Consider the following 144,179-nt stretch of genomic DNA (forward strand, 5'->3'; position numbering starts at 1 on the left):
TGCAAGAGAAATGTCCTTCGTGTTTTTAGCCCTGCCAGGTTCCCACAATGATTGCACCCTCAGTTGACTTAGATTCCAGGATGCAGGTAAAATCCTATTTTAGCAAAGCCCGACTCCCTTCCACCAATGCCTACAAGGCTGTTAACCCAAGCTAGACAATTTTAGGGCAAGAGTGTCAAGAAACAGCCAGCACACACCAGGCTGTAAAAATTTCCCAGCTGTTCCCTAATACTGTGGACTCAGTCTGCCCCTGCTCTGCCTCCCAGTGAACTCAGAGAAGAGTGTTTAATAAATGTTTTACCACCATATAGCAAAGCTCACCAGGTAGCCTGCAATCCGTGTATTCTCACCCACTACCTGACCACTTCAACTAATCCTATGCCACATGCTTAGGGTCTATTACTTGCAGCCTCCCATTTCAGGAACCAAATTCCATATTATAGTTTAGGCTTTGATCATATGGTCCAGGATTATAGCGTCAGCTTCCAGGGAGCAGGGTGGAGGAAGAGATCAAATCAAAAGGGGAAAGCGACATGTGCCAGACGTCTTTAAAAGAATGCTCTTAGAAGCTGCTAAATGATGCTTTTGCTTGCATACCATTGGCCAGAGGTAGAGACAAGGCCATATCTAACAATAGAGGACCTAGGAAGTACAACCTTCATCCCGGGTAGCCATGTCTCTCCAAAGAATGGAGCTCTATCACTTTGGAAGTGAGGATGGTAACTAAGGGCTGACGGGCGGTCTCTGCCCTAGAGAGGTGATGGTATAATTCCCATTTTGAAGATGTGGACACTAAGGCTTAAAAAGGTGGAGCTAAGTGCTGTTTTCAGAATAAGTGGTAAAAACCAAAATTCAAACCAGGCAGTCTGACTCAGGAGTCTCATGTTCTTCACAAAGGGTCACCCAGCTTCTATGTAGGGATCCACAGTTTGGAGGTGCCCGTCCAATGTGCATATAAATAGATTCTGGTAAAGGAAACAGCTGTGTGCTTTTTCTCCAGTGACATTTGGAATCATGACATGTCTTAGCATAATTAGGAGAGTAAGTTTGAGGAAAAAAAGCGGAAAAAGGAAGCGATGGTCCATCAAGAGATGAATGGGTACCCAAAATGTGGTATATATCCATACGGTGAAATATGATTTGGTCATCAAAGGGGTGAAGTATGACACCTGCTACAACATGGATGAACACTGAAAACACTGAGCTAAGTAAAAGGAGCCGGTCACGAAGGACCACAGATTACAGGACGCCACTTATGTGAAACGCCCACAATAGGTAAATCCACAGAGACAGTAAATTAGTGGTTTCCAGAGGCTGGGGAAGTGGGGGATGGGGCATGACAGGTATGGGTACAGGGTTCCTCTTTGGGGTGATGAAAATGTCCTACAGTGGACTGTGGTGATAGTTGCTCAACTCTGTGAATATACAAAAAACCATTGAATTGCACATTCTAAATGGATGAATTGTATAGTATGTGAATTATATCTCAATATAGCTGTTGCCGAATACAAAGCCCACGGTGACACTGTGACAGGAACGTTAACACGGGGCCATACCTTGATGACACACGAGCATTGTGTGTGCCTGCAGAAATAGCTCATGCCATCAATGTCGCGGATGATGGAGGCCACAGGAAAGCCACGCTCATGTCAGGAATCCCAGGTTGTAGCTGCTGCCCCACAGATTAACAAAAGGGAAAGAAAAGAAGGAAGATTTTTTTTAAAAAGAACTATGACAATCAAGGAATGTAGGATGAATGAACTTTCTTTTTAAACTGTGAAAATACTTTTATCTTTGTTATAGACTGAGAAACCATCCTTGACATGTTTTATGATTTAATATAGGGCCACACATGGTGCGCTTGCACTGCAAATCCTATGAAGAGGGAGAGCCTTCTCTCGCTGTGTTGTCTCGTCTGACAATATAGATGGTGCCAGCGCCGTCCTGCGCTCCTTGCCTGCCCCACCGGGCAATTACTTGGGATTCCACTTAGTGTAGCATCAGAGGCCTGAGATCCGACTGATCCGTCTCCTCTTAGTTTATAGTGAAGGAACCAAATGAACCTGGCGTTCAGGGACTTTTCCAAAGTGATGAATCCAGTGGGGGCAGAGTTCCTGACCACCCAGACCGGGACACTTTACCTTATACCATGCTCAGTCCCAGAGCTGAGTCCCAAGAGCAATGAAGAAATGCTGTGGAAATGTTTGAAGGTCAGGAAACTCATATTTCATGTAAATATTCTCAATATTTAACAGAGACAAAAGTATTATTTTGGAACAGGGACAAAAATGGGTGTGTGACTACTCTCTCTGGCATCTACGGAGGGAGCATTCTTGCAAGCCAGCTCAGCTCCTGGGCTGTTCTACAGTTTGGAGATTCTGGAAAGGGCAAAAGGGAAAGTGGAGAGAACAGTTATGTTTAAAACTGTCCGGCAATGGTTTTTAGGGACAGGGAAATGAGAGTAGAAGAGAAAGACTTTCAGGGAGCAAAGGATAGTAAAAGGAGAAGCAAGGGAAGGAAAACTATTTTAAAGAGGGTGGCCATGTATTAAGAACACACTAGCCCCTTTCCCATTTCAATAAGAATTTGAGTAAAGAACTGAAATATTGGTTATAACCTTTTGGCCACCATATTGCTCCTTTGAACATAACACCCTGCCCAAACGGAGCCTTGAGGTATTCTCTAATTTATTCAAGTTATACTGAGAATCAAATTAATCTATCTATCCAAATCGCCTACTTATAATTCAGGAAAAGAGTGCTCTCAGAACCTCTTTTAACATACTATGTCTTGCTCTCCATTACTGCACTATATGAACTGACAACTCGTAGTGAATATTCAGAAAGCAGAGAAGTTCTTACTCATCTTTCTATCCCCAAAGTACCGAACTCTGCTTTTACATAGGTGTGAGAACTTTCAACATTTACAAAGTTAACAAGCGATCTGAACTTTCCGATGATTCTCAGATGTGAGAAAGAAAAAGGAAAGGACAGCCATGCCTTGGGTTCTGTGGCATAGCTGATTGTTATCCCCCCAGGATGGCCCAGGATACCTTGGCTGGTGTTGAGAAGAACAACTCAGCCTCCATCTCCATAATGTGTGGTTCTAAATTTCAGATTTGAGGATTGATGTTTGGCTTGTACTAGATTCTTCTCTGGAAGAAGAAAAGAAAGAGAGCAAAGGGTGAGCTCAGAAGACCATTCCAGGAAATCGATCTGAGGCAGAAGCAGCAGGGACAATGTTTTTTGAGAAGATGGCCAAAACGCATCAGACCAAACATAACAAGAGTTCAAAAGATCCCAAGTTATTTAGCTGAAAGACAATTCCAATGCTTTTTCTTGCACACAGCCCATCAGAGCTGAAACAAGTGAACTCCGAGAAGGCTTTAGACGACACCCTGAGAGGTATTTCCTTAGAAAACCAAGCTTGAGAATCCAACCAGCTCTCCGTCGGCCAGAGGCTGGCAGTTCGATCTGTGAATCCAGACTAATTCTTCATCTCTTTGAGACCCCTGCTATCTGCTTTTTAACACTTCACCAACTCCCTCAAGCCTGGGAGGGAGCATAAAAAGAAAACTCAAAAATAGTTCATCCAGGAATTTGGATTATCAGCGCTTTTTTTCTCTTCCTCTGTCGGTAAAGTGATATTTCTCTCTAGACTACAATTTCTACCATTGACCAAATTTTATGGCCTGTTTCTTTCTCTATCAGTTAGGTTATGCTAGGTGACACTACAGTAACTAACAAGCCCAAAATCTTAAAAGCTTAAAACACAATAGTTTATTTCGCAGTATATGCAAGTTCTGGCACCTTCTAGTCACTGCCTTGGGTGTTATATCACCCATCGCCCCAAATTGATGATCACCCCAATTTGTATGATCACCATGAGGAAGAGAACATGGAAAACAACACCAGTTTTTTCTTTCTTTCTTTTTTAATTTTCTGGTATTCTTTATTTGTTTGTTTGGAGTACAAGTATTATTTTTCTTTTTTCTTCTTTTAAATTGAGGTTTAATTGACATATAATTTTATATTGGTTTCAGGTATACACCATACTTGTCTTCGATCCTTGTATACATTGTGAAATGATCACCACAGTAAGTCTAGTTAATATCCAACACCACGCCTGGTTACACATTGTGTTTTCTTTTCTTTTTTTTTTTTTTTTTAAAGATTTATTTATTTATTTAACAGAGAGAGAGACAGCCAGCGAGAGAGGGAACACAGGCAGGGGGAGTGGGAGAGGAAGAAGCAGGCTCATGGCGAAGGAGCCTGACGTGGGGCTCGATCCCATAACGCCGGGATCACGCCCTGAGCTGAAGGCAGACGCTTAACCGCTGTGCCACCCAGGCACCCCCACATTGTGTTTTCTTATGGTGAGAACTCAGATTTCTTTTCCTAGCAACTTTCAAATATATGATATGCAGCATCATTAATTAGAATCACATACCAGTTCTTAAGTGTTTCCACTCAGAAGGGACCTACTCCTCTCCCACTCACAGCTCATTCACCAAAAACATCACATGGAATATCCACCTTCAGAGGCTGGGGAAGTACAATCATTCTGTTTGGCCGAAGGAAGGAAAGCAGGAAATACTGGTGGGCAGCCGTAGTGTCTTCCATAGCTGGTCTGCTCCTAAATATAAGAAGACTTGTTATTGTTTGCTTTTTACTTTGATCTCTGAAAGCCCCAAGCATGGTAGGGAGTGCTGTCCAGATGCTTGGGAGTACGAGTGCTTGAATGAATGACCTTGTGAAACACAAGTCTGGCCACCCTCGTCCTGACCATCCTCTGGTATCAATTACTTTTCGAAAGCTACCCTTCAGATGCTACCGTGACCCCCGGGGCTCTGTTGGCAGTGCACATTCGATAGGGTTCCATTTTAATGAGCCATCCTCAGCCCTTTCATCGCTCCTTGTAAGCGATGCCAAGCATCTGTACAATTAGAGAGCCTGTGTAACTTTGGAACCAAGTTTCAGAAAGTCTAAACTGACAACACTGTTTAAAAACAGCCCCATTTCATGCACAGAACATGACAGAGGAGAAACTTGAAGCCCAGAAATGAAGTGACTGGTCTAAATTACAAAGCTAATACATGGGTGTTGTTTTAAGTTGCTAAATGTATGGTAGTTTGTTGCACAGAAATAGAAAAGGAAGACAAAGTTAGAGTTCCTCAAGAGTATTTATATTTTACGGGGCTCAAACTAAGACCTAATGTACTAAAAAATCGGAAAGACAGTAAAAAGATCTTGACATTAACAGTCACTTCCATATGTAATTCAAAATAAAATGGAGTTTTATGGGGCACCTGGTTGGCTCAGTGGGTTAGGCGTCTGCCTTTGGCTCAGATCATGATCTTGGGGTCCTGGGATTGGGCTCCCTGCTCAGAGGGGAACCTGCTTCTCCCTCTCCCTCTACCGTTTCCTCTACTTGTGCTCTCTCACACTTTCTCTCTCTGTGTCAAATAAATAAATAAAATCTTAAAAAAATAAATAAAACATCGTTTTTGAAATGTTTATATGTATAGTATAATTAACAAATTCCTTACAGATTTTTTTTACTTCAAGAACCTGGATCTTTCTGTCAACACAATATTTTTCTCCTTTTTCTCTTTTTAACTAATCTACCATTGATTTTTTTAAGATAAGATAAGGAACCTTAAAGTTAATGCCTAATTATAGAATTTCAGAAATCGAGAATGAGGGCACGTGGATGGTGGGGAAAGGAATCCTTGCCTGGGGTCCAGAAACCATCTGAAGCCCCCTTCTCCTGCCAGTCACCCAGCCACCACCCGGGTAACCGGATTTCGTGGCAGCAGGCTTTAGCAGGTGCTCCCGCATTCTCCTCACTGGGTTCTCGCACTCCTCCTGCACCATTTTGGACTCATGCGTCTACTGCCATCCTCTCCAGCTATGTCAGGAAACTAAACAGTACACAGTGCAATTATCAGATGCCTTTCAAATCACATTCAGGTTGCCTCTGAGGTGGCAGAAACCAGTGAGGTCAACGGACTTCCCCGGGGCCATGGCTGCCAGGCTCCCCATGTGCCGCCAGCCAGCACCCCACTACAAATAGACCAATGGCTATTGAAGTAACTGCCTCTTTCAGGTCAACCTCTACCACCCCTTCGTAGCCATAGTTTGCAGAGGGCCAACTGGGAAAGAGGCAGGGGGAGAGATATCGAGGGAGCAGGTGTGCACACCCGGCGAGAGAGCAGATGTCAGGCCACCATGAAATAGAAACCCAATTCTACACACCTCGAACCTCTGCAGAAGCCCATCGGCCCCCCTCAAAGCCACCTGTAGAGGTGAAGAGCAACGGCCTTGACATCATTTGCTACCCATGACCCTAGGCAAGCTATCTAACTGCCCTAAGCATCTGTTACCTTGTCTGTAAAATGAGGATGATAAAAATAGCTTCCTCATTGGGCTGTTTTGGGGATTAAGTGAGTTAAAACACGAAGTGCTGGGTCCGGTGTTTGACAGATAGAAAGTACTTTTTTTTTAAGACACTCTCTTCCTCAGCTCTGGTAAACTTGCTCTCACCCTGAAAGGAAAGAAGAACCATTCTCCACCTCCCTTCTCAAACACACTTGACCTGCTCACAGGACCAAGGTTGGTACCACTGCTGAAGTTCACTCTGCACTTGGAGGAAGCAGGGTGTGATGTTGCATTATCCTATCTTTCTGTTTCAACAACCGCTCATCCCCTCAGCTCGCCCCTGAGCTGCCTCTAATGCCGCAGCTCATCGATGTGGGCAGTTGAGTCTTTTTTCTTAATTTGGGGCCAGAGGCAATGGCGTCTTTTAAGTAATGGAATCATAGCTCTGATAGTTCTCAGTTAGGAGGAGGTCTGGACTCTGCGAGGAGAGGCTGTGTCTCTTTCCCAGTCCAAGTTTCCCCTGGAATGAATCCACTTGGAGGTAAATATGGCTGGCGCAGACCCGCATTAATGTGCAACCCTTGAGTGCTAGAGCCCATCTGGAGAGAGGAAATCACAGATCCTGCCCTGCCCGAGGCAGTTAGCGAACCCCAGGCCAGCGCCCCGAGCTGCAACAAAAAATAATGAGATGAGAAAGAAGAAACAGGCAAAAGGATTGTGGCTTTAAGCTGCGAGGTCTTAATTTAAAGAGGTGTCCAGCACGCTCTCTGAACCAATAGAGAGAGTATAGGAGGGTGATGGAAACACAACCCCGACCAGCTTTTGAAGCCAACTGGCCGGGCTGCATCATACTGGAAAAAAATTACTCAGAAGATTTTTCAATTTATAGTTCAAAAATTACATTCCCTTGGTCAACTTTCTAACCTACCTTTGAAAGGACTTTCTCCTCTGAGCCTTGTGCTCAGGACGAGATGAAAATAGAAAGAAGGGATTCTAGTGAGCTCTTTGATCCCCATAGGGCTGGTCCAAATGGCTGGAATGAGCTCCAACATTTCTGAGTAATGTTGTCTGTCACTCAAAGTCACAGATGGAAAACTCTGATTCCAAAAATCCTCATGGATGAAACAAAACAGCATATATATTATCTGAGCAACAGGAAGTCAGGAAAAATTTTCCCTCATCGCTTTCCAGTGTAGAATCTTTACCTAAACCTCGTGTTGTCCCATCCTTCATTCCAAAATGCACTGGTTCCATTTGTCCAAGAAGTGGTAGTTAATACGCTCTTTCCCAAAGGGAACGGCAGCAAGAATGGAATGTAATTTATTTTTTATTGCTGAGTTGGGTTTTTGCAAATGATTCTTGCAGACGTATTTTTAATAGATTTTCAGACATATTTTATTTGTTGAAAAATTTCCATGCCCTAGCATAATTTCAATTATTCAATGGAAACCAGAGTTTGGGGAATTGTTCGAGCCACTCATTCAGCCCTGTGAATAAGCTATATTTATCACTTGAATTGATTACTTTGTCCATTTGAAAATTAGCTCAGATGAAGGGGGATTAGGAGAGGATATGTTTCAGATCTCTTTTCCTCCTGCAATTGCACAGAGGCTCTTTGCTTCCTTGGAGCAGTTTGCAGCCTGGCCTTTCAGGCCACTCGTTCCTGATGAAGAGGTTCAGGAGAAGGAGGGCTTCATTGAGGGCACTGTGTTCCTAAAGATACACTCAACAGAGGTTTGATTATTCACAGTACAAGAAATCTAGAGATGAACAGTCATTGCTCTTGGTTGGGGGGATCGACAAAGCCCCTGGTCAATGTCTCAGTGTGTTTTTGGACCAAAGATGGATGCTACAGGTCAGGTCATCACATTCATCAAGAAGAGTAAAGGGAGAAGAATCGGTTTAGTATGGTCTGTCTCTTTTTATTAGGAAATCAAAACCTTTTCCAGAAGCCTGCAGCTGATGTCCACATACTTCCACTGTCACCCTTGGTCAAGTCACCATCATATCACCCCATCGCCTCCCAGTTTGTCACCCACCTTCTTCCCCTTGACCCATCCTGTCCTTTCTCAATATAGAAAGCAGAGTGAGCACATTAAAGTAGAAATCGAAAATGGCACTTCTCTGCTCCAACCCCAGTAGCTTCCCAGCACACTCAAGAGTCAACTCCAAGCTCCTCAGATGGCCCATGTGATCTGGCTATCTTGTTCCTGCTCTGATTCCCTCCTGACTACACAATGCTTGCCCATTCCACTCCAGCCACACTGGTTCCCACTGTTTTAAGGCGGCCAGGCCTCCCCCTTGCATCTGCTGTTCCCTCCACTTGGCATGCTTTTCCCCTCTATCAATACATGGCTGGCTCCCTCACCTCCTTCAGGCTTTGAGCACATTTCAACTTTGCAGTAAGACCTTCCCTGACTACCCTATTCATAATTCCAACTTCCCTTCCTCCATTCCTTTCTGTGTTTTATTTCACTGTTTTTGCATAGCATTATCTAACATATATACATATTTTTTTCTCTCTCCCCCAGTGACTAGAACAGTGTTTAGCTCATGTCAAATGGCCATATACTGTCTGTCGAATAATGCATGGCAGCATGCAATCATGAATGGGACAGAACTGTCTTGCATGGCCTCTACTAGCAAGTATTTGGTGCTCCAGCCTCTAGTGCAAGAGCCTACCGGGAGAAAGGGGGCTCGGAACGACTTTTGAGTGGTCAACAAATCGTGTGTGTCATATGGATCTACTTGTGAATGGTTGCAGCAAAATTGCTCAAATTAATTCTGCTTGTTCTTATTAAGTGAGGATCCCAAAGGTTGGTTAGAGTATTAGGTGTAAGGGAAGGAGAAAAAAAATTAAGACAAGTCCAGAATCTTCATAGACACTTTATGTGTTACTTACGTCCTTAAATTCTCAAGACAGCCCTGGAAGAGAGTGAAGTTCAGAGACATCAAGTAATGTGGCCACAGACCTTCAGCTGGGACGGAAGGCTGGGGGTTTTAGTCTCCAGGTTCTTTGTTATTTCCACTGTACCAGGTGTCTCCTGATGGACACATCGATGCCCTGATGTTTACATCAGTAGCTGAGAACATGCCTTCCAGAAGCCGGGGAGATCAGCATCCTTACCTGCCCCCTTGGCCAACTATGTGGCCTGAAAAGGATAGGAAACAATAAAAAGATTTTAATCTCAGGCAAATTATAACTGTGATTCAGGAAATCTGGCAAAGTTACCCTGTACACAGCCCAAAATATGTCCCACCCTCTTCCACATTGCTGCTCAATATTCCTTTACCCACAGTTAAAGCGTTCATGATTTTAACTACTAAGTGAACATATCTAGTCTCATAAATTTCTCCTGAAATTATTTTGATTTTTTTTCTATTTCAGTTTGTTCACCTGTCACAGGCATTTGTGTGTCGTACTTGAGGAAGAAACCATGTCCTACATACTTACCACAGCATTCTTTCCCATCAGTCAGTATTAAATAAGTGCTTGCTGATTGATTATAAAGTTGAAAATGCAAATCCCCAGGGTTGCGTATTGTACTCCAATATTCGTGTTTGGGGTAGTGTGCTGTGGGGAAAGCAGAGTGAGTCACACATGCCTCAGTTTCCATCCTGGTCCTACCACTTATCACCTGTTACACCTTGGACAATCGCCTTTAACCTCCCAGAGCCCTAAGTGTCCACGTTTGTATAATGGGTCTGTAAAGGGCCCAGCACAGTGCCTGGCCTATCTTGTCCCTGAGCCGGATTCAGAATTAATGACCCTCAGTTATGGCGGCAGAACAGAGCCACTCCAATCCTGACCCTCAAGGGTGAGATTCCCCAGCACAGAAGATAGTGACCCTTTGGTGAAAAGATACCCCAAGGCTTAGATGCATCCCAAGCTCAGCACTCATTCAGAACAAGATCCACTCAGATAGAAGAGGAAACGAAAATCATCACCCCCCCCCCATTCATGCCACTGTCTGACACCCAGCCAGCCACTGGCCTGAGAGAAGCTGAGGACCACAGGCCCACAGAGCTCCAGAGTTTCTGCATGAGCCCCCTTTCTAAACACCATGCCCTGCCCTCCCAACCATTTGCAGGGCAGCTGTTCACCTGTCACACCTGTGTCTTGGGCCAGGTGGCAGATCCATCTTCCTATACCTCCTCTGAGCCCTTCCAGACATTACCTGCCACCCTTAGCCTCCAGTACAGTTGATTATCCCTTCTCCTGACCCACCCCTCGGGTTCGACAGCAGAGAAGTTTCTCTCAGCCCCACTGTAGAGACCTCCACTGTCAAGGGTGGCTTGGGGGCCCTGAAATGTGGCTGGTCCAACTTGAGATGTGCTGTAACGCCAAAATGCAGACCAGAGTTTGATGACTTAGTATGAAAAATAGTAAAATGTCAAATATCTCTTTATATGGATTATATATTGAAATGAGACTATTTTGGATATATTGGGCTCAGTAAATGTACTATTAAAATGAATTACACCTGTTTGTTTTAAATTTTTTTAAGTGACTCCTAGAAAATTTTAAATTACTTTTTGTAGCTCATGTTATATTTCTGTTGTATAGCACTGGTGAGGACAATTCATCGCATTATACTGTCATTATTTGTTTTCTTTCTGTCTCACCCACTAGACTGGGAGCTCAAGGAGGACATGAAGAGTGCCTTCCAGGGCCCCGAGAGAGGTTCTATCCATGGTTAACCTTCTACAAATGCTTGTTAAATGAATGAAGTTATGACCAAAATGAACAAAAACCCCACAACTATTCAACATTTCTGAAATAATATAAAATCACTTGGAAATATATGCTATGAATTGCTATTGAATTGCCTACTGATCTCTTTGATATGGAGATGACTTTCAATACATATGGTTGCTATGCATCCCCAACGATGCCCACAGGTGTAAATAAAATGAATATTCCAAAACAACACTGAACTTTATGCATGCGAACTTGAGCCTGTACATTTATCTCATAGGCGAGCTGGGATGGCTACCAATTTATAAAGTGTTGTAAGTGACAATTGCCCTTTCTCAAAGCTTGGCTATTTAGTCAGCTGTTCTGTTTATTCCCTTGGGCGAGCCAAGGACCAGCAGCATGAGCATCACCTGGGAGCTTGTTAGAAATGCAGACTATCTAGTTGCATCCCAAGCCTATTGAATCAGAACAAGATCTCTGGTTAATTGTATGCACTTAAAATTTGAGAAGCCTGAGCTATGCATTTTTGTTTCTCAACTCTAACGAAGAGGACCACCTGGGAACTTGGCTATCATTCCCTTCTACTCTTCACATTTTTTTTTCTAAAAATGTGTTGAACTTTCACTTTATGTAAGATACCATCCTAGGGCCTGAATATGAGGATGAACCAAACACGTGACTCTGGGTTCTGTGACTCATGTCTCATGTGACTGATCCTCACTGAGTGTGGGACAGCTGGACATACTATGTACAGGAGTGCCTGAGAGCTCTGCAGAACTCTACAGAGAGGGGCAGACAGGAGTGTAGGGGTCAGAAATGGTGCAAAATTGCCCCCTGTCTGGAGCGAATCTACAGACAGATGCTTTATGAATCATGCATGCTGAGGGTGTCCAGAGGAAAGGAAACAGCCAAAACCGCCCTTCCCTTCAAGAAGAAAACTTTTCCAGAATCTGCCTGTTTCCATGGAGACCCAAGAATCTGCCAAGCTGCCATCAGCTCTCTGGTCCCCAGGCTCAAGTTCAAGCGAGCTTAATTCCCCTTTGACTAGGTCTCTGGGATAGTGTGAGTTTTCTTCCTCTAGGGGAATACGAGTTTGTCAGTCTCATCTCTGTGTTCCTGGAGAGCTGAATCAACTCAAACTCTAACTTGGCAGCAGTCCCCGGACACTCTGTGGATGGTGAAGTACAGTAAAACCTCAGTACACCGTCACCCAAATAACCAGAAAATTCAACTACCGGGATTCTTCTCCTCTATTTCTGCAATTATAATTGCATTCACTTCATTAGTCAAATTCCTTAAGCAACTATGGAGTTTACTATGAAGAATACAGAATGGCCCTTCCTAACAAGAGAAACTGATGTGAGAACAAGCTATAGCTTAAAAATCTTCCCATGTCTCCCATTGCTTCATATATGGAAATTTTGCACAAGGGCATGGCCTACCAGTCTCTGTCCTGAATGGCCCTGGTTCCTTTCACCCCTCCCTGCTGCTCTCTGCACTCCAGCCATACTGGCTGCTCCCACCTCCTCCCCATCCTCCTTCTCTCCTCCTCCTCCTCCTCCTCCTCCTCCTTCTCTTTGAAGGCCCTCATCTGGAATGTTCTTCCCTCCAGTCCTCCTTATGCCTAGTAAACTCCTATTTATCCTTCATATCTCAGCTCAAGATCACCTCCACAAGGAGTAGTCCAGTGCTCAATGGACTATATGCCCTGGTCCCTACTCTGCGCTCTTGAGCTGTTCTTCCTTACACTTTCTTCATTGATCCCTTAGAGTGTGCATCTCTTTCCTACTGGTACAAACTTTATTCCACAGTCTATGGGAATCTAAAAATTTTCAAGCCAGAGAGAGATGAGATTAAAGTTTGGGGAAGATGAATTCAGCAGCTGAGAGCAGAGTATATTAAACAAAGGGAGAAATTGCAGGCATAGGAAAGAGACTGGAATGATTATCTTTGAAGCGCCAGGCCTGGGGCTATTTCTAAAATATTATCTTATTTGTTCTTCATCATAGATTTATGGGGAAAGAGTTGATGTTCCCATTGTTTAGTTGAAGAGACTGAGACCATGAGGGGTTTAGTAACTTGCTCCAGGCCACAGAGCTGGTGTGCCAGGTCTGCCTGGCATCTATAAGTCAGCCTCCCACAGAGACTATTGTAAATGTTCCTTTATGGGAAGATATGGAAAGGAAAGAACTGACCTAGCAGAAGTATTGTATTGTGTTGTATGTGTGGACATTGAGCACAGAAGAGGAACTCATTGAAGATGACTGAAGTTCTCACCTGGCCACTTCCTCCCAGAATTACTCCATATACATCTCCCATGTGTTCCCTTAGCACCCTGTGGATCCCCCAGAGCAGGCTTCATAGACTTTTACAATTCCCAGTCTTTCCCACCAAGGCCATGCCTGTGGGATTCACTGCTGGACCAACCCCCACACTGAGGAAGACAGCCTGTAAACGCCCAGCAAATTCTTGCTAGATGAATATAAGCCAATGAATGAAGGAAGGACCACATGACTGGGAGAGTGAAGATGTCAATGACAGAGTCACAGACAGAAGAGCCTGGAGCAAAATGTCAAGCATCAGCCAGCCAGAGCAAGTGGGGCAGCTCTCTGGGGACGCCTAGAGTGTTTGCCTGTGAGGATCCTGGTGACTTAATCCCACTAAAGAATGGGACACTCTAAGGTAAGTGAGGTGATCAGATAGGGCAGGGCTCCAGTCGCAGAGGAGACTCAGCTCAGTGCATCCAAGGCTAGGTAAAAAATCAATAATGCCACAACTGCAAAACTCAGAGAATCCTTAGTGATTTGTTGGTGGGAACAGTTGGCACTTGAAGAACAATTTATGCCACAACTTTGTCAATGCCTTCTCCATAAATCTATGATGAAACTTTAACAACATGAAGAATTGGTTTCCCTTGAGAGTTTGAAAGAATGTTCTACAGAGAGAGAGAGAATCCATATGTTGGCTCCTCAAATTGCATCTACCTCAAACTTTCTCTGTTCCCCATCTGGGGAAGGGTCAAAGAGCCCTGCATATCCGTCATCACCACTTTATTCCCTCTGGAAGTTGTAAAAACTCCTCTTCACACTCTAGGGGAGTCTCAGTTTCTCCCCTACATCTCTCTGTGCTGGCTCTAGTCAACATCTCCCCTCCTGAAAACACCATTCCAGTCACCTCCTTCTAATCTGCCATTAGTATTTCTCCCCTTCTCACTCTTCCCTCCACACTGTTAAACAGATAAATTTTTCTAAACACTGATCAGAACCAAGAATAGAAATTACAAGTTCTCAAGCTGGCATTCATGATCCTTCATGCTGGCTGTCACCTCCCTCGCTGGACTTACCTTCCACTGAGCCTCTCTTCATGTTCACAAGCCAGAGTCAAGCCAATTTCTAGCTCCTCCTGTATCCTGCGCTCTGCTTTCTAGCCATATTGTCACTTTCAGCCTATGATTCCTTCTCTTCAAGGACTCTGCCAAAAATCCTACTGTCCTTCCAGAATTTTCTCCAATGCCACTTCCTCTCTGAAGCTGATCCCAATTCTCTTAATGGGAATTAGCCCCTCCCTTTATATATTCCCATAGTACTTCTTTTTTATGGCTGATAAAATTTTCAAAAGATTGCCTCATATTGTAGTAAGTTCCATGAAAGTTTGTGAAACAGCCCCGTTGCATGATGGTCTCATTTTGCATGATATGGTTAAGGTACAACACATCAGCACATCAGTGGGTGGTTCTGGTGTTCTCTGCAACCTAAAAATTTCTATATAATGACCCTAATTAAAACTCTTAACATATCAAAGCAATTTTTTAGAAAAACAACAATTAGCTTTGGAAATTTTCACAATTCGTTAACTTTGTCAAGTTCAATAAACACTGTTTCTTTCCACTTACAAGACTTCCAGGGAAGCTTTGAAATCCTGAAGCTTCCCCTTTAATGAGTGGAATTAGCATGGGCAAACATTTTAAAACTTTTCTCTTTTTTCTTTTCTCTCCTCTCTCAAGTGAGAAAGAGATTCTATATAGTCTTTAAGGAGAGCCAACTCAAGTATTCATTATCAACTGTCCCCTTTCTCTTGGATAATTCTTAGCTTACAAGAATATGCTCAAATCTCCATGTTTAATTATCTTCTCTTAACCTAGTTTCTCCCTCCAGAAATGACACCTGCAAAACTTCTCAGAAGGAATCGTTTATATACTCCCTATCTCTAATTTCTCACTGTCTCTTCTCTATTTTTAATTAAATTTATATTTATATTATACTAAATATGAAATCATTGTGGAAATCAGAAAATACAGATAAATTATGAGAAAATTAAAAGTACTTATGTGGGAAACTGCTACGCACATGGTAAAAACTATATTTCTCAGCCTCCATTGCACAAGTGAACACTTACTTTCCACTGGTAAGTGAAATGTTGTCTCATAGTCTACTCACTAATGAAATGTGAGTGGTAGTGCTATGTCCTACTTACTGGCATGGGCCACAAACCACCCTCCACACCCTTCTTTGCTCTTTCCTCTCCCTGGAAGATTGAAAGGAAAGCCCAGAGCAACTTAGAAAGCCAGGTTTTTTGAAAATGGCAGAGTCAGTATTAGTCTTGGTCCTAGGGCTTTTTGGAGAAAGGCCATCTGCTAACCTTCAAGTCTAGCCCAAGACTAGGCCAAGACTAAGAAATAAACCTCCATTAAGTTTGAGCCATTGAGAAATTGATTTCCAGCATTAGGAAGTGCCACTGACTTACTTCCCAGTGAAACTGGTGAAAAAAAAATTTTTTTTTAATAATTATTCAAAGCCTTTGGTAACAGTCCTAAAGGTAAAAAGCAAATGAAGAAGTACCTATTCAAGAAAATCTATGAAAATTCAGAAGGAGAGATGAGAGCCAAAGATGAGCCAATACTGTTCCTTTCTTCTCCTTCCCTCCAGCTCAGTAGTCAGACACTCCATCCCAGACTTCTTCAGTCAAGAGCCCAGGGCTTCTACTTGGGAACAGGATATCTGTGTTTCTTATTCCACCCTCAGTACCTTATTGCCAAAGCTAAGCTCTGGGCAAGTGTGAGTAAGAAGTGGAGATTCTCTTCCTCCACCCAGTTCCTATTCATGGAATAGAGGGTCTACCTTGGGTGTGGCACATTGAGAATACTAGGTTCCTGATGGTCCTTCCTTTGACTCACGAATCAGTGGTTCCACACCAGAAGATGCAAGCTGAGAGAAATCCAGGCTATTGCCCCCTGACAGGGTTCATCACCTAGAGTGGGGGGCTGTCCCTCGGAGAAGCTCGCCATTTTCCCTACTCTCAGCCCCAGAGTCCTGCCTCAAAGATTTTTGCTTAGGGGAAGAAGCAGGTCATAAAGCAGATAGCTCCTAATCTTTTCCCAAAAGAAGTGACTTCATTTGCAACAGAGCACATAGAAGTTCAAGCCTAAGAATGGCTCTCATGAATAATGAGGATTATAGTGAAAGGCAATTGGAAGGAGATCCGTGGATCAATGAAGATACAGCTAGAATGTAGACTGGTTACTACAGGAGAGAAATGAGGAATAACACAGCTGGGAGGAGCTTTCTTGAGATCAGATCAAACATCAAACGCTAACCACGAAAATCATTCCTACAAAAGAACCACAATTTAATTGGATTAGTTTGCAGAGGAATATATACTCCAGAGCGTTGTTAAAACCCTAGAGCAATCAGCTGGCAATTAGTGGAGTTTAATAGCTGTGTGGGAAAGGTGTAGAAGAAAGCTTTATCAGTACCGTTGTCATGTGGTGTCATCCTAGAGGGAGGAGCAACATCGGATTAATACTGTGGAAAAGGCAGGGAACAGACTTCACTAAAATAATCCAGCCAGTCACTAAACGAGTAAGCAAGCAAATAACAATAACAAGCCTAGGCAGTGTTGAGGGGAGTTAGACAGTACCCAGCGTTGCTGCAGTATATTATCTAAAATGTCAGTTTCCTTAAAAAAATTACAAGGAATGCAAAGAAATAGGAAAGTGTGACCAATAACAGGCAACAGAAACTGCCTGTCAGAGCAAACAGACAAAAGATTTAAAAAAAAAAAAAAAGGTTTCAAGGTAGTCATTATAAATATGTTCACAGAACTATAGTAAAATTAGTAAAGTAAAGCATGATTAAAGAAGTAAAGGAAGGTTTAATAACAATCGTGCATCAAGTATAGAATATCAAAAAATAGAAATTATTAAAAAATGGAAATTCTGGAGCTGAAAAGTATAGTAAGTCAAAAAAAAAAGACATAAGACTCAAATTACTAGAATCAGACATGAAAGAGGGAACATTATTACCAACCCTACACAAATAAGAAAGATTATAAGGGAATACTATGAACAATGCACGCTAATAAATTAGACTAGATGAAATGGACACATTCCTAGAAAGATACAAACTACATAAACTGACTTATGAAGAAGTAGACAATCTAAATAGACCTAAGACAAGTGAAGAGATTAAATTACTGGTCAAAAAAACTACCCACAAAGAACAGCCCAGGTCTTGATGTCTTCACCACTCAATCCCACCAATCAGCTAAATTAGAATAACACCAATTCTTCACAAACTCATCCAAAAATAGAAGAGGAGAGAACACCTTGCAAATCATTTTGCGAGGCCAGTATTACCTTGATAACAGAACTGGGAAGATACCAGAAAAAAAGAAAATTACAGACCAATATTTCTTATGAATATGGATGTAAAACCCTTCAACAAAATGCTAGCAAACAATATCCAGCAATGTATAAAGGAAGTTATATACTATGACCAAGTGGGATTTATCCCAGAGATGCAAGGTTGGTGTAAAACAGGAAAATCAATTAATGTAAGACATTATGTCAATAGCATAAAAACAAAAATTACATGATCATCTCAAAAGACACAGCAAAAACATTTGGCAAAATCAAACATTCTTTCAGGATAAAAACACTCAACAAACTAAGAACAGAAGGAATTTCCTCAACATGACAAAGAGCATCTATGAAAAGCCCAGAGCTAACATCTTACTTACTGGTGAAAAATTGAAGACTTTTCCCCTAAGATCAGGAACGAGACAATGATGGCCATGCTTGCCACTTCTATTCAACACTGTACTAAATATTCTAGCTGGGGCAATTAGCCCATTTGAGCTGCTATAAGAAAAATAACACAGATTGGATAGCTTAAACCACAAATATTTATTTCTCACAGTTCTGGAAGCTGGGAAATCCAAGAGCAAGTCACCAACAGATTCTCTGTCTGGTGAGAACATGTTTCCTGGTTCAATGACCAGTCTTTTCACTGTATCCTCATACAGCAGAAGGGACAAGGGAATTCAATAGAGTCTCTTTTATAAGACTTTTGCATTCAAGACTTGATCACCTTAATAAAGGCCCTATCTCCTAACACCATCACATCAGGGGTTAGGATTTAAACATGAATTTGGGAGAGATACAAACATTCAGTCAATGATAGCACTTAATGAAGAAAAATAAAAGGAAATTATACTGGAAAGGAAGAAGTAAAACTATCTCTGTTCACAGATGACACGATCTCGTATACAGAAAATCCTAAAGAATCCACTAAAAAACCATTAGAACTAATAAGTGAGCTTGGCAAAATTGCAAAATACAACATCAATACATAAAAATCAACTGTATTTTAATACACTTGTAATAAATTATCCAAAGATGAAATTATGAAACAATTGCACTCACAATAGCATTAAAAAGAATAAAATACTTAGGAATACATTTAACAAAAAAAGTGCAAAATTTATATGCTGAAAACTATAATACATTATTGAAAGAAATTAAAGAACTAAGTAAATAAATAAACATGCCATGTTTATGGATCAAAGGCTCAACATTGTACTAAGATGGCAATCATCCCATGTAACGTCGTGAGTCAACTATACTTCAATAAATAATAAAAATTATAAAATTAAGTTAAATTTTAAAAGATAGCAATCATCCCCAAACCAATTTACAGATTCAAAGCAGTATCCATCAGGATCCTAGCTGACTTCATTGTAGAAATTGACAAGCTTTTTCTAAATTCATATGGAATTGCAAGGAACCCAGAATAGCTAATAAAATCCAGAAAAAGGACAAATAGGAAGGATTATACTTCCCAGTTTTAAAACTTACCACAAAGCAATGGTAATCAAGACAGATTGGTACCAGCACAAGATTAGATATGCAAATCAACAGAATAGAATTGGGAGCCCAGAAATAAACCCATACATCAATGGTCAACTGTTTTTCACAAGAGTGCTCAGAACATTCAAAAGAGAAAGGATAGTCTTTTCAACAAATGGCACTGGAACAACTGGATAGCCACATGCAAAAGAATGGAACTGAACCTTTACCTCACACCATATACAAAGATAAATACAAGATGAATCAAAGACCTTAATGTAAGGACTAAAACTATAAAACTCTCAGGAGGAAACACAGAGGTGAATCTTCATTCACGACCTGGTATTTGGCAAAGGAGCCTTAGATATGACCACAAAAAGATAAGCAACATGAGGGGAAAAAATGAACCAATTGGTGAGGATATGGAAAATTGAAATGTTCATACACAGCTGGTGGGAATTTAAAATGATGCAGCTACTTTAGAAAACAGTCTGGCAATCCTTCGAACAATTAAATACAGAGTGACCAATATGACCAACCAATTCCACTTCTAGGTATATACACCCAAAGTAAGTTAAAATATATTCCACACAAAAAATTGTACTTGAATGTTTATAGCAGAATTGTAACAAGCAAGGGTGGAACTGATGAATGGATAAACAAAATGCAGTAAATTCCATCAAAAGAAATGAAGTACTGATACATGCCACGACACGGACCAACCTTGAAAACATTATGCTGAGTGAAAGAAGTCAGTCACAAAAGCCCACATATTCTATAATTCAATTCATATTAAATGTCAAGAATAGGGACATCTACAGAGACAGCAAGTACATCAGTGGTTGCTAATGGTTGGGAGGTTAGCAATGTAGGAATAAAGGGGTGATAGTTAGCTAAAGGGTATGGGGCTTCTATTTGAGATGATGAAATACTCTAAAATTCACCGTAGTGATAGCTGTATGTATCTGTGAATATACTAAAAAAACCTCGAATTACATTTTAAATAAGATAACTGGATAGTGTGTGAATTATATCTCAATAAAGCTGTTTTTAAAAGTTTGAGCCATTGGCTACTGGGGTATATTTGTTACAACGGTTCAGCCTATCCTATCTAATATAACCCATAATCTCACAATCTAGTGATATACTTATTTTAATGATATCCTCTGGACTTTGTTTTGCATGAATATAGTTTTAAAAACAAACCAATATTCTTTAAAATGCATTCTTCCACTTAATTATAACTATTTAGGTCAATAAATGTCTCTTTTTCATTTCATTTAATATCTAGCACTAAAAACATTCTGTTTGATTACAGTTTAAAATCTTGAGTTTGTCAAATAGCTAAAATTTCCTTTTCTTTCAGTTTTATTTTTTATAGTAGTATGAATTTTTTAGCTTTTCCCCCCACATTTGTGTTGTTTTATGTTCTGAAAGATTCCTTAACTTTATCACACCAATTCTTTTAGCACATTTTACATTTCCTAGCTTCTATCTTTTCTCTGAATATTCCTTCATAATAGTATCCTATTGTTTTTCATGAATGTAAAATCTTCTCTTTTGCTGAAGGTATTGGAAGTTTTTGTCTGATCTCTGTATTGTCTGACTTCTCCAGGTTCTTTTTTTTTTTCCCCTGTTTGTTTGTTTTGTGCTCTGTGTTTCATCATAAAGGATTCTTCTGAGTATATGTTCTTCATTGGCTTTCTGTTCACGTCTAAAAGCAAGGCACTAAAACATGACTGGAAGCTAAGTGTGTCACAGTGCAGTATGCTAACTGGTGAGCTCATTGAGCAGAGAGGGAGCGAGTATCTGGCTTCTTTATTGTGGTTCCTAGATGTCGGTGTGTGGCATTATTCTATCTTACACTACATAGTTTCTCCAGGCCAAAGTCCTCCCACCTCCTGGCCTTCACACTTACGGCTCCCAGCTTTCTGGTTGCTCGGAAAGGCAACGAGGTGGAGGTTACCCCACCGCGTATGTAGAGTTTACCTTGATGCCCTTTGCATGCCTTGCCTTACTTCTGTGTGGCCACTCCCAAGCCCAGAGCTTCTCCTTCCCAGTCTCTCTCCCAGGCATCCTTCTCTCTTCGGCTCATTCTGATCAGTTTTCCATCCTGACCACTGCAATGAAGAGTCTCTTATCTAAGTCTTTAATGACCTCCATCTTGCTAAATCCAAAGGATGTTTTTCTGTCCTCATCTCAGCCTCTTAGAAGAATTGAACACGGTTGAGTTTTCCTTCTTTCCAGAAACTCTGTATTTACTCCATGACAAGAGATCTGCTACCTTGCAATCCATTTCCCACAATTGTTGTAAATGTAAAATAGACATGCCATGCCACTCTCCTGCTTAAAACACGTGAAACCTTCTCAACACACTTTGAAAGTATCTGGTTTCCTTATCATAACCCACAGTGCTCCACATTACCTCTCCCTACCTGCCCCTCCGGCTCATTTCTGACCACCCACTGTGCACTCACTCTGCCCCAGACATCCTCACCTTCTCTCTGCGGCTCCAACAGACCGACTCAGTGCCAAGGGAGAGTTTTGCACTTATGTTCTCCATGAAGCACTCTTGCCTCAGATCTTCCTGAGGCTGGTTCCTTCTCATTATTCAATTCTGAGCTCAAATATCACCTCCTTACCCACCACCATCACCCCAGCTACCCTTATTGTATCAATCTCTCCTGCTGCCACCGTGACATTTAAAATTATGTGATATTATCTTATTTTTTATTTACTCTCTGTCTGAATTCCCCTCAAGAACGGAAGCCCACATGGACAGAGGTGTTGTCTGTCTTGCTCACAAGTGTCATCAAACGGAGCCTGGAATGCAGCAGCCCCTTGATAAGTGTTCGCTGTGTGAAAGAGTGAAGTGACCCTACAGTCATGCACTGAGCCCTCTGTGAGAAATCACTGCAGTACAGTTCAATGAAGGATCTGTTTTCAGCTCAGACTACCACCTAGAAGGAACTCTTCCCCACAGAGCAGATTTAAATTCTCCTTGACCACCATGGTTCCTGGAACTACTCATCACCTCAGAGAACACAGAATTTTTAACTAGAAAGTCAGGGGACGTATCTCATACAGCCATTCCTCATCAGCAGAAAAACAGGCAACTAGATGATACTAAGCAAAAAAATTAGTCACAATAAAGTCAGCACCTTAAAACAGAACTTTGGACAAGTACACAAGTAAATATGAAGAGTTTCACACAAATAAGTGCAATATGCAATAAGCAGAAGGATATCCAAAATAGTCTAAAAGAGGGTCTGTTCTCTCGGTCCCACTGATCAGGGGTTCCCGCCACTTTCTCAGTGTGAAAGAATTAAACGTTGCCACCAGAATTTGCTGTAAGTCTTTCAGTTTTCAAGTTATATAAATATGCAAAGTGAACTATATGCTAAAAGAGTTATGGGTTAGTCACTGCCAACGAATTCTGATTTAAAGAAATTCTCTCAATATTTCATACATACAGTACCCAAACAGATGGACTGTGCTGTGATTTCTTAAAAATTTGAACACTTTTTGGCCCTACAATTCTCCTTTAAGGAGGTTAACCAAAGGAAATAAGTAAGAATGTGTATTAACTTTTTACTATAAGCATAGTCATTACACCAGCATTTATAATAGCAATCTAAATGTCCAACAATAGGGGGCACCTGGCTGCCTCAGTGGTAGAGCATGTGACTCTTGATTTTGAGGTTATGAGTTCAAGCCCCATGTTGGGCATGGAACCTACTTAAATTCTTTTTTTAAATTAGTAAATAAATAAGTACATAAATAAATAAGTAAATATCCAACAGTAGGAGATTGATTATAGCCATTTACAAAATTATTCCACGGATAAATATTTATTGGCATAGAATGAGATCATTAGGTTGAAAAGGGCAGTTTACAAAGAATATGATCCCATTGTATTCATATAATATTATACAATATAAATTTAAGAAAGATAGAGTAAGGGGGCAAGGAAGGTCATACACTACCCTGATATTTTAAAAAAGTTTCTCTAGATAATAATTTTATAGAAGTTTCTTTATGTGTTTTTTTCTTTATCCTAATCTAAATTCTTTTTTTCTTATAATAAATAGTTGTTACCACTGCAAAATGAAAAAAAAAAAGCTGTAAAATTGAAATTGAAATTTTGCTGATGATCAGAGTGGGCATAATCAAGGAAGAAACACTCTTTATAGTGTTTCTTAATAAGTTTATTCCACCCAAAAGTGCCATATACTACACACACATGGACGACACCAACCATTAAGCCCAAAATAGCCTGACGGAGTCCACCAGACACCTCCAGTTCAGAGGTTTCCCAGCTCTTTCTTCTCCCTGTCTGATGCTCACCCCACAAAGCCCTCTCCATGCTCTCCCTCTAGCATCCCATCAGTCCTCGCTTTCTTTCTCAGGGGCTCCTGTCTCAGTCACCCTGGGCTGCCACCACAAAATACCACAGACTGGGTGGCTTAAACAGCAGACCTTTATTCACATGGTTCTGGAGGCTAAAAGTTCAAACTCAGGGTGCTAGCTGATCCCTTTCCTGGTGAGAGCTCTCTGCCTGGCTTGCAGATGGCACCAGCCCCCTTTCTTCACAGGACCTTTCCTCTGTACGTGCACGCAGGAAAGAGATCTCTCTCTTCCTCTACTTAGGCCACTAATACCATCTTGAAGGCTCCACCCGTGCAACCTTATATAACACAAATTACCTCCCAAAGGCTCCATCTTCAAATACTGTCACTTTGGGGGTTAGGCCTTCAACATATGAATGGGGGAGGGGCGGGGTACAACACTCAATCCATAACACTCCTCTTCTCCTAATTATACACGGATGTTTTCCAGGGCTCTGCCTGATGCCTTACACATTCTTCATCATTCACACACATTGATGGTTTTCATCCCATTTCTTTAAATCTCAAAGATGTCCCAAAAGATTCAAACTCCAATTCCAAACTCCCCTGAGTCCCACAAACAGTTCAAACTCACATGCCCTGAAGTGTCCACCCTTTTCCAATCCTGCTTCTTCACCCTATTCACCCCTGTGGGAGATGCATGGCACGACCATCCACTCATTAACATGTGCTGGAAGACTGACTAGCAGCAGATGGCCTAGACTCTCCCTTTCACCCATGATGGCTAGGCACTCACCTTGTATCAGAAGCCTGGGTGGCTCCTGGCCATAGAAAGACACAAAGTACATAAGAGGTGTCCAGGCCCTGAAACACTGGCAGAGAAAAGGAGAAATTGCTCAACCCAGAATCTCAGGACTCAGAATTCAGAGCTTAGCGTGACAGGTGTGACTCGCCTTGTGTGGAACTATCAGAGGCTTTAGGTACTGATGTGGCCAGGCCACGAAACACACAGCCTTTGGCCTCCCTGACCTGGTGGACATCATCTCGCTGGACTGCCAAAACCTCCAAAATACAGGCCCCATCTAAAAGCCAGAGAGGCAACAGTATGTCACAAATGGCATATCATCTGCTTACCTGAGGTTTTGTGAGCAAAGTAAAAGCAGTCTTGGACTGAGCTGAAGTCTTCCTTCTCACCAAATCTGTCCTAACTCACAATGGCTCTGCAAGTTTCTAGAACACGTCCTAAATTTCCTTTTCCCATTCCTCCTCCCTCCTGCTCCAGTCATTTCTCATCCAGATTACAGATTAGGTCCTCATTTCCTCCTTCATTCAAACCTCTCTTCTGACTCCCAACTACTGTCCATATTGCCCCAGAAACGGTCTTTCCAACATCTAAATCTAGCACATTTCACCCATTGAAAACCCTGGGGTGGCTTCCCATTATCCCCTGGAACAGGGATCCTTTATGACCTGGCTCCTGCTTGCCTGCCCACACCTCCACACCTCATTCTCACTCACTCTTGCCAAATTTGCTATTCCCAAGCAAGCCCTGTTTCCTCTGTCACCTCCAATCCTTGCATAAGCATTCACTTTCACTGGGTCCCCCCGTTCCCAGCCTCCCAGCTCCTCTCCTTCCCTGGGAGCCCTCCCCGACACCACCCCCAGAGATTTAAGAGTTCATTTGTACTTGCCCCTGCTGTAACTCGAATAGCCCCTGGGGTAGACAGACCTCTCCATATTTTGTGGTCCTCTCTCTCCTCCATGATGTGAGCACTTAAGAGAAGAGCTCTGGAGTCTTCTTACCTTTTTTCACACCTCCATTTTTGAGCTTAGATACAAATGTTCAATATTATTGAATGAGTTTATTAACAAGATGAAGAACAAATCAAAGAATGACTAGATGGCACCAACGACAATAGACATTACCTCTAGGGTTAAAATATGCTTCAAAAGTGCTTGGGAATCCTTGTAGTCATAGATATGGGACATTGGAATTGGAGGAATAAAAAGGGTAGGGGCCTCTCTGTGATTCATGGAAATCAGAAGAACTGGGGTAACCCAAAGACAGAAAGACATAAGATGCTAGCATGAAGAGATTTGCAAGCTTCTGTAATATGGATTTGGTGATTTTCCAATACCCAAGAGAAGGAAACATTGGAGCTTTTCTTAGCAAATAAACCCACATTTCCTTAGCAAATAAACCCACCCTACCTTAGCAAATAAACTCAAAAAAAAGAAAGAAAGAAAGAAAATGACCCTGGGGAAACAAATCCCAGTGGAAGCAACATCCTTTTAACCAGGAGCTCTGAGATGTGACCTGTTCAGGCAGCTACTGGACCTCTTCTGCCATTTTATATTTCCTCTTTAATCAAATCCCTGGATGCTACAGTTCTCAACTTGCAGAGATTTAAAAGGCACTTTGATTAATGGACTTGATCAGTGTCCGCTCTTGTTTAACCACGGTGTTCTCCTCCACGTTTCACATTTCACACCCACATAGCACCATTCCCCTTTTATTACAGGAACTGAAGAATGTGATGGCCTGCCAGACAGCAGAGTAATTTATGAAAAATATATTTTTAAAGGGAGAGTGTATTAAAACTTGAAAAGAACTCAGTGCCTGTTGCTATTTTAATTTTAAATAGGCTATGCAAATAATTAAATGTCAGGTCATATTGACACCATCAAATTTAGGAGAGTAGAGATGGTATACAACTCCAGAGTCCTAGGGAATATTAAATCAGATCAGATTTACCAGGGCACTGAAACATAGCTTGCTTTTGACATGAAATAACAGTATCGATTGAGTTAAAAATGAGCCAATTTCTAAAAACCTCTACCTGCTACAAATGTTTCCATATATACCACAATTCTTTAAAAAGAGATAAAAAGAAATCGAGATGAATTTGTAACTTTATATGTAAGCACTAAATCCCTCCTTGGTTTTTTGTTTTTTTTTTTTTTTCTCAAGCCTCTCCGGCCTTACACTAGCCTATTTCAAATATTGACTTCCAAGAAAGGATGGATGAGAACAGCCAATATTCAGGGCTAAGGTAATGGATGCTGCTCACCTTACTTTAAAACAGCTTAATTGGGATATTTACCTGAACTTTGCTCATGGCTTTGTACACTTAAATCTTAATTGGTCACACCAGTGTGCACTGTGTACTGTGTACTATGGCACAGCTACTCCAGATTAATAGGAAAGTCAAAAAATCCCTAAAAATGGCACTGAAGCTTTTTATCTCGATGAAGTCCCAAAAGTTCATTTTTGCTTTTGTTTCCCTTGCCTTTGGAGACATGTCATGAAAGAAGTTGCTATGGCTGATGTCAAAGAGGTTGCTGCCTATGTTCTCCTCTAGGATTTTGATGGATTCCTGCCTCACATTAAGGTCTTTCATCCATTTTGGGTTTATCTTTGCGTATGGTGTGAGAGAGTGGTTGAGTTTCATTCTTTGGTATACAGCTGTCCAGTTTTCCCAGTTCCATTTATTGAAGACACTGTTTTTCCAGCAGATATTTTTTCCTGATTTGTCGAAGATGAGTTGGCCAGAGTTGAGGGTCCATTTCTGGAGACTCTATTCTGTTCCACTGATCTGTGTGTCTGTTTTGTGGCAATACCATGCTGTCTTGGTGATATAGCATGGAATCAGGCAACATGATGCCCCCAACCTTGTTTTTCTTTTTCAAAATTTCCTTAGTGATTCGGGGTCTTTTCTGGTTCCACACAAATTTTAGGATTGTTTGTTCCAGCTCTTTGAAAAATGCCAATGGTATTTTAATAGGGATGGCTTTGAAAGTGTAGATTGCTCTGGGCAGCATAGACATTTTAAATGGCACTGAAAAAACACAAGTGATCAACGAATAAATATTTGCTGTGTGAAGAATTGTATAATATCACAGAAGTCCTGTGATGAATAAGACATTAAAATACTTTTGAGGTAAGAAGACAACAGCAGAAAATGTGCCCTTCTTTTAAATTCTAAATTGGTGATTAAAGGAATTTCCTATCCAGAGTACCTAATGACTAGTCAAGCTGAATCAAACTGCATGTCAGGAGGAAACCAATTTTTCATCCAGGATTGGTTATCCAATGACCCAACCCTATGATGACAAAAGCTTGGCACTAACATCATGACTTGTCTATCCACTGCCTATGGCAGACACCACTAATCAATTACAGCATTTGGCCATCAATTCCACAAATATTTACTGAGTTTTTCCTACACGTCTGCACCCTAATAAGCACAGAGACATTGTAGTGGACAAGAGAAACAAAGCCCTTGCCCTCTCGGAGCTCACATTCTAGCAGGAGAAGAGGTAATGCACAAGAAAGATTGATCATTTCAGATAAAGAGGGTGCTAGATATACAGTTAAGCAAGGAAAGGCGATAGACTATGGCTGAGAGAATGGGGGAGGGATGTCACTTTAGCTAGGGTGGCTAACGTCCTCTCTGTAGAGGTCACTTTTGGGGAGAAACTTGACCAGTGAGAGAGGGCCAGCAGTGAGCAGATCTGACTGAGTCCTCCTCAGCACAGCACTGCAGGTGGCCATTAACAGTCAACTGCTGATTGGCTGTGGATGAGCCCTGTGCAAGGCATGCTGGGTAATGCAGAAAAATCCAAGGTGAAAAAGCATTCCACATAGCTATGGGAGCACATTTAACATCAAACATCAAACACCACAGGATTCTGAAACAGGGTATGGAAGGAAGACTTGGAATGCTTGGATTCTAGTCTTCCTCTTAGAACCTTGGTTTCCTCATTGGTAAAATGATCATTTGGTTGGACCAAATGATCTATAAAAATCCTTTTGGATACTGTGGTCAATAATTCTAGCTAAAAAGTAGAATAGGGTTTTAAACAATTGGAGAGATAAGGTAGATTAAGTAGCGAAGTCCTTTCGTGAGTGGGTCATATGAACAGTCAGATGAGAACTAAGGTATAGCTTTGCCTTCCTGGAGGCTTCTGGGAGATTTCAGAAAAAAACCATAATCAGTCCCTCGTTCTTCAAACAGCTTCAACTGCCACAATCCAAAGCAGTTTTCACCTTGAATTCTGGATGAAAATTAATTGGTGTGATCTTCTCAGCCATACACATATTTCAAATCATCAACGTCCCAATATGTCATCTGGTCATCTCAGAACACAAAGGGCTGCACAAAGGTAAGTCATAATGCTGTGGGATAAAAAGGAAAGAGGTGTCAGGGATTCATATGAAAGAATTCACCTTTTCCTGCTGTCTGCCAACAGGAGAGCCAGCACAGAAGCGCCACGGGAGAGAATTATAGGCTTGCATGGTAATGATGGGCCTGGATCAAGACTCAGGTATTTAGTTAAAAAATTCCTGATCTTTCTTCACAATGGCATTAAAGACAGGTCCCAAGTGCATGGAAATATCCCCTGTCTTACAGGCAGTAGTTCAAGTTTGGGCCACCAGCCATAATACAAACACTTACATGTTACTGTGATAGTGTGAGTTTGGATGATAAATGATTGAAATTCACTTCGTGGGTACGAAGTGTTTCATAAATACTTAACCTCCAGAGAGACTTCAACTTCGAGTTACTCACTCCATCTGGACTTCCAGGGTTACACAGGGTCCCTGTTCCATTTATAAATATTACGTGTTCCGCATGAGCCCCTTCACAGCTCCCACTGTGGCTGATGTGTATTGGCTTGGAACGTGCCATTCCGGCAGACCCAGAGATCCAGGACAAGCCAGGAATGGTCTTTTGAGTAACTTTCGATTCATGAACAGCCCCACTGACTTATTATTTCTCAGCTTTTCCATGCTCTGAAGCAAAAATGGATCTATCTCTGTGGCTTATCCCAGACCATAGGGATGGATGGTTTCATGGGAGGATGCTTTCTCCAAAGAAAAGCCCATAAAATCAATCCATGCTTTGGGCCCACAAACTGTTCAGTGGCCAAGTTACAGCCCCCACTTCTCAGCCAGGAGCTAAACAGGAGGATAACCAAAATCTTGCATTCTCTGGGAACATATAGGAAAGGGCAGTGCTGACATCATCTCCTCTAACTCCCTCCCTAAAGCAACAGTTCTAAAGACACTCACTCAATATGGTTTGGGCCTGCACTCTAGAAACCTTTTAGGACCAGGATGGAGTGGTCCTGGCCAGAGAATTCATGGTTATTGATAGAACACAGCAGCAATACTACGCCCTCTTCCTGGTCCTCAATCTTCTCATCTATAAAATGAAGGTTTGCATCTGTCTCATAAGGCTTTAACATTCATCGTAGCCTATTTGGTAGATAAGCCTGCTGGGTGTTCAAAACTCATCTCTGGCACTTCCTGTTTCTGCAGCCTGAACTCAACTCACTTGTTTATGTAATAAAATAATGTCTACTTCACAAGGTAACTGTAAGAAAAAAAATTAATTAAGCATGTGAGTGTTAAACCACAGTGAGCTGTTTTACCTTCTGTAGCAAGACCTAGTACATTACCATCCACCATAGTTCCCTCCCAATGGAGGGGCTCACTAAATGCTAGATTGCTTACCTGCTGGACTTAAGCTAAGAACAACGTTGGACCCTCAGGGTAACCCAAACCCTGTTTGAATGAAGAGTTTATCTGGATCATCCCTGTTGAAGGTGGAGATCCCAGGCTAATCATACCTCCCAACTCATGAAATCTGGTTAGACCATCCAGGCACGCAACATGAAGGATCTATGTTAAGAGAAAAGGAAAACCAGGCACCTAGGCATGAGTAGTAAGTGCAACTGTATCTCTTCCATTATTTTCGTGTCTTAAGAAAACACCATTTTATTATATCTCATGATTTTGTGGGTCTGGAATTCAGGCCAAGTTTAGCTGGAGGACATTTCAGTTTTTAGCAAATCAGCATTAACTGAGGTCAGTCTGTGGTATTTCGATGATGAGTTGGTGGGACTGAAGGGTCCAAGACAGTTTCACTCATATTTTGGGAGCCTTGGCAGGCCTGGCTGGAAGTCTGGGCTCAGCTGGGCTGTCAACTGGAGCTCCTGAATGCAACTATGCCAACATAGTGGCCTCAGGGTAGCCAAACTTCTTACACAGTAAGTTGGATTCTTGAGGTAGCATTCTAAGAGACCTAGGCGGGAGCTGCAAGGCTTCTTCTGACCTAGCTTTGGAAGGCATGCATTATTGCTTCAGCCACATTCGATTGGTCTCCTGGTTCTACTGAATGACTGAGGCTGATCCAGATTTCAGGCGACAAGTATCTTTAATTTACCTCAATACCCGAGCCTTAGTTCTGCTGCATAGAACCAGCTATGGGTACCACCTCTTTCATCTTCTCATCCTTCCCATTGTCACCACCAATTTCTTCATCTTATAAAAAAGAATGCCAAGACTGAGACATCACCAAGGCAACAGAAAACTCCAGCAGGTAAGGACGGAAGGACCCTCTGACTTGCCACCATCTTAAAATATCTGGCTGTGTCCAGCCAGCTTTCATTAGCCCAGAACCTAGAATACCAAAGATCTCCCCACAGTCTCTGCTCCACAGAGATGAATACTGTCAACAGGAGGTTCTCTGGAGGCTGGCATTGCCCGGGATGCTCTTGATTACCTACTGTTGATGGCAGGCATGCTGAAATGTGAAGGGGATCAGTCTTTCTCAGAGAGGACAGTAAAACTGGGCAGCTGCAAGTCTGTGTCCTTCTGCCGTTGGTAGCCATCATGCAAGAGGGACCCAAGGCTGCTCAGAGTTGTCAGGGTACCCAAGCCCTCTTCATTAGGATTAGCATCCAGGGTCTTATACCAACAGAACTTTAATTTTTCATATGCTGCATTCCTCGTGGGTTGGCTGTGGTTTGTTCTGCATTACCTTTACTCCAGGACCAAGACTGGGAAAGCAGCTTCTATCTGGAACGTTGTCAATTGTCATAGCAGAGAGAAAGGTGAACACCGTGGTTCTTAATCCTTCTGCTCAGAAGTGCCTCCTGTCACCTCTAACATGCACATGTCATCAGCCAAACCAAATCAAATGGTCACACTGAGTACCAAAGGACCAGGATGTAGAGCCCTCCCACCACAGGGAGAGGCCCTGCAGAGAAGGGTGTCACAATACTTGGTGAATATGAACATAACCCACCACAGTCTGTATGCTGTACACCAGACATGCAGTTCCTTTCCCTGCACACGTAAGCGGACACTTACCCTTCCCAAGACAGACAACTTCAAATTCCCTCCAGGTGGCCTTCTGAGCTCAAAGTCCAGGATCCATGCATAAGGCACGTCTCTAGCAAGTTTGGATGTGCCTCCTTTAGGTGGGGACACTTTTGAAATTAAGTAAGTCACTTGCTCCCACAGACAAACTCAATACACAATTAGAGGCGGGGACACAATAAACACTCCCATGTGGAAGTGGCAAGTGTGGGAGTCGTTAACAGTCACTGGACCACGGGAAGTCTACAGTCCCTCCAAGCAGACGTTACAGGCAGCCCCGTCCCACATTCCATATTAGCTCCCACTGATGCTCTTAACCCTGGAGAAACTCTCCAGTCCACTCTTCTCCATTGTCCTTGGCTCTGCCCACTCAGAGATCCTTCCTTTTTCACTGTCCTCTGTTGCTATATCTAAAAAGGAATATGGTCTCTCTGGGCATTAAGCCAAGCTCTCAGACCACTCTCGACCTATAAAATGTTGGGGTAGGCAAAGTTTGTTTTAAGTATCAAATGGGTGCAGTCTGTTTTACTCCAAGCTGATGGCGTTTTTGCCCATACAATTCTCTTAAAATGTTAGTGGGTTTCTCATATGTTTGATTCTAGTCAGCCCCAAGGACCAGGAAAGATAATAATAAAATGACTACTTTTGCCTTAAGCTCCTCAGTTTGAGGTTGGTCTGTTATGTAGCTATAGATAAGGGAACAAAACTGCTAAAAGATATGGACACCCAGGCCCAGGCAAGGCCAAATGAATCTGAATCCCTGGTGGAGAAGCCTGTACCTCACCGATTTGTTTCTCCGGGCGATTCTGTCGTTGCTGAGGGCTGAAAAACTGCTGATCTTCTGTAGACAATACTAGGAACAAAAACAAAGTGTTACGCAAAAAGCCATCTTTGGCTTATCCCTACAAGGAACTACCTTTTCTTGCTATGTTTTGGTTTTTTCCCCATCACATTCACTTCATAGTCAGATATAACCAAGGAGACAGTGACCAGATGGTAAAGGGTTGGAAACTATATCACAGGAAGAAAGTACAGGAGGCATGGGAGGGGTTTCATGCTGAGAAGAAAAGTTGAAAGGTGGCGTTCAGTTGTCTCCACATATTGAAATGGGTAGGGGAAGTTTTCTCTGCTTACTAGAAATCAATAGTAAGCCATTAGATAGAAATCACAGGGATAAAGATTACACTTGATATAATTTATTGTAATAAGATGGAGAAAGTAGTATTTTCTTAGCCGCTGTTACCAGAATATGTAATTACGGCAGGGATTTGGGCTTTTCACAAAGAGCCTGGTGTTCTCTCATTCTGAGCACACGGCAGGATTGCATTGCCTCACCCCTTTGAGGTTAGGAATGACCAAATGACCCACTTTGACCAAAAAAAAAGAGGATTGGAAATGTTGTATATTCCGGAAGAAAACGTCAAGAGCCAGTGTGCAAATGGCCACATCCCCTTTCTTTCTGTGATGTTTAGGTAGTAGAGGCACCATTAGCCTGGGTCCAGAATGGGAACGAGAAACAGAGCCCCCAAATAACATTGCCAGATAAATTATAGGATTTCCAGTTAAATTTGAACTTCAGAAAATTATAATTGTTAGTATACATTTTGGGGGACATATTTATTCCAAAAAAAAAATTACCAATTATTTGAGGGTGTCCTGTATTTTTCCTTGCTAATTCGGGCAACCTTACCCCCAAGTGATCCACACAGGCCACGTAGCATTAAGAAGAAATAAGCCTTTGTTATTTTAAGCTGTAGAGACTTGGGATTATCTGTCATGGCCAAATAATTTAGCCTAAACTGACTTAACGATTTCCCATTTTTGATACGAAAATATTTTGATGAGGCCTAAGTGTAGCCCTAATATGTGAAAGGAGGTAGGGAGCTTCCCTGCATATTAAAGGAGAAAACTGAGAGCTCCAGGACGTACTTTGAGAAGGGGAGATGGAGAAAAAATTGTTAAAAACAGAGCCTTAACCATCAGGGACTTTCTTGTCTACTTGAAAAATAAAAGAAGACGAAACAACGGTAGAGAGGAGTCCTGAGGTCATGGAGGTCATTGTGGGTTTGGAGTAGGTATGGAAGGACTTCATGGAAAACGCAGGCTTGCCTGCCCCAGGGATGGCCGAGTAAACAGGCGTGAGACTGCTGAAGAGCTGGTTGAGAGCAGAAACGCCCTGTGGGGGACCCGCCACCTTCCAGCTTCATCACTGAGTGTGGGCCCTGGCTTCGGGGCAGGGCTGGATATAAAGCTGTAGGTGGCCACCTGGACCCAGGTCACAGGCCTGCTCTGACGCTGAGATACTGACTGCGTTCCATGATGCAGCCTCTGGCAGACAGGAGGATGGGGGTGGGGAGCCAATATTTCAACGCCCAAACCCAAACATTGCTGCTAACTTTTGTTTGCAACAGCAGCATTATAGGAAAGCTCCTTGAGAGCAAGGGCCTGGATCTCTCATTTCCATTTGTCTTCACCCCACATGGCCCCTTCCTAGCACAGGGTGGGTGTTAAATAAACATACAAGTAATTGCTGGGAGGAAGCCATAAGTGTGTTTTGAGACCCCTTTAGCCGCTACAGCCAACTCCTTTTGGCCACGAGGGGGCAGCATAGTGTCATGAACTATAACCTGGTAGGGCCTTCAGAATCAGGGTGGATGTGATCCTATCGTAAACCGGTTGGTACTGGGAAGCCAGTCTCTGCCAACATTTTCCTGGGCCCACAGGAAAGGGAAATAGTCATTTTTTCTTTTCCTATAAAGCTATATTCATCCAATTCAAAAGGACTGTCCTTTATTCCGAGATTTTCTTTCCCAATTCTTTTACCATTAAAACATCCTTTCTTTTACATGGTAAGGTTTTTGTTTTATTTTTTACATTCTTATTTAACCAAATAAGTAGTGGCAACCTTCTGGTGTTCCAGAATGCTTTCAGTAAATGGTTTTTTAGGTGTGTGAACTCATGTCAGGAGATCCCTGAGTGTTGAATGTCAGAATCAGACAGGGTCCCTAACAAAAAAAAAATGAAGTAGATGAACTTTACCTTTGGGTCCCCCAGGCCCTTTCCTGCCACCATTGCTCCTTCCTTTCTGCTCACCCCTGCCCTGGCCACCGAGCCACCTCAGGGTCCTCCTGCTCTGCCTGCCCAACCTCCTCCCCCAAGTTGAAACCTGTTCTCAGGAAAGAATCGGCTATCGGCAGCTCCGACCTCAGCGAGAATTTAAATCGCTCCCTTTCCTTCCTAGAAACCTTGCCTCCCGTGTCTTATCTCTGATTCCAGGATGCAGGTGCGTGTGGCCAGTTCAAGGGACTTGCGGCATCTGCAGAGGAAGATACGAGAGTGAAAGGCAGTCAGCAAGGTGATAAAATCAGGCCACCCATGGGGCTCACAGATGCTACTCTGCTTTATTAGGGAGGCAACGGGAGCTGCCCCAAGTGCACGTGGGCCAAGTCCTCCAACAGAACGGCCCCAAATATTTACTCTTCCCTCACCTTTTTGGAAAATCATAAGCCACCCCCTGTAAGTGCTTATGATATTTCAGTCCTGATGACAGAGCCTTCTGCCCATTGGACCGTGCAGCCCAGGCAAGAAGCCATGTCCTAACTCATAAAGGGCCTGCTTTGGTCACAAACAAGACATACGGTCCACAGTGCATTGTGGGATACGGTAGCATTTTTGGCAATGATTATACCCCATGCTACTGTTGGGGGGATAAAAGAGTATGAGACACCGTGGGGGCTGCCATCAGAAGTATTCCAAAACAATTGCCAGAGTTGAAAAGGAGATGACAATGTGTTTGGGAGGCTTGGAAAGCCCTCCTGGGCCGGGCCTGGCAAAACAGGTAGGATTTTGACAGGAAACAGCAAAGGTACAGCCTGATCTAAGGGCTAGAGTAGGAAGTACAGGGTTGTGCTTGCAGCACAGGGCCCAGTCCCATTTGACCATAATGTCAGGCATGTACCAGGGAAAACTGGAAATTATAATGAAGGACAGGAGGGCTTGGCAAGCGGGCAGAGGCAGGCCTGAATCCCACTGCCACTGCAGACCACTCAGTGGCCGTGGTTGACTCGCTGGTTGATGCCCTAAGCCTCAGCTCCTGGAACAGCAAATCGTAGCCCACAAACCCAAGCAATAAGACACGTTTAATAGTAATCATTACTTTTCTTACCCACTTTCTGTGTCAGGCCTCATCTTCCTGATGTCGGAGAGGTCACTGCCCATAGTCCGGGCTCCCACTGTAGGTGTCCCGTGCTGCGATGGGCCCACCCGGTGCTCAGTGCTGGTCTCTGTGCTGACATCTACAGAGACGTCTCCACCTCTCTGCTTGTCAGCTGTGGCCATGCTAAGTGCCTCTCCATCATCCTCGTGCCCATCAGGATCATTGGCCAGGGCTGCCAGAACAAGGCACCACAACCTGGGTAGCTTAAAATAACAGATACTTATCCTCCCACAGCTTTGGAGGCTGGAAGTCCGAAATCAAGGTGTCGGCAGGGCCAGGCTCCTTCCAAAGGCTCTAGGACAGAATCCTTTCCTGCCTCTTGGTCACTGTGGTGGCGGCAGCTGGCAGTCCTGGGCATTCCTTGGCTTTGCCTCCATGTTCACAGGGCACCTTCCCGTGTGTGTGCAGCTCTGTGTCCACATTTCCCTTTACTTATAAGGACACTAAGTATGGCATTAGGGCCCACCCTAATCCAGTACAACCTCATCTTAACTTGATTATACCTGCAGAGCCCTGTTTGCAAATTCAGCTGCATGGTGAAGCCCCAGGTGGACAGGAGTCTGGAGGGGCACTATGCCGCCGTCTGTTCTCTGAGAGGCTCCTGCAAGCCCACAGACCTCCCCTGCTGGCCCTGTGCCTCTCCGAGGCACCCCGAGCTCTCTGGCACTCTGCTCTGGGCCAAGAATACCACCCTCTCCTCTCTGAGGTCTGCACACCCGTCCTGGGCTATCCCCCAGCCAAGGGGGCTTAGGGCCCTCACCCTGAAAGCACACACACCCACCCTTGCCGGGGGAGTGGGCAGAAGGCAAATGAGAATCAATGTGTCTCCCTGCTCAGAGGCCCAATCTCTCATCACCCCAACCACTCTCTCCTCTCTCCCCAACCTGAGAAAATTGTGTTTATTTACATCTTCTCCCAAATCTATCGGCTAAAGCCTAAACTTCTGAAACTCAAAAACCAAGAGAAGACCCCTTTCCTCCATAACGTTGCCTTCCCTGACATAAGTCTCACTGGCAAAAGGGGCACGGGAATCTGGTAGGAAAACAACAGTGATGAAAGGATTCATAATTTGAAAATACTATTGTGCTGCCCCAAATCCCCCAGCTCCCTCCAATGTGTGTGTGAAGGTCTAGCCTCGTCCCTGGTGTGTAAGTTCCAGGCAGCCAGGGTGACCAACCACCCCAAGTGCCGAGAGCAGGAAAGTACCAGACAAACCAGGACATGGTGGCCACCCTGCAGTAAAGACCAGCTACCTTCCCATTCCAAGAACACTGAGCAATCCGGGAAGGCTGCTGCTCAGGCCTCGGAACCCCAACTGTTCAACGAGCAAGTCTCTCCAACAGAGGCTTTCTTTATGGGACAACTGGCTATGTTTCAGAGCACTCGGCTGCGCTGAGCGGACGCCCGAGGAATACCACCAAGGCGACACCAAGGACTTTTACGACCCAGGCCTCTGGGGAGCTAAACTCACGGTGCTCCTCTCCCTGGGAGATTTCTCCATGACACTCGATGCCACACATCCACACGTGGCTCTCCCCATCACAAAAAGGACACTTTGGCTTCAGTCCCATACTCCTGAAAATAAAAACACTGTAACGGCGCCCACCCCGCCCTTCAGCGCTCCCACCCTGGGATGTGTTCTTATCAGCTTCCTTTCCTGTAACGGTAGCCCGGGCAGGCATCTGATTCTGTAGCTGGTCTGAGGGGTGGAAGAACAATGTGGAGTTCCACAACCTGAAACCTAATTTCTGGTAGGAAGGTACCATCTGGTGGATAGTTGGGAAACTGCTCACATCCTGCATTTGAAAACGAGCGTCTGAGGGCGGCTTGTGCAGCCGCAGCAGCATGCCGATGGAAATGTCACTCCGAGACGGAAGGAGAGCTCTGCATTCAAACACGGGCTGAGCCCCTCAAATGCGTGTAGACATGGTTATTCTTAAAACCAATCAGAAGCATCCAGAAGAGTCTTCTCTGTTTCCTGGCCTCCTCTGTCCAGTTTACCATGAATTCAAACAGCTATTCATTGTCCTCTTCCACTCGAAGTATAGTTCTTGCTTCTCTTTATCACAGAAATTTATTGATGAGGGTTTTCTCTTGAGAAATCTAGTCACACCTTATTCCATGAACACATTTGCACAGTCAGTGACCCTCTGTGGGGTCCTCTCCCCAGCTTACCATGGCCCCTTCTGCTGGCTTTTATATCCCTGCATCAGCCAGTCATTGGCCGTGGGTCACATGGGAAATGTCAGGACCTTGGACAAGGAGGCTCTCTACAGCTGAAGGCAGTCTGCTGACCACTAGGAGTGGTGAGATGAGTCTTTCCCCAAGGGAGACCCCAATCTGTGAAAACACGCTAGGCTCTTAGTGTAATCTTTACCCACTTGCTAAGGTCTTGTTCCCACTAAGAGATGGCATCTTCCTTGTTCTCTTCCTTCTTTACTTCATTCAATGAGAAATGGACATTAACCTAAAGTAGATGAAATCATCCCCAAAAGATCAGGATCTCTGTGAGGAATACTGGGAAGTCATCAATATCTGTCCCATTTCTACCCTTGTTCCTTTGTCCTTTCCCTTTGCTGTACCCTCTCTCCATTCCTTCCTTCTACAGTCAGAGTTGTTTTCTAGAAGGATAAGCAACAGGACAGACTACAGAGTGAATGACTGCTAACCAACCATTTCTGTCCAATGTAGTCTTTATTCCTGCTGTGTTTCAAATATTCATCACAAGTGTATTTAGACATTCTTCTACCTGCTCTCCCTTCTCCATTTCTTCTCTGGTCTACACTGACTACTGAAGCCATACCAGTAACCTTAAATTTTGTCATGTCACTCCCTCATTCAGTGCCCAACTGCAACATGTAAATCTCAGTTCTACCACTTACTGGCTGGACGTTGGGCAAGGTACTGGTACTCTTCTGTCTCAGTTTTTCCATGTGTGAAAATACCATTTCAAGGGTGAAAATAACATAACCTGCTGTATTAGATTAGTTAATATACTTGAAGCACTTAGGATAGTGTCTTAGCGATTGATAGCACTGTTAGTACTATTATTAGGATCACTAGTTGTAGTACTATTAATCACGGGGTTGCAAACAACAGTGAACTTGACCTTGAACACCCACTTTATCTTGTGGAGAAGGGGCTTCAGTTCCCTCATCTTTAAATTGAGGGGACTGCCCAGTGTCCCTTCCAGCCCCAGAATTTGTTTCTCTCACCCTCTGCATATCATCCAGGACCCAGCCATCAACACGCATTATCATGTTATTGTGTGGTGGGTGCAATTTTCAGCTCACCCTTACATAAGCCTTTGTTCAGACTCCTGCCAGCCTAGAATTGTCCATGCAGCCTTCCATGTGCTGTCCATCTTCCTAAACACAGGACAGAATGTTGGTCTGTCTGATCTTTGTGTGTGCCCATGGAACCTGGAATAGCTTCTTCTATCTAGGTGTTCGGAAGTGTTTATTGATCAACTTGATGTTGAGTACCAAATAGTTCTGGCCACGTTCCAGCGATTTGTCTTCCCTGCCTCTCCCCCTCTGGAATGGCTCCTCTAACAGAGGTCCTGGAAATGCTCCGGCTTTTTCAATTGCTAGTTTAATTTGCTGCCATCTGTCATAGAGTCTGTGTTCCCAGAGGCCTGGAGCACATCTTCCAGGGGCTCAGTGCTGTGCCGCATCCGACTCCAGGCAGAGCGAGTTTACGTGCAAGAAGCCCAGGAGGGGGGTGGGGGGGAGAAGGAAGGTGGGAGCTGGAGGGCAACACATGGTTATGGCCTCCACTTCCTGAAATACCCTCACTCGGTGCGCACTGATAGAATTTAGGAATCGATTTCTAAACATTTAGAAAAACAAGTGTCCTTGAACAGAGGAATCTTCCAGAAACACAGTTTATTCTTTTGTATGTTGCCACTTACAGCACCGACCATAAGTAGTTTGAGGTTAGGCCACGATAAGAGAAGGAACTGACAAAGTCTCAAGATCCACAGGTGTGAGAAGGGAGGTGGGAGGTGCCCTTTTTTTCTCGAGGGATCAATGATAAATCTGTGATATCAGATGAAGAAGCCACCACACCGTGAATGAGTGCAGCAACCTTGGACCAATGTCCTCCGCCTAGAAGGTCAACAAATATATTTGCATATGTTTCAACCTGTGCATATTTGGTCCTTTTACAGTAGCCATACTGAGAACGCTTGCTAGAGGTTTCAAAAAATATAACATCCTTTCTAAGAGGTAGCCAGATTTCTAGTAACTTCAACCCTCCAGAACACAAAAAGGATCCTGGCGATCAAGTGAAAAGCCACACCGTCCGTCTTGCTGTACACTGGCGTGCACTCAAAGAGTTACAGAATCATCCTAGCCTGAGCAAACCACATGCTCATTGTGAAGCCCATGCAATCTTCTGGGAGCCCCTTTTGTGCTGCAGATAGAATTGTGAAAATGAATGCAAATAAGCAACGGTTCTGAATTCAAAGTCAAGTATGTTCCAAGTTCGCCTTGCCAGCCTCCCAGCCAATGCTAATCTCACCTATTATGCGGTAGTTCCATCTGATTAATCTGATCAAAGGACATGTGGCCAGTGTCTCTTGCTAACACATCGTAGCTGGGCTCCTAACCTAGGGCTTGCTGCCATCTGCCACAATATGATAGACATTACAGACTGTCTCCTGGGAGAGTGATCTCTGCCATCTAGCCTGAGCAGTCAGAAAAGGCCGCCTCTATATGCACTGCTTTGAAATCCAACCTCCTCAACACTAAAGGGGTCATTTTATAAACTTCCTGTATTCAGAGTAAATAGAACAGAAAATCTCTTAAAGAGCATGTCATGCTGAGAACAAGCGACCGCAGCCGGAATGCTCACTCCATCCTCACCCAGGAAGGGCTCACCTGTCTCCTCCTCCCCTGCTTTAGGTGAAGACTGACCCCTTACAATTCACTTGCCCCCCTGCCACTTTCCATCCCACTGTCTCTCACAACTCTTCCAGAAAGCTGAGTCAGAAACACTCTCTCCTGCTTCCTTTGCCCAGGCCACGGGCATGCTCAATGCTTCCCAAGGAAACAATCCTTGCAGCCCGTCCTCCAGCCTTTCCTCCCACCCTCGTTACCCCTGGGCCCTTTCTTGACTCCTCTAAGTGCACATTTCTTTAAAAAAAGCTATTCACAGGTATTAGCTCTGTCTCAGTATCCCCTCTGACTCCATAGTTCCTTGCAACCTGCTTCAACTCCCATTTCTCTTCTGTAGTTGATCCCTCAAAAGCCAGCAGTGAGCTTCCAGTTGGGAAATTTAATGACCTGTCATCCTGTCTTCACCTTGGTCAGCTCTCTGCAGCTTTGGCACTTCTGCCGGCTACTTCCCTAACCTTTGCTCTCCTAGTTCCCACGCCACTCCACACCCTGCTATTCTCATCCTAATACTGTTGCCACTCCTCCTTTCTCCTTTGACTCCTCTTACTTCTTGAGCCCTCTGCATGGCATTCTTCGAAGCTCTGTCCTTGACTATTTATCTCCTTTAACTTTCCTTTTTCAAGACTTCAACATTCACTTCTTTGTGTATAACTCTTGACCTCACCCTCAGTTCTGAAGGTGCTATTGAGCTGGAGATCTCTACTTTCACCTACCCAGTGGTATTTCCAGTGCTACCTTCCATACCCCCCCCAAAATCAATGGTTACCAAATTAACTGATCACTTTCCATCCTAGACCTGGTCTACTTCTAGTTCTGCTATTGGCACCAACATCCATCCTTACTCCCAATATGATCGTGTTGGTCACCACCCAGGCTAAACTGCTCAGCCTTGTCCTTCCAGGCCTGATGAGGTACCAACCTCCATGGGTGTCGCCCCTGCACCAGCTTTCTCTACCCTGTTTCCATGTTCCACTCTAACTCAGGCCCTCATCGCCTCTTCCCGGGATAACTGTGGGCCAGGCTAATCTGTTGAGATACCAATTTGTGTGTTTTCATGTTGCCTTTCCTTCTCTATCCCACAAAGATGCCAAATACGTTGTGTATCCTTGCCTCTAGTAAAGTCCTTTATGGCTTTTATTGGAGAAAACATACTTAATGCCTTTGAGAGCAACAAGGGGAAGGAGGAGACGCTTTTATGGAAAGAGGAAGAAAGAAGACTTAAAAAAAAAAAAAAAGAAGTGAAATACTATTCCACAACGAAATACTAGGCAACAAAAAGGAATGACTATTGTCATATACAATATGGTGAGTCTCAGAGATAAAATGTTGAGGGAAAGAAGCTGGAGTAGGATTCTATATTTATGAAATTCTACAACAGGTACACTGATGTGTGGGGATAGAACTCAGAACAGTAGCAAGCTCAGGGTAAGGGGGCATGAGGGAACTTCCTGGAGTGAGATATGTCCTATACCTTCAATGGGATGTTATATGGGTATTCCATTTATCCAAATGCTTCCAACTCTACACAGAAGGTCTACAAATTTCACTGAATTTGAAGTTTAAAAAGAGGTCAGAGATTGGGGGACAGTGATGGGAGCGGTACTGATGGTAGCACCCCAAGAAGGAAACACCACTCAGAGGAGACTGCCGTCTCATGTCTTTAGGGAACCTGGACCTTGGGCTACAAGAGTCCCAGAATTCACAATGCTTCGCACACTCTACGCCATAGAAGGCCACGGGCCTTCGTGGATGTTGGTGTGACCATGATGGAACAAAGGTCAGGGGTCCTTCCCAGTCCTACCGGGTATGTAGTAATCTTTCCAGATTTCAGAGCCTTCTTGGGAAGGCAGGAGTGCCAAAGAGTGGCTGATACTGAATTTCCTATCAGCCCAGCAGAATGAATCTGAAAACTAAACATGAAGAAAATAAAGAAATGGGCATTTCTGGCACACCAGACTTGGTGGACTGAGAGTTAACACTTCCTGCAAATGTAAAAACCTCTAATATTTCTCTCAATTCTTCTTATCCCCTCTGACAGATTAGATTCCCTAAATCGCAGTCAGGGTCATGTTTTCCTCTAACTAAAATCTTCAATGACTCTATCTTGGAGCAGGAGAAAAAAAAAAAAAGTCTATATCCCTTAGCCTGAAATTCAAGGGCCTCCTTAATCTAACTTCCCAAAGTCAGTAGCCAGCACTTCTCAGTAAGGAGAGAGCAAGAGGGACACTGTAAAACACTCACACCAGTCAGAGAAACTGTTTTAAATGCTGCTGTCGTGTTGCTAGGGGGGTCACACTCAAGACCACAGTTGCTACGCACACCACTTGGCTAATGTTCAGAGAAAGTGCACACATTTTAATACTTATGTAACCCAAATATAATTACAAGTGCAAATCTCTCAAAAATTGGGATTTGTTCCAGTCATGTTTTTCATAAGAGCCACACGCAGGAAACCCTCATCCACATGTGAGCTTGGGGAGTGAGACAAATCCGGGCGTTGGGAGGCGACAGACTGGATTTGAATTCCTGTGCTGCTCTGCTCTGCTGAGTGCAGCAGACACAGTTGGACACGTATCTAACCACCAAGCACGCAGGCCCCACACCCTCCTTCCAAAAGGCCAGATTTCAGTTAAGTCACATTTCTCCACTGGGTCTCCCACCAAGCCAGTCACTGAAATCCATCCCACTTAGGACAGACATAACGCGGCAATTCCGATCACTGAGACATAAGAAGAGCTCTTCTCAGAAGCTTGCAGGAAATTCCCCTCTTAAAAATGACCGCCCAGGAAGAGAGGTCTCTTCTGCTGCTGGATTTGATTATGCCTGGATGTGAAGCCTGAAACAGCAACATCATCTATCAACCACAGGAGGAGACACCCTGAGGACAGAGCCTCTCCACTGAGAAGGGCACAGCAGACAGATGGGGTACAGATATCGGTATTGGTAGATCAATGACACAGCCCCCTTTCCAGGCTCTGAGACAGAGATTTCCATTTCTCCACCAGTCCCCTACACAAAGGGCAAGGCCCAGGGTGAAGGCACTTGAGTAAATTCAGACTGTGCTCTCAATGCTGCTATATTCAAATCTATTAATGTCTTCAGTGGTTTTCCTGAGCCATTTTTAATTGATGGTTTAGTTCACTCTTTTTCAACTGAAGTGGTGGATGAACAAAAGTAAATACGCAAAGGTTTGAAAAACAAATCAGGTTGAGGTGAGGAATTGTGCATTTAGTTATGCACATTTTCAACTGCAAATGACATTCTGTTATTTCCTTAGAGTGGAATCTGACAGCTGATCACCTCTTTGAGTTCCTGTGCATCTATTTTATCTCTAATGATACTGCTCACAGGGGGCTTACTTACACTTACCGCACATTATGACAAACGCATCTATCCATTGACATTTAGGTGACTGCAGACAAATGGAGCTATAAAAAGCTTCAATTGCTCAGCGCCTCATTGCCTAAGGGTAATTTGTACGTTATAAGGTAGAGGTGGAATTGTGAAGAAGATACCACAATCTGCTGGTTTCAAACTTAGGGAAAGTATCAGAGAAATAGCTAAGACACAAAGCTTCCTTGATTTTGTGGAAAGTATTTATTGAACATCTACTGTATGCACACCACCAGCCAAGACATTGGGGAAAAAAAAAAAAAAACAGGTGATATTTAAGCAGCCACACTCCACCCTCCAAGAAGAGATGCTACTTTTGTGGAAGTAAAGTATCTATATATAAAATCATAAAAGTGAAAAAAAAATGCAACATGGGACTATATGTAATGTACATCTTACGTAAATACATTACACATACACATATATTTAATACTAGATTGAGAACTGTCAAAATGAAAAAAAATCAAAAAATGGATATGTCAAAAAGAAGTTTATGTGGTCTCGAATCTGTAATACCAAATAAACTGTTAAACAGTGACACCTAATAAATCATTAGTGCAACTGCCTTCTTTAAGTGTTCCTGAACACTCAGTTAAAATCGGTTTCTGGATCCTATTGTGCTTTGCACTTTGAAAGCACTTCTGTCCTAGCCCATCAGCCTAAGACCTCAGGAGCAAATCAATAGTCTGACAAAGTCAAATTTATTGACCCATTACTATGAAGGACACAGCACATGGAGGAAAGGTGGAAATTACAAGATCTAGGGTAGAGCATAAACAAAAAAATAAATTAGCATGACGATTGGCTCAGAGCAAAGCAAGGCTGAATGTAGAGGGCTGGACATCAGATCTGGACTGCAAAGTGGACCGAGGGGCCCATATCCTTGGAAACTAAAGTTTAGATGTGGAGTGCTGTGTCCCAAAACCCCTTATCTGAAGCTCTGCACCTTCTTTGGAAACCGAGGCAACTTCTCTGGATCAAAGTAAATTACGTAAATATGGTATGTTTCATTCTTACTGATGTCATTTCAAATTTAAAAAGTTCTGATAGTCTGATTTTAGAGAACAAAGTTCCTCTGAGTGAGAAAGCAGTACATACTGGAAGGGAGTTGTTGTGACAGGTTACGGCTGCAGCATATCCTTGGGGAAAATATTTTTTCCTGTTAACTGCAGCTGGCTTTATCTGTGTCTGATGCAGGGCAAGGCAGATTTATATTTTCTTAGTCTGAGCTAATTTTTACTTTCTCACCTCCATGACAACTCAAAACACACATCGCCCTGCATTTTGGTTAGTAATGTTCAGAGCTGTCTCCAAGCTAGACTACAAATACAAAGTACTGTGTCCCCACCAAGGTCTAGCAGTTGTCCCCGATGTGGTGGGTGCTCAAAACTATTTTCTGGATTTAATCTGATTATCAAGAAATAGCAATATTTCAACTTCATCAATGACTGCACATCAGGCCCAAGCAAAACTAAGATTAGGTGACATCAAGTGGCAGGCTAGGAAGCTCTTCTAATAACAGAAAGACTGTCCACTTGCAAAACTGAAGGCAGGCCATTCTTCCTAAGCTGGAAGAAACATTTAACAGAATTTCAACAGGAATCCATTCAGCAAAGTTGCACCGACAAAGGGAACTTGCAAAAGAAATAAGCAGCTAGGCACATGGGTTAGCCTTATGCTACATGAACAGTATACTTTCAAATCTGCGCCATTCAGATTTTGCTCTTTTTTATGAATGGTGACAGTAATCAGCCTTTTCTATCTGATCCTGCCCGAGGCATACATAATTGCTTAAAAAGGCATAGCCTGTCAAGTTTTTATTTGTTCAAGTAATGTCTGTTCAATCATCTCAGTTCTAATATGTCATCATTAAACAATCACACCCATTATAGAGAACATAATGAAATCATTTGGAGTTGGGAGAACTGTTCTCAACCCCAAAGTACCCCTTAAGTAAAGGGCTTTTGTGTCATAGGAACACTTTCCACTTCCTCTCATCATGAAATGTTAACATACTTCAAGTTGTTTATAAATTGGCCTGGTGGGTGAAAACGAGTACAAAAAGCTGTTGTTCACAAGACCTAAAGAAATGACACTAGAATCTTTCTATGCATTTAATAATTCTAGGGTAAACTTAAAAGGATTTAGTGAATGCCAGAATTCCCATTTCATAAAGCAGTTCTGCTTTGCACCAAATTGTGAGCCAGAGTTCATGTCAACATTGAGACTACTAAATGAAAACCATTCTTAAAGAACATTCCTTACCAAGCGTTCTTCCACGTCTTGATGATCAGCCATGTCTGGGAGAACAGGCATTCATCTCAGGGCACATAAGACACACGTTCAGAGGCAGCAGTGATGACAAATGTCAGCAATGCCTCTCCCTAAAAAAGATTGCTTTGTTTTCATTCAACATGTGGAGCCCCCTTTTGAGATAAGGAGCAACATGACTTGTGTATTACCACAGCTGTGTCTTAGAGCCAGGGGTCTCCTGCCTGGTGTAATCTGAAAGTTCCCTCATTGCAAAGTAACTCAAGACTACCTAAAATACTTATACATGTCAAAACAATACATGGGACATTTATTCCGTTTTTCAAAACATTTGTATTTAACTTCAGGGAGCTTTGATCTCAATCTCAACCACCATCCCCTCCAAATTCAAAATAGCCCTGGGACAGGGGTAGGGGAGATTCTTTTAAGAGTTAGCTTTGGCTTGTGCTGAGTTCATTCTGAGGTTTATGAGGATGCTCCAGAAGAACATAATAGCACAGAGAAGAGAAAAATGCTTGTTTGATAAAGTATAACCTCACTTTATTTACTACTTAGGCTAAAATGCCCCACATCCTCTTAACCTTTATTCCCTTCCTTCTGCTATTGTTATGTTGTTCACTTTTGAGACCATAGGGGGCCTGAGCAGGAAAGCTTCTGGGAAATGGGGCATTATTTAGCCAAGAACAGAACAACCCAGAGGACATAATTATTGGGTCTCAGAACACCACAAATTCTCAGTTTTTGTTACAATTGTTAAGATGTTCACCAGTTAGGGAAAAAAAAGTATAGATTTTCTATGGGAAATCACTAACCAATAAATTATTAGGATATGGACTAGAGGAGGGACTATCCTGAGTTAATATATTCTGAAACCAAAAACCAAAACCACAATCCTCTCCCATGCCAAAGTTCAAGTAGCTCAGGACCAGGTTGCCTAGGGTTAGTTCTATGCTAAAGTAGTAAGAGCAACTGGCTAAACCAATCCACGCTATCACCCAAGGTTCAGTTCAATACATGTAAAACAAACCACTCATGGAGTTCTACATCACATGTCACAAAACAGTAATTGTTTTTGAACTTTGTTTCCAGAAAAGAACCTTCATTTATACTATTAATAGGAAAATGTGGGACATTAAGTTGATGGTTGCCTGATATCTGCATGATGAATTAAAGGCAATAATCATCTCCATGTACCTTAAGAGTAAGGGAAGGAAATCTGTCTTCCATTTCTTTGTTGACTCTGCAATCCAACTTTGCATCTTTTCAATGATCCGTATCACTAAAGAGAAAATGTACAAAGTCTAACCTTAAAGAAACCTACACGAAGAACACTAGGAATTACTATTAAAAACTGAACTTTTAAGCATGAAAAAAACCTTAAAATGTTAACCAATCCCTTACCTTTTCTGGCTTTCCTTAACACGAAAATATAAATGATGGTTCTCATACTGAAGTTTTAATGTATTTTGCTGTGGCTTGAACATTCTTTTAAAGTTCTAGGAGGCAAAAACATGTCTGTTTTGCCTATTATATCCCCACACACCTTGAAAAGTGTTTAGCATACAAAGGTTCCAAATTGATACTGCTGAATAAATAAATTCCACTGAATTACTGTCACAGCCTAAGGAACATCTTTGTTTTTACTGAAATCATGGGTATGTTGCTGAAAATGGCATACTTTAAATGGGAACATGAAATGTGTTATTTCCATAACTCAGATCCACCTTGCTTTTGACAGCAGCAAATTTAATTGAAATAGAGTCATTTACAGATGAGGGGAGAAAAGAGAGACATCTAGTGGATGGACTGAAAGATTCAAAACTCAAAAGCCACATCTGCCTCTCCTTTCTTCTCTTGCTAAATGTCTCTGAAAAAATTGTCTTCTTTGTGAAAGAGGTCAAAGACAAGTAGTTCCTTCAATTTCAAGACTACTACTAGAATGCTAATGCCTGAATGAAAATTCTTCTACTTGGGAGTTTAAGAAGTCACTTCCTTCTCCTTGGGGGAAAAAAAAGTTACTTAAAATGTTCATGCTTCAAGTGCCCTAAAGAATCATGTCCATAAAGTTGCAACTTTCCATTTTATAAAGGTGAAGAAAAAGAAATAGGTAGACAAATTTAGTACTGCTCACATCAAATAAACCTATTTCTTTACAGATATGTTAGAGGCAGCTCAATCCACAGACATACAATTCAAATGTAATCTGAATGTGAGTTAGCAGACCCTTATCTTGAGTTTATTAAAACATACATTCATACAAGGGTTGAACCACTTTTTCAATGGACTATCTTGAAAGGGATGAATTTTTAAAAGACAGCTATAAATGGATATGTAAATAGAATTGTAATTTATGCCAAACATATTTTTCCCCCAGAGAGGGAGAAAGAATCCCATGCAGGCTCCTCTGCCCAGTGTGGAGCCTGATGTGGGCTCAATCCCACCACCTCGAGATCATAAACCAAGCCGAAACCAAGAGTCGGACGCTCAACCAAGTCACCCAGGTGCCCCAAACATGTGATCTATTTTAAAAATAGATTATCACCCTGCCTGTATCGTAAGTATGCATAATTACTATATCAAAACAGTGATAGGACCAGAAACACCATTTTCACATGTGGTTTTTACTCCAGAACTTTATTCAACAAATATTTGAGCACTTGCCACATGCCAAGAATTGTATTTCATAACATTATGACAAAGTTCACTTTTATCTGTAGCCTAAAAAAATGCTTTCCCAGTCTTTAAAACCAGTTCAGGTACTTTCTAATTCATAAAAATCCAGTTATGTCACTGGCAAGTTTAACTTTCAGTAGGAAATCTGCTAAGAGGGACATAAATTTAGCTAATTTGAAGAGACATGGCCAAAATGTGCAAGAGCTCAAATACACTACTTGGCCTAGATCACGACAGTTCAATGTTTCAATGGTTGTTCTGTACACAGAAGGGTCTCTTTTTTTCTTTCTTTTTTTTTAAGAAATCATTTCCTCACAACATCCAATTCAGCCTCCAACAGACTTGCTGAGTTTCACGCTCTTGTTACTAGCTCAGCACTTCAGCCTGCCAGCTATGTGCATCATGCATGATTTGGTAGAAATATTTAAGGTCATTTGATACCTCCCTCTCATCAGCAGCATCTAGCACAATAATATCAGCTCTCCCAACTAAATGGGTCACTGCCAAGTAAATTTTGAGAAAAATATTTAATAAACCAAATAAAACATTATAAGAATCATTACCAACAAGTCCTATTCTGCCCCTAACTACTTACATGGCCTTTGCCAAGTCACTTACAATATCAGTGTGTTCCCTCATCTGTAAAATGTGATTAGGACTAGACCAAACTCTGAAAATTCCACATTACTGATATCAGCTGTTTGCGTGTGTGGTACTCTGGTCATCTCAAAAAGGGACAAGAGATCCCAACTAAGCATTACTGCACCAAAACACAAGTCTCATGTTTTCTTATTGCACAACCCTCTGAACAGTCAATTCTTGTTTCAAAAGATACTGTGTACTCCCAGTAAGAGAAAGGACATACTCTCAATTCCAATATCAATTTTCTAATAAGCCTCCAAGAAAGAGGAACAATCTACCATACCAATGATTCTCATTCATTGAAGATGGAGGAAATTTGGGGGCGCCTGGGTGGCTCAGTTGGTTAAGCGTCTGCCTTCAGCTCAGGTCATGATCTCGGGATCCTGGGACTGAGCCCTGCATCAGGTTCCCTGCTCAGTGGGGAACCTGTTTCTCCCTCTCCTTCTGCCCCTCCCCCTAATCATGCTCTCTCTAAGAAAGAAAAGAAAAAAGAAAAGAAAATAGAGAAAGTTTTGATTTAAGTCATCATCTCTTAATTATCTCAAAATGGGATTTGGATAAGAGAGAATCAAAGCTGATCAACAAAAGCAAAGCTAGAAATTAGCAGGGTTTCTACTGTTGATGTTGAATGGTACCAAACATTTCAAAGCATGAAAGTTAGCACTATACTATGCTCAGATTTAGAGTGCACATTTATATTACTATATTACAAAGATTTAAAAATTACCAGAACCTAAGTTAAAGAACTACTGAAGACCCATTTCAGAAAATTTATGATCACTTAATAATCTTCTACTGTTTTATATAGAATATCACTGTTTTATTTAAGATAAAAACTAGAGGAACAGAAGAGTATAGTAATTCACAGTTTTACTTTCTTGATAAATACGGGTATTTTTTAAAGGACCAAAAACTGTATACACAAGTAATTCAAAGTTTGAATTTCAAAATGAAAGATGGATTTTATTCACTCATCCATTCATCTATCAAACATATTTACTGAACCACTACCATGTGCCAGGTAATACGTAAGGCACTAGAAATAGCAAATGAATAAGACTGATCCTACTATGTAATTACTTTCAACTATTGTTGGATGTAACATTTCTCATTAAGTAAGAATGTCAGGGACACATAAAAGACTAATTTTAAACCATAACTACACATTTTAACTTTTACTGTACTTAGCTGAGTTTTTTCCCCTCAAAACAACCACCATGACCACCATCAAGAAATATCCTAGGCTTATTAAAACATCTCTGAAATACCACTCATCTCTGTGTTTACCACTACACAAGCCTCTGAGCTCAGGACAGGAAGTTTTATTCATTATCAGACACAGTGCCTGAAACACAGTATATAGCAAGAAATGCCTCTGGGATTGGAGGCCCAAAACCTGATGCAGTACACGGGTAGTGTAAGTGAGCTGTAGTGTTTGAATAAATGTGAAACCATTCTGATTTAGCACCTTATGTATAAAAGTCACTAAAAGTGATGGAATGCTGAAAAACAAGATCAATCATTCGTTAAATCAAAATAACAAGAATAATTTTCTTCTAATTTTTAGTTTTCTCAGTTTTTGGCTTCAGTTGCCAGTTTTGCTAAATCATTCATTTCTATTTTTGTACCCTTTTTTACTGCTGTGGCATTCACTGGGGCAAGATTAATATAATTCTGAAATCAAATAGGTGTTATTTAATTCAACTCCCAAGTTTCAAGTGCATCAATTAAACTGGGTTATGACAGTGAGAGTACCAGAGACAACCACAGGTATTAATTTATTTTTGTTAAGATTCTATTAAGACCAAGCACATTATGACGAAAGTGTTGGTATGCTGATAAACAAATACTACGGAAGAGGAATGAAGAGTATTGAGGAGTCATCAACAGAGAGTAGCAGAAACCTTTTTTACTCAAGTCTCCAGACCCTCCAGCATCTAAAAATTCTCAAGGTCAGCTTAGATGTGATATGGACCTAATTACAAAAACAAAGTACTTATTTTTAGGATTTGTTGTGAAAGTTCCCCATAACTTCTCGCTGACAACTCTGCCCATGGCCAAGTGTATAGGCCACATGCTATTACACTGAAATAAGTTCCAGGGCAGAGTTAAGAGGTTTCACTCTGAGAGTTGGTACATATGTTGGTTTCCGTGTACTTTAGGTAATATATTTAATGACATAAACCTAAGTTGGGAATCTAGGTGCTAACAGCTACAGAAACTGCAGAAGGCTAGTGGAGGTACTCATGCATGGCGATATGAACAAGATAAGGGAGTAGAGGGTCACAGGAGTCAAAGCTGAGCTGGTAAGAAAAGCAGAAATACACTGGACATTATTACAGACTGATTAGTCTGGTATTTAGAGGAACAACAACACTCTTTACAACAGCACAAGTACCCTTTTTGACCCTATACATAATTTCATCAACAATGTTACAAAGTAACCTGGTACCACCCTTACGGTCATCTGAATGAAGAAAGTTTCTATTTCTGTAGATATATTCTCTAGGACTTCTCTGTAGAAATTAAAGAATATAATAGCCTATTATCCCAATACTTCGTATTATTATTTCTGAAGATATTTCTACAAATAACTGCAAGAACAGTTATTTCAACTTGTTCAGAACAGTAGCTTTGAAAGCAAACAAAAAAAATTATATTGGTGGACCTGAACAGGTAACTGCTGTATCTTTTATCAAAAAGGAAGGTAGACCAGAAGAAGGTGATCAACTGCAGTATATGCCATTTACTAAAGGGTAAAGATTAAGTTGTGAAAACTGGCTTACTGAAGAGTAGGCAAGTTAGAGAACCATCATCTACTTTATTTCTGTCCGTTAATATTTCCCAATTGATCAAAGCCCTGCCTATTAAAATGGAGACATCAGAAAACACCTTTACTATCACAAAGGAATCAATTCTCACAAATCAAAGCTGCATTGTTAATCCAGATAATACCACCACCTATGTAAATTGAATTAAGGTCCAGAAAGTTCAAAGAATTTGTCTAAGATTATACAAATATATCTTCCATGTTTTAACAATAAAAACAACAAAAAATTAAAGTTAAAGGATTTTTATCAAATTGTAGAACCAGAATAAAAATTTCAATCACTGGTCTCAGTTTGGTGTTTTTCCAGTGGACCATGCTCATGTAGCCTGACATGGAATCAGTGTTACAGATTTGAATTCATCTTGGCCAGCATCTACACATATACAACCAAAGGTGCTGTAAGTTGCAAAATGATACACAGTGACAGGAAAGATGCAAAGAAATAAGAGCACTGTTTTTACCCTATTATAGCTCAGTCCTATAAACGCAGAGGAAAAGGGCTATCAAGAAATATACAGGAAAGGTTTGAGCCTTCTTATTTCCCTAAACACGTGTAAGTTTAAAGGAAAATTTTTGACCTTCACATTTTTATATCAAACAGTTAACATCTTTATATAAGTATTCATAAGATTGTAATCTGTGGTGGCTCTGTAAACATGTCTCTTGAGCTTACTCATTTATTATTCAATAATACTAGGTGGAAAAGACATATTTAAGGAAATGCTAATAATACTTTATTGGAACAGGAGAATGAAATCTTTAATGCTTGTCCATTTAGTTCTGTATCAAAAGATCTTTGAAAAAGCAGAATGGAGAACAGTATATGTAGCAAACTCCAATTCATGTTAAAGTAAGGGAGCTATACTTCTTTCAATATGCACAGATAATTACAAGGACACAAAGACATTTCTAACTGTAATGAGAAAATAAGCTAGGGTGAAAAAGAAACCTACTTTCACTATCTACTCTTTGGTACTGTTTGAACAGTTTTTTGTTTTTGTTTTTACATGTTCATGAACTACATTTTTGAGGAAAAAACAAAAAACAAAAAACAACTTTGATTCTGATACTACAACTACCAGAGGACGTACACTTTGTTCTTTACTCCCATACTCAAAGCTTCACAGAAATGATTAATATAATTTTAAGTATCCTGCTTCATTCTAAATAAAATCTAAAGTTTACTCCTCAATTCTATTTTGATATTAAATACGAACAACAAAGACCCTTTAATTGTTCTTTAACTTTTAGACAGAAATATACTAATTCTATGTGCATTTTCATGGGTAATGAAGTTCAAATATTCACTGGCATTAATGCTGAAGTTCTAAAAAGCCTAAAAAAACTTCATTTTTATTTTCTATAAATAACTGATTAAACTTCAAGTTCACAAGATATTTTCTACCACACACATTATAGAGATTTCAATGAATCCCACTATTCCAGTAGAAATAGAAATCATATAAAATACATAAACACAAAATAGAATGACACTGCTTCTAAAAAAAAAAAAACATTAGGAAAGGTAATTCAGTTTTAATTTATTTTCATCACTTTTTCTTCATGATCCAGATATTTTAAAATGCAAAGAAAATTAACTTTCCATGATATGTCAGGGACTGGCACTAAAAAAATTTTCAGACTGCAAATGAGTTATACAAATGAAAATATCAAATGGAGATCCAGTTATCAAAATGAAAGCACTCAACATATTAAAAGTTCACAATTATTTGTTTAGAGCACATAAAAAAGTCAGCTTGCTAACTGTTGTGATTTTAAAGAACTATTGCAGAGGTCTGAAGAAAATAGATTAGTTAACTTATAAAGAGATTAAAGAGCTTGAAACAAGTATTAAAAAGAAATTTGTGCCTTTATTAGAATGGTGTTAGGCTTTAAATATACCAATTTTGGTAATCAAATTATTTATTTTTAATAAGAAATGACACTACAGAACTGCAGTACTGGTCCAACAGTCTTGTCTTTACTTTTCCTTTAAAGCAAGAAACAGGATTTGAGTAATCAGAAAGCACTAGCGGGCATCAGTTAATCCAAGATACTAGCTTCTTAGTTCCAAAAGCACTTGCAAAGAAAACCACTGGGGGGTACAAGGCGGTGGAAGCCATTTGTAATAACTGGAATCCCATGAGTGTGTACGTACGCCAAGTCTCATGAGGCTTTTTTTTTTTTTAATTTATCCTTTACTTGGTCACTTGTTTTTCCTCAAATACTAGTTTTTCTTTGACTTTTTTCCTCAAAGTATAAAAAGTATGAAATATAAACAAGCTCTTACATTGCACACTTAGAAGTGTACAACTCAAGCATTATAGAGCTATCTACATACCGATAAATCCCATCAAATCTTGGATAATTCAATAATATACAAAATATCAGGGCACAAAGAGAACTGAAACCCACTTCTTTTCGTTACACATAAGATTCAAATATTCAGTCTAAAGAAAAACACTTAATCATTTTGGCTTTCCTCTACATTCGCATGTTGATATACTTATTAAAATATTCCCGTATAATTGTTTGGTCTTCTTACTTCAAGTCAGGTTTAAAACCTCAAAACCAGCCATCCAGACAAAACAGGTAATCAGAAAGATTATTTCTTCCCCACCTCCCTAACCCCAATAATTATGAAATCAATTTTACGACATGACTCCAAACACTGGATTGTGACGACAAATGCTAGGTCCAATTTCTTCATAATCCTTTTTGGTGTGGCATACTTGGTAGAACTCAGGCTGAAAATAAAGACATGTATTTTTACAAAGGTAAAAAATGTACCACCTCTCAATACGCTTTAAAATAGATTTGTTAAATCTTAAATGTTTATTATTAGTCCATCTTGGTATTTGAATAAAGCTTAAAAATTCTACAAACCGTGACTTAAAATCAGCTATAATCTTCATCAGAAATGAAAAGTAGCACTTACCACATGTCCTAACATACATCCCCCTACCTCAGCATGATTCTGAAATTCTGAGGACTAGAAGACTGATTCTCAAAAGCCCAGACTATTCTGATGAGACTTCCCCACATTGTACAATAAACCAATACTCTAAAAAAGCAGCATTGATCTAAAATATAAATAAGGGGCACCTCACTGGTCCAGTCAGTTATGTGTCCAACTCTTTATGTTCAGGTCAATGACCTCAGGGTCATGGGATCAAGCCCGCGCTGGGGTCCCTGCTCAGCCCTGCGAGGAGTCTGCTTTAGATTTTCTCTCTCCCTCTGCTCCCCCACCCCCACTGCTCACTCTCTTTCTTGCTCTCTAAAATAAATAAAATTTTTAAAATAAAATAAAAACTCCTCTTGGTCATATACAAAAACTTCTAGATTAACTTGCTTTCCTCACTCAAGGTCTGGTACAGACAGAGGCTCTCTCTGTTAACTTCTTTAAAGGGCAAACTTACCAACTCATTAGGTTATATGGCACAAATGGAAGATAACTAAAATTAAGAATTAAGAAAGTAATTTTTACCTCTTATTTTTAAATGGTTTTAAAAATCCAAGTCTGTATAGTTTTCAATAATTCAGATAAAAGCTTCTTCATTTTATTTAATACTCTGCGTACTACAGGTTAAAGCACTGATATTTAACAGGCTAATGATGTTAAATTATCTTTTAAAGAGGCTCTTAAGATGTTTTGGTTTGGGGAGCAGGCCCTTAGAATAATTCCCTTTACTAAGTTTTGAACATCATACTTCCATGCAGTAATCTTTGTTTTTAAATATTCGCACAGAAAAAACAATGACCTTCTGATATCTATATCATCACAAGATTAAAAGAACTTTCCCTACAGATGAATTTAAAAACTCTAGGGGCGCCTGGGTGGCACAGCGGTTAAGCGCCTGCCTTCGGCTCAGGGTGTGATCCCGGCGTTCTGGGATCGAGCCCCACATCAGGCTCTTCAGCTATGAGCCTGCTTCTTCCTCTCCCACTCCCCCTGCTGTGTTCCCTCTCTCGCTGGCTGTCTCTACCTCTGTCGAATAAATAAATAAAATCTTTAAAAAAAAAATAAAAATAAAAAAATAAAAAAAATAAAAACTCTAAATGTTCACTCTGAAAAACTGTCTAATAACCAAAAAATAAAATCCAAATAATACTTCTACTTCTTAAAATACTATGTACATATATACGTATCCAATTTTTAAAAACTTTCTCATGCAATACACAGATATATTGCAGATAAATTTAAAGAAATTTCCCTTGTTAGTCTATATTGTATAAGGACTGGCGAATTCTTCTATCTGAAAAAAAATCAAATTTTAAATGTAAGCTTTATCTCACCGTGGAAGCCAGCATCGATCCTCCAAACCAAACTGCATATCGCTGCATGTGGTGTGTAATGACTTGTACATCAATAGGTTTTGGCTAAAAATGACATAGTAAGAGGAGTTCAACAGTAAATTCAAATAATTTCTGTATCATTTTAACTTTAAATACACAAATGTAATGTTTCACATACTCAAAAACATGTAAATAAAACTTTAGAAGAGGCAAGATGCACATAAAGCAAAACAGAGAAACAAATTAAGCTAATTTTATTGAAACAAAACAAAACAATAACCACACACTTATGACTATGCCCTCTTAAGATAAAAACTAAGGAGGGGGGCCTGAGTGGCACAGTGGGTTAAGCCTCTGACTCTTGGTTTCAGCTCAGGTCATAATCTAAGGGTCAAGAAATCTAGCCCCGCCTTGGCCTCCATGCTCAGTGTAGACTCTGCTTAGGACTCTCCCTCTGCCCCTCCCTCAGCCTCCTTCTCAAATAAATAAATCTTTCTAAAAAATTCTTTTGAACTCCAGTTACTATATTTCTCACTGGTATGGATTAACAGTTCTGAAACCACTATAATACGTATTCCAGTTTGAGCAAAAACATAAATGTAGATAAGTCAAGTTTCTCACTGTCAGACAAGAGCATTAAAAATATGGAAAAGTGGAAGGCTACAATGAACTTCTGGTATTCTGGAACTAACAGTATCACTATGAATTAAGAGTTTTTAATTTATATAAATATAAAACTGGATGCAGATGAGTTTGTATGTGCATGCACACAAACACATCCTAGTTCTGACTCCCAAGAAGGCCTGAGGTAGTGACCTTCAATAACAATGAATATACCTAGTGTCCAAAATTCAGTTCCTTAATAGCATTTTCCACTAAAAGGAACAAGGGTGTCTCAGGGGAAAAAAAAAGAAAAAAAGGCTGATTCTAATACCGGAGAACAGAAAGTACAAGATGAACCTGAATTATTTTGCTGTGTCAAAGAGTAGCAAAGAGCCTAAAGAATACTAGGGCCACATCAAAAGGACAAAAAGCCACCTTTAATGGCTCGCAATGGCCAAATCTGAGAAAATCTGAACATCAAAATTAAAGATATTAATAGTATTAATGATACGTTGATATTTCATCACAATGATAATACAGCCTGAAGAATAATATGAGAAATCAGGTTTTTATAGAGGTATGACTGAATGAATGAATGAGTGAGTGAAGAAGGGAAAACTTGTCTTCTTACAGTAAAATGAAACTAAAAACCATAGAAGGAATGATGGAATTTGCAAAATACCAGTTGGCAACTACTATGCAGTGGTAACTATTTTAGGAAAGAAAAATGGATGTTAAAACCAGTGGCTGAAAGTTTGATAAGAAACAGGATAGCTGCACAGTCTGAAAATACCTTCCCATAGGATTCTTATCACACATAAAGAAAAAATAATAACTATTTTTAGTTATTATTAGTTTAGAAACCCAGCAGACACAACTTTAACCAACTGATCAAAATTAACATCTGGGATAAAGTATACAATGTGTCTAGTGATATAATGCACTAAGAAAAGAAACAACATTATTCCTGTGGTATTACTGACAAAAGTACGTAATCTGAACCTAACTGACCAAGAGGAAATACCAATCACAAATTGAGAAACATTCTGTAAAATAAATGGCCTGTATTCTTCAAACACCACGGTTTTTGACTTATTTAACTATGGTTAAATAAGAAAGACAAAAAAGGGGCACCAGGGTGGTTCTGTCAGTTGAGTGCCCAACTCCGGTTTTCAGCTAAGGTCATGATCTTGCAGTCGTGGGATTGAGCCTTTTGTGGGACTCTGCGCTCAGTATGGAGTCTGCTTCAGATTCTTTCTCCCTCTCCCTCCCCCACTAGCCCTCTCCATTCAAGAGCACTTGCTCTCTCGCTCTAAAATGAATAAACTCTTTAAAAGAAAGAAAGAAAGAAAAGAAAGGAAAGAACGAAAGAGAAAAGAAGACTTGAGTACTTACTCCAGATCGAAGGTACAAAAAAACTAATTCAAACATGTGGTCCTAAATTGGATTCTAGACCAGAAAAAAATACGTTTTTTTCCCCCTTTTAAGGACAATAATGGCAGAAGTGGTGAAACCTGAATCAGGTCTATTAACTAGATTTTTTTTATTGTATCAAGGCTAATTTTGTGATTTTTGACAATTGTAATGTCCTGTTTCGGGACATACGCACTAAAGTATTTAGGGGTGATGGGATATTATATTTTCAACTCATTCTCAAATAGTTCAGAAAAAAATATTTGCATGTATAGGTATATGTGTATATTTGTATATGTACATATCTTTACAGATATCGATAAAGCAAATATAAAATGCTAACATTTGGAGAATCTAGCTGAACTATATATAGGAATTCCTTCTATTAGGTTTTGTACCTTTTCTGTAAGTACGAAATTATTTCAAAAGAAAAAGTTTAAAAATATTTACATGTCATAAAAAATGGCTTATTTTTGTTAAGAAAGTTATTTAGTTGCCATTAAAAATACAGATTGAAAGGGAACAAAGCCAGATTTAGATACAGATATATAAAAATGTTATGAAGATCCATAAAAATATCAAGTAAAATAAAAAAGGGAGGCAGAGTCCTCCAGTAAACTGGATTTCTCTCTCCTGTATCATTAATGTCAGTACAGTGCTGATATCATTGCAGGAAAAAAAATTCATTTCTTATTTGAAATGCACAAGAAGCCTAAAAATATTAAATTTTTACTTTACTAAACTACTACACTCAAAAACAGCATTTGTTTCATTTCACGTATCTATAATGAGTCCATTACAAACGAAACAACTACCTAAACATATTTTTTTACTGCACTCCAAGGGATAAGTTTAAGATAATCAAAATTTAGGGGCTGAAAACAGTCAGCTGTCATGCGATTTCTAAACAAGCGGCAAACCCTAGAGGATTGTATTTTACTTTTAAGTAATTTTGAATGACTAGCAGTCTCAGATGAAACCCTAATTCTTGATAATTTTTCAAGTTGAATAAAATGTTTTTATTTAGAAATGTATCCTCTAAATCAATGTTTTGCCTCAATATTCTACACTGAAAAAGGATGAAACATGACATTTACTGAAAAACTGTCTCATAAATATAGAAAGCAGATATCTGAGAATTTAAAATTAATTTTGATTCTGACAGCAAACCTGAAGTCCAGGACATGTAAAAGAAAAGTTACTTCTGCTAAACCACACTTGATTTCACACTATGAGGCTACTATGGGGGAGGCTACAGTGAGTCTGTGCAAGCAGGCTTGACCCCACAACATCAGCTTCCCTCTCAACTCATCTTTCTTGTACTGCTATTTTAAATTGTGTGGATCCTTACGGAATATTATCCCTAGAGTATGCGAGGAATTCTCTATGTTATCTGTGAGAGACGTATAAAAAAATGTCACTCACACAGACTAAGAATATCTTCCAGAAATGTTGATAATATCCTAGAGGAATCAAATGACCAAGAATATCATAGACATGACATTCTTGAATGATTCCATATATGTAAATCCTTTAAAAATATATGTTTTTGGGGGCGCCTGGGTAGCACAGCGGTTAAGCGTCTGCCTTAGGCTCAGGGCGTGATCCCGGCGTTATGGGATCGAGCCCCACGTCAGGCTCCTCTGCTATGAGCCTGCTTCTTCCTCTCCCACTCCCCCTGCTTGTGTTCCCTCTCTCGCTGGCTGTCTCTGTCTCTGTCGAATAAATAAATAAAATCTTTAAAAAAAAAAATATATATATATATATATATATATGTTTTTGTGAATACATGCACAGATAAAAACATGAACTGGATATACACTAAATTCATGACAGCAGCTACCCTCTGGAGGAAAAAGAAAGGATGGAAACCAAACAGAGAAAGGAAAAGGTCTGAGGAAGGTAAGGTACTCTTTCGGTAATATTTTCTTAAAATAAGATCTCAATATGATTAACTACTTTCCATTAGAAAGCCTGATAAAAATCCTCTTATTTTCCTAAATAAAAGCAAAAGTTGACAGACATTTCCCATCCCCACTGCAATAATCAAGGCACCCTCAAACCTCCCACCAATAACTGAGAAAACCAACCTTCAATCTGCCACCACTCAATTCCTCACTTAATTTCAGCCTGGCATCTACAGTTCTTTTCAAATCTCTTTGCAAGCGACGTCCAAAGTCCCTGAACATGGTTGAACCTCCAGAGAGGACAATATTCTATATTAGTGGAGAAAAATAAATAAGTAAGTATGACTTTTACTTAGAAAGAGAAAAATTTTAAAGACATAAGAAACAGTACTAAAATCCTATCATAGGCTTTTGAAGAGAGGGTTTTTAATTTAATATTCAACAACGGACAGAAAAATAAAGTTTTTTAAAAGTATGACCCTGAACAATTTTGCTGTAAATACTGACCTTGTAGAGAGGACGTCTGACATCAATAGGGCAATTCTGAATTACTTCATCTACAACTTCTGAGATAGGTTGAGTAAAGTCTGGATTAGCAAACTGAAAAGTAAGTAAAGGTGGACATATGACAGAGATTAGATCATTAATAACTTAAATATCACAATAAAAAATTAAGAAAGTTTCCAAAAACAAAAACTTTTTACAAACATAAATTCTGGTCTCTAATTCAAAATTAAAGACACTGAAATCAGAGATTTCAGAAGAAATCAAATTACAGTAATGATGATATATACCATTTCATAACCATCAGAATAGCAAAAATGTAAAACCACACATATACCATGAGCTGGTAAAAATCTGTAGACATGCACACGAGCCGAGCTCTGAAAATCTGAGTTGACCGACACATTCGTAGTTGAGGTCAAACAAGGAAATGTTCAGTCTTCTCATTTCAGCTTTTATACTATAAGTATATATAAGTATATATGTAAGTATATATATATAAGTATATATATATAAGTGTGTGTGTGTATATATATATATGTATGTATGTATATATAAGTGTCCTTTTCATGATTTATTTAGTGCCACAGTTTCCACATTTTGTGGGTGATTTTGCTATTTAAAAGGGTCCCCAGGGCGCCCAGGTGACTCAGGAGGTTGGGCATCTGCCTTCAGTTCAGGTCATGATCCTAGCATCCTGGGATAGAGCCCTGAATCATCGAGCTCCCTGCTTGGTGGGGAGTCTGCTTCTCCCTACCCCTCTGCTCCTATGCTCTTACTTAATCTGTCTCTCTCCCTCTCAAATAAATAAAAGATCTTAAAATCAAATAAATAAATATAAAAATAAATAAATAAATAAATAAATAAATAAATAAGAATGGATGGATGAATGAATGAATGAATGAATGAATGAATGAATGAATAAATAGGTCCCCAACCATAGTAGTGCCAAAATGCTATCTACTGTTCCTAAGCTTAAGGCTGTGATATGTGTCACGGAGAAAATACAGTTTTAGATAAGGTTCACTCAGACATGAGTCACAGTGCTGTTGCTGGCCGTGGGATCAGTGCTAATAAATCAACGATATATATTAAATAGTGTGTCTTTAAACAGAAACACAAATAAAACAAGGTTCTATGTTCCTGACAAGTGCTGTAACCTAAGGCTCAAAGAACCTAACCCTGTTTCCCCCTACGAGCAATGGTTCAGTATTCGCTAATTTGGCGTCCATAGCAACTTTATATAGAGTATCTACTGTGAATAACGAGAATAAACTGTATACTCACATAATGACATACCATAGTTAAACTATTTCCAAATAGCTGACACTCAAAAGCAAAACTCATTTTTTAAAAAAGCTAACTTCAAAAAAACTTGAGTGATTCCATTTATGTAAATCCTTTAAAAATATGTTTCTGTAAATACATATAGAGTTTAAAATATAAGCTGGATATACACTAAATTTATGACAGCAACTCCCCTCAGGAGGGAAAAGAAAGGATGGAAACCAAATAGACAAAGGAAAAGGTCTGAGGAAGTTAAGATACCCCTTGTAATATTTTATTTCTTAAAATAAGATCTCAATATGATAAATATTAAAATACTAGTATGTATTTATTTGGAATGGAAGGTACATGTATTACACAAAACTTTTCAAAATTTTTTAACAGACTGGATAAGGTAGGTTTGAGATGGAAAGCAGTTTGACAGCTTCAATTATTATGGAAATAGAATGAGGTTAAAAAAAATAAATTTTTAAAAAAATTTTATATACAACAGGCCTTATACAAGGAGAAATAAGATTAAGGAAGGCTCCCTTTCTTCCCCATCATTTATTTTTATATGCATGCCAATGACCCTCCAAAATCATACTGTATATTTCCTGAGAGGAACTATAAATATTTATATATATACATATATGTATATAAATTTATATACATAAATAAAATATTAGATCTCAGAATTAAACTTGTATTCTGAAACAAAGACCTAATTTTCAAAAATATATGTAAGTGGCCATCTATTACTCTTTAAAATTGGAAAGGAAATGCTACATGGAATTTTTCCTAGGTAAAAATAAAAGGTCAAAATTTAGCTTTATTTTGTCGAAATAGCAAGTCTATTTTATTCAAATGAACAAAATTTAAAGTAACTGTCTAGAAAATGGGTTGCCAACCACCTCTCTTGGCCTCTCATTTTTCCCATTAGGCTGTCTAATGGGAGAGACAACATTCCTTTGTTTGTTAAACTGATTCTGTAACTTGACTGGTAACTATTAGGGATGTGCCAATTTTTTCCAGTTTTAAAGATCAGTTTGAAGTCATTAAGAGTCTGGGCATACAATGAAAAGAGATAATGTTACTTAAGTGATGAAGCATAATGATATATTTTAATTTAGATAAAGTAAAATATCCCCAACAACGATTCCACTGACTTCTATTATCATAGTAAGAGAAAAAAAAAATGGCGGCCAACATCTATCTTTTTGAAGCATGTTGAAGAGCACACATAAGAAACCTTAACAGGGATACAGAATTCCTAGGGATAATGAATACCTAAGAGTGAGTATAGAAATGTGGCTCATACCGAACCTTGAAAACCCAACCTACAGACTATTTGTTCTACCTGTCAGAAGTAGTCCATATTGTATTTCTGTGGGAAAATGGGAAAATATAACTCAATTTGATTGGCTCTATATGCCATTTATAGACAAGCTTAGTTCACAGGCAAGGAATGGCTCAGTCCACAATTAACTATAATTAGCAACAGAATTAGAATCCTGAAAATTTTATTTTGTGATTTGTAGAAACTCTCTAGGTTTCAGACTATGAAATTTCCAAGGAAACTTAAATTCTCAAAACATGCTTTTATGATCCCATGATACTTCAACCTGAGACCCCGTCACGAGATTTAATCCCTAAAATGTGGACAAAGAACATTAACAATTTGATAGAAAATATATGGTCTATATATCTTAATATAGTATCTTATCAACTTATCAATATAGAACTTACAAATTCTCTAAACTGTCTTTGTTAACCATACTTCTTCAATATTTACCTAAACAACACACACACACACAAACACACATGCACGCGCGCACACACACACATACAGAGGAATGCGTGTGCTCAAGAGATTAACCTCCCATAATTCTTTCCTTAACCTTTGAAACAGTTTATCTGCTACAACATGAGCAAGTAAAAGGCAGGAACGGGGTCACTCATTCCTGTGCTATGTCCTTCTCGTAGCAATTTTTAATCAAGAACATACAAAAGAAAGAATTTATACAACCTTTAAATACTCACATACTCTGAATCGATCCACAGATATTCTGATTTAGAAAGAAATTAAGTCTGATTTGAATACATCTTCACAAAAAGCTGAGGGAGTACTGTGCTATATAGAATCCCAGGTGAAAAGGAGTAGAATATGTAGTAAAGCAGCAAACAATGGCTACTTAGTAAATAAATGAAGGAAAAGAGTAAGAATTAACAATAAATTGTTGTAGGTTACTCAATACTTGACTATGTTCAACCTAGGGTCCCCACTAAGAATATTTAGGCCTTTTGTTTTCATTTTCAACAAAAGGAGTAGTCTTGCCTCTAAATGCTCTCTAGTCAGGTCTTAATACTACTACAAGTGACTATCAAGGGAGGAGTATCTTTTCTCTCTTCTGAAAAATTTATAAAGAATACACCCAAGTACACAAAGCAGTTCAAATGGCTTCGTCAAAAAAATTTAAATTTCCTTAAAAAAAAAAAAAGAGTGCCAAGCCCATTCCTTCTAAAAATACTCCTTTCAAGCATTTGTGATGAATTTAGCAATTCAAAAAATAAATATCCCTACTCTTTCATACAGGGTATCTTCAGTGTCCAAGTTTAGATACCTACACTTTCATCTAGCCAAAACAAAAAACAGAGTGAATCTTTCAAATGACAGAGGAACTCTGACACAGAAATATCTAGAACTACAGAAGACAGAATCTTAAAATTCACTTGGGAAGTGACACAGTTCATATGATACAAAAAAAGAAAAAAAGGAAAAAAAGGTCTATTCTGGAAAAACATGGTGAACTGAGCACACATATCCCAACTTGTTCTCTCTACTGAAAGCACCAATAAAGATTTTTTTTAAAAAAGGAATAATCCCAAATGTATGGAGAGAACAGAACAAGAAGAAACAGCAAGAAAATTTGGCAAACTGGAATCTGGAAAGCAGATGGACAAGACCATGCACTCCCTCCAAAACACTTAGTAAGTCATCAGTAGGGAAAGCCAAGAATAAGGCTGTTTTCTATCCTCCCCCCCCCCCAAGAACCGGCTGTACCTGTTAGCACTGAAAGTGAGGTAGAAGAAGGACAGGAAAGAACACTGGCTGAAAGTCTCTGTGAAAAGCAATTAAAGTCACAGATCCCAACCAAAGAAGTCTATGAAATGCCTCCTCCTCATTCAAGGAGAAAGGTGGCTTATCCATTCTCTAAAGGGAATAAATTAGAGAGCCCCGGACTCTTATACATGGCTGAAAGGAATGAAAGTCGGAGGCTTTTAAGTGAAGGTACGCAGCCTATTGTTGACACACAAATGCCGACGACCCTCTTCCCCTCTTCCCCATTCGGCTGCCAACCTCTACCCTCCAGGCAGCTATCTTCTTAGGAATCGGACTATCCGAAATGATCTAAGGAAACACATATAGGGCATTCCTCCAAAGAAAAGGCCACAGTCAACAAGCCCTACCCACAAAGCTCTGATTTCCAATCAGGTTTTTAGTGTCCCCTTCTTAAATGAGTGGCCCCCAAAAATCTCTAGCATGAAAAATACAGGAATCAAAACAAAGAGAAAAGCAACCTGGAAGAAAGAGACTATGCAGAAAGAACAACACTTCAAAAAACCTAGACCAACATCCTCAGAGAGCCAGAAGATATGCAATCATGAAACAAGAACAGAGCAGCATAAAAAAAGGAATATTCAAGAGCAGATGAGGGGGAAGCCCTTGAAAATTAGGTACATTAACAGAAAATAAACTCAATAGAAGGTTCAGAAGGTAAAACTTAAGAAATCACCTAAAGAGTGGAACAAAAAGAAAAAATACAACTAGAAGAGAAAACAGAGAGCACATCAGAATGTTAGGGGAACAAAGTGACAATCTACAAGTATCTGGAAAGAAAAAAAGCAGGTCCTATACAAGGTTTAGAAATCAGAACAGTTTTTTACTTCAATTTGTAACAGGAAGCAACTAAGCTAAGGCTTCAAAATGCTGGGGGAAAAAATGATTTACAATCTAGAATTCAATACCCAAATTATCAGACAAGTATGAAGATAAAATGAATACATTTTCAGACATGCAAGGTCTTGAAATTTCATCCCTCACGTGCCCTTTTTATCAGGAACCCCAATGGGAAATGATCTCCACCAAAATAAAGAAAGAGAAAGATATGGGACAGAGGGAAGAGGGATTTAACTGAGAGGCAACAGGAATCCCCACAATAATGGTGAAGGAACATAACTCTGTACCAGGTGCAGAAGGAAACAGGTTCATACTGGGATGTAACACATGCTCTGGAATATTAAATTGATTATAAAACCCTATGCATCTGAATATCCTGAGAAGACAGTTATAAAACTGGCGGATAGAGTTTAGAGGTGAATTAAGGGTCATTATTTATTTTTTTTTTTTTAAGATTTTATTTATTTGACAGAGAGAGAGACAGCCAGCAAGAGAGAGAACACAGGCAGGGGGAGTGGGAGAGGAAGAAGCAGGCTCCCAGCAGAGGAACCCGATGCGGGGCTCAATCCCAGAACGCCGGGATCATGCCCTGAGCTGAAGGCAGACGCTTAACGACTGAGCCACCCAGGTGCCCCTAAGGATCATTATTTTAAAACTAAGCAAATAAGTTATTGTTTTCCATGACAAACAAAATAGAGGACAGGAAAATATTTCATGGTAAACTGCATGACTCAGATCTGGTTAGAATTTGTGTTCACAAGATCTGATTACAATTTGTGTTCACAAAAATGTAAGCACTGAATTTTTACTTAATTGAAATTATAATGTAATTATTGGGACACAAAGGTATGGAAAGGTACTGTTTGTCGTGGCAAAAAAAGAGAGAAAAGGCAATCCTCTTCCTCCATAGCTGGAAACTGACAGAAAATGACTAAAACTGAAAAAAACTTGAAGTTGCAATGCAACCAAACCAATTTGTAGCTATGGAGGCACTCACCAAAAGAATAAACTAAAAAAAGGTTGAAGTGCTTATTTCTAGGGAAAAAAAAATAGGGAGAGAAGTATGCAGGGTACTCCTAGTTTCTCTTAGGATTTCAATAACTAGGACTTTTAAACAATGTGCATATACATAAACTGATTTTAAAAAACAACTCTGAAGAAGAGAAAAACATGGATTTCTCACAGAAGAAATTATTTACAAAGAAAAATATGCTATAGAGAGTAAAGATGTTTTTTAAAAAACTTAATGAAGAAAACCTGATATATCAAATGATAAAAATTACTTAAATAGAAAAAAATTACATATGAAACATTAGCAACAAGGTAAACTGACATCCAGACAACTATCCTTTTCCTAAGCAACACGACACAACCAAAACACCACAGTTTATTTATGTTATCTAATGTGTCAAAGGTTTTTTAAGACCATCACAACCTTAGCTGAGGATGTCTATAAAGAGTATTCCACGCTTCTTCCTTTAAAATCGAAGATTTCTCTTACCTCCCATGCTATTATCTATCCTGTGATAATGATCCTATTCATCCAGGACTTTGGTTTTGGATCTTCTGTAATTCTCTAATTCCTGTCCTCCACTCGGAGGTTTAGTATCTCTCTCCAGTATTTCAACTTTAATTGATGTTCCTTAACCCATAACCTCTAATCCATTCAATTTCAGCAGCTCACATATACATGACCCCAGAGGAAAATGTGACCTGACCGCCAGCTGCGTGGTTATCTTTCTATCTTCTTAAATCATTACTAAAATGACAAAAGGAAATTACAAGAAAGGATAAATGCCCAAGAATGTCTTCCCGTTTGGAAGACAAAAAAAAGAATGTTATATCCTAAGTGCTTCCAGAGGGGTATACTGCTAAGAAGTCAATCTGTTCACCCTGAAGTCCCCCAAATTGAAAGGATAAGAAACCACACAAGGAAAAGTAAAATAAGGTTTTTAAAAAACTGTTAATTTCTCTATATAGAAATAGTGAGATGCCCAGGATCCCTACCAGATCTTGTAAAAACAGTTAATTAAAACCTCAATGAATAGGGGCGCCTGGGTGGCACAGCGGTTAAGCGTCTGCCTTCGGCTCAGGGCGTGATCCCAGCGTTATGGGATCGAGCCCCACATCAGGTTCCTCTGCTATATGAGCCTGCTTCTTCCTCTCCCACTCCCCCTGCTTGTGTTCCCTCTCTCGCTGGCTGTCTCTATCCTGTCGAATAAATAAATAAAATCTTTAAAAAAAAAAAACAAAAAAAAACCTCAATGAATAAATGAAATAAATGAACAAAGAGAAAATGACACAAATGAAGAAATGAGGCAAAAATTTAGGAAATGCTCAATTTCAAGAGAAAAAATTTACAATATTACAATTTTGCCTCAAAAGCAAAAAACATTAACAGGTATAATACTATTTCTATACTGTAAAACTACTGATTTAGCTAATAACTATAACGTAACATACGGACAGGCTAAGGGAAGAGGGTCTAAGGAAATATCAACTAACCTAAAAGGAAGTTGGTAGATAAAATACTTAACATTGCTATGCCAAGAAATCAAGATGACAAATATTTGCAAATGTGGAGGTAATTACCAAGAGCGCGGGCTAAGTGAGAACTAGTGAATGCTCCGCAGAACACAGAAAGAGTGACAGAGTAGGGGTGGAGGCTGAGGAGCTGCTGCTTTTGTTTAAGCTGGTCAGTGTTATGTATGACTTTTAAAACTATGCACATATATCCTTTTATGAATTTTTATGTTAAAGACTGCTAAGAAAATGTGCTCTCTAAAGCCTTAAAACATCCATATACTTGTCTGACCACAATGCCTTATCCCAGGTGCTCACTCCTTTGCTCCTAATTTACAGCTATATGCCAATTCATCATCATCTCCAATCCCTGCCCATATGCTTCACTAACCCTAAGTAACTCACACCTTTCGGATTCTGGCTCTTTCCTGTATGCTGCAACACTTTAACCTCTGCCTTGTTCCTTTTCCACAACTGCCTGGGAGGGAAAAGAATATTATATGACTTAAAGTTCTGGGTCTCTAACTTCCATAGTTAGAGTCCCCAGTACTATTAAAATAGTCACCCTCTCAATTCTCCTCACTAGTGATTATAAAAGTTACTGTTCTCTCTCAGCCCTCAACTTGATATCCAACCTCTTCTCCCAACACAGTAACTTGATTCCCCTTCATGAAGAATAGAAGTATGCACTGTGACAATGAACTTACTCAAGAACCCACCTGCTCCTCTACCCTTCCCAGCTCCACATTTTCCTGTATCCATACTTAACTCTTTACCTCTACATCACTGGAGTAATACCTCTTAAAGACAAAACTAACTTTAGCCTTATTCTTGCAACTGAGTTCTTACCAGTTCCGAGTAGCCAGGATGCTTTTGTTTTAGAGCCACCTCCCAGGATGCCCACACTGTCGATTCTCAAATGCAAAAAACTGCCTCTATCACATCATTCCATTACAGTTGCTCTCCTAGGAGCACCAATAATCTGGATACTAAAAATCCATGAGTACCTCTCAGTTTCCCCTATTACCTCAATGTGCCAACTGGCACTATTTAATCTCCCTCCTTAAACATTCACTTCTCTCAATCGGAGCACAATCCCTTAGCGTGGCTTCTCCCCTTCTGTATCCTTCAAAATTCTCTGTAGGTTCTCCTCCTCCATCCACAGTGTCAGTGTTCAACAGGGCCCCATTCTTCCCCCTCTTCTCACTCCACATCCTCTCCCTGGCCAATCGCTTCCTTTGAGCTATATATGGTGATGACTTCACATCTATGCTCACTCCAGGACACACAACCCAACACTTAGAACCCAAGTGTTCATTTTTGAACCTTTTTATCTTTTTTTAATTTTTATTTATTTATTTGGGGGAGGGGAGGGAGAGAGATAATCTTGAGCAAGTTCCAAGAGCAGCGTGGAGCCCGACATAGGGCTCGATCTCACCACCCTGAGATCATGACCTGAGCCGAACTCAAGAGCTGGATGCTTAACTGACTGAGCCACTCGGGTACCCCTATTTTTGAACCTTTTTAAAGAGGCATAATAAACTCATCTCCTGTTTCTACCTCACTCATTCTTCCCTGTCAGTATTCCTAATTTCAGCGGACAGCACAACATCCAGCTGTTCAAGTTACACAGATGGGAATCATCACAGATTCTTCATATTCTTGTTCTCCTCACATCTAAGTAATCAGTAAGTCATGTTGATTCTACTGCTTTTCTCTTAACTCTTTCTCATTCTTATTGACCTAACATAACTTATCCTTCATCTGGAAAACTGCAATAAACTCACCTCTTTCCAACAGAATTCACACCTCTGTTTCAATCCATCCAACCCAATGCAGTCAGAGTAACCTTTCTAATACCGTACAAAAATCTGTGTCATTTGCACTAAAGATTTCTGCACAACTACAGAATCCAGTAAACTCCTTTCTACAGCATATCAATCCCTCATGACCACCTATCTCTTACCAATCCCTTTCTTTATAATGTTATTATCTAGCTCTCTCCTATCCCAGACTTCTACCCAGCCTATTTCGGCTGCCAGAAAGATGTTCCCCCTAACATACCTGCCTGACAAATACATATTCACCCATTAAGTCTCAGTTCCAAATGTCACATCTTCTAAGAAGTTTCCCTAGTCCTCCCAAGCAGACTTAGATGCTCTTTGTTCCTATGCCCTCCCCAAATCCATGCATCTATTAAAGCAACTATACCTGTTTAGATATTCATCTCCCTTATTCTCTGAGCTCAGTAAGAGCAACATAAAGTAATTTTTCATCTTTAAATATTCCATACTTAAACTGCGACCATGAAAATTATATTCATTTACTATTTGCTAAGTGAATAAACAATATTAAAAAATAACTGTTTTTAATGCCGAATAAGCACAGTAGGCATTTAATGTAATTCTATTAATAAATTTCTTTTATTAATGAATTTCTTATACTAAATTACTGAAAGAATTTTTCATTATTAAAAGCGTACACTTCATGAATTTAATAAGACCTGCATGTTGCTAACATTTCATAGAGACAGAAAACTATTTTGCTAATAAATATTTTGTTATGATAGTCAACTAATGGTTCTTGGTTTAATGGTTATTTTATATGGGGGGCAGTGGTAGTTCTAGAACTTTTCCGAAAATATCTTAATTAAATGGTCATAAATTTTAGGGCTCCCCTTTTTCCATGACTCCACATAAGCCACAAGTATTAAAAAAACAAGTTTTAGTTTTCTAAATATATGAAAAATAGTAACTTTTTTAGCCTATTTCAACGTAGGCAATTTTTCCTCTTGAAAATAACTCACTATAGTACTTTAGTATACAAAAGAAAGTTCCTGAGATTAACTCTTTCCTGAATTTCTTATGGTTGACTGATAATTTCTGCTGAATATTTCAAAACAATTCCATCTAAGAAAAAAAAAAACTAACCTCTGGATGAAAAAAGATTTCAGGTCCCAAGAATCTCTCATACCCAACATCAATAGAAAATTCTTTCTTTGAGATAGCATTGATTCCGGTATATTGCTTAATCCACTTTGATCCATCTGTGTCATACTTGTTAAATTCTTTTACTAAATCTGGGCAGACGTAACTATAGCGCTCCTAGGAGAACAAAGAAATGAGTAATTATTTCTTCGTTTTAGGAACAGTAGAAAAGGATGACTTATTTTCAGTAAACTAGAATCAAATGAACAAATATCATAGGAAAATAAAATTAAGAAATTAAGCTGAAGAAAATTTTATGTTAGGACAGTAGTTTATGTTTAGTACAAATAAACAACTCATCTCTCATCTCCTACACGGAATTCCTGGCTTCATATATAAATTTAATAAGACTTGACCAGCTAAAGAGACAACCTCTACTATCTCAAGGTTATTTCATGAAAACGTTCATTAATGTCATTCAACGTTTTATATCGTTCCAATAATTAATGGAGTTTGCATTCTAAAAAGAAAAAAACATAAAATAAATACAGAACTGGAGAATAAATAATAGTTGATATAACCCACAAATTAATATAGACCCTTAATCCTTAATATCTTCCTGGAACAAAACTGAATATAGTCTAAGTAAATGAAAGTAAATGAGCAAAAGAAAAGAGGCTGAAAGTAAAAACTATTCTTTTTTACTCTATCACCTGCAATGCTAAATTGTTACGTATCTGGTTATAAGTCCTAGGTAAAAGTTTCCAACAAAAATGCAATTCAAAAATGTTATGGGTTATAACATTCTTTTTGCAATTTACGGACTCCTGATTCCAAGTTCCATTTTTTTTTAAAAGAAAAACACACATTTCACATATTTTTGCACATCAAGAATTCTAATCCATGACGGATACAAATATTATTACTAATAACTGAAAGATGTAAAAGGAAAGAATATGGAAAACAAACGACAAACGTCTTTCTCCAAACGCTGGAAATAGGAATTACATGGAAATGGTAATTCTTAAAAGACACTGAGACTGAGCATCCGTATTCTCTACAATAGATTTCAATCCTTCGTGCTTTTGTTATTTTTTTTAAACTCCACAGGGTTCCCAAAGATGCTGAAGCAGTATTCATGTTAATTTTTTACATATTTAATTTCGATGTCACCCATTGGGTGAGTTTTGGCAGCCATTTCATAATTCCTTTACTACTAGGAAGTAGTAAATTCCTTTTCATTCCTAACCTTTGAAGAGTGAAAGAAACCCTATAATCAGACAAAGATAGGCAAATAAAGTTATTTTTGCTGGGGTAGTTTTGCTTTCACATATTGAAAATACATGAGAAACCCAATGAAATTTTTGAAGGTATGTTGGCAAATGATAAATTTAAAAAGCAATGCTAAGTATTTTGACAGTTTACATGAAACACTGATCTAACAAAGACTTACATAACATACAAATTATTAAAACACCTTAAACAGTCTTCAGATTTCTCTTCTATTTGCCATATCACTTGAGCCAAACACCATCTCTATTCTGTAGTGAAATGAAACAATTACATCAAAAAAAATTTTTTTAACAGAAAATTGTTAGGATTAAAATAAAGAATTCAGTGAAGAAATTGAGATACAAGGACTCTGAAGTGAACTAATTATTTTTACTACAGGGAATAATCACAAAAATGTATGCTAAAGTCAGTTGGTACAAATGTTCTTGACTCAAATGTGAAAAGTGGAGACAACCGGCACAGAGTTGATAATCCTACAAAATTTCCTTACAAGAAATACAGAGAAAACATATATATAATTAAGAGTAATAATTTATAACTGGCTGAACAAAAGGGTTTTTTTAAGTACTGTTCTTCACCTGAGTGTTTTTCATGTTAATATTGTAAATTTGACTTTAATTTTGAACTGAATTACACTCTCATCATTACTTTTACCTTTACTGCCTTAGCAGTTTCCAAGGATTGCTCCGGAGGGATTCCTACTTCTCGGTCTCTCAGCAACTGCTGAATAAAATATGTTATATCTCGTCCTGCTATTGGAATGTGCTTAATACAGCTGCCAATCACATACCCTTCAGCCTAGATGGGAAAAAAAAATAAAATAAAAGAGTGGCAAATTTACTTTCAATTATTCAAAACTAATATAACCTAAATAACCATCAAAGATTAATTTCTCAAGTTAGTGTGTTTATATTCCCAAGTATTGCTATTTATCCCAGGAGAATTCTTCCAGTCTTTATTCTTCAACAGTATTCCTCACAATACCGTATTATATAATTTACAATACTGCACAGATATTATGAACAAGAATGGCCAACAATTTAGATTATCCTTTAACTGGTAAGAGTTATTATAACTAAGACTGAAATGACAGAACAGCACAGAAATTATGAATTTCAGAAGTTTTAAATGTTTTGATAGCGGACCAGATAGGAAATTATTTTAAAATCTTTTATAATTTCAGTAAACAATTTAGATAGCACTGTAGGAAATTTAATCATTAATCCACAAACTCATTTTTCCTAATGAAGTGGATACCAATTTCAAAAGGCTGAGGCATTCTATGCATTATCATAATGCCAAATAATTAAATTCTACACAATGAATTCATAAATTTATTGATATGAGTCGGAAGTACAAAAAAATATGTAATACAATTAAATTTCATTAACAAAGAATATCATCTGGCCATGACAGAGTATTAGGGATTGGATTTATTCTCTCACCTTAAAGAAAAAAACAGGACAAATTAAATGAAATAAACATTTTCAGACACTGAACATGCAGAGTAGGGCAGTGTTCCCAATGAGAAGGGAAAAGAAACAAGATGGAGTGCTATAAACATCCCATCTCACTGCCTAGGAAGAGTTCCCTGGCAGCAATAACAGGAGGGAGAACCCAAGCAGAGTCAGATAGTTTCATTAAGCTGAGGATACAGAATTTAGATTTTAGGGAAGTCAAAATGACTACAGTTTACATGTCAAACTACTAAGGCTGAAAGAGCTGTAATGACACAGAGCTCTGAGATATGAAAAGTAACACCTTAGCTGACTAGTACTCATCACATTCATGTTAGGAAACCATCAAGGCCAGAGGAAAAAACCTCTGGAAAGGTGGGAACAAAACAATCCCCAAAGCTTATGTGTAGCTGAGAATAGTTCATGTTCCCATTAGCCAGAGTATCAAGACCTCAAACACAGGACATTGAGCAGAATCCTCAAAAGAATAGTGCCTCAAGAGTGGGGACAAAGTAGGACCAGACAAAAGACTGTTCTGGACTTGCTCAATAATGTTTAAAAGGAGCCCCTGAAAGGATCAAACTGATTCCTGGTAACCTAACTGTGTCCCAAGGAAAAAAACATCAAAATATTTTTAAAGTCCCCAAATCCAGGACATAACAATGTGAACACACTACCCAGTGAAAAACTATAAGCAAGCAAGGAGCTGGAAAATACAACCCTTGACTGGGGAAAAAAATCAAAAGAGAAAGAAACAGAAATATCAAAGATAATAGCATTTTAGAAAAAGACATTAGAACAACTAGTATATACTCCACATGATCAAGAAGCTCAATGGAAACATGAATGACAAAAGGAAGATATAAAAAGATCCAAAAAGAACTTCTATGAAGAAAAATAATATATCTGAAATAAAAAGTATCCTAAATGTGATTATAGCAAGCTAAACAATAAAGACAGAAGTGAACTTGAAGACAAAGAAAGAACTATTCAGAACAACACAGGAAAAAAAAAAGATTAGGGGAAAAAAAATAAACAGAGCACCAGTAACATGTAAGACAACTTCAAGCAGTCTAAGAGACATGTAATTAGAGTACCCAAAGATAAGGAGGAAAAGAAGGGACAGAAAAAATGTCAAGAAATAATAAAGAACTTTTCTGGTATGATTAAAAAAACTACAAATCTATATAGTTTCAAGAAGTTCAACAAACCCAAACCTCAAGAAGTGGAAAAAAGAAAAAAGGGGGAAAAAAAGAACACATTTAGGTACATCACAATCCTGAAGGCAGCCAGACAAGTAAGAAATATCACAAAGAAACAAGCACAGGAAGGACAGCGGACTTACTTTCAGAAAAAATGTAAGCCAAAAGTCATTAGAACTACCTCTTTAAAATACTGAAAGGAAAAAACTATCAACCTAAAATTCTACACCAAGTAAAAAATCTTTCAAAAATGCAAGCAAAATACTTTTTCAAAGGATGTACGTAAGTTGAAAGAGGTCCCAGTCAGTAGACCAGCACCATAAGATGTACTTAAGGCCGGGGTGCCTGGGTGGTTCAGTTGGTTGAGCATCCAACTCCTGATTTCAGCTCAGGCCATGGTCTCAGCATTGTGGGACTGGTTCTGCAGGGCTCCCCACTTAATGTGAGCCTGCTTGTCCCTCTCCCCCTTAGTCCCTCCTTCCCCTCCACCCCCACACACACATATGCTCTCTAAAATAAATAAAATCTTGAAAAAAAAAAAAAAAAGGCAACGCCAAGGGCCATCACTCTAGCAGAAAGAAAATGATGCTAGATGGAAATCTGGACCTTCACAAAGGAAACAAGCGCTGGAAATGCTAAGTGCGTAAATATAAAAGAAGTTTATCTTTTTCAAAATCTCTTTTAAAGATGGTGATTTGTTCTCGGCTGACATGTCCTACCCCACCCAAAATTCGTATGTTGTAGTACCATCTCCCAATACCTCACAATGTGATTGTTTTTGGAGATGGGGACTTTAAAGAGGTAATTAAGTTAAAATGAGGTAATTAGAGTACATCCTAATCTGATATGACTTATGTTCTTAAAAGAAGAGATTAGGACACAGACGCACAAGAAGACAATGTGCAGACAAATGGAGAAAATTAGGCCACCTAGATAGAAGACACAGAGAAGCCTCAGAAGAAATCAACCCTGCCAACATCTTGATCTCCAACTTTATTGCCTCCAACTGTGAAAAAATTAATTTTCTATTGTTTGAGCCACTAAGTCTGTGGTACTTTATTACAGCAGCCCTAACAAAACTAATATACTACTTAAATGAAACAAATTAATCATGTACTATAAAGTTTGTAACATGGAGAAGTAAAATGAGTAACCATTATAGGGCAGAAGGGAAGTACATTATTGTACACTTCCTATTTATAAAATAGTAGAACATTATCTGTACTTAGATTATAAATTAAAGATGTTTATTATAAACCCTAGAGCAACCACCAAAAAATAAGTAAATGACAACAAAGAAGAATATAACTAATTAAGTCAATAAGGATATAAAGATAAATTACAAAAAAAATACTCCATTAATTCAAAAGAAAGCTAAAAAGAATGAAAAGAGAACAAAACACAGGAGTATCCAATTCTTAATATCCTTATGAAAATTCATTCTTTTTCATGCTGGTAACTTATATTTGAAAATTACCTATTTGAATATTATCAAGATACTAATATCATTGATTAGTTGTGCAGATGTTAAGACTGGGGTCAGATAGAACCAGTCTGAATCCTACCTCCACAAGGTACTATTTGGTGATCTTAGGCAATTCATTTATTTGCGCTGTTAATGGGTAAACTGAGGTTTCAATATAACCTACATTACAGATTCTGAGGTTTAAATGAAAATCTTAAGTATCTCTATGTAGCACTAAAATATGTTGTCAACTATAAAAAAAAAAAAACATGAAATAATGGCCACATCCCAATTTCCAAAATATTAAAATATACTCCAATGGCAAAATAAAATCTGGTATAGCCATAGAATGAAATATTATTTGGCAGTAATAAGAAATGAAGTACTATACATGTACACCTTGGATAAATCTTGAAAACTTAAGGCTTCATGAAGGAAACCAATCACAAAAGACCACAAAGTGTATGATTCCAGAAAAGGCAAATCTATCAAGACAGAAAGTATATGAGTGGTTGCCGGGGCTAAGGTTATCAGGGGGAGACTGACTGCTAACGGATACAGGGTTTCTTTTTAGAGTAATAAAAATGTTCTAAAATTGACTGTGGTAATGGATGCACTATGTGAGTATACAAAAAACCACGTAAGTATACACTCTAAATGGGTGAACTCTATTGGTGTGTAAATTATATCTCAAGAAAGCTTTTACTAAAAAAAGGGCAATTATTACTAAATCTATTAGGACATTGGGAGGGTAGATTATGACATCTAATCTAAAAGTAGTCACCCTGAGGATGTAATCCTCAACAGAGGTTGCCTGATGCAATAAAAATAGGAATGATTAGTAATGAAGAAATAAGTTCAAAATAATTTCATTTCTTACAGAATATTCAATATAATATAAAAAGTTTAAAAGATAAACTATCTATGGGGCGCCTGGGTGGCGCAGTCGTTAAGCGTCTGCCTTCGGCTCAGGGCGTGATCCCGGCGTTCTGGGATCGAGCCCCACATCAGGCTCCTCTGCTATGAGCCTGCTTCTTCCTCTCCCACTCGCCCTGCTTGTGTTCCCTCTCTCGCTGGCTGTCCTCTCTGTTAAATAAATAAAATCTTTAAAAAAAATAAAAAAAATAAAAGATAAACTATCTATATACCTATCTAATACTATCAGTATGATTTCAAGTAGTCATTTTGAATGTATTAGGCACAATAAAAACCCTAATTTGTCATTAAAAATTGGAAGCACAAAGGCCTTGGCAGAAAAAACGCCATCTCTGATAAATAATCCAATCTGATGCATTTTTCTTAATATGCTTTACTAAATCCAAACCATAAAACACAATCATAACTTGAGCTTTTATTCAAAAAAATAATTTCTAGGGGCACCTGGATGGCTCAGTCAGTAGTTCTTTTGATCTTTGGGTTGTGAGTTCAAGCCCCACACTGGGCATTGAGCTTAATTTAAATAAATGAGTAAATAAAATTCCCAAAAGTCATTAATGGCCACGTGCTTATAACAAACTGTTATTTAGTTAACCTATGCACCAAACTGAAATCTATTAATTAACGATAAGAGAGACTATCAACTGGCTAACCTATACAACACAGACACATCCAAACCAGAAAACAGAATTCCATGTTTAAGAAAAGAAAGGCATAGGAGCACCTGAATGGCTCAGTTGGTTAAGCATCTACCTTCAGCTCAGGTCCTGATCCCAGGGTCCTGGGACCTTGCCCCCACATCAGGCTCCCTCTCCCTCTGCCTCTTCCCCACCCCACCACCCATGCTCTTGCTCACACTCTAACAAATAATAAAATCTTTAAAAAGGCATAATATATTTCCATTCCAGTTACTCCAACATTTTCTAATTATGAATGAGAAACAATTTCTAATATTTTTAAATCATATTCGAATTACAGTACAAACCTATATAGCAAAAGAAAGATTCTGAAATTTGTTTATAGAATTTTAGTATTAATTTGAGCAAAATACAGCACTAGCTGAACAAATGGCCAAATCAGAGCAAATTTTTCAAATATTTAAAATTTTTTAAAAATGGTATTAATTTCATACCATTTAACTCTTCCAGATTTGTTATCTGATAGGACTATTTGATAATTTTAAAATATCCTTACCACAGGAATGACATGAGTGACACCATCTCCACTGTCTATTACTGTACCGGTCAATGTCCGTTCTCCTACTTGTCTTGAGGTCCAGGATGCAGCTAAGGCAAGAACAGCCTTAGACAAAAATAAATATGACCGGCAAGAAAATAAAAACAAGCACAAAGAGTTAATAGAAAAAAATATTTCACTGGAGTACTTCAATTTTAAATGTACAGTTGACTCTTGAACACCAGGGTTAGGGGAACAACAAATACCAGGGTTAGGCGCAGTGATCCCTCCAACAAAAGCAGCTGAAAATCCAAGTATAACTTCTGACTCCCCAAAAGCTGAACTACCAATAGTTTACTGTTGACCAGAAGCAGTATCAATAACATAAACAGTCGATTAACACAGATTTTGAATCTTACAATAAAATAAGTTAGAGAAAAAAATGTTAAGAAAATCTTAAGGAAGACAAACATTTACAGTACTCTCTTATATTTATTGAAAAAATCTGCATATAAGTGGACCTATACAGTTCAAACCTGTGTTGTTCAAGGGTCAACTATAGTCATCTCTGGCAAGAAAATACACAAAATTAATTACATTATGCAATAAAATTATTCACATCCTACATTTTAAGACAAAGTTACAGGCTTATATACTTTTAGGGGCATAGTTATAAATTTTCCATGTTTTTACAAGGGCTAAAATGGGGAAGACTAACATGAAGTATCACAGTACTAAGACTGCCAGGACTTAAAATTATGTTTATATGGGCTAGCCTGTACACAAACCACAAAGTGTTAAGTAAGGTAAAGAAATACACAAGCACCCAATCACCAGTTATTCCATACATAGATGGCTATAAACAAGTATCTCCATCATAAGATTAGCTCCAAATTTTCTAAGTGCAACAGGCATTTAGGAATATATAACAAGGTATTTAACCACAGAAAAAGCCATTATATACTTTTAAATATTATAATTTAATTAGGAAACAAAGTTGATGAAATTACATTTTTCTATGAAAAAGATTGGCGTGGGCAATAAAGTACAATTCTTTTAAGATTACAAATTAAGAAATGAACACAGCTAGTTCATTTTTTAAAAACTGAATTTCACAGAATCCAAGCCTCCAATAAGATATATGGCCAATAATCAAAAACCGAGCTAAACTTTTACCTACCTGCAATATAATAGCTGAACAGGACCTAGAAAGTTATCTAGGCCACCCTCCTATTTTAACACAGGATCATACCTCATAATCATTGCTACCTAAGAGAACTATACAATAGTTTACATACTTATTAAGCATTTGTGATATGCTATGCATCACATTCACTACAGGGTTAAAAAACAAGAGGTGAGCTGTGATCCTAAGAGGTGGGAAAGAAGCTATTCCATGAAGATATATTTACAAAGTAAGTTCAATAAAATATTACAGGGATTTATGATACACAGAATACAAAGGAGCACAAAGGGGAAGGTGGTCAAATACACCCAGCAGTAAGTCAATCAAAACAAACTATGAAAAAAGGACACAACAAATGTTTCAAGGATAAATGAAAATGTATATAAAGTTCTTGACCTGGAATAAACATTCAATAAATATTAATACCCTTATTTCTGTCCCATGAAAAGCCTTGAATTATCTAAAGGTCATTAACTTCCTTCCTTCAACATTTCTCTTTTGCTGACTAACTCTATTTTCTATGATTCCTAAATTATTGAGTCAGGAGAGAACTATGAAATGCTTTGAGGTCATAAAAAATATATTTTTAAAGAGTGAATTAAACCAGATAAAAATTCAAGAGTCAAGCTTATCTTGACTTGTGAACTTTCTTACCTGCACAGCAATGTACAAGCCTGGAACATTGAAGGACTCAAACATTATTTCAGCAGTATATTCCCTGTTTTCTGGAGTATTCAGTGGAGGTTCAGTCTATGAAATTTAGTAACATTTTAAATAGACAAGATCAGATTATTCTGACAATTTCATAGGCAATTGTTAAACAAGAAATACTTTATGTCAAAAATTTTATTTAAAAATTTTAGTTAAATTTAGAGATACAAAGATAGACACATAGACCAAAGAAAACTATATAAAGAATTCCAACAGGTCTATGCATATATGAAAACAATATATTCTACACACAAATAAAGAAACCAAGTTCCTACATTACACCAGTAAACACTGATAAAAGGAGAGAGAGAGAGAGAGAGAGAGAGAGAGAGAGAGAGAGAGAAGGGAGACCTAGTCAAATCATCTTATAAAAGGGTAATGACAGACCCCCAGGGAGACATACCAATGGTGTTTCTAGTGGCAGAATTCTCACCTATGGAATGTTTTCACTAGGATGTACCGGGTCTGTTTACAACTACAGTAAATAAGCCAAGATTCTACAAATTTATGCCATGCTTCTTGGAAACTGTTATTTAAGTTATATAACTGCTAAGAGTATTAAAATAGAGATATTTACACAGTTCTCTTCAGTTTATATGACCACAGGCATCATTTAGAAACCTGCAGATGAAGTCTGGACCAGAACACATTCTAATGAGGCGAGAGAGGAGTGAGGAAACAGTACTTGCAATCCCGGACTCCGTGTTTCCCCTAAGCCTCGTGATTACTTAAATCATTTAAATTATTAAAGCTTGAAACTGGGTAAGACCTCTGATTCTTATGAATCTGATTTGACAATTCTTTTTGTTATCTCAAATATTTAAAATAAAAGGCAAAACTTTCAAACTTCATAAATGCAGAAGAATGATGTTTTTGACCTTGAGGTAAGGATTCCTTAAATTTCAAAAGCACAAATTACAGAGAAACATGAATAAAACTTGAATTCTTTGCAAATTAAATCTTTTTGTTAATTTAAAAAACACTATAAGGTTTTTAAAGAAAATGGTCAACTAGGAGTAGACTTTGTACACATGTAAAACCTTTAACAGCTAAACTACCTGATGTGTTTAAACTTATTTAAAAGAGTTTTGGAACTATGTTCAAGGCTTTGGAGATAATTTAGTGATAGATACATACAAAATTAAGCAAAGTGAAAAAAAACAAGGCAGTTAAATTATAAACTCTAAGAAAAACAGAAGTTCTATATAAAATAAAATATAATCAGAAGACCTCCCAAGGAAAATATACTAATAGCTTATAAGCACATAAAAAAGTGCTAAACATTAGTCATCAGGAAAATGCAAATTAAAACCAAAATGAGAAATCTTACACACCCACCAGAACAGCTAAAATTAAAAAGACTGACACACCAAACATTGGAAAGAATGTAGAGCAACCAGATTGCTAACACATTTTTGGTGGGTGTGCAAAAAGGTACAACTCGTTAGAAAAAGTTCTGAAAGTTTCCAATAAAACCAATCATGCACCTACCCTATGACACAGCAGTGCGGTATCTAGGTATTTATGTAAGACAAATGAAAACATGTCCACAAAAAGACTTGTGTAACAATGTTCACAAAAACCAAAATATTCTTAACAGTCAAAAACTAGAAACAGCCCAGGTAATCATCAAGAAAATGGATAGTGAGGCATATTCATACAAGAGAATATGATTCAGCAACAAATTATTGGTATATGCAACAATGTAGATGAGTCTCGAAGATTATGCTAAATGAAGTCTTACCAAAGAGCACATCTTGTATAATTCCATTTATATAAAGTTATAGGCAAAACCAATCTGTGCTGGGAAAAATCAGAACGGTGGGTGCCTCTATGGCACAGGAGCAGGAATTAATCAGGAAAGGACATCAGAAAACTTTCCAGACTGATAGTAATGTTTTATATCTTGATAAGGGTTTAGGTTACACAGATGTATACATCTGTTAAAACCAGGAAATGGGCAAACTGTATCATGCATCCTGTAAGACAAAGCCATCTCACCACTTGTTTTTGTAAATACAATTTTACTGGAACACATTTAGGTATCATCTAAGGCTGCTTTCCTGCTACAACAGCAGAGCTGAGTAGCTGCAGAGACCAGATGGTGCTCAAAGCCAAAAATACATGCTATCTGAACCTTCAGATAAAGTCTACCAAAGCCTGGTCAATACCCACAGAATGGCAGAGTTAAGGTTTATACATTTTATAGCATGTGAATTTTATATACATAAAAGAATTATAAGCAAATAATGAACTCTAGTTGATGATATGCATGCTAATGTATTTAGGGGTGAAACTAGTCCATCTGCAACTCTTTCTGAAATAATTAAAAACATAAGATGAAGTGATGGATAACCTGATATCATAAAGCAATTATAATAAAATCAATACTTGAGTCTAGGTTGTGTACATGTGGGTGTTTATTGTAAAGTTCTTTTAACTTTATGTTTATGGTCTACCCATAAACAATATTCACAAATTACAATAAAATATAAAATATGGATTTCATATAACTATACTGTAGGGAGGGGGAGAAGACAGGGATTATGATTTAGAGAAGGAGGGTAAAAGAAACAAAACCCTCATCTTTCCTACTTAGGAAGTCAGGAGGTAGTGTCTAATATTTAAATAAACAAACAAGAAATAGAAAACATGTTTAAATTTATGAGGTAACTATCACAAAAAGCTCTTTAAAAATTTAAAGTGTTTGTCTCTAGATAATATGAATCAAAGGCTGGGAAAGGTGAGGAAGGAGAGTGTTATTTTTTTGTTTTAAATCTTTATAGCAGTTGGTTTTTGTAAGCTATAAACATGCATTGCTTTGATAAAAACAAGAAAAATTCAAAAATTATATTTTTTGTACTGTACTTTTGTTGCCAAGAATTACTAGTGAAATAATAATCAGACCAGTTATAAAAAAAAAAGGCAAAGTGCCACATTTCCAACTTTTTTGAACCTTACTGTTCCTATCATAAAGATTACATATTAATTATGAAAAGAACTTTCTAAGTGCCTAAACCTTGGTGCTTCAATATATTACAACTCTACTGAAACCCAGAACCGGACAATCTTAAAGATGACACAGCATTGTAACAAAGTCTTTTAGACATAGGACAATTTAATAAACCATAAAGTATGCCCTAGTGAGTACAGATGTGATGAAAACGTTCTCATTAAGTTTCTTCAAAAATGTCCTTGGTGAAACTATAATTTGTACTTACCAAAAGAAAATAATGGTCTTCTGGTTCTGCCCTTAAATATTTAAAGATCACTTGTTCCATAAACCTTTCCATCAAGTCCCAATCTTCAACTATACCATGGCGAATTGGCCACTATTAAAACAAAACACAAAACACAAATGAAATCTTATTAATGTCAAAAGTAAATAAAACTACCAAAAAAGGAGAATATTAAATCAGGACACCATTTTTCAGGTGTGATTTAATGATACTGTGGATCATCCTTAGGAGATGCATACTTTATTTAGAGATCAATGAAATTATTCCCACAACATATTTTCAGGTGGTTCAATTAAAATGCGTAATGTAAATATTAGGAAGAGAATCATCAGAGCAATCCTGTCACAGACAAATCAAGAAGGATGAAGATTAATATATACAATGGGATTTAACAAAGAGCTTAATAATAATCTGCGCTCGAAGAATCTGAAACTAAATAAGAAGTTTGAGGGTTTTTTTTTATGATTTTATTTATTTGAGAGAGAGGGAGAGAGCACTAGAGTGAGCAGGGGGAATGGGAGAGAGGGAGAGAAGAGAATTTCAAGCAGACTCCCCACTGAACCCAACCTCAGGACCCTGAGATCATAAACTAAGCAGAAATCAAGAACGGACGCTTAACCGACTGAGCCACCTGGGCACCCCAAGAAGTTTGGTTTTAAAAGAAAGAGGAAAACAACAGCTAAAAGGCTGAGGAAAAAGAATAGGAGTAAAGACTGAGAGAAGTTTCATTGTTTTGGTTTGTTTGTAGCATTTGGAAGACTTAAAAATGTGTTTAAGAGAACAGAATCAGTGCAGAAAAACTCTGGCGTCTTAGCTCACTGACTTCACCACCTTCAAGGATTTCTTTTCCATTTTGGCTGCAGTTTGGTCTTAGTATCACTATCTTCTCTCTAAATTCCTGAAATCCAAATACATCCCTCTCTGATCACAACCTCTTCTCCTCCTACCACACTCTAGCAGCCCACTATACTCCTGATCACAATTAGACTTGCAGTCCACTGGCTCTTGTAATTATTCCCTAACCATCAAACCTGCCCAAACACACACAAACACAAACACGAAGTTTAGATTTTATGCTCCATCACTTTGACTATAAAAACCCAACCTAGCATGACCCTTCACTAAACTTGTCTATACCCAGAATGCTGATTATACTGAAGACACATACATAACTAGGAGGATAAAACTAAGAACTCATAATTGCTGTTCTCAAGTGAACCTAACTTTGCATGGCAAGTCTTCGTTTCCCTACTCTGCTCATCTTCACTCTTCATGATGATAATTTTAAATGTTCTCCCTATCACTCATATTTCACCTTCTCCCCCGACCCCTTGGGCAGCAGAGATGATGTCATTATGTATTTCACAGAGAAAGCAGAGGCCAACAGTCAGGAATCCAATCTCCCTTCACCAAATCTATAAAACTGATTCCATACTTACCCATTTCACCTTTTTGTAATGTAAGAGACCCCACACACACATATCAGTTAGATCATCTGTGCTCTGGATCCCATTCCTCTACCTTTCTCAGAGACCTCGACTGGACTCCATCTTTCCTGTTACTTAAATCTAATGGCTCCTTCACATTAGCATTTAAACATCTCTTCCATCTTAACCTCACAACTTGTCTATTCATGTCTACTTAACTATCTCTGCCTCCCAATCACAGCCGAACCTCATTGAATATTACTGTCATTTTTTCCTGGCCTAACATTCATAATCCAACCTACTTGAACCCAGCCTCACTGGGCTGTCACTCTTCTAAAACTATTCTTATTAAGGTTACAAATGACATCCTTATAGCTAAAGACAGTAAATAATATATGGGCTCTAACTTACTTGATAGATTAGCAGCATTCCACACTGTTTACATTCCTTCCTGTCTAGCCCTGTCTCTCTAACCACGGATTCTCAGTCTCCTTTGTAGGCTTTTCCTCTTCTATCCAAATCTAAATGGTAGATTGAACAGGCTCCATCTTGGGCCTCTTCCCAAGTACACTCCCCTAAATAATTTCATCCTAGAATTTCTAGAGGTTAATTGCTACCTTCCAAATATTTGTCTCCAGCTGTCTTGTTTAGGAGTTCCAAGAGCCACATTATTTCACTGCCTAACAATGTATAAGATGTCTCTCAGGTACCTCAAACACAATATTCAAAACTAAACATGTCTCTAGATGTGACAATGTGGAGGTAAAAGAAAGCCACTCACATTGACGGCTCTGAGATCTACTGGTATGGAAAAAATACTGCTCATTTGGGTGAAAATTTTCCTCTCAGGATTTAAAAAAAAAAAAAAAAAAGAGTTAAAGCGATATTGGGAAAAGCCATAGGGAAAAAAGAAATTTCTATGGTGAAGAGGTTGAGGATATTAGGCCTATAACTGAGTAAAATTCCAGATGGCACAATCACTGGACTAATTTTTTTTTTAAAGATTTTATTTATTCATTTGTAAGAGAAAGAGAGAGAGCGAGAGCGTGCACAAGCAGGGGGAGAAACAGGCAGAGGGAGAAGCAGGCTCCCACGGAGCAAGGAGCCCGATGCAGGACTCAATCCCAGGACCCTGGGCTCATGACCTGAGCCGAAGGCAGATGCTTAACCAACTGAGCCGCCCAGGCATCCTGAACAAACTAATTTTTAAAAGAAAATATTATTTTTACAAATCATAAAAATGTACCTTTGTTGCATACGTAGGTTTTTCTATTGCTTCATCACCAATAAAGAAGTCTAGGTCATCAACACCTTTCATCACCCTCCTTTGAGCTTGATCACCCACTTTTGCGGACTCCTTAATAGCAATACCTTAAAAATAAAAGTTATTTATACATGTCAAAGTTTGCTTTTTTCAAGTGAGACAGAATTTTAACTTATATTTCTTCCATTATAAAGTATTATTATACAAAATATGATCTAACACAATTAAACTGTTAAAGCACAGAGGTCATTTAAGAAATTGATGACAAAATTCATTTAACACAATGAAACCTCAACTTCCATTTAGAGACAAGGCCTCAAGTGTAAAAAGCCAAAAAAAGCACTGCTGTGGGAATGTTTCAGTTGTATTTTTTTAAACTATGTAAGATCTATTTCAATTTGAGTAAAATTATAATCCCACCAAAGTCAATATATGCTTGATGGACAATCAGAAAGAAAAAACTGAAAAATGCTAACAAATGAAAATAGGAAAATTGCCAGGGGAGTTTTTTTAAAAAAAACCTTTCTTCCTACTTGGACTATTATAGACTGGCAATTTAAAAATAACATTGGCATAGGGTTCTGTTAAATTTTAGTCACACATACAAAGGGAAATTTCAAATCATTTAGGTAAAACTCACAATAATCCCCTCAAATAATTTCAGAAATCCAGCACACAGTACTTGACTTAAAACTTGTTATATATTTTTTAAGTATGTTATACATTTCTGAATCTGTCAAGTTAAGCAGTCATTCAAAATAATTATCTGCATGCACTTAAATGTTACACTTGCATTTATAATCAATTATATCCTTAATAAGACGGGTAGAAAATACTGAAGGAATGACATTCTAAATCCAGTCTACTCCTTCAAAATGTTAGAAAGCTTCTCTAGTAATTTATTTATAATGTACACAGACATCCAGATGGCTCACTATAAGTTTCCTGAAAAACAAAGATGTCTGCAAATAACCATGAACCATATAAACAGGCTTTCCAGATTAATACCCATGCTCATCAGTGGCAATTAACCATATCTGCTGATTATAAACACTGGACTTGCAGCATTAAAATTGGGTGAAAAAAACTCCAAAATCAAAAACCTCCTTTCAACAGGAAGATGGGTTTTTAACAAGCTGCAACGTCTCATAAGAAAGACAATGAAAACTAAAAGTGCATAGTTTGGCAAAGAGATGAAAATAGAGACAGACTAGATACAATGGTGATAAAATCCTAAGGTTCAAAAGATCAAGATTATATAGGTCTCCAACAAAGACAACACAGCCACTTAAGAACATAAAACATCAGTAATCTCATGAAAAAAATGTTTAATCACAGCATAACACCTGATAAAAAATTATACATTATGAAATAACAAAATTGGTATTTTATGGGTTGAACTGTCTTCCCAAAAGGTATGCTGCAGTCCAAACTGCCAGTACCTCAGAATGTGACCTTATGTGGAAAAAGGGTCTTCTGAGTTAAAATGAGATTATTAGGGTGGGCCCTAATCCATTATGACTGCTGTCCTTTAAAAAAAAAGAAATTTGGACTCAGCCACACACAGAATACAATGTGAAGACAGGGAGAAGACAGCCGTGTGACTGGAGTGATGCATACACAAGCAAGGTAACACCAAGCACTGTCAGCAAACGCGGGAAGCTAGAAGAGGCAAGGAGGGTTTCTCCCCTGGAGCTGTCAGCAAGATTATGGCCCTACTGACACCCCGATTTTGGACTTCTAGCCTCCAGAACTGTAAGTTTCTAATGTTTTAAGCCACCCAGTTTTTGGTCTTTGTTATGGTGGCCTTAGGAAACTAATATAAACATACACAAGCCTCTAACACTAAACTCAAACATAACCAAAGTCAAGTACAGATCCACAAAAGTACTTCCATATTAGTCAGGAAAAAAGCTACTATTTGTCATCAAATTCTTAAAATAAACAACAATCAATATATTGATATATAAATGTGGGGGAAAAGTTTAAAAAAAAAAAAACCTGTCCTTCCGAGTAGATAACAAACATGCATAAATAAAACATAAGGAAAAGACAATAGTACCACCAAACTAAGACCACTATAGTCACGTGAATGAGCTATTTCATCAATGTCACCTAAAATCCATATTATGTATTAAAGAATTAGGTTTAGGTAGCAGCCTAATTTTTTTTTGCTTTTTTTAAATTGAAGTATAATCAACATAAAATGTCATATTAGTTTCAGGTATGTAACATACTCATTGAACAATTCTATTCATTACTCAACACTCACCATGGTTAAGTATAGTCACCATCTGTCACCATACAACACTACTACAGTATTATTGACTATATTCCCTATGCTGTACTTTTCATCTCCATGACTTACTTATTTTATAACTGGAAGTTTGTACCCCTTGGTAGTAGCCTAAGTTCTTACACAATCAATTCGTAGTTAAGTATCCAAAAGTATATCACAAGTACAAAGTTCAAACAGGTTACTGGAGAATTAAAATTAAAAAAATAAAATACATATACATATGTATATATATATATGTATGTATGTGTATATATAAGCTCCCCTTTTAAATACAATTTTGACAACTCATTTCCCATATTTCACGTTTAATTTTGTCCTTGCTACATTAATTACAAAACCACTGACCTATTCACATCCAATGAGTGCCCATGTGAAACTAAACATTTGCAGTTTCTGACAAGCCCAATAATTTCTACCTTGTTCTCAACTTCATTGATTTGAAACCTAAGCTTTTTTCACTATCCTACATGTTTACTTTTCCATTTCCTTATTTTCATAAATTAAGAAGAATACAATACATGAAAACATTCAGTCACATAAACTCCTGTGTAAAACTGGTGACACTCTAGGAGTCAATATCACCAAGCAATGGCTCCAAAGGTTTTTTCATCTGATACATTCAAGTCTTCATATTGCAGCAGGACAAGTACATCAGAGGTATAACTATACAATATACAAAAGGTAAACTGTTGGAAAGTCAAAAGTACAAAAGTATGTCCATCAAGAACCAGATACATAATTCATACTAACAAATGAGAACGCTAACAAACCAAGTGTGAGAGTATTTTTTAAAAACTGCTAAGAGACAAACACTACTGAAAACTGATGGCCAGGCTGGACAAAACAAAACAATGTAATTATGGTTATAAGACATTAAAAAACAGCTGAAGTCAATATCTCTAAAAATGAGATGCCATCCTTATTTTGAAATGTGGTCTCTCATCAGGGATGTCAATAAGCCCAGGCCTGGCAAATGGTAATCATGTTCATCACACACCAAAGAATAGTCTCTATATGTATGTGATGGAGGATGCACTACTTAATATTTACATCCACGTGCTATCAACAGCAATAACTTCAAAGCAAAAAATTGTTTAATTATCAGCTCATTTATTTTTAAATTTTTAAAAAGAGACATTTGGTAGATTTGGTAAACGAAGAACTAAACAGCTAAAATGAATGGTGAGAGGCATGGAAATGAGGTCACACAGAGCAAACCATGTTTCTAAAGGACTAAATCTTAGTGTCAGAAACAATTATCTTTTACTTTAACTATTACAAAAAAGATCTTTAAATCAGCTTATTTGTGACTTAAAAGAATACTTACAGGAAGGGATGATAAACTGTGGTTCTGTGTTTCCAGCATATCCTAGTTTTGTATACCTGCAAAACAAAAAGGAAAATTATAAGGATTTCACTAATATCTTAGTGATTATAATTTATTTCTCAGATTTCCATTTGTTATGAAGTGAGATTCCACTATGGGTAAATATACAAAATTCTACAGCTTCAATGCATTTAAACATCCCTACTTTCCAAAGCTATACCAAAATTATACCCACAGCTTTTAACAAGAAATTCTACTTCTACAAACTGATCCTACAGGGATATTCATACATACGTGAAATAACATATAACAAGACCATTAGCTATAATCTTGCTTATAACAGCAAGAGACTGAAAATAACTTAAACATGAAATTAGAAACTAGTTAAATATGCTAAATGTATACTCTTAGGTTATGCAGCTACTAAAAAAGATTGAAGAATCTTTTTATGGACTAATATGGAACAATCTCCAAAATGTATTGTTAACTGAACAAAGCAATGGACAGAACAATGTTTTAAGTATACTGTATTTGTACAAAAGTAAGGGAGAGTGGTAAGAACATATAAAATACATCTGACTGTACAGGAATAGAATATCTCTTGAAGAATATAAAGCAGTCACTAATTTTGCTGGTCTCCAGGGAAGGAACTGGGTAGGTGACAGGCAGGAGTGACAAAGAGAATTTTTATTGCATATTTTTCATACCATTTGAATGCATTATTATTCAAAATAACTGTAATTTTTAAATGTTTTGCCACAGTGGATTCAGCCTATAATCTTACAATAGAAAAATAATGACGATCATGATTAGGAACTATAAAAGCTGAGCTTTGATAAGCTGCATGCTGTGAGCTACACAGGAGATAGCTGGATTTTTTTCTGTGGCTATGCATTAAAACCTATTAACTATGAGCAGGCTTTAAAGAGAAAGTAACAACATTTTATATTATTCCATATTCAAACTCACTGCTAAAGAGCAGGGAGGTAAATTGCTGTGAAATTCTTGGATTCTAAGAATATCTGCAGAATTTTTTTTTTCTAATATAAGAAGGAGGGAAAAAAGCTCTCTTTGAGGGATATTTTAGTCCCAAAACTAAGTTCAAGAACTAAGAGTGCCAAATATGCTAAATCACTAAAAATAAGTAGAAAACATAAACTGATCCAAATGGGATATGCTCTGACTAAACCTCTTCCAAGATTCTCCACTGTCCACATTTAAAAAATCAACAATAAAACTTCTTTGCAAGGCATACAAAAAAGCTCCTTTAACATCTGGCTCTTGACCACCTTTCCCAGCAGCCCTGACACACTACACCAGTCTCCCAAGCCATAAAATTGCTAACAGTTTCTGGACAGACCAACTCATTTCATGCCACCGAGCCACTGTTAATACTGTTCCAACTACAGAAGATGCTCCCCTTTCAACACTGAATGCAGCTGCTAAACTCTTATCCATCCTATAAAACTTAAGTATCACTGCCTCTATATGAAAACTTTTCTAAACTCCAACAGTATACTTTGCCCCTACAGTAGACAAATGGAACGGACTTATTTATGTCTTATCACAATACTTACAAAATAAGACAGTCTAAAACTGTCTGAGCCACAACACCCTAACACTACTCTCTTAACACTTAGTGAAAGGATTAATACCTAATTATTCCTTTATCTAATCCCTCCACTTTTTTTTTTGCCATTGATCACCACAGCAGTTCAAGTCATTATACACAATACCGTAGCAGAACAGAATACCTTAATTCCAATTCTATGAACCCTACAAATAGAATAATCTCCTTAAAAATCACTGCCTAACTCAAAAAATCTTCAAATGAAGCTCTACTGTCTACAAAATTAGGTACAAACTTGTTCTCACTTCTATAAAATGATTCACTGTAATTCCTAAAGTCCCTTTCAGATTAAAAAAAAAAATTACATGATTCTGATTCCTTCAGCTGAGTATTACAGTACTTCACAATAAGCCACAATTAAACTTTTTACGTGTCTCCCATCATTTGCTTCCGTGAACTCAGCTCAAAATACACTGTACTTGTTACTATTTTCCCCTACATGACTTGCAATTTCCCCATCACGTGTTATCTGGGCTTACTTTGCACCCTCTCAAAATGCTCCCACCACAACCTAGGACGCCTTCATGAAGTCCTTCCTGATCATTTTAACTATCATTATTCAATAAACTCTATTTCAATAACCACTCACTATACAAAGCCTATATTGTTATTTTCATATGCATAAATACCATCTCCCAAATATGGCAGTAAGATATTTGAAGTAGAAACCATATTACAGTACAAATTCCCTTAAGGAAATCTCCATTTATCAAGTTCACCAGATTATTCAATATTTCATCCATGGTCAAAATCAAATTCCCTAGGCTGAGCATATTTAGCAATAAATTACTTTCAGAACAAACACAAGAAGAATCAATGAACATAACACAGAACAGTCAATACATAATCAAAATAAATGTGCTCTTCCCCAAAAGACAAAAATAGCTACCTATAGCGTATCAACTATATGGATATACCACAACATTTAATCATTTCTACTACATTTAAAACACCATAGCCAAATAACTTGACATTGGACTTAGCAATGATTTCTTGAATGTGATGCTAAAAGCACAGGCAATAACAACAAAAAAATAAATTAGACATCATCAAAATTTGTAACTTTTCTGCACCCCAGGACACCATCAACAGAGTGCAAAGGCACTCACACAATGTAAGAAAACACCTGCAAATCATATACACACACAGTTTCCAACTTAGAATGATCCACCTCAAAATTTTTTGACTGTATTACAACGGTGCAAAAGTGATACGCACTCAGGAGAAACTGTACTTTGAATTTTTAATGTTGATCTTTTCCTGGGCTAGCAATATGCAGTATGATTCATCTGGTGATGCTGGGCAACAGTGGTAAGCCTCAGCTCGCAGTCAGCCATGTGATCATAATAAACAACCAATAAACTTATAATCACTCTGGACCAATACAACATTCTGTTTTTTACTTGCAGTACAGTAGTCAATAAATTACATATTACCTTATTATAAAATAGACTTTCTATTAGATGATTTTGTCCAAATGTAGACTAATGTAAGTTTTTGAGCATATTTAAAGTAGGCTAGGCTAAGCTATGATGTTTGCTACGTTAGATGTATTAAATACATTCTCGACGTAGGATATTTCCAACTTACAATGGGTTTCTCCAGATGTGAACTCATTGTTAAGTGGAGGAAGATCTTTATCTGATAAAGAGTTAATATCCAGAATATATAAGTACTCCTACAACTCAACCACAAAATAAACAAACAATACAATTAAAAAATAAGCAAAGCACTTGAATAGATATTTCTCCAAAAAAGAGATATACAAAAAGCCAATACACACATGAAAAGATGCACAACATCATTAATAACTAAGGAAATGTAAATCAAAACCAAATTAAATGCCAGTTCATACCCATTAGATTGGCTATTACAGAAAGGAAGGGAGGGAGGGGAAAAGAAAAGAACAGAGGAAAAGAAAAGAAATGAGGAAAAGAACAAATGTTGGTGAGACTGTGGAAACACTGGAACCCTTGCACATTCCTGGTAGTAAGGTAGATGGTACAGCTGCTGTGGAAAACAAAAGGACAGTTCTTCACAGAATTACCATAGGATCCAGCAATGCCATTTCTGGGTATATACCCAAAAGAAAAAGCAGGGGCTTGAAGACCAATGTTCACAGCAATATTATGCATATAAGCCAAATGGTGGAAGCAACTTAAGTGTCCACTGTCAGGTGAAAGGATAAACTGTGGTAAATACAAACAGTAGAATATTAGCCTTAAAAAGGAAGGAAATCCTGACACATGCTACAATATGGATGAACCCTGAGAACATCATGCTAAGTGAAATAAGCCAATCACAAAAAGTCAAATATTGTATGATTCCACTTACATGAGGTACCTAGAGTGTCAAATTTATAGACAGAAAGTAGAACATACCAGTCAGTTTGGAGGTTCCAGTCTGAGAAGACGAAAAAGTTCTTACCATGGAGGTGATAGTTGCACAACTGAATATACTCAGTGTCGCTAAACTGTACACTTAACAATGTTCTGATGTTGTGTATATTTTACCACAATTTCAAAAAAAACCTAAACTTTGTAGCTATCTGGAAAAAAATTAAATTGGGTACATACCATACCATACATGCTGAAGTAATATAAGTCTAAATGGATCAAAGATTAAAAGGAAAGAAAAATTAAACCGTAAGTTTTAAAATACAGGATAATTTCTTTATAACCCTGGAGTAGAAGACGCTTTCCAACTATAATTCAAAATCCAGACACTAAAAAAGATTGGTATTTCAACTATGTAAAAATTAAAAACTTCTTCACAAAACATACCAAAAGTAGCCAGAAGAAAAATGACCAACAGAGAAAAACTGTACTCAAAAACAAAAAATTAATCTCCTTAATATGTATAGGATACCCAGAAAAGGGAGAGGGGGAAATGAAAAGGAAAGGAGGAAAGAAAGGATAGAGGAAAGGCAAAAGACAGTAGCCATTTAAAGAAAAAGAAATAGAAATGGCTATAAATGAAAAGGGGCTCAACTCCTTAGGGTTAAAAAAAATGCAGATTAAAAGTACACTGAGGTAACGTTAATACATTCAAAGTTGGAATGCAAAAATGATACAGTTATTTTGGAAAACACCTAAACATTCATTCACTTACCATATAACCCACCAATTCTACTTCTAGTACATACCCCCCCAAAATAAAAACATATGTCTACATAAAGACATGTACACATTTGTTCAAAACAGCATTATTCATAATGTCCCAAAACTGTAAGCAAAACATATGTTCATCAATAAGAAAATAAACAAACAAGGGTGGTATCTTCATATAAACCAAAATTACTCCACACATGAAAAATTTAAAAATGTAACCCATTCTCCAAGGAAAAGTATTCAACAGAAGACAAAACGACCCAAATGTTGGAATTACCAGATAAAGACTGGAAAGAAGCTATAACTATCATAATGAAATAAAGAAAAGTGCACTTGTAATGACCAGTAACATAGTAAACATCACCAGAAACTCTAAAACTACATAAAGAACAAATGAAATTCTAGAACTGAACAATGCAATACCAGATATACAAAAATCACCAGATGAGCTAAACAACAGAACATAGATAACAGAGGAAATACTCAGTGAACCTGAAGGCAAATCAGCAGAAATTATCTAATCTGAAAAAGAGAGGGGGGAAAAATTAAAAGAAGAAACATGAAGAAAAAAGAATAGAGCCTCAGAAACTTGGGAGACAATATGAAAAAGGTGATATACTGAAGTCCCAGACAGAGAAGACACAGGTTAAAACACTTTTTGAAGGAATAAATGACAGAAAACTTCACCAATTTAGTGAAAGACAGCAATTTATAGATCTAAAAGGCTCAAGAAAACCAGAGCAGAATAAATACAAAGAAACCATACTTAGGCACATCATAGTCAAACTAAAAATCAAAGATAAAGAAAAAATACTGAAAGCAGCTGGAGGAAAAAGGCCCATTAACAGGAAACAAAAATCAAATTACTACCACCTTATGAGAAACTATTAGGCCCAGAAGACAGTGGAATAACATTTTTAAAGTCTGAAGACGGCAGGAAAACAGTCAACCCAAAAATCTATAGGAACCAAAATATCCTTCAAAAATGAAAATGAAATGAAGACATTTTCAAATAAAACAAACACTGCCTTTGATCAAACCTGGACTAAAGAAAGTTCTTCACGCTGAAGGAAAATGATACCAGTGGGACAGTGAGGCATTAATAAAGAACATCAGAAACAGTAAACAGGTAAATGTAAAAGACTATTTTTTACACTCAGTTTTTTGAACATACTTATAACTAAAGCAAAAGTCATATTATCTTGTGGGGTTATACTGTACATAGAAGTAATATCTGTAACAACTACAGCATAAAAGGACAGTGGGAAGCACAGGCACGGGAAGCAGCAGGCAGGGGAGTTAAGAGACTTCCTGAGATGCAAGGTCTCTACTCTTTGCATGAAGTTTTAAATTAACTCTAGCGAAACAGTAAGTAGCAACTTTTCTTAAAGATGTATATTATAGCCCCTAATTTAATCACTAAAAAAATGCCAAGAGGTATAGTTAAAAAGCCAAAGGTAAATTAAAATGGAATTTCAAAAAATATTCAAATAATTCAAAAGAAGGAAAGAGGAGGGGCGCCTGGGTGGCACAGCGGTTAAGCGCCTGCCTTCGGCTCAGGGCGTGATCCCAGCGTTACTGGATCGAGCCCCACATCAGGCTCCTCCGCTATGAGCCTGCTTCTTCCTCTCCCGCTCCCCCTGCTTGTGTTCCCTCTCTCGCTGGCTGTCTCTATCTCTGTCAAATAAATAAATAAAATCTTTAAAAAAAAAAAAAAACAAAAGAAGGAAAGAGGAAAGAACAACAAACAAGGACAACAAATTTTTTAAAATAAACAGTATACCTAAGTTCAACCATATCCATTATTACATTAAAAGAGACAAAACTCTCCAATTAAAAGAGTACATTTAAAAATAATAATAATAAAGCAAGCTCCAACTATACGTTGTCTGCATGACAGGCACGTTAAATATAAAGATGGAGAATGAAAAAAGATGGATGGAAGGCAAAAAGCAAGCCTAAGATACCTGGAGTGGCTATATTGATATCAAATAAAACTACTCTTTAAGAAAAAGGGTAAATACTAGAGATACAGTAATTTTATAACAATAAAAGGATAAATTCATCAAGACATAACAGTCTTAAATGTATATGTGCCTATTAACATAAGTTTCAACATACTTCAAGTGTATCATAATTAAATGCTGAGGTAATTCAACTCTTAGAGTAGGAATTTTTGCCACCTATCTCTCGGTTAATGGATAAAATGATAGACACACACACACCCAAAATCAGTAAAAGCATAGAGGATCAACATTAATAACCACTTTGATCTAACTGATATTTACAGAATATACTCAAGAAATGCAGAATATGAATTCTTACTAAGTAACACATGGTACATTCATTTGGACCATGAATGGGCAAACTATGGCCCCAAAAAATTCTGCCTGTGCTCTGTTTTGGTATCACTAGTGATTTTAAAATGGTTTTTACTTCTTTCTTTCTTTCTTTTTTTTTTTTTTTTTTTTTGCATTTTGGGAGAAGGAAGAGAAAAGAGAGGAGAGGAAAGCAGCAGCAGAGACCATGCCTGGCCCGTTAGCCTAAAACAAAGACCATATGTGGCCCACAAAGCCTAAAATATTTTGGTCTTTTACAGAGAAGTCTGCCAATCTCTGACCTAGACCTTTTGCTAAGCCATAAACCAATTCTCAATAAATGTAAAACATTAAAATCATAAATACAATTTCTCTGAATAAAAAGGAATTAAGTTAGAAACCGACAGTAATAAGATACCTAAATAAACCCCCAAACATTTGGAAATTAAACACTTCTCTATAATCCATGACTCAAAGAAAAAGTTGCAAGGGAAATTATTTCAAGTTGATTAACAGTGAAAATAAAAGTTTTAACATCAAAGTGTGTGGGATGCAGCTAAAACAGTGCTTAAAAGGGAAATTCCAACTTTCAGTGCTTATGTTGGAAAAAACTGAAAGGCCTAAAATCAGTGACATAGATTTCTGAAAAAGTTAGAAAAAAGGAAAGTAAAGTAAACCCAAAATAAATAGAAATAAACAATAAACAGGATGGCAGAAATCAGGTTAATAAGAAAGAAATAGAGAAAATCAACAAGAAAAAGATGGTACCATGAAAAAGATAGGCTGATCAAGAAAAAAAGAGTACGGAAATTGCCAACAAAAGGAGTGGAAAGCTGGTTAACACTACAGATCATATAGACATGAAAATGATAAAAAAAAAATTATAACAACAATACCATCACATTGAACTCAAGATGTAATGGACAAATTCCTTCAAAGATACAATTTACCAAAATCAACACAAGATGAAACAAAAAATCTATCTGAATAAGCCCAAACTTATTAAAGAAATTATCAGTAACCTTCCCAAAAAGCAAACTGCAGGTTTCACTGGTAAATTCTATCACTCATTTAAGGAAGAAGTAACAATCATTTTACAGTAAGCTCTTTCAGAAAACAGAAGAAAAATCTCAAGCCTTCCATGAGGACAGCATAATTCTAATACCAAAATCAGAAAGATTATTTCAAATAAAGAAAATGGCAGGTCAATATCCATCAAGAATACAGATGCAAAAATCCTTAACAAAAGAAATACAACAATATGCAAAAAGGGTATATATACACCATAACTAAGTGAGCCTTAGCCCAAGAATCCAAGCTTGGTTTAACTGGAAAAATCAAGCCCCCACTTTTTTAGAACATTTCAATTAATTTCACTAATTTGAAGACCACTCCTCAACATGCTATGGTCTGATGTCTACTTCCTCCCAGACTCCTCTAAATACCCACTTCACTTTCATAACCCTCAACCCCCTGCGAAACACACTGTTATATCTAAAGTAGATAGAATTAATCTTATAAAGTCTTGATAATTATAGTTAGGAACAGAACACATAAATCCTAGCACTTACACAACACAATGCTCATCCTTCTTTCCATTGTTGTTTTTGTTTCATTTCACCCTAATCCTTCACTTCCTCGAGGGGCCCTTTTCAAATCATCCATTTTCATCATTCCTTTTGGACACATTCAATTTTCACAGTATGATTCTTAAGCAAAATTAGTAGAGCCCTAATGCCTTCCAACTTGCCATTCTTTAATAAATGGTGCGTACTTATGTGTGTTCACCTGTGTGTACTTTTATTATTGCTTAAAGTACACTTTGTTACCTCGCACTTGTTACCTTGCACTATCTTAAGAATATTTTCAAACCTAGTCCTTTTTTAATGTCAATTCTAAACAGGGAAATTACATTTTGTAAATACCCTGAAATTTCAAAGATACTTTCATGTGGTATCTTTTTGATGTCAATTGTAAACAAATTTACATTTACATGCAGAGTAGAAATAAAATTACACATCAAGAACAGTTCTATTACAGAATGCTAGAATATGCATACGTTTTTTCTTTTGGAACTCTACAAAAGAAACAGTAAATTGTGATTGTCTTCAGACAGCAGGACGGAGAGAAGGGAGAATTACGTTTTCTAAATTTACACTATTCTGTCTTAAATGATCTAACCGTACACATACGTTACTTTTTTAAGTAAAAGAACTTTTGAACTGATAACATTTGCCCATCATTAAAATTTTAGTAATACTGAAAAAATACTAATGTTAAGTTTCCCAACAATGCCTATAACCCCTAGCCACCCAGTTGCCCTCCCAAGAATAAATCACTTACAAATCCCAGAGATAATTCATGCATGAACTTGCATATGTATTACTTTGATTTAAAACATGTCACTGGGTTATCTGGACAGTCAAATTACAAATCCACTTTATTTCTATATACGTTCCTGTATTTAAAAAGAAAGTGTCATTTTCTAAATGGTTTTTTAAAAAAGACCATAAAATGAAAAAGGCGAAGCTATCCTACCTAATGTTTATGAAATGCATAAGCACAACACAGTATTTTGGAAAACTAAACCAAAATTTTCCTTTGTGACCCAAGGCAGCAAGTTAACTTTACAAAAACTTTCCCTGAACTATACAGCAATGAAAAAAATCTCCAATGCTGATATGGGCCAGCAAGGAGGGAAAGGAATTGGAAATGACTTAGAGAAGGGAACAGAGCAGAGAATTCAGAAAGCACTTTCGAAGTTATCAAAGACTTGGTGACTAGAAGAATAGTAATGGAAATGTAATGAAGTTACAAAAGAGGAATGACCTGCACTGGGAGTAATGAATGGCAAAAAACAAATGAATTTTATGTAAGAAATGATTGATTTATCATGGTCCTCACTGCCTCTGGGGTAGGGGAAAGTAGATTTGGGAATGGGAACAGTTAGTTATCAGTAACACACTCTCACTCTTAAAAAGAAATAAAACAAATGTGATAAAATGCTAGCAGGCCGTAATTCTGATAAATAGAGGAGTATCTGTCCTATTATTTGTTGTACTTTTCTAAAAGAAAAGAATTCATTTAAGGAAAGAATCTTTTCCAGTAGTAAAACCAGTTATGCTTGTTTAAAACATTAGCATTCCTTATGTTGGGTATTATTTTTAATTCTGCAAATTCAAATTTTACTTATTAAAAGCATGTAGCTGACAAAGAGTACTTTTACTTAATACAATGGTTCATATTTCTTTTTATTTTGAAAAACATCTCACAGCAAAAAGCTATCTGAAGATCCCAATACGTTACTGATAATGAACCACTAAATGGGGGAAAAAATCATAAAAAAAAAAAAAAACAGTTCAAAATGAACTAGAATAAAAAGCTACAATAAAAAAAAAAAATCATTCCAGGAAAGAACAAACATGTATTGAGGTTTTCACACTAAATCCAGTTAATAACCCACAGCCCATGTAAGGGAGAAACAGCACTAGAATTTTAACTTTCCATGTTTCCACAATCTTAAACCATGTAACAAAATGAATATAAGACCCTCAAACTTTAGGATAGAAAGAACTTTAATGATCTAGTGCAACCCATTTTCCAAACTTTCTGGGTATGAACCACCACCAATTTAAAGTTGAAAGAATTCTACCTCAAAATGACCAGCTTCCACCCTTACCGTATCATAAAAACAAAGTACAAATTAAGTATAAATATCAAATTTTAAATGAAAATGGAGGTCTACAAATGAATCCCACTACTTAACTTCTGTAATATCTCAAGTCTCAGCTTAGCTATAGTTTTCTTTGTACTTCTATTATTAGGAACTTTTAGAACAAGAATGCAGTGGCTAATTCACAAGGAGTATTGGCTATAAAGATAATTAGCAATAATTTTGAAAAGCAATCCCAAAGCCCTCCAGTGTTCTTCTCACTACATTAAAGTCAACGTGACACCCAAAAAAACTGACAAAACTGTTGAGTGGAAGAAACTGGACTCCTTTGTGTCAACGGAAATGACATTCTCCCAATCCTTTTAGGTCTAAAATTCAAAATCTAAATCCTTTTCATTAGTGGGGAAGAAAGAATATGAACCTTAGAATCAAAAAGTCATGAGTGAAATGTTTGTTCCACCATTGACTAACTATCCTATGATCACAGGCTTTATTCCTAATTCATAAGGAGTAAAACTGAATTCTCAGGACTGTCACGAGGATTAAAAAAGACAACAGTAGATGGCACTAAGTATTCAGTAAATTCTCCCCACCCCCAGATCATTTTCCTTTATCCATGAGCCTCCTTTTATTTCTCCACCCATCCCTGTAACTATTCTTTCAAAACTCAGCAATGTTTTCCCAACCTCTTTGCTAGTACACCAGTCTAACTAACCATCACTTAGAGATGTAGATTTCCACTTATATGAAATGACCACAACAGGCAAATTCATAAAGACAGAAAATAAATTAGTAACTCCCAAGGGCTGTAGGCAGGGAGAATGGAGAGCTTGGTGTTAATGTGTGTGAGGTTCTTTTTGGGGTGATGAAAATATTCTAAAGTTGACTGTGGAGATGGTTGCACAAACTTGTGAGTAACTCAATTATACACTTTAAAAAGGTAAATTTTACAGTACATTAATCATATCTCAATAGAGCTGTTTAAAATAGAATAAAATTCGAGACTCAGACTGATACTGCCTAAGTTTAACTGTTATCGATCTTCTGCTTAATTATCTACACAATCTACTGCCAATCAAATCAATTCTAAACCAGTTTCCCATTTAAAATCCTTCTGAAATAAGGCAAGATATAAATAAATAAAATTAACTACCTGTTATCCCACAGCTCCAAACAGGATCAATTCCAAGTAGCGCAATCTCCTAGCTGATCCCTCCCTCCAATATTTCCAAACTCCTGCCTGACTTCATCAATAAAATATTTACAGAGCGTTACTAAATACTATGCAAAAGGCCATAACTTGAAGTGAACAAAAAAGACATCCTACCATCATAAAGCTTCCAATTTAGCTTCCATTAACAAAGCTTGCCTTCCCTTCCATCTATCATAACCTACTTATGCTTTTCCAAGAATTTGAGCAAGTTCAGCTCCTTCACAAACAATCCTCCCAAACACTACAGCCGTTATTAATCTCCCCAACTAAATACTAATATGCCATCTTTAGTTATTTCACATACATTAGTTTCAACTCTGGAACTCAACTGTAAGCCTAAGAATAAAATCATGCCATAGCTTTCTGTATGTACCATAGTATTCAGCACAGAACTGAGAATTCCAGTGGTGAAATAAGTAGTTGATTACACGCAATACCATTTTTTTTTACATATATCAATAGTTTATTCCTTTTTATTGCTGAGTATTATTCCATGGTATGTATGTTTGTTTAACCATTCACAAGTTAAAGAACATCTGGGTTGTTTCTAGTTCTGTTTTTTGGGTTTTGGGTTTTTTTAGCCTTCTAATGGCTTTATTTGGGGGTTTTTTTGTTTTGTTTTTTAGTTAACATATAATGTATTATTTGTTTCAGGGGTACAGGTCTGTGATTCATAACTTACACAATGTCCAGCACTCACCACAACACATACCCTCCCCAAAGTCCATCACCCAGCCATCCCATTCCCCCCAACCCCCTCCCCTCAGCAACCCCCAGTTTCCTAAGATTAAGAGTCTCTTATGGTTTGTCTCCCTCTCTGTTTTCATCTTGTTTCATTGTTTCCTCTCTTCCCCTATGATCCTATGCCTTGCTACTTAAATTCCGCTTATCAATGTGGGATATATATATACATATATGTATGTGTGTATATATATGTACACACACATACACACACACACACACACACTGGAATATTACCCAGCCATCAAAAAAAATGAAATCTTGCCATTTGCAATGACATGAATGGAAGTAGAGGGTATTATGCTAAGAGAAATAAGTCAATGAGAGAAAGACAATTATCATATTGAGATCATATGAGATCTCACTGATTTGCACCTTTTTATATCAATTTTAACTACAGCTGCTGTTGTTACTGTATGTCAATTATTTTACTATGTGCTTTATATTATCCCTAATCATTATCAAAACCATGCAAAATGCATCTGTTTCCATATTGGGGAAAGTACACCTCACAGAAGAAGAAACCACTGCAAAGAAATACTAAAGCTAGAGATGAACTCAAATATCTATCAGCTCCCAAAGTCAGTGTCTTTTGTACTGTCTCCTTTAAATAGGAGTAGTTACTTCCAAAATAAAACCAGAGAAAGAACTAACAGTATAGTTTGTAATGCTAGCTATGGGATCTTCCCCACTTACACTTTGTCAGTTTCATCTTTAAAAGAAAGTAACAGTACCTACCTTATACGATTAGATATCAAAATGAATTAATACATATAAAGCAATTAGAACAGTGCCTGACACACAGTATGCATTATATAACTGTTGGCTATTATTTTCATCACCATAAATCACCATAATGAAGTCACCAAATATACTTCCTAGTCTCATAAACTTGGTTTATGATAGATTATGGCTTCATACCACCTACAACACAAATACCAAAGCAGTGCAGAATTCAAGGACTTTCGGACCTCCATAATCCAGTTCCAACGTATCTTTTTAACTCAACTCAAGAAGCACTTACTGAGCACTTATCATACATTAGACACTTTCACTACTTTCCTGTACCGTATCAAGTATTTCACTATTTCTCTGTACCATATTAAACATCACTATTTCCTTGTACCATACGAAACCTAACATATCCAAATTCAACCTATACTTTTCCATCTCACTTTGTTTCCTACTACTGTTCTCTCACCTTGTACACTAGTCTTATTTCTGCCAATCAATACTTTATTCATCCTTAAAGGCCTACTTCAGTTATTATCTCTACCAGGAAGCCTTTTTTCATCTTCCCTGGAAAAAGTAAATTTTCCTTCACCTATGATTCCAAAAAGTTTCATTTATACCTGCCAGAGCATTTACCATATTGTTAGTATGTACATGTGAGCTTCCTAAAGGCAGGCACCATTTCCTAATCATCCTTATATTCTACAACACAAGTACTGCAAAAGAATGCGTTTGCACAGGTGCTCACTAGAATTACTGAAAAACAATTTTTCCAACTATCAACAAAACAGATGCAAAAGCTATTTCCTACTTCCCAGTTTTTTTGTTGTACATAAATAAATATATACGGCCCATTATTTCTGAAAAAGAAAAAACTGGTGCAGCTCAAATTCTCTTAATTATAATTCAGGTTTACTATTAAAAAAAAAAAAAACTTAAAGAAATGGCCTATCATATCGCTGCATTTATCAAGTTGGTCCTACTTGCCAAAATATTCCATAATCCCAAAATTACTAGACTGTTACACCTCTGTTCTAATGAAAAATCCCATATTATTCACACCATCATTAATTATTCCTTTCAAAAACTGTTCTTGATTCACACATTTAGAATGAACACTATGCAACTCACAGGGTTTTTGCACTTTTGGAATAAAATGTGTTAATTCAAACTGCTACTTATTTAAAAGGATCAAGCAGTTATCAAAATGAAATAGGAATTTAAGGCAACATAAAGAAAAATGGACACAAAACTTCCCCAACCTCATCTCTCTCCCGACAGTGGACACTCACTTTTTCTGCCAGCATCAAATTCCCACTCCCATTCTGATGAATCCACCAAGGATTAAGTGTTTGCAGGACACAAAACCTCACATCCCTTTATAGAAGGAAGACCTGATACTGATACACTCCTGCCACCTACTACACATCACATGATCGATACCTAACCAATCTGAGCTCAGGTCAGAACTTTGAATCTTGACTGAATAACTACAAGATGAACAGATGTTTTAGAACTTACATTGCTAGTATCTAGTTGCAGCATCCTGCCAACTTCCTGCAACGTGACTTTGATGGCATACTCTTGCTGCGTGGTCTCCTTTTCACTGCTTTTCTGAGCCTAGTTCTCCAGCCTTCCCATCAATTTTGTAATCTACACCATACCCTTTCAATAATTACTTTTTTGGCTTATATTAGCTAGTTATTTTGTTGTTTGCATCCAAGATTTCTCACTGATATAACCACATTACATTCCTCTCATTTCTACTTCTCAGATTCTTCCTATCAACTTAAACCCTGTTTCACTATTAAAAAAAAAAAGTATTGTTTTACTTTTAAAATAACTTTCCTAACAAGGCAACTAGAAACAAGTAAAGCAGGCCCCTTCGAAATGCATTTTGGAAGCAATAAAATTCTCAACTAGTCTGTTATCTGAGTAACAGATTAATCAAGAAAAGAAAAAAAGCCCAAAAAGGTCTCTTTCCTTTGCTCTGTTACCTCTACCCTTTTTGATTAGTATGAAGCAAAATTTTAAAATAAATACTTTCAAACAGGAAACAAAAGTGTCCACTAAAACTGTGTACTTTTTAGATAAAATGCATCAAAATTCATCCTAAACTCCAGAGATAACAATCTCTTTAATTTTATTTAAAGGGGAAAAAAAAAAGCTACTTTATGGTAACCCATTTGTTCCCTTAATCTATATATTCACTATTTTCAGATTCAAATACCAAACATTAAGTACTCTGAATCTAATGAAAAAGTTTCTTTTCTATAATCCTATATTCTTAAGTTCTTATTCTTAAGTTCAACAATTTCATTTCTGCATTAATGAGAGGAAATAACTTTTGTAATGCATCAATTATTCAACCTGCAGCTTCAGGAATATGTATACCTTTATTCTGAAGTTATATGTAATTACACATCATTTCCTTAACTGAGCTGTCCTGAATTAACCAGCAATTGTCAGCTTTATCATGTTTCATATAATGCCTGTCCTTGCTATATTCAAATAGTTAACAAATAATTCTATGTTGGTTAACTTGCTTGTGTTTTAGGTTAATCAAATCAATGAATTAGTCACTAAGACTTCCCATTAACAGTTCTAAAAATTCATTTTTTAAAAAAGGTCTGTTTAAAATTTAATACTCTTCAAAGACTCGGTTAACAATTTAACCGCTGATACTGAATATATCCCAATCGAAGGCAGTATTAACAGTGGGCTCTGGAACAAGACTGCCTGAGGGCTCGATGCTAGTTCTACTACCTAACGGTAGCTACTATTTACTTGAACAGGTTACTTAAGTTCTCTGTACCTGTTTCCTAACCTTTAAAAGTTATTATATCACAGTACCTACACTTCATAGGGTTTCTGAAAAGGTTATAAATAATTATCTCAAAAACATAACTCCTAAAGGGCTTTGAAAGGCTGATTTGTACACATCCCATGTAATGTCTTTAAATAACTCAAATCCAAAAACTAAATTAAGTACTTCTAAAATTTAAATGTCTGAAACAATTTAAAAAAGTATTTCCTTAAAAAGGGCATTCATTTTATGAAAATAGTTTCTGAATGTGTGTTAAAATGTTGTGATGGGAAACAAAATTAGTTTTGCATCTGTGCCATCTAGTATGTGTCTGTATTACAACAAAAACACCAGAGATTTCTGAAGCATGTATTGAACCAGGCCTCAACAAAACTACTTTAACTATTAAAAAAAATATATATTGTTATTTCAACTGGCAAGAAGAAATGTCAACTACTGTAACTCATAAATGTGAACTCCTAAGAAAATTTTAAAGAGAATTCAACAATGTTATCAATTGATAACTAGGAACAATCCTGAAAAACATTTCTCAACTCTGGAACTCTGCCTCATTTATAAATAAAGAGCGGGTTAAATTATTTCTCAAAGTCTTTTTCATCTCCATAATTCTACGTAAGTCATTAGGCACTTCCCTTAATCCACTAAAGTAAGTTTCACGAATACACATTAACTGCTATTTTTGTGGTCTTGAAATAACTGAAGTTAAAAATGCTTAAAGAGAAACACTTCATACTTAATTATACTAAGCTCTAAGACTTTAAATAAGCAAACAATAGAGTTTTATCACAGACCAATACTAAAAACATAGTTTGTAATTTTACAGTTCCAAAACCAACCCTAAACTGTAAGGCATTTTGCACCCTAACTCCCCATCTTCAGACTTTCAATCTCCTCATAGTAACCCCTCATTCACACTAAGTACTGTAACTGAAGAAGTCTTAAAGACACCCTTCTAAAGGGAACTGCATTTTCACAATGGGCAAGACTTAAAGGAGAGAATATTTAAAGATGTAATGTTAAGCATCAGAACAGATGAAGAAAATATTTTTGTGAGGTATATATTAGGGGTAGAGAGGAGTTAGAAAGGAAAATATACCAGACCACACAAATTCAAGGCTGTTCCTTTCCTGGTTATAAGGAGTACGTAAGAATGACTTGAGTTTAAGTCAACAGTTTTGAAAGGTTTTGAAAAAAATCTTGAAAGAAAACAAAATTACACAAATGGTCCTTCGGAAAAATTAAGATATTATTTGTCTTTTTGTTCTGGTATTCATCAATTATGGAGATATCTTTTATATATTTATTGTATGATATAAAGGTCCATATAAAGATACAAAACCACCAGCACACAAAGTAGTGTTAGTCACTATCCTATTCTGGAGAACCAAATTTAAACATTAATCCAATAACATCACCTTATCTTGTGCTGTTACTTAATAATACACGAATTTGTAGTAAGTGCTTGGTAAACTATGAAGCATGTTAATGTAGTGTTATTATTACTTAACTGCTTTGCTCTTGCCTCTTTATGCCAGTGGCTATTATAGATTCCTAATGTCATTAAAGAGACTGCAAGTTCCAATAGAATTACAGACAAGCATTCACAGGGAATTTTGTTTCAGAAAACATACTACTTGAAGCTCCCTTTCAACCATTCCACACTCCTGCCCCTACTCCAATCATTCAGCTGTTTTCATCTGTTGGAGGTGGGGAAGCACACTGGACAAGGAGGAACACTGTGGAGGGAAATTTAGCCCTATGTTGAGCTAAAATCTCCTCCTAAAGAGTGGGATGAAGCAGAAGACTGGCTGTCAGCATAGCGGATCACTCATCACTCGGAGTGCTCACTCATTCTTCGCATTGTGATGCTCAGGATGCCAGATTACACATCCAAGATTTTTAAAAGAAGGAACATTAATATTCAATCTTTTTGTTTTCTCTTTAACATTTTAATAGCTTCAATTTATAAATTGAGTTTATTAACTGAATGATGATTGCCACATCTCCACCTTCATTCCTGAAGTTCCTGTATTTGTCACTTCCTCTAGAATATTTCCAATTATGATCATCATCCAAATTCAATAACAAATTCAAATAACAATTATACTCAGCTTAAAACCAACTCCCTTAATCGTCCCACTCAAACTCAAAATTCTTTAATCTTCATTGATGACTACAATCCACCACAATCAACTGCCAAGCCCTAGCTATACCTCCATCTCTCAAATCAGCAAAAACATTTTGACTGTGCAAAGAACTGTGTTAAGCCAAGCACTGCAGAAGAAAAATAAATAAGCATAAGACACTGTGTTCCTGTCCTTAAAAATTTTAATGTCAATTCAGTAAAAAAGAGAGCTAACTGATAACTGCAATAATTATGATGTATCAAGTTTTTACTATGTGTCAAGCACTGTGACTAACCATTTTCATGCACTATCTCAAACAACAAGAAACAAACAAACCAACCCCACCCATAAGGTAGATACTATGATCTCTAAATTACACATGGGAAAAATGTGACGTGCAGAGTTTGAAGTGTACAAAGTCATACAGCTAGGAAAGCTTGAACTCAAAAACAGCTATGACAACAAAGTCCTTGCTAACCATAATACAAAACAATATAACTGCGGAAGTACAAACAAAAAAGAAGCAACCTTTCCCAAATTTCTCTCTTCTGCTCTATTCCTACTTCCAATATCACATTTCAGAATTTCTGCAAAGCTGGCGCTGAGAAAGCTGTTTAAAAATCATCTAGGAAGAGCATCTAAATTTATATTCCTAGGCCAAACCCTTGAGATTCTGAGTCACTGGGTATGGGGTGTTTCCCAGGCAGTTTTTTTTTAAACCATACCCCTAATTCTTGTTCCGTCATTCATTTGCTCGCTCATTCAAAAAAGATGTGAGTTCATATTACGTGTCAAGTCCCATAACTTCATTCCATATACCTCCTCTACATCCAATCCAACTGCATTCCATTTTGCAAATATTCTAAAAGCCCTATTTACAACATTTAACTCCTCTTATAAAGGATTTTTATTTCCTATCAAGTACAAATATTTTGAATCAAAGTTCTGCTGACACACAATGAATACCTGGTACAGTAGGTGCTCAATAAATGTTAGTTCCCCTTCACATTACGTAATCTAGATTTGCATTATTACGTGGTCCTCAATTCCAACGGAAGGGGGTGGTGCAATGTATGCTATCAGGGCTAAACACAAGCAGCAGCTACTCTCGAGCTCTTTCTGCTGTGTATGCTTTTCCATCTCCTGTATATAGCCAAATCCTTAAAAGGAGAGCACATACCCTACCTTCACTGCAACTTCCTTGACTCTTCCTGACCACAATAATCTCTTACAACCTACAGAGCAGCTATTACTATCCAAAAAGTAAAAATCTTAGCATTTGATAAAGTGCAGTCTTTTATCATCCTAATTTTTTAAAATAATTTTTAGCTCTTATCTGATTAAGATTCTTGAGAGCAGACTGTATTATACATTTTCACTACAATTCCAAGAATGTCTGACCAGCTGCCAAGTGTATAGTTAGCCTTGATTTGGCAATACCACTTTTTCTACCTGTGCAAGTAATCCTTAAGTTACTAACACTACTTTCTGCCTTTACAACATCATAAATGAATTCTCTCAAAAAAATATCGAAATGATTCAAAATTGTCAAAGGCTCATCCTCTATGTAAGGAGACTACTATATCGAGTAGGGGCTGTACCACATTTATTTGCTACAATACCCTGTGCAAATAGTTTAACTTCTCTAAACCCTAAATTTTTCTGTCTTTAAAACAGAGATAATTCTCAGGTTGATGTGAAAAGTAAATAAGATAATATAATGCGTTTAGCACTGGGTCTGACATGTAATTCTTAATAAATACCAGCTGTTAGTATTTCCTGATAAAGCAGAGTAAATTTTTACAGAATTTCAATTTAAGCAAAGTGACAAGGAAATAAGCTAGGAATTCATATATCCTCTATCTATCTATATATCTATATATAGATATACAGATATATCTCAAATCTGAAAGATTTCCACAAGAATGGTTTCTCTAATTCATCAAATCAAATGCATAAGGCTAGGATTTATAATAATATTTTTAAAAAGAGAATTAACCTTACTAATAAAAACAAAGAAATGTGCATGGCTCAGGAATCCCTGCAGTGTAACAGAAAGAACACAGGGCTTCAATACAGAAAAGCATAAGTTCAAATAGCAACTCTTACCACCTGCTAACTACATGCCACTAAATAAGTAATTTAAATTTCTCTAATCCTGTTTGCTCACTTGTAAAATGAGGTAAAAATGACTGTCATAAAGCTAAGATAAATTAAAATCCGGGCCAGCAGGTACTCCGCTAGTGGAGCTTCCCATTCTGTGCTTAAAAATAAATTTCTGAACTGTGCTTTACAATTAGATTGGAAAATTCATTAGATAAAATATATACACACAACCCAAAGTCAGTATTTAAACACAAAATGTGCATGCAGAAGAGACTGGTGGGAAAGGAAAGAAGATTTTCGGTAAGTCTAAGTAAGAAACTGACTTCTCTTTAATTCCCATCACCCAGTTACCCCATCCCCCCACCCACTTCCCTTTCATAACCATCACTGGGTGTTATATTAAACTAATGAATAACGACATAAAATCAAAAACTAACGATGTACTATACCTTGGCTAACTGAATTTAAATTTAAAAAGATGCTCAAAAAACAATATGACTTCTCAACAGGAGCCAGTTATACTTACTTCAAAGGGCATGCAAAACATGACTCCTGAAGAAATAAGAATTTCAGTGTTTTTTGGTAACAACATACTGTAAATATTTCTGCCCTTGAAGATGGCTGGAGAAATAGTGTTATTATTAAATATGATGTACAGAATTTACATAGGAAAAATGAACTTCCCACTTATGTTTTCCCCCACCCACTCAGCTCTTCCCCACTGGTTCTCAAAGAAGATCATCCTATCTGTACTAATTGCTAGAACATGGCCACAGTATGAATTATATAAGCTCCTTATCCACTGACTCCAACAAAATATTTATGCTTACATTTTAAAATTATGCTAGGAAGGTTAAGTCAATTACGGAAATTCCTGAATCCATTCTAAATCTGAATATATTTAGATATCAATATATAGCTCTACAATAAGGCCATATTAACCTCTGCTACCATAATGGAAATAATTTACCAAAGCAGTACTGATCACGTAAAAAAGAAAGCCATAAAGAGGAAAAGGAGGGGCGCCTGGGTGGCGCAGTCGTTAAAGCGTCTGCCTTCGGCTCAGGGCGTGATCCCGGCGTTCCGGGATCGAGTCCCACATCGGGCTCCTCCGCTAGGAGCCTGCTTCTTCCTCTCTCACTCGCCTGCTGTGTTCCCTCTCTCGCTGGCTGTCTCTCTGTCACATAAATAAATAAAATCTTTAAAAAAAAAAAAAAAAGAGGAAAAGGAAATTTGACAACGCAAAGTTCTGTAATCAAGCTATAGCATAAAAAAGTACGTAACGAGTTCCTTTATTTGGCTTGAAGGTTGAAGAAATGAGTGAAAACATGCAAAAAATAATTTAGGATCCTCTTAAACTTTGCAAGTGTTACAATGTTATAAAAATCCCTTTGAAAAAAAAGTTTCCCTCACCACTGGTAGCAGATTTGAGTTCTGTAATTCCGTTCTTAAGCAACCAGTCCTATCAATGAAAATCTCTACCCAAATTTTTTTCTATAGTACTATTCCAATGCAGACCAAAAAAGTGTGTAGATATATTAATATGAAAGAAACTGTTATTTCTAAATTCTTTTCAAAAGGAGTTCTTTTCTCTTATGGTCTGAGCTTAGGTGATTCTTTATCTTATGCTGAGATAAAGGATCTTTGCTGGGGGATCTCTAACTTTAAATCTGGGGATTAAGCTTCAAGTTTCCTAACTCTTACAGCTTTTCTTATCGGAGAACACCACGTTTCATAGATGGCCAATTTTTTCAGTCACCTTTTTCCTAATTTATATAATGAAATGGAACGAGCAACCAGATTTACGTTATAACTTTTCATGTATATTAAGTGGGTAATTGTAATTATAGACCAAATAGATGAATGCATTCTCTAAAGCACAAAGAAACACACAAATTATAGGCACACAATTTGCATCTGGGGACCACAGTACTCTGGAACATAAAACTCCCTATGAAGGCCTTACTGAAATATGCTTATTGAATCTCAATGAGCTATCCTCTATGTGCTAATAAAGCTGCAGGTGTGACTTTCCAGGAGTTGCATTAATAGGCAACACAAAAGACCAAAAAAACCTTTGAAGACCAAAATAAATGGAGCTCGGACAGATGGTAAAAAAAGGTGAGAGGCAATGGGGAATCCTAATCATTTCCATTTAAATCATGAGTGTCCAGTTAACTACCTCACCTTGTGAGGTAAAATTAACGTAATAAAGTAAAATGTAATAACGTAGTAATAACTGAAATATTAAAAATAATCCTAAGTATAGACTGAATCCCTCCAGCACCTCCTGGTCACTCAGCATGTGTTTCAAACTCAGGGTTGCCCTATCAGAGGGAGGTCACTTAAGGACAGTTAACCTCAATGAAATACCTAGTATAGCTCAAAAATAACCAGAACTGATTTCAAAAGGGGAAAAATAGAGTGAGAAAAAGTAACATCCTACTTGTTACCATGTTAGTTATTAGGACTACAATTATCTACACTAATTTTATTAACAACCCAATAATTTCTAAAGCATAAAATATTAATTATGTAGCAGTATTTTTCACTTTAACAAAACACACTTGAAAATCTTCTAAGTCGGGCCAAATCTAATTTTAAAACTGACCCTAAGCATGAAACTACTCACCAATTAGACTGAGAGAGAAAAAGAACAACAACAACAACAACAACAAATACTGGCTCAAGAAAATCAGAATAAAAAAATAATACCTTTAATAAGCTGTCCATCAAAACAATACATTTAGAAGTTCCAAGGCTAAAGTAGGCTGGCGTTTCCCAGAGGAAAATGTTAACAAATCGGATGTTTCCACATGCACAGCTGGGATTTTAGAAACTGTCACACTAACAAAGTTCTGAGCGTGAAGATTAGAGCTGTTTTACAGACAGCAAATGAAATGAGGAGCATACACAATCCTTTTAAGCAACAAAAGTTTGCTGAATAATAAAAAGGGAAAATAGGCTGATACTCTACCTCTCATAACATACCCCCACTCATTGGATTATTCTGAGAATTAGAAATGAAACAATATATCAGCACAGGACAAACACACACACACTCCCAACACTGTAACATAAAGAAGTCATTCCACATTAAAATATAGACCGTATTTTCTATGAAAATACGAAGTTGCCAAAACTCTAAAATGCCTATTTATACAGTTTAACGCCAATCTACACGTTAAAAGGCTACCCTACAGATCTTGTAACTCCCTGAAAAGCAACCACATCCTTTCAGAGCTCTGTATCTTCCTTCTCGACTTGAACTACCTTCACAGAATGAACGCACACAACTTAAATTATTTTCCCGGGTGCTTCCCTTCCTCCCTCCCCGCGAAACAGTAATATATATATTTTTTTAAGTTCACATAAGGTGATAACTAGCACCAGTAATTCAATCTACTTGAAATATGCTTAATTTTGAAAGTTCTAGTAAGATGTATTCAGGTTGGAAACGAAAAACTACCTTATAAGGGTATAAAAGACTGAAAGCAGGAAGCGGCTTTGACAAAACTAAGGAAGTTGCAGCGCGCTTGCTCACTGGGGGACTTTTTTGAGGCAAGAGAAGTAACACATGACATCTTTCTCTCTCAAATTAAAATGTAACTTGGTTCACCGGTAAAAGCGCAGTAGGAGATGGAAAAGACCGGGAGTCCGAAAAGAAGAGGAGGTGGGTGGTCAAAGAAAAGCCCCGACCTAGGTTCCCATTTTCAGAGTCCGATTCTTCCCTTTCCCCACCCACACCCTGGGCAGAGTGTTGTCACAGCAATCTTGCAAAACCTACAAGGACCGCTTCTCTTTTCTCGCTCCTCTGCCAGGCTGTCCCCGCGCTCGATCCACTCGGTCCCCAAATCCACGGGCAGGAAGGGACGTGGAGGAAAAGGAGAGCCGGGTGCGCCAGGTTCGCGACCACCCCGACCGCACCGCGGGCCCCGGAGGGGCGACCAGCCCCTCGTCTCCTTGGGCGGCGCTGCCCACCGCGATGGGGGAAGGGCCGGGAGGGGTCGCGCGGAGCAAGCCTCTCCCAGGGGGGTTCTCGGCCCCGCGCCCCCGCCCCGGTCCCAGCGGGTGAAGCGAGGTAACAAGGGAGGCCCTGGCTCCGGGCCCCACCCCGGCAACACGGTGCGGCTAAGACTGACACGGCCGGCCGCAGCACCTTGCCGCAGCACACATCTCCCGACCTCCACCCTCCCCCGCCATTTTTCCCACCTCCGCCTCAGTTTCCCCACCCCACCCCACCCCCGTCAGTCAGCCCCTTTACCCCGTGCCACAGTCCACCACACAGGCCGGCAGCCGTCCCGCCATCTTCCTCCTCGCCTGCTACTGCCGCTGCCGCCGTCTGCTCCGTGCTGATTGGGGCCAGGGATTGGCGGCGGGAGATCGGAGCTATCTGACCATCCACAGCCGGGCCGCCCTCTCCGTCCGGGGGGGAGCCGGGAAGCCGAAGCAGTAGCGAGAAAGCAGCAGGCTCGGTCAGCGGCTACCACTTCCGCAACCCAGGCGGGCGGGCAGGCAGTCCCCGCCCTGCCCCGCCGCGGCCTCCTCCCCCTCTCTCTCCCCTCCTCCTCCCTCTTGCCCCCACCCTACAACTTCTTCCCCCCACGCCGCCTTGCCCCGGGAAGCCAAGATGGCCGCCGGTGCCGCCGCCCCGGCCAGGCCAGGCCCAGGCCGCGAGCGCTCCCCCTTCCGGCTCCGAGCGGGAGGGGCGAGGGAGCATGCGCAATGACGTGCCGCCGCCGGCCGCCGCTCGCATCCCGACGTTAAGGAAATCCACTTCGGGTTTTGCCAGAGGGTAGGGGCGGGGAAGTCGGCCCGAGCCTCCGGTTCTTCTGAAGCTGGAAGGGCTTTTTAGTTTCAATTACTTCTGTGCTAGGTTGAGGCAGGAGTGGAACTGCTCCCGCAGCCGCGAATATCTTCTCCAGTACCCCGGGGAAAACTGGCCTAATAGAAAACGTTCTCAGCGGCACACAACATTCTTGTAACTTGGGCAGTCTGCTTTTCTGGGTGGAAAAGAGCGATATCAGACCGAGGGTGAGCAGTCGGGAGGGATGGGTGAACAAAGGCTTGCACCGTAGCTCTTCTGCCTTTGTGCGGAGCTTTTAGTCATTTACACCTGAGCGTTGTTACAACATCGCACAGAACAAGTGTTACACATTGTCTAGATAGTAGGCCCCCCGGGGCAGGCCTGTACCCACGACGAGGACAAACGTCCTGGGAGTACCTTCTACCCAACGTACTCTAAAAAAAATAGTCCGTTATTCAAGGCTTTTGGATGATGACAAAGATTCTCCCTGCACAAGTTTAAGATTCTACTGTTTTACTAGCAGGATTATACCGAGGATTAGGAACCAAAAAAAAATTATTTAGGAAAAAAAGATTAAAAACTAGAAAGCCTGGAACAATGGTTTTCAAACTTGAATGTTCATCAGAATTACCTGGAAGGCTTGTTAAAACAGATTGCTGGGCCCGATCCCCAGAATATTCTGTTTAGGTGGTGTGGAGAAGGGCCTGGTAATTTGCAAGTTCTCGGGTGATGGTGTGGGACCCCACCTGAGGAACCTAGAAGTTTAACAGCTTTCCACCAGGCTTATCTTCTGATAAATCATCAGTTTGCTTATATGCCTGATATAAAAATATTTTTTATAGGGAAAATAAAAATATTTTCCCTAAGAAAGGATGTCTTATTTACAACAGAAGATAACTAAGTTGTTAGACCGGGCTGTGGGATGGAAAGTGGATTTTTCATTCATTTGACAGGTAAGTATTGCTCACCTTCTCGATTATGTCAGGGACCATGCTGCCCCTGCATAGTCATTGGGCACAAAATAGATAAGGTCCTTGCTCTCAAGAGTTCACAGTTTAGTGGGAAAACATAAATTGTGTTATAAGCAATAGCAGAGACGGGGGACTATGAGAAATGGAGATGAAGGGTGGGAGAATGGGAGAGAAGTGGAATATAGCTTCTCTATAGCTTCTCTGACAAAGTGACATTTTAAAGGTGAGGTAGGAGATAGGAAAGGGTGAGGAGGAATGGGAGCCCTCCAGAACCGGGAACAGCAAGAGTCAAGGACCTGAGTTGGGAAAGAGCTTGGCTTCTTTCACAAATTCAGAGAAGACCCAAATGGTCAAAGTGAAGTGACCCAGGGAAGATGCAATGGGAGATGGAGCCTGGTAGGTAAGGAAGAATCGAACTGCAAGGATTTGTAGACTTCTCCACGAATCTTAAAGCTTAGCCTAAAAAGAGCCTGGAAGCCATCAAAGAGATTTAAGCAAGGAAATGTGGCTGCTTTGTAGGGAATGGACCCCACAAAGTAAAGAGTGAAGTGAATGGTCTTATAATACATTGTATGCTATAAATCAGGGATAGAATTATGTGAGCAGTAACATCCAGATGGGATCAAACGTGTGCAGAAGAAACAACTTAGAAGAATCATCATCACCAACTAGTGCCCAGCACATCCACAGTTACAGAAAATAGATGATCCTCCAGGGAGGCTTTCCTCAGTGATTGTCTTCCAAGAAGTCAAGAAGAAGTGGTTCTCTGTTCAGATGCATAGTTGTTTTTTTCCCTGCATTTTAGAAAATGCTAAATGGGGGTTCTTTGCTGCCTTTTACAACATCAGATATTTAAGGTCATTTGGGAGGAAAGATGCCTGAAGATCAGCTGTGACAGAAAAGGGACATGTGGGTTGGTTGGGGTAAACAGTTGTTTCCAACATTACCGGTAGTAAGACAGGAGTGAAAGGATCTTACCAAAGGGGTCCCAAGAGCAGAGGTTTGGAATTTGAACAGGTCGTCAGGGAAACCCCCACTGGTAGAACCTCAAGATGGCTGTTCACACACAGGCCTTGTGTGGGCTGTCACAGAAGTAGTTACATCAAGGGTCAGAAACCGGAATGCTGCCAGGGTCCAAGCAGGTGCCGTTATGACTGAAGAGGGCCCTAAGGAGGTTTGGCAACATGGAGAGTCCACATCCCCAGCAAAGGCAGTAGGAAACTTTGCTACACAGAGATGTAGACCCAGTGTTGCCAGAGCTTCCCTTTGTTCCAGAAAAATTGAAAATCTGTATTTTTGTTGATAGCTAATTCTCTGCAGGCTATATCTTACCTGCGGGCTACCAGTTTTCAAGTTTTGATTTGGGAAACTGTTTAACATTTACATGTATATTGCATTCAAATATGCAGCTCAGGTCAGTGCTAGATACTGTATCCCACTGGCATGAGGGAACCTTCTAGGATAGTCTCTTTCATGTAGTCAAGTCTGCCCTTTGTAAAGGATGGGACTGTTAGAAATCTTTGGAAGCTTCTAACACTCGTTGGAAGCATCATTTGTGCTTGTTCCTCATCATTTATCTACCCAAACACTTTGCCTGCTTGAGACCCCTCCTACTTCCTACTTGCTAGTGCCAAAATTGGTGAACCTCTGCAGTGCTGCTGTGGTTCAGACTTCCTCAGCGGCACGCAGCCTTCAGATGCACATCTAGCCAGAGCGTGTCTGACCACCCTGTTTGCATATATTTCCTCCTCCGAGTACAGAGAAGCTAGAAGAGCTCACAGAGATGATCTTGTTAGACATGAAAAGGAAAGCAGTGGTGGATGGGTGGGTTTTGTTTGCCCCATATCCATTCTTCCCAAAGAGCACCGCAATTTCCTTTTAGTTCAGATCAGCCAGGTGCTTGTCACTTTCTAAGCTGGGTCCCCAACATTTCAAGCATTTGTGAGTCTTATAATATCCTTCCAAGAAAACCCCTTTTGCTTAAGTTGGTAGTAATCAGCTTTCATTGCTTACATCAAATTTAAGAATACTAAGTGATACAGAATCCCGGAGAATGTAAGTGACTTTCCCAGCATCTTAGAGAAACTAGGGAACAGGACCCAGACCAAAGTCCAGCTCTTTTCAGGGCTCTTTAGTTGTAATGCCACAGCACTGTTTAATTTTGACTGATGTACTAGTTACCAGTTACTGTGAGATTTCCTAGGTTATTTATGCCTTAAGACCAACTTAGCAAATGTCTCTGGATCTTAAACATTCAAGAAATTCACGTATCACTCAATCTCCATTGTTTTAAAATGGGAAATGTTATTATTATTTTTGAATCAACATAAGTATGACTGTTTGCTAATTAGCAGACCAATCAAATCCACAGAGAGTATTGATTAAGGGCAGATGGATAAATGGTCAAGCTGTCCATGCAGCGTAGTGGTCAGAGGGAGTGGCTGTGAACCTTGGCTTCTCCCTACTCCAGTTGTGTGAACTTAGTCAACTAACTTAGTGTGTGGAAACAGCACTGAACTTAGAATCAAGAGACTTGAGGGTGGGGGCGCCTGGGTGGCTCGGTTGGTTAAGCGTCTAACTCTTGGTTTTGGCTCAGGTCATGATCTCAGGATTGTGAGATCGGGCCCTGTGTCGAGCTCAGCGCTCAACACGGAGTCTGCTTGAGATTCCCTTTCCCTCTATCTCTGCCCCTCTGGCTCATGCACTCATGCACCTTTTCTCTCTCAAATAAATAAATAAAATCTTAAGAGAGAGAGAGAGAAAGAGAGACTTGAGTGTGAATTCTTTAAATTAATCTATTTTCATTTATAAATTTGCAGAAATAACTAACCTATGGGGCTGTTGTAAAGCTGGAATTTTAAGAAAGGATATTATAAATTATAGAATGATCTTATATGGACAGATCAAGAGGACTATGGTTTAATTATGAAGTCATGACTCTTTTACTTATTACCTAAACATACAGACTTAAACATCCAAAAATGTGTCCTCCTCGTCACAGAAGTTATCTTGGGGTGCTTACTCTTTTAATGCTACTATTGTGCAGAATATTTTTAGAAGGTCTCCTACAGACTTGCTTTCAGAGCCCATGGCACATTCTCTTAAATGTCTCCATTGGTGGCAAATCTTGGCCTTTTGTGGGTAGATTTGATTTTTTTGGAATTGGTCAAAAGTCAGTTTTGTCAGAGCCAAGTCTAGTGAATAAAATGGCTGATCAACTAGGGCTATGTTTTTTGATGAACAACCTTGTGTGACTACAAAGTAATAAAACTAACTGGTTTTCATAAGTGACTTATCAACTGCTGTTGCCCATGAACTTCTAAAAAGAAGTTCTGAAAGAAATGATTTTATTCCATGGCCACATCCCTGGGATAAGAAATGTTACACTCATTATATGTTTAATTTCAACTGAAAATATATTTCATGTAGTAATACCTGTACAGTGTTTGAAATGAGGTGAGAGTCTGTGGGATCTATCACTATCTAGTTTCCCTCGCCGCTGCAAAAAATGAATAATTTATTTAATATATAAATCAATTTGAAAGAAAATGCAGGTTAGACTCCCTCCCCCCGCCACCCACACACATCGTATTACGTATAAACACAAGTTACAGATGGGCTACAAATCTTCAGTATAGAGTAAAATCCATAGTCCTCATTGTGGTGCACTACACCCATATATTCTGATGCCTGCTTCCCTTTCCAACTTCTCTTGTCCCCCAGGAGTTGGCCACATCAGCCTTCTTGCTCTTCTTCACACACACTGAGGCCATTTCTACCTGCATCTTTTCCCTGGACTTCGCCCTAATCATGGTTTATTCCAGAATCCATTTAAATCTCACTTGCTCAGGAGAGCCTTTCCTGACCACCTATTCTGAGGGAGCCTGGCTCACTCCCCCATGTCACCATGTTTTAGTTTCCTAGTGAAATGCCTTATTTATATATTCGTTTATTTGCTTATTATCTATCTCTCCCAGCTAGAAAACATACGCTCTAAAAATTTGAAAAGGAACTGGCTCATAATAAGTGCACAAGAAATATCAATTGAATGAATGAGTTGAATAGCAAAAATTGGACTTTGAATGTATTAGAAGAAAATTTGGGAAAATATTTGTATGATCTCAAAGTGGGGGAGACTTTCTTAAGTAGAGATCCGTAGCCATTAATGGAAAGATTTGGTTAGATAAACAACTGGATTTTCATTGGCTCAAGATTTTTCTAGAAATTATAGATTAAAAAAATATTTATATTACATATAACAAAGGTTAATATTCTAAGAGTTAAAAGCAATAAGAAACGTGCCAATAATGCAACAGAAACATTGGCAAATGTTATTAACACAAATTCCCTACAGAGGAGTAGGACGATTAAAATGGGCAATTGACATAGAAAAAGAGGCTTTTCATTGCTGGTAATAAGGGAAATACAAATTAAACAATGATACCATTTTTAACCCATCATTCATAACATTTAATATGAGAAAAAAGGAACACCTGGTGGCTCAGTCGGTTAAGCAGCTGCCTTGGGCTCAGGTCATGATCCCAGGGTCCTGGGATTGAGCCCCGTGTTGGGCTCCTTGCTCAGCGGGGAGTCTGCTTCTCCCTCTGCCTCTGCCCCTCCTCCCGCTCGTGTGCACGCTCTCTCACTCTCTCTCTCAAATAAATAAATAAAATCTTTTTTTTTTAAGATTTTAAATAAATAAATAAAAAATAAATAAATAAAATAAATAAATAAAATCTTTTTTTTTTAAGATTTTATTTATTTATTTGACAGAGAGAGAGACAGCCAGCAAGACAGGGAACACAAGCAGGGGGAGTGGGAGAGGAAGAAGCAGGCTCCCAGCGGAGGAGCCTGATGCGGGGCTCGATCCCAGAACACCAGGATCACGCCCTGAGCCAAAGGCAGATGCTTAACGACTGAGCTACCCAGGCGCCCCAAATAATAACTAAATAAAATCTTAAAAATATAAAATAAAATGAGAAAAAATATCCAGTGCTGGTAAGTGCATAGAAATGTATGTGCACTGTACGCTGTTCCTGAGAATGTGAATTACCCCACCTCCTACAAAGTTAGCCATTGATATCGATTTATTTACTTCTGTGTATTTGTACATATTAGTCTTAGGAATCCCATTTTGGTGAATCCTAAAAAAAATAGAAATACTGTAATGGGAGGGAGAGAAGATTATGATCAGGAAAAATTATTTTAAAATTCAGAAATTTAGAAATACATTCTCCAAGTGCCTCTCTGACGAGGTAAATCTCAGGTTTCTTTTAACTTAGAAGAAGGGGAGCTTGGGTCTTGAGAGGGACTCACGATCTCTTCCATATGTCAGTAATAACTTGCGGGGAAATGTAACAGATCGATATTTATGTTTTCTCCTTAATAACAATACCTGGATTTTACTCAGGTGCCTATGTGCCCCGCCAAAAGACAACGTTTCTCAATCTCATTTGCAGCTCGCTGTGGCAGTGCAATTAAGTTGTGGCCAGTGAGACATAAGTAGAAGTAGTTGAGTGGAGTTTCTAGAAATTATCTTTTAAAAAGGTTTACTCAGAATACCAATTTTTTTCCCTCCACTTTTCTTCTGCCCACAACATGGATAAAGTACCTGGAGCTCTTCAGCCACTATGGATGATTACCTGACCTTGAGAGTAGAAGCCATGTCCTAAGGAAGATGGAGCCGAAAAAATGGAAGGGGCTCAGGTCCCATATGACCCTGAAGTGCTGTATTACCCTTGACCACCCACCTTCAGACTCATTTTAGGTAAGAGGAAAATGAACCCCTAGTGGTTAAGCCACCGTAATTTGGTATTTTTAGTTATATGCAGCTGAATCTAATTCTGGTTGATAACGCCATGTTACAGTGCTAAATACAAAAAGCAAGTTGCTACTGAGCAACTGGTATTACTTAATATCAGAAGGATATAAACTCAAATGCTTGCAGGTGATTAGTGGGTGACAATAGGAAATGGAGAGGACCATGTTAAATTGGAAAGCCCATGCAACATCAGTAATATTATTGCCATGGAGGCATGTGGAGCCCACTCTTCCAGTTTTTCATATTAAATTTCCCACAATGTTTTGCGAACAAAACATTTTCTTTGCCGTATCTAGACTGCGGGCCACTAGTTTGTGACCTGTGATTTGTAGCGTGATCTAATATTTGGTAAAATACGGGGGAATAGTTGGGAAAAAGGGGGGAATATTTGAGAAAAGGAGGGGAATAAGAGAGGGAGAAAGGAAGGAAAGCCCTATGGTTGATGCAAAACGAACAAACCTTTTAGAATCTCTGAAAGTAAGAAGGAGAGTTTAATTCACGCCCGTGTTAGGACAGGAAGCATGCTGTTCACAGGGAAGAAAGTGCTCTGGAGAATGAACAGTTTTTTAACAGAGTTAAATGCTTTTTTACGTCTTGTCAAAGCTTAACAGATTATAGATGTGCATATAGGGAGGAATCATGAATTTTATCATAAAGGAATGCAAGCAGTGGGAGCCTGCATGGACATCTCAAGAACAAGACGGTTTTCTGGTAGGCTACTCATTCACAAAGCAGATGTACAATGCATGCTTGGCGGGCCATAAATGAGGCTTTGGGTTTGAATGAAGTTTATGTACAGTCATGTTGACTTAGAAGGAAAGCTCCAATGGCTTCCCTTGTATATCAGGCCTTTAGAGAGTTTTTCTCTCATCACTATATATGTACCTTACTCCCCCCTTTCCGAGGTCTTACTTTCCGTGCTTTCAGTTACCCAGGGTCAGCCACGGTCTGCAAGCAGATGCTGCCGCTGAGGTAGCTTCAAAGATCAATGGTAGCCTAACACTACATCACAACACCTGTGTCCTTCCCCTACTTCATCTCATCACGTAGATGTTTTATCATCTCACAGCATCACGACAAGGACAATCAGATTATCTTGAGAGACAGACCACAGTCACATAACTGTTATTACAATATATTGTTATAATTGTTCTGTTTTATTGTTAGTTATTGTTAACCTCTGTGCCTAATTTATAAATTAAACTTGATCATAGGCATGTACGTACAGGACAAACATATAGAGGGATCAGTACTACCCACAGTTCCAGGAATCCACTGGGAGTCTTGGAACATGTCGCCCAAGGGTCAAGGCGGACCACTGTACATCCTCATATGTGTCATAAACATAGAGACGTTATGGAAGTTTGCACAGAAAACTATGAAACCTAAAAGGGGTGAGATTGAAGGGGGAGGTTATTAACTTTTTCCTTTAACTCTGTATTTTCTGTCTTGTTACAATGAATACACAGTAACTTTGTAATTTAAGAAAGTCTACTAAGATAGGAGGAAGGGGCGCCTGGGTAGCGCAGTCGTTAAGCATCTGCCTTCGGCTCAGGGCGTGATCCTGGCGTTCGGGATCAAGTCCCACATCGGCTCCTCGGCTAGAAGCCTGCTTCTTCCTCTCCACTCCCCCTGCTTGTGTTCCCTCTCTCGCTGGCTGTCTCTCTGACACATAAATAAATAAAAAAATCTTTAAAAAAAAAAATAGGAGGAAAACTGCTGAAGTTAGCCAGACTGAAACTCCAATGCCACAACATAATCATAGAAAGCTTTTAGGATAACCCCGTCAGAGGAAGTTCAGTTTGTCTTAGGAGCAACTCATTAATTTAAGTATGAATACCTAAAACTAGAAAATACAGATTTGAGAGGGAAAACATATACACGTTGTAGGTTACAGTGACTTTTGTTAGACGTAGATGAACCAGAAGTCACATATATACACTTGCCAACTGGGAGAAAAAAATGTTCCAGGAAATGGTACCTTGATTACTTTTTCAATGAAAGATAAAAAGAAGTATGTTCTTAGTTCTCTAAAATTACAACGTGGCCCAATGTGTACATTGCATTTAATTTAACACGTCATGCTCTTTTTATTAAAACCAGTTCCAGTTTTCAAGTAATTCAGATTTTTAAATATTTATTGCTTTTTTTTTTTTTTTTTTCGGCTTGCCTCTCGGCCATTATATGCTCTTGAAAACACATCTGAAAAATGTCCGGGCTTCTTATTCCAATCTAAAACCGCATTTGGTACCAGTTTGAGGATAAGAAATTAAATTGTGAATACATTTTTTCAGACACATTTATTTTCATCCTTTGGTAAATTTGACAACCTGTGACAGTTCTCACGTTTCTGGAACAAGTCCACTAATTATAGAAGAAGCTAATAATGACAATCTGAAAAATAATAAATTACTTAACTGTTTGGGGTTTATCCAAAATGAAGTTATCGAACTTTCTCCTTGTGCTTGCTCCCCCCACTCCCAGCCCACCCCGGGATACACCATGTACCACTGCAGCATTTATGCCTAGGGAATTGTGATGTTTACGGTGTTTTTCTCACAGAATAATAATTTTACATAAGAAGCTTGGTATACCTCCCCGGTTTAGCAAATGAAGAAACTGGAGCACAGAACTAAGTGACTTATTTAAGATCTCACAACAAGTTAGTGGAGTGTACCTCTACTTCACTATACCTCTAGAGATTCATAGATGATAAAAGCTATATCAAAAATCCAAACAGTTGGGACGCCTGGGTGGCTCAGTTGGTTAAGCGTCTGCCTGCAGCTGGGGTTCTGATCCCAGGGTCCTAAGATCCAGCCCCATGTCTGGCTCTCTGCTCAGTGGGGGGCGTGATTCTCCCTCTGCCTGCCCCTCCCCCTGCTTGTCCTCTCACTCTCTCTCTCTCTGTCAAATAAATAAATCTTCTTTTAAAAAAAGAAAGAAAATCCAAACAATTCTTGTGAAATACAACAAATTCAATGATGCTATAAAATCTTGGCATAATTTCCAGTGGGTAAAGACATTTATGGTGGTAAATAAGAGAAGCCAAACTCAAATCAGCTCAAAAATAAAAAGGAATTTTTTCTTTAGTATGAGTGTATTTCAAATAAGTGTAAATTCCAAGAGGCAAATGGGTTCAGGCATAGCTGGATGCCTTGCCTCGTCTCTCAGCTGTGTGAGTTATGGGTCCTCCTCTGCTTCTCAAGTCCTGTGCAAATCCCTTCCCTTCCCTTTCTCCATGGCCCCAACAAAGGAACCAGGGACAACACTCTTCAGCCGGTTTGGTTTGAGTGTCCTTCCTGGCCACTTCATTGCGACCAGTTGGCTAAGCCTGGGTCACACACTCTACCTCTTGCCTACCAATCCCACCAAAAAGAAGCACGTGAGTAGGAAGTGGAGGAGGGGTAGTCACACAGGGGGAAAAGGGTTTTTTACCCAAAGAGAAGTAATGACTATAAGGCAAGACAAAACAAAGTCTATTAAATTTACATTGAATTGTAAACTGATACAATGAAGTGCTAATTTCTTGCTTAGTGGTTGGGGGCTCCTGGTATTTTCATTTAAAAAAATACTACCAGCCCTCTAGAAGAGGATACTGTAAAACCAGAAAAAACAGAAATACACTGAAAAATATTGTTACGTTTGGAGAAAAAAAAGATGCATGGCATGTATACGTGTATATTGTCAGTCCATAACTGAACACAAAGGCAAATGAAAAATTAAAATGTCGGACATCTGCCAAACATTACATTAAGTGCTTAATTATTCTCTCAATCCTGCACTGGGAAAGCAATTATTATGTTTTTGCAGTAACATTTGTTTATTTTGGTTTCCATTTCATCTCTAATGCTGATGAGCTTGTGCTAACTTCACTTAATCGTATTCCATTGGAAGGCATATAATTATTCAGTTCATAAAGAGTAATGGCCTCATACATAGCTAATTTTTATCACAGTGTAACTAGAACTCTGCTCATTCATTTATCCATTTGTTCATTTACTTATGGGCCAGTTACGAACCAGGAACAAGGCTGGACATAAGATTAAAGACCCAGGAACAAGGCTGGACATAAGATTAAAGAGATGAGTAATTTGCAGCCTCACCCCTTGAAGAAGTCAAAGTGCAGTTAGGGAAACAGACAAATAAAAGTTAAAGTACACTATGGGAAGGGATTTGCACAGGACTTTAGAAGCAGAGGACCCATAACTCACACAGCTGAGAGACCAGGCAAGGCTTCAAAAAAGAAGGCATAGGGCCTTTGCAGGGTAAAGCAGGTGACAGGCAGTTCTGGAGAGAATGACATGTGTAGCAACACAAAAGCTTAAAGGAACTGTGGAAGTCTCAGAAATGGGATATAACTGTGGCTGTGGTTCAAGCTGTGTACAGGGTCAGAGTCAATGTGAATGACTTCATGTGCTAAGTTTGGACTGGATCTTGCAGTTCCAAAACCAATTCCAAAACCCTGGTTCCCAAACTAGGACCCAGCTGACAGCAAAGAGCCATCTGGAGAACTTGTTAAAAATACAGATTGCCCAGGCACCGCTTCCGGAAATTTGGGTTCAGGAAGAATCTAAAGTTCCCTGTGTGATTCTGGAACACACGCAAGTTTGAGAACCACGGTGCATGGGCAACGGGGATCCTTCAGAGGGTACTGGGAAAGAGAATAACATGTTTTGGAAAGACAGCTCTTTGCCAGTGGAAAGTTGCAGTACAGCAGGTCGAAACAGGAGATGGAGAGACCTGATAGGAGACCGTTGTGATAGAACAAATGAAGAAATGGCTAGCACCCACACTGCGGCACAGGCGGGGGGTGGTGGGGGGGTGCCGAGGAGGTAGGCGCTCGTAGATACTTCTGAGAAACGCAACGCGGGGGACTAAATAATCTGTTTGATGTGGGAAGTGCTGTGTGTGGGCGGGTGGGGGCGGAATCTAGTTTGTTAGGGGTGCCCTTGAGAACTGGAAGTAAGAGGCAAACAGGAGGCGTGGCTGTGTGTACTGCAGGGTGATGTTAGCTCAAGGTGGGAGACCAGGCTGGCACTTGCCACGGGCAGGAAGCCAAAGCTTGGGGCTGGGCTATCCAAGATCCAGAGGCTCGGATCTGAGCTGGAAAACTTGCTGACGATCTTCACCCAGGAATACCTCCCTTCTTTGTGCCACGTGGGGTCGCCACCAGTAGTCATCTGTCATCCCTCTAGTAGCTACTTAGGCTTTCTCACTTATAAACTGAAGCCAGGGATTATAGGACCGTGTGTTCTCAGCGCCTAGCCTAGTGCCCGCACATACTTGATGCTCAAGTTTCTAGGTAAATGAATTTTATTACCTAGATAATTACAGCCACAGCAGCCTCATTATATCTGTATAGGCAGTGTGTGTGTTTATATAAACTTGCATTTCTGTAATTCTACATGCTTCCTTTATTATTTTCCAAAATGCACATTTTTATGATGAATAAGAGTATGCCAGATATAGGGCTTTCTTCCAAACATTAATTATTGCAAGATGCATGTGTAATTAGTGAACCAAGCATCTGCCACAGATATTTAAATTCTACCAAAAAGAGCTTGATTAGTAAAAAAATTACTTTTTAAAACTTTTAAGCTAATTAATTAAAGACAAGGAATAATTTTCAATTATCCAAATAAGTGCATATGGATCAACAGAGACTATTTTTAAGTCGAGTGGTCTGATCACTTTAAGGTATCAATCTTTTTCTCAGATGATGCTATATGGGATAAATAAGAGAGGCTCAAGCCCCGAGGAGTCACTGCCATGCAAAATAAATAATAGGACAGAAAATGTAAGGCTAACTTGAAGTACATGCTTTCATTCTGTTCATTGATTGGATCATTCCTTTTTTGTTTATTCCCTATTATTTTTGCCTTCCTTATTGTAGATAAGTGCCCACTGAGTACTGAACAGGAACATCTTACTTACAGAGTTTCAAATCGACAGAAAACTCAAATAGTTACAACTTTTCTTTATAATCTACTCTCATGAGAAAAAGCAATGACAAGTAACCAAGTTAATATCAGCAATTTCAAAGTACGATTTCCAAGCAGATGTGGGAATTAACTTCAGATAACAAAAACAAAAACAAAAACAAAACAAAAAAAAACGTAAAATAGCAAAGATATCGGCAAAAATTAAGAAAAGTATTTTTGGGGGGTGCCTGGGTGATTCAGATGGTTAAGCATCTGCCTTCAGCTCAGGTCATGATCTCTAGGTCCTGGGATCAAGCCCCACATTGGGCACCCAGCTCAGCAGGGAGTTTGCTTCTCCCTCTCTCTCTCTGTCTCTCCCCACTGCTCATGCTCTCAAATGAATAAATAAAATCTTTAAAAAAAAAAAAAAAGAAAAATATTTGTTGGGGGGCGCCTGGGTGGCACAGCGGTTAAGCGTCTGCCTTCGGCTCAGGGCGTGATCCCACGCGTTATGGGATTGAGCCCCACATCAGGCTCCTCCGCTATGAGCCTGCTTCTTCCTCTCCCACTCCCCCTGCTTGTGTTCCCTCTCTCGCTGGCTGTCTCTATCTCTGCCGAATAAATAAATAAAATCTTTAAAAAAAAAAAAAAAGAAAAATATTTGTTGGATTCTAATGCCTACATTTCAAACTGGTTATTTGTACTAAATTTTTACATATAGATACCGAATTGTACCTCTCTAAGCCTCTTTAACCCTTTGTTATTTCCCAGTGTGTGTAAATGTACTTGATATAGCCTAATTATTGTAAAAATCTGTAACTTCCTGTTTCCCCTGATTTCCAGGAGGTTTTTTAATGCTTTTCAACTTACAATTTATGATAGGTATGTGCTAGTTCCTTGCTCTTCTCTTGCTCTATCTATATTGAAGGAAGTTGGTTCCTGCCAACTCCATTTGCTAGGCTCACTTGCCTATGCTCCAAAGAAATCAGGATAATGAAAGATAAAAAGACGAAGTAGGAACACTGGCAGAAGAAGAGAAGAAACCAAGGTATTTCTCCTCCTCTCTGATTCAGGGAGCTTCTCCCACAGTGGCTACTTCTCTATGATTCCCATTCCAGGTCCATCCAGGATCATTGGCTCTGGGACCCTAGGCATGGAGAGGGGAGGCTTCCTGTTATGGCTACTCGCTGGGTTGACCATCCTTCCCCAATCTGGCTTTCCAGTCCTTCCAACACTTTTGTACCTAGTCCCTGGTATTAAATTCCCTCAACTGAACTACCTCACTTGGGCTCTGATTTCTGGTTGGACCCCATCTCATACACTGAGGTCACAATACCTGGAAAGTGGTTAGGCAAAGAACAAAATGATTATCATCCCAGAACAATTTATGTAGGTACTGCAAGGCTCACATCCCAAAACGTCCAGCAGAGAGAGAAAATAACTAATGAATGCGTTGTTGAAAATAAAGAATACAATGGAAACAGTTATTTAATTTTTTTTAAAGCCACTTTCGCTTAGTTCTTGTCTTCATTCATTAGTAATCTCCCATCGATAGGGAAACCATGGGGAATGGAGCAGAATGAACAAAGAATCATGCCCACGCGGAGCCCGAAATAGTTCCAAGTAGATTTGCCTGCACAAAAGAAAGAAAGACTTAATCAACACCCAGGTTAGGAAACAAACCGTTACTGTTAAATAACAATGAAGACCTCTCTGCAGTCCCCTGCAGCTCTCCCCCAGACACTCTTTATCTCTCTGCATTAATTTGACCTTCCCATGACACAAAAGCAGTCAAGCTTCAATGGATGGGAGAGTCTAAGACAGTTGTCAGTGACCTAAAGGTCTCAGGGTGAGCCATCCTTGGAGATAGGATTTGAAATCAGATTTTGTGCTCTATGCAAGGTTGAGGCTGCGGTTTCGTGATCTTGGGCAGGATTCAGTTCATCATGTCTAGCTCCCAAGCAAATCCGTGTCTGGTTTTGTTGAGAGGAAGCCAAACTGGAAGTCACATAGGGGACTAGTTTTATTCTCCAAGGAGTGATGGGCCATGTTTTAGTTTCCTGGGACTGCTGTAGCAAAGTACACAAACCCAGGAGGGTGGGGGATGCTTAAACAACAGAAATTGACTGTCTCAGCTCTGGAAACTGGAAGTCCAAGACCAAGCTGTGGGGATGGTGGCTCCCTTCTGAGGGCTGTGGGGGAGAACGTGTTCCAGGCCTCTCTCCTCACTTCTGGTGGCTTGCTGGCAATCTTCCATGTTCCTTGGCTTGCAGAAGCAGCATCCTAATCTCTTCCTAGCATTCTCCTTGTGGGTGATGTTTGTCTCTACCCAAATTTCCCTCTCATTTGGACAGCAGTCATTTTGGATTAGTGCTTACCCTGATGATCTCATTTTAACTTGATCACCTCTGCACAGACCCTATCTGTAAATAAAGTCACATTCTGAGGTCCTGGGGGTTAAGACTTCAGCAAATCTTGTTGAGAGGACGATAATTCAATCTCTAACTGGCCATTTACACAGATTAGCTCATTGTCTCTTGCTGAACTTTTCTTCCCACACCCACCTACCCATTTCTTTCCACCACAGCCTTCTGGCAGAACTTAGGTCAGGAGCCCATTTGGTAAACTCATTCACACCGAAGCATAATTCACTAGGATTGTCTTTGTCTATTTATAAAGTATAACAGTCCAAAAGGATATGAAGTAGTATAAGAAAGCAATAAAGTTTAATATACTGTCCATTCTGGAAATATGTACCTTCAATCAAATCACAAAAATATACCCATTCCTCACTGTAATGTGAATGGTAGCAACACTTGTGATTACAAGTAAAAACTTGCTAAGCAGCCCTTGGTTTTTCATTGTAATTAACATAAAAACTGCATTTTCTATTAATGGCAAAATAAGGTTAGATTCCATGTTGTTGATACAATGATATGTACTCATAATTTCTTACTGAAGATTACTGTAAACCTCTTTAACACTAACAAAAAACATAAACACTGCTGAAGGGACTGTAAACTTGGTAGCTACTGCCACATTATTTATTTCATAAGTGGTACAAAATCTATGAAATTGGCAAGATATTTGAACCACTCAAAGCAGCAATGGCTTTAAGTCTGTGCCCTCCTACAATGCCTCTACCCATGGCATTTAAAAGCCATGTTTGCACCCAGTGAAAGATTTATCTTTTTTAGGCTCAAAAATGTGGGATATGATGGCACAGTTATCATATTTAAGAAAAACTTAAGTTAAACTGACACTAAGAACTAAAAAGTAAGATGGGAAAGCTTTATCTGTGGTGCTCTAAAATACACAGACTTATATGCTATAGTGTCTGCCAACATGGAATCCGCATATACCGAGCCATTGCTCCTAAGGGAAATACAGGGTTAGGTTCCTATGAGGCTCTGGTCACAACATTTTTGTCAACCAAATACCTAATCTCATTTTATATGTGCTTCTGTTTAAAGGCACATTCCTTAATATACATTGCTGATTCATGAGTATCGAATTCATGGCCAGCAACACTGTAACTCCTGCCTGCATGAAACTTTTCTGTTTTCTCCTTCGGGCACACTACAGCTTTCTTGCACTTAGGAACAGTAGACAGCACGTCAGCATTCTGCCTGGGGACCATTTTAAACAGCAAAATCAACCACAAAAAGCACAAAAATGTGAAAAATTAGCCCTAGATAGACCACAAAAAGGATGCTTGTTTACAGTATCAGAGCCGAATCAAGAAGGCAAAGAATCATCAACTCAAATTTTGCCACTCTGTTCATGTCTGGGAATAACCATGAAAATGTTATGGGTATTGATTTGGGGTTACAAAAAAATTTTTTATTGAGTAGAGAATTTCTAAACATGGAAACCATGAAGAGTGAGGTACTTTAATCTGGCTTCCATGACCTATAAGTGGAAAGGAAAATCATTTTGACCTACAAAAATGACTGTTGCTTACATTCAACCTCATATTAACATCCTCATTTTAATGAAGAGGAAGCCAAGGTTCCCAAAAGCTGAGTAATGCCCGGTGGCACACACAGCTTCGAGAGACTCCTGACCTGAACTGAGATCTGTTCCCACAGAGTTGTGTGTATGAATTTCAGGCCATGAAAATAAATGTATAAGAACTGTTTTTCTTTTCCTATTTGTGACCTTAAATGCCACCAAGTGGTAGAGATGTGACATCAGTTAAGTCAGGATTTTCTCCTCTCACCACTTCCCACTCACTCCCCAGAATTGTGCTAGGAAGGTGCCTCAGGCTCAGGGGCCCTGGTGTTCTCCCAGTCATTCCTTCTGCTTTCTGCTCCTTATTAGTGGGGGAAGGGAACTCTGGGATCCCACTGCCTTTACCTTAGCCTGGGGGGCACATGTCCCGTCTGTTCTCAGGCAGGAAGTATACATCACAGACCACTTTCTTTGAAACCACCACTGGCTTCCTCACTGGCTCTCCTGGATCCAGACCCTTACTAGTCTCAAGAGACAGAAAAGTGAGGCTTTGACAGATTGCACAGAATCCAGGTCTTGGATCGTTCAAGGCATTGGCTTTGAAATTTCAAAAGCTTAATATTCTACCTTCACAGACTCTTCTCCCAAACTTTTTCCTGCTTAGAGTTTCCAAGTCTATTTTTCTAACTGAAAAAAAAAAAATCAAGAATCTATGTTTGCTTTCATTCTTTTCTTCAGGCAATAAAGGCAAAAGAATGAGTAGCCTAAAGAGTGAATAGGAAGGGATGGGGTAACAGGAAAGAAGGAAAGAATGGATGGGAAAAGAGGGAAACATAAGTTAGTGTTCAAAATACTGTCCTGCCCCATACACGTGTTATTCTTCTCTCAACACGACTTCTCAGGTAGTTGTCAGACCTAAGGAGAAGGGGCGCCTGGGTGGCTCAGTCGGTTAAGCATCCAAATCTTGATTTCAGCTCAGGTTGTGATCTCAGGATCCTGAGATCGAGTCCTGCATTGGGCTCTGTGCTGGGCATGGAGCCTGCTTAAGATTCTCTCTCTCCCTCGCTCTCTGCCCCTCCCCCCAATTGCTCTCTAAATCAATCAATCAATAAGGATGTTCAAGAATTGTCCAAGGAAGTTGCACAGACCCAGCTTTATTTGAAGAATTTCAGTCTAGACCGATGGAAATATCATTACAGTAATTTTCATTTGTGACCATGTCCAGATTAAAACAAGACTTTGCCAATCTTACTAAATAGAAGGGATCTTTTTAGGCAAATGAAACTGAAACTTATTTTCCAACCAAGAGTTGAATAGCAACCTGGCACTGATTGAATAAGAAAGCCCAGTGTGGCTGCAGCTCTGTGGCCCTTTTGCTTTGCCTGTGAAGCAGTTCTTTTAGACACAGATGGGGTGCTGGGCTACTATTTAAGCAAGACTCACATAGAATGAAATCCATCAACATGACATGACAAATCAGAGAGGAGAGTCAGGCAAACGGTACTGCTAGGCTGCATCTAAATTGCGAGAGAGAGGAAGGATGGGGAAAACAGTGTAATTAGAGGCATTTAAATTCTCTTGTAGAAGGAACAGGAAAATATGCTATATTTGAAATTGTAGTGGGAACTTGAAGTTCTAAGGAGGCAGGGATAGGAATAAAGGAACAAGGAGAAGGGTAGAATAAAAAGAAGGCATGATGTACATTCAGACTCAGAAAAGTATCTGACCAGACACCTCAAAGAATCAGAGAAGGAACAGCAAAATAACCATTTCTCCTAAGTATAGTGAGAGATACAAGGTTGGAGAGGAAAAGAATGAGAGGTGGCAGGGGGAGGGTTTGACATTAAGAAATTTAATGGAGGAAGAGTGAATATTTATCAGAGATAAAATAAAAATTGATTTTTTTTTTGAGTAAAAATATTTTCACGGTACAAAGTCCCTAGGGATGCCATTAATGTTTAATTTAGATTATACAACTGTATCGCGCTTGCTATGTATTTTTCTAAAAATAGTTTGAAAAGTGCTACCCAACCTTTTTGGCCACAGTTCAGAATACAGTTACGTAGCCTCATATAGTCCCAGAGAGGTTCTTCTCCTAAAAGCTAATTTTGTTCTTTACCTGCCAAACTGAGAAAAGAAGCAGCATGAGTTGTTTCTTCACCAAGGAGCAACTGTTAAGCCTGCTTTAGTTCTTGAAGGAGAGGCAAACATAAGGCCATTTCAAGTTTCTCTTACAAAGGTTTCTCCTTGGGGTGTCTGGGTGGCTCAGTTGGTTAAGGCTTTACCTTCAGCTCGGGTCATGACCCCGGAGTCCCGGATGGAGCCCCACATCAGGCTCTCTGCTCAGCAGGGACTCTGCTTCTCCCCCCTGCCCCTTACCCTGCTCATGCTCACTCTCTCTTAAATAAATAAATACAATCTTTAAAAAATAAATAAATAAAGGTTTCTCCTTGCACAAAGGATCTCTCACAATTGTGGGGCACTTTATGCTCTTAGAGCACTTTCAGATGATTTCATTGGAATTTTGGTGAAGTCTATCATAAAGGGCATTTTCTTTTAAGATTTTATTTATTTATTTGACAGAGAGAGAGACAGCCAGCGAGAGAGGGAACACAAGCAGGGGGAGGGGGAGAGGAAGAAGCAGGCTCCCAGCGGAGGAGCCTGATGTGGGACTCGATCCCAGAACGCTGGGATCACACCCTGGGCTGAAGGCAGATGCTTAACGACTAAGCCACCCAGGCGCCCCATAAAGGGCATTTTCTATATCATGTGTCTTTACATACTGCTTTTCCACTATCAAAACCGATAAAACATTAGACCTCGTTAATTAATTAGTTTCTTACAGCCTAAATACTCTCAAGCTTTCATTGTTTTCACTCAGTTTTGTCTTTTTCTTTCCTTCTGACTAGAGAGTTTTTATGCCCCTAGTCAGTTCTTTTGACGCTCTAAACTTCTAGTCTTTCACTTGGCAAAGTAACACAAAACCTAGAGGACCTAGAAAAAGTTCACAATGGGATAAATACCTAGCCCCCTAATACTATAGTCAACTCCTATGCCCTTCATTGGTACTGTGAGAGCCACTGTGACCTTTTGAGGTAGTCGCAGGGCATCAGGGGCTATCAACCAAAGTTTTAAAGCCAGGCTAGACCCTACTTTGAACCCTGGATTTACCACTCAATAGCTATGTGGCATCCCACATAAAGTGGTGATAGCCACTTGATACCATTTATAAAGTTTCTAAGTGCACTACAGTTCCTGCCATACAATAGACATTGAATGAATATTCATTCCTCTCCCTTACCTCATAGAAGGACTGTTGAAGTGCTGAGTCACTCACAGTTTACGTGACAAGGGCTGGGGTTTGATCTTCCTGACAGAAATAGAGGTGGAAACTCTACCCTCAAACCCCAGGGTAACTGCATGAGCTGCTGAACTCTGGCCAGCCCCCGAAACCTGCTGAAACCAGGGCATCTGCTGACACCCAAGTGGATGACACGATCTCCTTGGACAGGTCACGAGGAACCTGCATCCCATAATCCCGGTATAGCCCAAATGCATACCACAATTCCAAAGAAGACCACCCTGATTAGCCCCGTAATTACACAACAGCAAAGGCAGGTATCACCAGCCAAACAGCATCACTCAGACCTTTTCATTTGTTAATACGGGACAAAGTTTAAGTGTTTTGGCTTTAGGGGACCTACATCTTGGAGCACCTGGGCGGCTCAGTCAGTTAGGAGTTCCAGGATCAAGCCCCACATCGGGCTCCCTGTTCAGCAAGGAGTCTGCTTCTTCCTTCATCCCTCACCCCACTCAGGCTCTCTCTCTCACCCTGCCTCTCTCAAATAAATAAATAACATCTTTAAGAAAAGGAAAAAAAAAAAAAAGACCTACCCCCTTTCTCTTTTCCTGAATCTCATCTGTGAGGGGCTCCTAGACTTCTGCCTCTGTCTGGGTCAAGTTCCCTGCTTTTCCACTTCAGCACTTAATCTTAGGTCTCTAATAATCTAATTTTTTTTTTTTTTAAGCAGCACGTAAGAAAAACTAGTGTCAGCCTTTGTGGAAAAGACTTGGCCTTTCTTCCCCTCTAGAAGAAAGTAAAAGAAAGCCCCTGTGAACATAACAGGACAGATGTTGGTTCTCTGCATAAGGAAGAGAACAAAGCTGGGAGAACGGGATTGGAAGGTAGGACGAAGTCACTTCGGCAGTACAACTGATCTCTGAGACAGACAGTGGCTCGGTTTCCATGAGGACACAGTGTACTTATATTGGCCAAATACCGCAGTAGCTGCCAGAGATATGAAGATGAATGGAACACGGTCCTTGTCCTAAGGACTTCAAAGCCTAGTTGGGGGGGGGGGGCAAATGAAGCACAGAGTACAACCCATCATGATTGTGACTGATGCTAAGAAAGACTCAAAGTGAAAGTATTCTGGGTCATAGAGGGGACCAGTCAACCGTGATGGGGGGAGGGGGGTGGGAGGAACAGGACACCTCATACAAAGGCTAATACTGATACTAATTAGGCTCACCATGTTGGTTCTAGCCAGCGGTTATTTTTGTGAAAATGAAAAAAATTATAGCTTACTGACATTTCTGGTCTGTCCTAATTCTCGCATCTTTTCTCAATGATCTTTTCACTTTATCCATAAATTTATAGTTTACAAACATATATATGTGTATGTGTGTGCAGTATATACATGTGTTTGTATGGATATGTACATATGTGTTTGTACATATATATTAGAAATAGTGTGCTTTCTTTTATGACTCTTGCTTCTATTTCTCTAGCCTATGTAAAAGCGTTTAAATATGCTCGAAGCTATGCTTCTCCATTGTAGATACTAATGGTAATTTCTTCTAAATAAGCTGAAATTGGAGTCAGTATGCATATATATGTACATGTACCCCTATTAACACTAATCCCCCCAGAAACCTTCCTTCCTTTCTTCCTTGCTTCCTTTCTTTCTAAAACTTGCATCTTTGTTGTCTGGTCTGTGTTTTCTTCACCCTGTTTGTTGTCAGCATCATACACCCTGTAAGTAAGCAACATGCCTCGGGATTCCTTCAAAGAAACACCCGGAGAGGCTCAGTATTGTGGTCTTACCATGCAGCCTCTGTTCCTGCTTTCACACCTCCACAGACGCTGCAGCTTCCAAATCAGTGTGCACTTCGGGAAGTGCGGCTGTCTTTAATGTGAGGAGAAGCCCTATGTCCCGCGATCAATCCTCTCTCGATAGCTCTCGAGAGTGTTTTCCGCTAAAGGTAGATTTGCTGAAGCTCTCAGCTTTGACCGGTCGAAAGCCATCCGTCCTCGAGCTCTCTCTGAGTCACACTGATCTACGGAGAAGGGATTTATCACGTTCCCCTTTTAGTAGGAAGAGAGCTTGAAGTAGTGTAACCTGATAAATACTCCTAACTGGACCAAGGCTACATTCTGCGCAGCTCCGGAAGCACCCTCCGTAGCTGCCGCTGCTTCGGTCCACACCCACCCCGGGGAGTGGGGCCGCCCGGGTTGAAGCTTACCTCGCATCTCCCTGTTCTACAGGCCACAAAAGCACTTTGCAAACTCTAATGCATTACACAAACATAGAGTATCATTACAATTATGTGAGGAACAGCAGCCCGTTAAACACTAAAGTCTTTCTTCTTAGATCATCCGCCTCCCTTGTCTCTTTATCATCATTTACGTGAACTGCTTTGAACTAAGTTGCCTTGTGTTCCTTGGAGTCATTAAGAAGCTACCCATGTGACTGCAGACGACCCAACGAAGACTTCAACTTTTCGGGAGTATTTCTTTATTTTAAAAAAATGATGAACATTAATTTTGGATACATTGTTTTCCTATCACCTGTGGGGTTTTTTTTTTTTTTTGCACTTATAAATTTCTTCAAATTAAAAAAAAAATTAAAAATACCCCTAAGCAGAACTGCAGATGTGCTAAAACACACACAGTTAATGGCCAAGAAGTACGGACCCAATTCTGCTGAATCCACTGGCTTCTATCTCTCCCACATTTACGTTTTCCTTCTAAAAATGCTCCTTTCCTCATTTTTCTTAGTATCTCCTCCCCCCTTTGTGGTGAGAATACCCACTGTGCTTATAGTAGCATATTTATAGTAGGCACCTGGAAATAATAGGTACTAGATGCAGACATTAAGAAGACTAAATTGGGGTTCCTGGCTGGCTCAGTCACTGCAGCACTTGATTTCGGGGTCATGAGCTCAAGCCCCACACTGGGCCTAGAGCCTACTTACTAAAATAAAATAAAATAAAATAAAATAAAATAAGCTTAAAAAAGGAAGAGTAAGTCTAATAACTGTGTTAATGTAAACATGAAATTTTAATAGTGGCATACTAAATTTTATATTATGCTATGATTAAAACCAGGTGTGTGTGTGTGTGTGTGTGTGTGTGTGTGTGTGTGTAGAGGGGGTTGGATAAAATTATGAAGGAAACTGAAGGAACAAAAGATTATTGTATAGTGATATGGGGATTATGGGTGGCTTTAAAAAACTCCCTTGTAGGGGCACCTGGGAGACTCAGTTAGTTAAGCGTCTGACTCTTGATTTTGGCTGGGTCATGATCTCAGAGTCCAGAGATCGAGCCCCACGTGGAGTTCCCTATCCCCCTTCCCCCTCCCTCACCCCGTGGAGCCCCCCATGGAGCCCTGCACTGAGGCTCTTGTTGCCTTCCTCCCCAGCCAGCCAGCAGGCCAGCTGGCCAGCCAGCCAGAAGTCTGCTCTTAATTCTCTCTCCCTCTCCCTCTGCACCCCACCCCTAACAGAAATAAATAAATCTTTGAAAAGACTCCCTTGTAAAAATTTTAGGTCTGTTTACTAATAAAGAAAAACTAATGTGCTTACGTTTTTATCTTTATGGCATTGAGTCTTCCTTTGCCTCCCTTCTTTTAACTTGGTACTTTCTTTTGTGACAGCTGCTTCTGCTTCTCTGGCTTGTGCTCAGATGTTCAAATGCTAGATGGTATGCTTCTTCTGTTATACATTCTAGCTATAATGGATGATTTCTTCTGCGTAGCTGAAAATGGGGTCAGTACACAGATCTCTGGCCCTTCCTTAAGTTTCATTTCTCTGAAGTGTGATCTGTACTGTGAAGCACAATAAAGATCAGCCTTGCTTCATGTTCCCCGACACTCCCTTGCTACCCACCCTGTGCGCGCAGAGAGGAGACTCTGCTCAGGAACATCCTTTTTTAATTGCAGCCCTTCATTTCCTTCTGGATGGCCCAATCTTAAATCTGCATTGGTGCAAAATTAAAAATCACTTTCCTGATTCTCTCCTTTGGCAGATCCCATAATCCCTCTTAAGTCACCAAGCTATTACTTTTTACTCATTTGTGGTATACTTTGTCCTTTGTGAGTCATGCTCCAGAAACTTTCTGCTTGCTTAGCAATAATATTTGACCAAAAATCTTAGAATTTAGAATTACTAATGCTTCCCAATTCCCAATAGCTTCCATGTTACTTTTGCAAATGTCACTGTCAATGTATAATCTATTTGTGTATGTAATATATATGGATGTCAAAGGATGTGTCAAAAATATAAAATCACGTGTTAGAATGATACACATTGAGGGTGCCTGGGTGGCTCAATTTTTAAGCGTCTGCCTTCGGCTTGGGGCGTGATCCCAGGGTTCTGGGATCAAGCCCCGCATCGGGCTCCCTGCTCTGCTGGGAGCCTGCTTCTTCCTCTCCCACTCCCCCTGCTTGGGTTCCCTCTCTCGCTGGCTGTCTCTATCTCTGTCAAATAAATAAATAAGATCTTAAAAAAAAAAAAAGAATGATACACGTTGAATTAATGAGAGAGATTTTGACATAATGATAGACATTGAGGTGGAAGAGAAATAGGGGCAGTCATTAACATAGGGGCCCTCAGTGGATTGGTAATGCTTTCTTTCTTTCTTTTTTGAAGGGGAAGAAACTATGTTACAACATTAAGATCTGATAAAGCTGAAAGGTGGATCTATATTCTCTGTATCTATGGGTGTGTTCCCACGTTAGGCTCTATTATTGCCTATGTGCACGAAATATTTCGCAATTTAAGAAATGTCGTTGTTAAAACTTTTTATTCCATTGTGCTGGTCGTTTAAGCTGCTTTATTGATGTGTTACAGAAAACATCAGTAAGAGAATTTTGGAAGAGGAGGGGACCCATACAAAATAGAGAATTGAGAGATGTAGGTTACAGTTAGTGGAACAGGAAACAAAGGTACGTATGTTGAGAAAGGTACAAATAGGAAGTGAAGTAAGTGCATTACCTATAATTACACTAAAGGAATTAAAAATAGTGAGGCAGTCATATCATGGGGGAGGGTGTAAGTGAACTAAGCACTCATCTATCAGAATGGGAAGGAAGTCCACAGATAAAGTCTGGCTGATAAATGGAGAAGCGGCAATTTGACTATTTTACTGAGAGATAGGGAAGTAATCATGGAGAGGAATTAAGAACGCTGTTACAAAGTTAAACTTGGTTGTTTCTCAAGTGTGGGTCTAGGGTTTGGGTGGAAAGAAAAGGGGTGGAGTAGGGCTTGATGTAACAGCAAAGTATTCTGACCTTTTGGAATAAGCTCGCCAGCACCATCGATTTTTTTTTTTTTTTTGGTAAACGTGCACATGTACTGGTTTGATTTAAAAGCACAATGTGAAGACCATCAAACCCAAGAAAACGTCCCTTCCTTCAATCATCTGATCAAGTTAGTATTTACTTCTTAGGCTATATTGCATGCTTGCTGATAAATTATTTACATCCTCATCCTTTAATTGGTATCCGAGAATGGTCCTTTGTTTTTCCTTCTCTGTTTCTTTTCTTTCTTTTAATTTGTGCCCTCTGCAAACGTTTTAGCAGTGATTTCTCTATAGAAAAATTTAAAAACTATTTATCCATTTATGGAAAGCTTGTTTCTGATAGACTATTAAGAGAAACAAGGAAGGCTCCTCCAATTCAACTGGCTTAAAACATGCCTATGACAAACACGAAGAGGTAGAAAGTAGAGCCCAGAGCTGGAGGCATGGGGATAGAGCGTAACCGCTAATGGGCTTTTGAGGAGGGTGGGGTGACAAAAATATTTCAGACTTAGAGAGTGGTGATGGCCGCACGTCTTTGTGGATATACTAAAAGGACTGAATTTCACACTTTACAGGAGTTAATTTTATCGTACGTGAAATATATCTTTAAAAAATATGCCTATGAAAAAATACTACCAGTGAATAAACTAAAATGATAGTCATGTAATATGTTGAGAGTATTTTTTCTTTTACTTCCCTTAAGCTTTAGTAATGTGATATCACCTTCATAATTTCAGAAATATTTTAAACTAACATCATTAACATCAGTGTGTGGGATCACCTCCACGTGTCTAACTTTTCCTCCTAATTCCATGACCCTTTTTATTTTCTCATGCACTCTTATGTGCATAATTATTTGCATTTTAATCTATGTTCTCTATAGCTTGGCATTTGGTGTCACTCTCATTCTTGTTTGACTTTTTCTTTTTCTTTTCATCATCTTGATGCTGCCAAATCTTTACTTGTAATTTGCTTTTTCTGCTCTGTTTTCTTCACTCACTATAACACTTTGCTTTGCTGCTTTTCTTGAGAGCTGTCCCTGAAATACATATAAATGCTTTAACCAAGCTGTGACTTTGTGAAAGAGAAGCTAGACTTTCCTGCCTCGAACCATTTCTCAGTCCAATCAAAGTGGGCAGACAATCTGGAGGATGGGGGAAAGGAGAACAAGGAGAGTAAGAGGAGGAGAAACATATTTACTGAGCCCCTTCCATCTGCTGGGCTCTGTATAGGCGTTTTCCCAGTACTCCCTCAAGCCCGGGAGGCAGTGTTAGCCTCTCTTTTCAATGCAGACTCTGTGACTCGGATCACTTAAGCAACTTGCTCAAGGTCATACAGCTGGTAAATAGCAGAGGCAAATGTCAGACCTGGTTCCACCTCACTACAAAACCAGCGCTCTTTTGCCCTACACCTTTGTGTTTAGTCAGGTCAATTCTATTGAGGCATATTGCCAAGACGGCCTCCAAAGGTTGTACCAACCTATACTAATGAATAGTGAATTTTCATGTTTACTGGCCACGTATATATTTACCATTAGTAGATTTTCTGATGTATATTAGCCATTTATATAATGTCTTCTCTGAATGTCCTCCTTATTCCCTTTTCCTGTTCTCCTACTGTGTTATACATTATTTATAATTCTTATTGATCTGTAGCACGTGATCTCTATCATGACTAGGGATTCTTTGTCTTCTATGTTATAATTGTGATTTCCTAGACTGCCATTCACTTCCCAATTTTGTTTATAAGTACTTTTAAATATAAATTTATAAAATACATAATTGTTCACATTTTCCCTGGTTTTCTTTATAGTTGCATGTTTAATGCTCTTCCAAAAAAATGATTTTACCACCCTAAGGTTGTAAAAACATTTCTGTGAATTTTGTTTTTAGTAGTTTTGTAATTTTCTTTTTTATTAAAAAGTGTTCAGGTCCTTAATCTTTCTGGAGTTAAGCATATGATATGAGAGGAAATGAACATTATTCTTTGTCCTAAACAATAATCAGGTGTCCCAAACCAATTCATTGCGCTTTATATATTGAATTTGTATGCCCCCTTTGTGGAATTCTAAATGCATACACACAGCATGCATAGACTAAATTGAGATACACACGCACACACACACACACACACACATCTGTCTCTTAATTTTCTAGTCCATTCCACTGATCTCCTGCCTATTCTTAAATGAATAGCATGCTGTTAATTTTGAAATTCAGTAGAACAAATCCTATCTTCTTACAAAATCTTTTAAAATAATAAAGAATCCCCCAAAATGGCATGAATAAATAAGTAAATACGTAAGTAAGTAAATACTGCACTCAAAGATGCTGAATGATGTGCTCAAATGCATGTATCACTTAGAGGTAGAATTCAGAGAGCATTCTGTGTCCTGAGTTTGAGTCCTTTATTCATTTATTTAACACATTTTACTGAGTGCTAACTATATGCTAGAAGTTGTTGTAGCTTCTGAGAAGCCAGCAGTGAAGGAAACAAACAAACAAAAATCTATGCTCCCATGGGGTTAATGCATATTCAACATTATTATTCATTCTCAAACGGATATATCCTCCCTATACTCTGCTAAGTTTCCCAATTTTTGTGAAATAGGTCTT

General features: G+C 38.8%; 1 protein-coding gene across 1 annotated transcript; it reads right to left on the bottom strand.

Annotated features, from left to right (window-relative positions):
* Positions 1 to 53,360: 53,360 nt before the first annotated feature.
* Positions 53,361 to 116,086, bottom strand: ACTR3 (actin related protein 3). The gene is made up of 12 exons (XM_026510114.4): positions 115,772 to 116,086; positions 91,032 to 91,087; positions 87,388 to 87,512; positions 84,697 to 84,807; positions 81,419 to 81,514; positions 79,597 to 79,704; positions 73,997 to 74,140; positions 72,053 to 72,226; positions 61,376 to 61,468; positions 61,052 to 61,177; positions 56,946 to 57,029; positions 53,361 to 55,396 (listed from the first exon to the last, which is right to left on the bottom strand). Exons 1-12 carry the CDS (start codon positions 115,813 to 115,815, stop codon positions 55,301 to 55,303), a joined length of 1,257 nt encoding a protein of 418 aa, XP_026365899.1. The 5' UTR covers positions 115,816 to 116,086; the 3' UTR covers positions 53,361 to 55,300.
* Between the last annotated feature and the right edge of the window lie 28,093 nt (positions 116,087 to 144,179).

This window comes from Ursus arctos, unplaced genomic scaffold, assembly GCF_023065955.2.
Source record: "Ursus arctos isolate Adak ecotype North America unplaced genomic scaffold, UrsArc2.0 scaffold_1, whole genome shotgun sequence".
NCBI classification, from domain to species: Eukaryota; Metazoa; Chordata; class Mammalia; order Carnivora; family Ursidae; genus Ursus; species Ursus arctos.

Coding starts and splice junctions, on each gene's coding strand:
- ACTR3 (XM_026510114.4), bottom strand. CDS start 115,815: ATGGCGGGACGGCTGCCGGCCTGTGTGGTGGACTGTGGCACGGG. Junction 87,513..91,031: donor ACAGTTTATCATCCCTTCCT/GTAAGTATTCTT, acceptor TTTATTTTTAAG/GTATTGCTATTAAGGAGTCC. Junction 74,141..79,596: donor TCACTCATGTCATTCCTGTG/GTAAGGATATTT, acceptor TTTCCCATCTAG/GCTGAAGGGTATGTGATTGG.